The 144,179-nt window shown below is 38.1% G+C and overlaps 5 protein-coding genes across 7 annotated transcripts in view; 3 read left to right on the top strand and 2 right to left on the bottom strand.

Moving 5' to 3' along the window:
* Window positions 1-3,826: 3,826 nt before the first annotated feature.
* Window positions 3,827-13,286, bottom strand: amigo1 (adhesion molecule with Ig-like domain 1). The gene is made up of 2 exons (XM_038282961.1): window positions 12,863-13,286; window positions 3,827-10,436 (listed from the first exon to the last, which is right to left on the bottom strand). The coding sequence occupies exon 2, from the start codon at window positions 10,332-10,334 to the stop codon at window positions 8,811-8,813; it is 1,524 nt and encodes a 507-aa protein (XP_038138889.1). The 5' UTR covers window positions 10,335-10,436; window positions 12,863-13,286; the 3' UTR covers window positions 3,827-8,810.
* Window positions 13,287-56,763: 43,477 nt separating this feature from the next.
* On the top strand, window positions 56,764-64,215 carry gpr61 (G protein-coupled receptor 61). 2 transcript variants are annotated; one of them, XM_038282983.1, is made up of 2 exons: window positions 56,764-57,161; window positions 59,387-64,215. In XM_038282983.1, exon 2 carries the CDS (start codon window positions 59,631-59,633, stop codon window positions 61,041-61,043), a length of 1,413 nt encoding a protein of 470 aa, XP_038138911.1. In that variant the 5' UTR covers window positions 56,764-57,161; window positions 59,387-59,630; the 3' UTR covers window positions 61,044-64,215. The 2 variants fall into 2 exon arrangements, with proteins under 2 accessions (XP_038138911.1, XP_038138910.1); XM_038282982.1 differs by lacking the exon at window positions 56,764-57,161 and adding an exon at window positions 58,479-58,564 and having other exon boundaries at window positions 59,387-64,214.
* A 4,886-nt stretch (window positions 64,216-69,101) lies between these two features.
* On the top strand, window positions 69,102-109,306 carry gnai3 (guanine nucleotide binding protein (G protein), alpha inhibiting activity polypeptide 3). Of its 2 annotated transcripts, none has more exons than XM_038283102.1 (9): window positions 69,102-69,691; window positions 95,459-95,501; window positions 95,918-96,059; window positions 96,144-96,301; window positions 98,219-98,347; window positions 103,261-103,390; window positions 104,818-104,881; window positions 106,615-106,824; window positions 107,259-109,306. In XM_038283102.1, exons 1-8 carry the CDS (start codon window positions 69,574-69,576, stop codon window positions 106,803-106,805), a joined length of 975 nt encoding a protein of 324 aa, XP_038139030.1. In that variant the 5' UTR covers window positions 69,102-69,573; the 3' UTR covers window positions 106,806-106,824; window positions 107,259-109,306. The 2 variants fall into 2 exon arrangements, with proteins under 2 accessions (XP_038139030.1, XP_038139029.1); XM_038283101.1 differs by having other exon boundaries at window positions 69,104-69,691; window positions 104,728-104,881.
* A 5,100-nt stretch (window positions 109,307-114,406) lies between these two features.
* Window positions 114,407-121,114, bottom strand: gnat2 (guanine nucleotide binding protein (G protein), alpha transducing activity polypeptide 2). Its single transcript, XM_038283144.1, has 9 exons — window positions 120,798-121,114; window positions 118,301-118,343; window positions 117,893-118,034; window positions 117,631-117,788; window positions 117,407-117,535; window positions 116,872-117,001; window positions 116,618-116,771; window positions 115,516-115,720; window positions 114,407-115,170 (listed from the first exon to the last, which is right to left on the bottom strand). Exons 1-8 carry the CDS (start codon window positions 120,901-120,903, stop codon window positions 115,530-115,532), a joined length of 1,053 nt encoding a protein of 350 aa, XP_038139072.1. The 5' UTR covers window positions 120,904-121,114; the 3' UTR covers window positions 114,407-115,170; window positions 115,516-115,529.
* A 17,766-nt stretch (window positions 121,115-138,880) lies between these two features.
* The window catches only part of ampd2b (adenosine monophosphate deaminase 2b), a 24,664-nt gene continuing 19,365 nt past the window's right edge, over window positions 138,881-144,179 (top strand). Inside the window, exon 1 of the mRNA XM_038283151.1 lies at window positions 138,881-138,950. The gene's annotated coding sequence lies outside the window, so the exon portion shown is untranslated. The remainder of the gene's footprint in view (window positions 138,951-144,179) is intronic.

Below are 144,179 nucleotides of genomic sequence, written 5' to 3'. Positions count from 1 at the left end.
AAACTGTAAAACTCCCTGCATAATTATAATAAAGCAATTTATATGCATGAAACAAGTGGAGCAATATGGCAATTGCAATTGCTCTTTTTGGCATCAAGACAATTATTCTTATTGCCACATTGCCAGAGAGGACACTGTTAAAAAAAAAAGAAAAAAAGAAAATAAGGTGCTTTTCCCAGTTACAGTAATGAAATGAATGTTTTACAAAGTAAACCAATGAGTCATGTCATCTTCCATTTCAATCTGAAAAACTCACACAAAGAGAAAAAGCAATTAGGAGAAATTATTGATACAATTACTTTGTCTTTGGCGCTCAGACCTCGGCAGGAAACATACCACTGAATTTTTATAGATCTGCATGAACAGGAGCAAAGAATGTTTCCCTCCAGGCCTGAAACTGGTGGTGGAGTGGAGATAGATGAAGTTGGTCTGTCTGTAAACTGCTGGTTAGTGAGACGGTCTGCTGAGCCAGTGGATTGCGTGGGCTGATACTAGAGCTTCACTCAGGGACCTGGAAGATGGAAGTCCAGTTGGATGACACAGGTTGGGAGAACCTCTGCATGATGAACAAGCATGAAGCGACAGTGGAGAGGAAAAACTCTGCATTGGGAAGAAACCTCTGGCAGAACCAGGCTCAACATGGGGGTCTTCTGCCGGACCGGTTGAGATGAGACCGGTAACGCAGTAAGAGTCCGGAAGGAATCACACTCTGATGAAGCTTTAGCTATGATGGTGAAGGAGGGGCTGGAGGTGGGTGTAAACTGTGTCATCTGAATGAAGTCACAGCGCATCCACCGCCTGCCCATAGTAGCTGACGGAGGCCTTTTAAGATGAACTTTGGATGCCGATTGGCTTTCGTGGAGGTGTGGTTCAAAGCTGATTGGTGATTGCTGATGTATGAAAAAACAAGGAGTTTCTTCAGTTGAATTTCTGCTTAGGCTCCATATGAGGGTGTATTTTTTTCAGACTTCAACTGTAGTCATGTCATCAAAGTGGCATGCTGCACTTTAAAACTCAAAGCAATGCAGTTTTGCCATTCGTTTGGGTAAGGCTAAATGTGACAATTTACTCGGTACATACATTTGTAATAATACTAAAGAGTATTTGGTTTCCAAAAATCTGATTAAAGTTTAGTGATGACTGAGCTTTTAATGTCTAAGGCTGAATAATTGTTCAGGATAAAAAAATTTTTTTGTTTGCTTGTTTCATTTTTGTGTGTCAAAAATGAAAAATAATCAAATATTTCAACAATATTTCTAATCGGGACATTTAATTTCCTTTCTTTAATTATGTACAGTCTGCTATAATAATGCTAACATACCCCCTTCTCCACAAATCTCTGGCCTCGTATCATGATGCTCCCATCTCTAAATCTGACCATCATGGTGTTGATTAGGCTAATATGAAGGGTTATTTATGTGCTAAACTTGTGCAATGAAATCTAAAGAGCTGAATTTTAGCATATTTTCACATTGGTTTGTCCAAAATATTCTGCAGGAATCTTTTAACTATATGCAACATATTTTTTTTCTGCAGTAATGTGTTGTGTAACAAGAAAGGATAATACCTATTATTAGGTAATAATTGTCAAAAAGCAAATCATTCCTTGTGGAGCATTGGTGGGTCTATAAAATATTCTTTTTGATAACTCAGAAATATTTACAGGTGTTAGAAACTTTTTTTTATTTGGCAAAATTATGTAATTTACATATTTGGAATGCAGCACGTTAGAATGTTACAGTGCCTTGAGAGAGTACTCGGGGGGGGGGGGGGGGGGGGGATTTTCAACCTTTTCCCACATTTCATTTTTAAACTATTTTTAATGAGTAAAGAAATGAAGAATTAGGAATGCTACATTATTCTGCCCCCTTTCATTTAAAACTTTGTAACGCTACCTTTTGCTGTGTTTACAGCTGCAAGTTGCAGTTTTGCACATTGAGAGACTGAAATTTTGCCCATTCTTCCTTGCAAAACACCTGGAGCTCAGTGAGGTTGGACGGAGAGCATCTTTCCACAGATTCTCCATTGCAATCAGCTCTGAACTTTGACGTAGCCATTCTAACACCTGGATATGTTTATTTGTGAACCATTCCATTGTAGATTTAGATTTATGTTTTGGATCATTGTCTTGTTGGAAGATAAATCTTTGTCCAAATCTCAGGTCTTTTGCAGAATCCAATAGGTATCCTAACAGAATGGTCGGGTAATGGGCTCCCTCCATGCAGGCCCAAAGCATGATGCTGCCACCACCATGTTTGACGGTGGGCATAGTGTTTTCAGGGTGATGAGCTGTGTTTCTTTCACACAAAACATGTTTTGCACTGTTGCCAAAAAGTTCAGTTTTGGTTTCATCTGACCAGAGTGCAGATCTTTATAGATTCCCAGTGGTCTGATACTCCTTCCACTTCAATATTATTGCTTGCACATTACTTCTTGGGATTTTTAAAGTTATTTCTTTATCCAAATCCGTATCGGATCTGCCTGGTGTGTTCCTTGTTCTTCATGATGTTCTCTGCACTTTAAACAGCCCTCTGAGACTATCACAAAGCAGGGAAACATGTTACGGAGACTTGATTACACACAGTTGGATTCTATTATCATCATCAGTCATTAACCCCTAGAACCCTACGGACCCACCGGCGGGTCCAGCTGCTACGTGACCTCGTAATTTTAACAAACCCCCAGTATTGATGTAAAAAACACATTTGGCACAGTTTGGTGACATTTATGGATAAATGTGCCAAAATGGCCTCTCCGCCTAAGAAATTTCTCACTAATACCATTCTAAAATAAATATGATTCATCTGATTGAGTCCAAATTTGGTACATTTTTATACAACATTTAGATTTAAAAGTCTGTACTACTTTTTTGTGCTATAAATAATATTTTGGTAGTGTTTTGCAATGTTTATTTCAAAGAAAATTTTGGCGAGGTTCAAAAAATGCTAAATATTTTGTATTTTGTCCCTAATATTTCAGGCAGGGTCAAAGCTACAATGGTGCTGACACCAGAAAACCATTCTATGACATCTTACCTTTACAGACGTACCAAAAGTTTCTTCTTAAATCTAATGCTCACATTGGATCATTCAGAGATCCTCACTAAACTTCTGGAGACACTTTGCTACACTGAAAGTAAAGTGGTCGATGAGTTAATTGTATTATAATTAATTATTGTCCCAATCTTCAGTTTTTTGTTAGAAAATTTTAAAATATCCAAAAAATTTTGTTCCACTTCATGATTGTGTCACCACTTGTTGAATCTCACAAAAAAATCCAATGTTATATCTTTATGTTTGAAGTCTGAAATATGGCAAAAGGTCAAAAAGTTTAAGGGGGCCAAATACTTTCGCAAAGGCACTGTATTCTTGTTACCACTTATAAGAGTTATCTTTTCCAAAATGGCTAATTCCTTTACTAGAAATAAGATATTAATAATGTGACACATTTGTGAAGAGAAATAATGTTTTTTTTTATTCCATAAATCAACACCCCTCTTTATTTACGTTGATTTTTATTAACATTTATGGTTGTGCAGAGCCTGTTTTACCACCAGAGGGCAGTATGACTCAACTTGTGATCAAAAGATCATCAGAATTGTCCTTCAGTTTTATGCAAAGGGTATTATGCCTCCAGTTAAACTGCCAGTAGGCGTAAATGAAGTGCTATATATTAAATACAATGAACAAAATAAACATTTAGATCTAAAGAATGGCTTTTGCACGATGCTACCAGTGTAGCACCACTGTCATCCCCAAAAATTTTTGATATAGATCAACATTTCTTTGCCTTACCTTTTAGAGAGAATAATAAAGACAACACAGCATATTAATCTGTATCTTTTATTATGTCAAATTATTGTATGTTACTCATTAATGCCTATAGTTTGCATCTATCCTGCAGCCAGAAAACCTTTTAAACATACCATGCAAAAGTCATCATTCTTCAGCTACGAGGCCTTTGAGATTTTATGGCAGTGACCAACCTTATCATCTTTAAAGTTATGGTCGATAAACACAGTGCTTTCAGTACTGCTTAAAGCTCCCTTCTGCTGTGGACACGGTTAAAGCAACAAGCTTTCTGCCTTACCTTATCTCATGGCTGATTGCTACTTTATAGTTATAGATGAAAGACGATTATGTGCAGCAGAGCAGAATGAGAGCACGCTCTTTCCCTTTTTAGTCCGGTTACATTTTTTTCTGAACTTAGAGCAAAGAGCCTGAAAGGCGTGGAAATATTAAGATACTGCAAATGTGAGCAAATTTTCAAATACATTACATAGTCCTGAGGAAATCTTTTTACCTACTGATTTGTAAGCTTTTCAAACCCTCCCATGTTTCCCATATCCCTGTCTCCCCGTGCCAGGAGCTCCCTGTGTCGTATGGCGTATCTCTTAAAGCACTGTGTTTCAAATTTTATATGGCTTTTGGAACAGTATCCAACACTGATTGAATGTAACTGGTGGCTACATACAGTCTTCTCACTGCTGATTAGGATTTATACTTCTTAATATATGAAAAAAGAAACCTCTTTCCATGCAGATTTTGATCATATTTTCAGACACCTTTTTTTGTTTCTTCCCAGTAATTTCAATGAAAAAAATAACAAATTCCCACCCTTCTTGAAAATAAACATCTATAATAAGACTTGTATGTTAGAACAGCTAACATTAGCACAAAGGCAGAAAAATGCAAAATGAACAGTATTGGAATATACAAAAATACATTAAAACAGTACACAGCTTATCAATACTGAACACAGAATGTGAGTCCTAAAACATACATTTATATGTATATATATAGATATATGCAGTTAATATAGATATGCACAAAGGCTGATTTGCTTTAGAGAAAAAAAACAAAGTCATGATTTCCCTCATTGCTGGAAACAACTGCAAAAGCACTTACATTGGGCATACAGAACTATGATATGAACTGAACAGTGGAGTCCAACAAAGAAGCCTTTCTCCTCTCAGTATTGTTTGCTGAATTACTCAAAAGCCTCATATCTTGTGATCTCAGCTTCTCATGCAAGTGACAGAACTTTAAATCGGATGAATGAAAGCAGATTCTAGCTGCAACTGGAAGAAAATAGTGAAAAGCCTTTTAAAGAGATGCCTCCCATCTCTGAGGTTTCTATATGCAGCCCATTTTAAGTGTGACTTGATATTTTCTGCTGCTGTCTGTTTCTCCACCTGGCATTTCAGTGTGTGACGGAGTGATATGATTCGCACACACCACCTCTCTGACAAGTGTCACTTCCTTTTCTCACCCACTCAGGAGATGCTGCGGTGCAGCAAGTCACTGTTAATATTTCACCAATTTCCATAAGAAAACATTGCACCCAGAAACGTGTAAATAGAATTTAAGTTTTAAAGATTATCAAATATAATTATCTATTTTCTAGAATTTTAGATCTAGAATTAAACTGAAAGGGATAAAGGATGTAGTAGACTAGAGTATGTTGCACTATTCAACCATAGGACTCAGTTGGAGTTCAACTGCTTGATAGAAGCTCCAGGCGTTTCCCCTCTCAACAAATTGCAGACTACTTAAAGGACATTCTTTGCCTGGCTGAATGATTGCTTTCGGGCCTTAGTAAGGGCAGCTTTATAATGACAAGGAAAGGCACAAACAAAGAAAACGCATCTGGGCTGAATTGAGGCTGTCAGTATACACGGAGGCAAAGAAAATGCCTCTTGTTGTGCTGCGGTGACTCACGATAACATGATCGATCCCCACTGGTTCAAAAAGACAAAGACATGGAAAGCAGACTGAAGCTTCTTACAATCAAAAGATGCAATTAGCATTTACACTCAGCTGACTGTGTTGTGCTGCAACATAAACCCAGCACAGTTTAGTAAAACTGCTCCTTCTAGCCTGTATCATTGTTTAAGGTTATACTCATATCTTGTATGGCAGGATATGTTTTAGGTATTCAAAGGGATAGTTCAGGACTTTTGAAGAGGTTCTGATAAGAGAACTATAAGCAATTATCAATTACCCCAAAAGATAACATTCATACCCTTATCAAATGGGGCAAGACCAAAATAGCGTTGCTTTTGTATGTATAAACCATTTTGAAGATCATTTTCTGTTCTAAACCTCTATTTTTGTGTCCTCAGAAATATGTTGGTGTGCTTAAAGAACAAAGAAAAATATGTTTTGCAAAAATATTTAGCATGAATCATGCTGGCTTGTTTAAAAATGACATCCCCAAACCAAATGTTAAAGAAACCCTAATCCTAAAATCCTTACAGGCTTTTATAGAAGGGTTTCACTGATGGGTAATCGATTCATCATTGCACTTTCCAGTTGATACACAGGAAATGGAGATCAGAGTGGTGCCCCAAAAACATCACTCTTCCTTAGAGTAATGTGTTGGGAACAGAACAGAAAAGATCTAATTCAACAACTTTTTGGATATATAAAAAAGAAAAAAATAGTTTTTTTTTTTAGTTAGATTCTTTTTCTTGGTTTAAACGCTTCTTTTTCACCTCTATTCCACAATTTCTCTGACTGGAAAACTACCATCTGCAGGTAACTCATTCTGGTCTTAAAACTGCTTCACTCAAAAGAAATGCAGTATTTCCATTTTACACTAATTTGAAGCTATTAAATATTTACAGAGGAAATAGTCTTATTAGGTGGAGTAGAACCACTGATCTTCATGTGCATAAAAAAAGGATACTTCATGGAACGCCTAGTTGTGTTTCTGTCGGATTAACACCCTTCTAGCAAACTATGACAGTATAAAAATTTATAAAGCTCCATTTATTTACTGCTACAATATTTCAATTATTTATACTACTTAATTTTTATATCAGTTACTCAGTGCTAAAATGCTGACACTTCTATTCCCATTGGAAAAAAAACATCCTTCTTCCATAACCAATAGTATGGTTGCAAAATCTTAGAAGATGGAGAAACGTCACTAAAGGGGCCCCTTCGTCTCAAACTCTTTAAACTTTAAGTACTGCATTATTTGTAGATGACACATGTCAGATTGAAAACTTTTCAAGCTGTCTTCTGGTTCCTGACTGCATAGGAACATTTATGGCAGATAATTAAGGAGACAACAATGCAGTTGGGGTCAGGGGTCAGAAATACACGTCAAAGAAGGGATTTGTTCAGGCATCTGGACAGGAGAGTAAAAAATGCATGAACCTGAATAGGACAGAGTGGTGAGGAATAAGAAGGTAGGAACCTAAAATAGAACCAGCTTGCAGTTTGATACTCCACGGAAAAACTCAAGGTATCAAAACCAGATGATTTAAAAGCTAAATAGCATTTGAATAAAGAGCTAGGGTCAATGTGAAAGATGATAAGAGGTGTTAGCACCTTTCGGATTAGCTGCTTGCTTCAACATGGGGGAGAAATCCTCTAAATTTATTCTAAATTAGATAACCAGGAGTTATCTACAGCAGATAGGTTAATAACAGCTTATACCCTTTTAACAGAACCCCACTTCAATAATACTGAACAAATTGTTTAAAAATAAATATTTTCAAATGCTTAAAAGCTAAAAGTATTTTTTCCCTGCCAGTAATGTACAGCCTCATCTTTATTAATAGTATCTATAAATTTATATCTAAGACAGAAAACATGAAGGTTTTTCTAACTGAAACTCTAACGCTTTACTGCTAACACAACAAACATCCCATTATAGAGAGCAAAGAAGAAAACAAGCTGCTACGTTTCAGGTAGACACTGGGAACTATTGATGAAGCCCTACTTTATTTAAACTAAATCCTATTGATTACATCTGAGTACAAGTTTGATGATTAAAAAACTGCAGAGTTCTGTAAGGTGCACCAAATAGTATAATACAGCATAGGTGAAGCATTTGAGCTTTGAATGAGCAAGACTGATGCTGTGACTTTGCCAAGAGGAAAATTTAACAGCATGTGGCACCTCGGTGGAGGAGAACCAGAGCAGCCTCTGTCCTTGTAAGGAGTTTGGTACCTATCTGTTTACAGAATTCAGACAACATGTTAATAATCAGTCAGAACAAAGTACCTCTCTGCACCTTATGTGTATCTACAGGCGACACTGCATGTGAAAGGCGGACAAAATGTTATTTGGTTTTCACCGTAGATGTAAAGTAACAGTAAGGTGGAAGTTTTAATGCACGATTATTTATGCACAGGGTTATTCCATAATCCAAAACAGGATCAGTCTGGATCAGCTCAGGATCAGGTGAAAAATAGTGTGAAAACCTTTTTCTGTTTAGAATTTTGAGAAAATTTTTTCTTGCCTTGCTTTCTGGAGCAGCAGGATATAATAGGGATTTATGGCATGCACTGTCACTAAATATAACTCAAGGTGAATGTCACTTCTACTCAGAGCCTGGCAATGTCAGTTTCTGTCCTTGTTTTGATAGAAAGAGGGTGTGATATGATGCAGTCTATTCTAATTCTTCATATATATAACCATGAGCCAAACACAGATTTAATTCATACTAAATCTAAGATGGTTTTGGAGATCTTGTGCATTTTTAAATTCACCAAAGGTTGCAGTACATCGCTTCCTGAGTACTGATAACTACATATCATCTCCCCTAAAAGGTTTCACAGCCTGTCTTTGCCTCCTTTCCTTCACAGTATGAATAGTAATTGCTACAGATCGAAACGCTGGAAAAGTCCGGCTTATTGTTCTTTTCGACAACACGACTTCTTCCTTTGAATTCCCTTTGAGATGCCGTCACACATTTGCTATCCATTCCTCTAATCTTTTCTTGCACAAGGTCACAGTCGGAGTTAAAATTCAATAAATTATGGCTCTTAATGTGCCATTACTGTCATTGTCGACTCAAACCACCATGGGAGTGTCTGAGAAGACGGAGCTAATGGACTCTGCTACCGATTTCTTCCTCTTCCCTTTCATGAGAGAGCCAGCCTCCCCATCCGCATCATCATTTTCCTCATCCCCGTTGGGGTTCACCTTGCCGTTCTGGCCTTGCAAGTCTTTGGAGTCGATGAAAGCAACGTGCCTGTTTAGCTCAGCCTTGAGTGTTGGGTCTTCATGGGTGGGAGTGACACTAAGCATTGAGGAGTGAATGCTGTCCTCACCCCTGGTCTTACCCTTGTTAGGGCAGCAGAAGCAGCGGCATGGTGTCAGGTAGAGGTACATGAGCACCAGCACTACGCTGGCCAGGCAGCCCACCAAGGTAGTGTAAGCGGTGTTGAATGTTTCCCCAGCACCATGCATGGTGAAGTTGTAAACCTTCAACACTACGTAGATGGTCTCATTAAATTTCTCGCTCGCAGCGAAGCAGGTGTAGGTCCCGGAGTCCTCATACCTCACAGGACTTATCCGCAGGTTGCCGTTTGGGAGGACCTTTACTGTCTGGTTGTCTCCAGAAGTCATGTTCCCAGGCAAAGTCCAAGTCTTTGTCATGTTCTGGTGTTTGGTGTCACAGTTGAGGATCAGTGTTTGTTCCAGGAATGCCTCTTCGTCTGCCTCTTTGAATGTGCTGCAGTTCATGCTTTCCCCACTGAGATTGAAAATCTGGGTTTTCGGTGAATTAGGCAGGGTGCATGTGTATTCGTCAATGAAGTCCACAGCAGAGTTAAACTTTCGAATATGCCACTGTGCCAGGAGTGAGTAGAGGTTACAGTTACACGGCAGGGGATTATTGTGGAAGTAGAGGCCATTTTTAATCGAGGCAGGGAGCGCCTTAAGGTCATCTATGGGAATCTTTTTGATATTGTTGGAAGACACGTCCAGCAGGCTTAGTTTCTCCAGGCGGTACCTGTCTTTTATCAGCTCCTCTGGGAAGCGGGAGATATTATTCTGACTCAGGTACAGCTTCTGAAGGTTTTCCATGGTAGAAAAGGCTGTCTTGTCAATCTGTGAAATTCGGTTATTGTAGAGCAAGAGGACCTCCAGATTGACCAAAGGCTCAAAAACAAACTCATCCAGCTTCTGCAGTTTGTTGGAGGACAAGTCCAAGTAGCGCAGGTGCTTCACATTTGTAAAAGCTTCAGAGGAAAGGAAACTAAGTTTATTGTGGCTAAGCAGCAGGTTGTGAAGCTTTGGAAGTTTCTCTGGGGTCCACTCTGATCTCAGACGAGTTATCTCATTGTAACTGAGATCCAGCACAGCCATGTAGAGTGGCAGACTGGTTGGAACAGCACTCAGGTTCATCTTGGAGCAGCTGACGATATTGGAGGCGCAGATGCATGTGGTATGGCAGTTCAGTGTAGAACCCTCAGCCTCAGGAAGCCAGAGGGAAGCCGAGCAGAGGGCGAGAAACAGGGCGCATCTCTGCAAATTATTCTGTAACTTACAGAAAGGTAAAGTTTTACCTTTTCTGGAGGAGGATTGCAACATTCTAGCAGTTGTTCTCAATCCTCTAAAGGTTCATTAGGGTCCCATTTTCAGGAAAATATATCTCAAGAATGAAGGAGTCCCAAGCACTTTGGTGAATAAAGGCTGAAAAACAACACAAACAAGTTTTAGAAAAGATAATAAAACAAGATGTGAAATATGCAGCAACTGATTATTACTATAATCACATCAGTGCATTGTAAAGCTATGTTTTTATTATTATCATTTAATGCAGGACCAGACTGTCACAAGTTTGCCCAAAAAAACACAAGTAAGTTACTTCTTCGAGCCCCCAAATTTACGTGGGGACCAAGAACAAATGTTCACACAAAGACATAAATCTCAAATGATCATATTTCTTTGGTCAGGATGTTTTAAATTCAGGATCGTCCAGCACTGCTCTGTTTTCTTGATGGTATGTTTTCAGGGTTATATTTGCAATGACTTGTTAAGTTATACCTTCCTCCCGAAGCTTTTTACATTCATCGATCGTCACACTGCTGTTTATTCCCTGATGCTCTGTTAAAAAAAGGTACAGCAAGCAGAAGCTAGGGGGACATTTTGCAAGTTGTGACTGAAAAATATCCTTGAGAGATACTTTGTTTGTTTTTTTACCCTTTGCAACTTAAACATAACTTGATGAGCAGGCCGAAACTTCAGTAGTTCAGCTCTGATGCATCTATAAGCATGTAGCCTTTTTTTTTCTATGTGCACTTCGAGTCAAAAGTTCATGCACTGTTCTGCAGATATGACATCAAGTACACCCGTGTTAAATGGGTCCAACCTAACAAACAACTAAAGCGTTATATGTACTGTATAGTTACTCAGAAGTGACCGGCATACAGCTCAACTTAGACACCAATGGCAATTTCAGGTAAGGGGAAAAAGAAAAGAAGAGGGGAAAAAAAATACAAGAATCAGCAGAAGAGTGCTGCAGTTCTGTGGCTTTGCCACATGTGGCAGTATCGTTAGAAAACTCCTTCATGCCTCTTTAATTGAATTGAAAAACCCTGGCCGTTTCTCAATATGCGTTCTTGAGCTTTCTCGTGTGCTCGTGACACGTCATCAGCCTCAGCCCGAGCACTGTTCCAATTGCCGAGAACGCCAGACCGAGAACGCACCAAATGCCTGGATGTTGTTTTCGCCCCGCCCTCTTTATCGGGTATGCATCAGAGCAGACTTGTCCATTCTTGAGATTGACAGCTGTCCCATCATGCACTGCAGCAGCTTTCAATGGAGCGCTGCATTGAAAGTTAAAAGTTCTCTTTCTGTTGCTGTTATTCAATAAAAGTATGTTTTAAGATCATTTGAGGCGAGAATATTATACTTTAAAGCGTCACTATATGGTCCATTTACCGATTTAATGTGTAATTAAAAGAAAGATTTCCGAAGTTGAGAGGGCCGGGGCAATCAGCAGAGCTCCGAGGGTAACAGCAGCCAGGGCTAACTGCAGCCCGTCTGCAGCAGCCCTCTCTCGGCATAGCCGTGTGTAAAGGACCGCCGGCTTTGATGGCGATTTTTTTTGTTTTATTTGGCAAAATGTTCATTTGATTTGTGTTTATCTGACTTTGTTAATTATTATTCCCTATATGAAAAAAGTCAGAATTTATTATTATAGAGACTATTAATAACAGGAGGTGAAAGGCAGCTCTAGACGACGTCATGAGTACGCTTCTGTTCCGATTGACCCATATCTATGCTGTGTGCTCGCGTTCTCACCAAGTCCAGACTTTCCTGTGTTCTAGTCAAGAACATACTCGGTGAGAATACGAGTCCGTACTCGCGTTCTAGTGAATTGAGAAACGGTCCTTGCGAGATCCAACTTTCTCAGTTGGAATTCAGACTTGATGAGTCATCTTGTTATTTCTCCTAAATGGTAACCGGACAAATTGGTGTTTTCTTACAAGTACCAAAAATACTCTGTAGGTGTAATGGTTTAAAAAAGAAGTTGGTCCCCATAAGAAAATCCGCTTAAGGCCCTGTACAACTTTGTTCCGGCACTGGTCCATACTTAAGATTTACCAACCCTTTTAAAATGTGTTAAGAAAGTCAGTAAAAAGATAATAACTGAATGTTTTTTTGTAACATAAAAACTGCACAACACTAAATAATAGATTTAAACAGAGTGGCATGGGATCTGAAATCTTTCAAATAAAGCATGCAGGGTAAACGTCCTTCTCCTTTCCAGCTTCATCCCTCCATCAAAACAACTTTCTTCACAGAGACACTAACCCATGTGTATTCACAGTCCTGGAAGACCCAGCTTTCATTCCCTTTGCTCTGCCCATCTCCCTATATCTCGCCATTTCTTGATCTCTCTGTTAGGCTACACCTGCACGCTGCCTCACACAGTAGAAAAGTCCAAACAAATAAAACGCACACAGGCAAAATCATGCAAAGGCATGAACCACGTCGTGTCATGTTCCCAAATTGCCCTCCGTTCATTTTATGTAATAGCTATGGAAGCTGTTTCCATTGCACCATCATATTGAGAAAATAACAAACATAAAGATGGAGAGGAGCACACTTGCCTTGAGTCGGGGTGCAGAAGCTGCAGCGGAGACGCGTTTTTTTTTTTCTTATAAAGAAGCTGCCTGCAATTGTTTACGGTGTTTCTGCAGACCAGCTGTCTGAGCGAGCTTCCGTGTCTGCTGCTGCTGCTGCTGCAGGGAGGAGGGAGGGAGAGCCCCAGCTCACATCTCCTTGGCGAAATAATCCACGAGGCATCCAGCACCGGGCGCAAAATGACACCTAATAGCAACAACAAAACACGGCTTACGTAAACGCGCCCTTCAACTAACAGATGCGGTTGATTTATCAGATTATATTCGGCTCTATCAGAATTTCCACTATAGAGCGATCAGACGGCTCTTTCACGCAACTGGCGCATCTTGGAGACGCGCTGATCAGCAGCGGATCAGGGAGAGCAGGGCAGCCCCTGGGATCAAATGAACAGCCAATATACAGGTGCTGGTCATAAAATTAGAATATCATGAAAAAGTAGATTGATTTCAGTAATTCCATTTAAAAAGTGAAACTTGTATATTATATTCATACATTACATACAAACTCATATATTTCAGATGTTTATTTTGTTTAATTTTGATGATTACAAATGACAACAAATGAAAATCTCAAATTCATCATATCAGAAAATTAGAATATTGTGAGAAGGTTCAAAATTGATGGCCCCTGGTGCCACACTCTAATCAGCTAATTAACTCAAACCACCTGCAAAAGCCTTTAAATGGTCTTTCAGTCTAGTTCTATAGGCTACACAATCATGGGGAAGACTGCTGACTTGACAGTTGTCCAAAAGACGACCATCGACACCTTGCACAAGGAGGGCAAGACACAAAAGGTCATCGCTAAAGAGGCTGGCTGTTCACAGAGCTCAGTGTCCAAGCACATTATTAGAGAGGCGAAGGGAAGGAAAAGATGTGGTCGAAAAAAGTGTACAAGCAAGAGAGATAACCGCACCCTGGAGAGGATTGTGAAACAAAACCCATTCAAAAATGTGGGGGAGATTCACAAAGAGTGGACTGCAGCTGGAGTGAGTGCTTCAAGAACCACCACACACAGACGTATGAAAGACATGGGTTTCTGCTGTCGCATTCCTTGTGTCAAGCCACTCTTGAACCACAGACATCGTCAGAAGCGTCTTGCCTGGGCTAAAGAGAAACAGGACTGGACTGCTGGTGAGTGGTCCAAAGTCATGTTCTCTGATGAAAGTAAATTTTGCATTTCCTTTGTAAATCAAGGTCCCAGAGTCTGGAGGAAAAGAAGAGAGGCACTTCATCCACGTTGCTTGAAGTCCAGTGTAAAGTTTCCACAGTCAGTGATGGTTTGGGGTGCCATGTCATCTGCTGGTGTTGGTCCATTGTGTTTTCTGAGGTCCAGGGTCAACGCAGCCACATACCAGGAAGTTTTAGAGCACTTCATGCTTCCTGCAGCTGACCAACTTTTTGGAGATGCAGATTTCATTTTCCAACAGGACTTGGCACCTGCACACAGTGCCAAAGCTACCAGTACCTGGTTGAAGGACCATGGTATAGAAAATGGAAAAGTCCTCACAGAGCCGGATATTACAGAGCAAATGATAGGGATGATTAGAATGTTATCTTATTTCCAAGCAAATTGACTCATCATGGCCTCTGAATACAGAAGGAAAGACTTTAAAATGACTGTAATTAGGCTCTATATTAAACTTTAAAGATATTTGTCAGATTCCAAATTATTGCTATATAATAGTACAACAGAGGCGTAGCCAGAAAATTTTTATGAGGGTGGCCAGGCAATAACCAATGTACACTGAGGGTTGGCCGAAAGTAGATAGGCACCAAAACCTCGGGGCAGAGATGGGAAATGTGGAGTCAATAAGTAATCTCCATGTCATGTATTTGTTCTACCCACCCACTGAAGCAGGTGAGTCCAATCTTCACCGTGAATTAACCTGTGCAGATTGGACTCAACTGGTTAATTGGCTGGGTAGATAGGTAAAAACAAGACATGGAGATGATTTGTTGACTCCACATTTCCCATCTCTGCGTCAGGGTCAATCTACGCTGTTCTAACAGGAAAATTAACGAGCAAAACATCCATATTTTCAAAATGAAAGACAAACTATACTTTCCCCGCACCCTTTGCTAACAAATAGACACATATATTCAAACATCCGCACATTCTAGATAAAAGGTATACTGGATAATATTCTTTCAGGTTTGAGTTTTGGGCGAACGTCCTTTGTCGTTGCTTACCTACTTTTATCAGTAATAATTCTGCATAAAATTGATATTTCCAAGTGCTAATATCTACATTAATTGATTATTTAATAAGTTTTTATTAAAAAAGTATATTATTGCAGAGACATTTTCTCTTTACCCCATAAAAAAATTTATATTTGTGAAGAGCATGCATTCAGTAGTTATCGTCTTTAATGTTAGAATATTGATGTGCATAATTAATAAGTGTTTTTTTTGTTAAGTAATTGTTAATATATGGAAAATGTTATAAATATTCGACAGAGTATTACTGCTGCCATCATCTGTATTAGAGGGAAATAAATGGTAGGGGTGGCCACAGGGGTGGCCACAGGATTGGCTAAGGGTGGCCATGGCCACCCCTGGCCCCCCATCGAGCTCCGCCCCTGCTGTACAAACAATGTATAGTGGTAAAGTAAAACAATTCTAGATTTTTTTATTTTGCAATATTTTTTATGACCCTTATCAATAATGACCCTAAATAAAATCTAGACTCAATAGGTAATTTAGTTTTAAAAAACAACAACAACAAAATCAAGGACAGCACTGATGACCCCTAGTGGTGTGTTTGCACCCCCCACTCCTATTCTCCCTGTACACAAAAGATTGCATCTCAGATGACCCACCTGCTTAAGTTCGCATATGACACCTTTCCTTGAAAATAACACCTGGAGCTTAACCTGCTCAAGACAGTTGAGTTCATGGCGAACTAAAGGAAAGCATCCCCCTCTCTTCTTTGTTAAAAACCTGTGACTCAGGTGACACATGCAAACTACAAACTAGGGCTGGGCGATATAGAAAAAAAGCTTATCGATAAAAAAAAAATGCATATTGATCGATATAGATAATTATTGAAAAGATTTGAAACCATATTTTATGTGCAGGTCTGCCTGGACTTTTTATCATATTGCTAAATGATTTAATTTTAATAAAAAACACAAACAGACTTCGAATTAAATCTTTATTTAACCAACTTTTTTAACCATAACAGAATTGTTTTAAAGAAAAATAACTTAAGAGACCTGAGTTATGTTATTAAATACTGAAAAAGAATAAACTAAAGTGACCAGAAAAGTGACCAAAATAAATATAACAAATAAATAAATGCCCCCCCACCGCCGCCCCCGTTTCCTGCTTTAACCTGAGTTATTACTTTGAAGTTTCTGGCCCCTCAGCATTTTTATCTCAATTGTTAGAACTACGTGGGAAACTGCCCAGAACTGAAAATATATATATATTTTCCGAAGATTCCTCGGTGGAGAGCCGCGTCGGGGCCTACACAGCTCGTACTCCTGCGGGTGTGAGCGGCTGAGATGATTAAAAAAAGTTGGTTTCGTTATAAGACTTGGTTTTCACTGGTTCCCGACACATTTTCCAGATGACTGTGGTTTGTTTTTGGTCCGACTTGCCATGACCGAAATACTGCCCGACTGCCGAACTACAAAAACCCTTCTTTGGAACAATTTCCTCCGCCTCTCCTTGCTGCACAGCTTCATGTGCTCTGTGTTGTGGTTTGAGAGGGCGGCGCTTGGTGACGGCGTACCTGGGTCCGCGATTGTGATTGGTTGGGAGGAAGCAGTGATTAGCATAAACCTACATGCTAGGCTACAATGAGAAGGAAGGAAAAGAGCGTTTCTTTTTTATCGAACTTTTATCGACCCTCTTTTTTTCTATTGCGCCACACGTCTATGGATCGATATATATCGTTATTGAATTATCGCCCAGCCCTACTACAAACTTTAACAGGAGCTGCTGGAATTATTTGTTTTGTGCACATCCATCCCTGTGTGGTTCGGCACAACCACAGAACAGGACAGGCTAAAACTGTAATGAAGAATTCGATCTGAGGGGACTGTAGAGGCTAACATTTGCTCTGAGAAGGAGAAGGACAGCTAAGATCTTTGCAGATGCCTCACACCCTGCACACAGCCTCCTTAGCCCTAAAACTTCAGGTCAGCACTACAGATCACTTTTTACAGCCACCACAGAGATAATTCCCTTCTCAACACATAAAAGTCAAAGTGCCAAACCATTTTCCTCTTTTGGAAAAAAAAACAACAACACTGTATATATCAATACATGTTCTATATATTTATTCACATATACATATGCTTTTCTATTATGGTTATTTGAGAGAAAGGTTTAACCAAATCATATTCCTTTATTTTGTGTGTGTGTACAAATTTGATGTGAAAACAGATTTGGATTCTGATGTGGAAGATGAGGCTCTGGTCAGATGAAGCCCAAATGCAAAATTATATATGTAGATGTAAACTAGCACTGAACATCATAAGACGTCTTTACTATGGAACCTGATGGTGGCAGCATTATGCTGAAGGATGGGTTCTCTTTAGCCAGTACATTAAAGCTAGTCTAAGCTACTAAGAAGATGGTTAAAGCAACATGGACAATAAATCTTTAGATGAACCTCATAAAAGTCTATCTCTCAGAAAACAAAAACAAAACAAGAAGACTCCGCATACACCCAAAGGTGCATTAATAGAGCTCTGTCTGTATGATAAAACAATATTATTTTGAATAGAACAGCCTTAGGAGAGATGGGAAAAGTGATGTTCATACTCTACCTTATAAGGTCCAGCTTAGAATATTTTTTAAAGAAGATTGTGGAAAGTTTTATATGCACAGATGATATCTGGATTTCTCTGGTTCCTTTCACAACAAAAGGTGATTCTCCAAACTAATGTGCCCAATACAAATACAGGCTTTTTTTTAAATTTAACTTGTAAAAAACAAAAAAACGCTAAAGAACTATACCCCAACATTTTTTTTTTCCAAAAATCTCTGTAAAACACATTTTAGACTGGAAAGAAAATCTTAAAAAAAACGTCACTTTTAGACAAATGCAAAAGCATTGGAAAAACTAATGAACACACATTCTGTAGGTGACAAACTATATCTAAAGTAAACTTAATTGATCTTACAAGCTTACAGCATTTATTCTTCATGTGATCATTGTACATTTCTGTTTAACTTTAGGTTTACTGCAAAACCTTAACAGTCAACCTTAATCAGTCTTTAGAGGCCTAAAACTGAAGAGATAGCAAATATTATATTACAGTAGAATTTAAAAGTAACATTTTTAATCCTGCCAACCTCATTTTGTGCTCACTTTGTTTATATTTCTAATGGCTTCACCTCATCAGTCCTTTTATTTAAGTGAGTCCTCTCACAAGCTGCTTCCTTATCATTTTTTTTTTTGTTCTTTCTCGACAATTTAATTCAGTTCAGTTTATTTATAAAGCGCCAATCCACAACACATGTAATCTCATGGCACTTTATAGACACAATTCAACCAGATCATATAGTCAAACTGATTCAACGTTTTCTAAGGAAAACCAGTTGATTGCATCGACTCATTAACTCGAAGGCAATCACTCACACCAAGCATGCTTGTGGCGACAGTTGAGAGAAATAACTCCCTTTTAACAGGAAGAGACCTCCAACAGAACAAGGCTCAGTGTGAGCGGCCATCTGCCTCTCACACTGAGTGCTCATTCACAGATCTACTGTGCCAGTTGGTAATGCACCGCCAATAGTTGGCAATAGTTAGGAAAGTAGTATTCAATGGGGAAAATCATCCTGTCTTTTTGAAGACATTATGCTTAAGCTTCTCTTTTGTTTGAAGTAAAGATTGATCGGAATCAATTTCCATCCATCCATCCATTTTCCATCATGCTTATCCCAAGTGGGGTCGTGAGGGGTGCTGGTGCCTTTTTCAGCTGTCTACAAGCGAGAGGCGGGGTATACCCTGAACAGGTCACCAGTCCATCGCAGCGAATCAATTTCCAAAAGTTTTCAAAGTTTTGGACCTCAGTGTGACCTGCAAATTAGAAAACATTGAGATTCCTTTTGCAAATCAGTCTGTACTGGACTAATCAAAGTAAAGGCATATGTATGCTTTAAAGGTTATAATAGATCAAAATAAGAAAGATGGGCATTGACAAAGTTTTCTTGGCTTCAGTGCCAGATGTATCAAATCAGGAGGCAGTAAAAGCCAATTATTTTTAATGGCAAATATTCTATTACATGTTATTGCCTTGCCAACTTTTCCATATGAGTAGAAAATGGACTGAAAAGGGCTGCAGACGTTATTGTCTAAGTGTTACACAATAGCTTCAATGTTAATTGCCTCTATTAGAACTGATTTTCTTACTATCAATTATGAGCCAGAAGAGACCAACATATAGTGATATTTTGTCAATAGATGTTATTTTAAGTCCACCAAACAAGAGGCGTAATAAAGGCACAAGAACAGTAAGTAGCCATTCAACCTCAGCAAAATCAATATGGACCCCATGTAACATGTTGGCTGAGTAAAGTATTGCCTGTAAATTTATGTCAGCTGCATAGCATTAGCCAGTGAACTGTATGGCCACATTTTGCATGGCTGATTTTTAAACATGGCTGTCAGAAAGGGGGCTGTTAGAGTCAGACCCAAATGCAGACAGTCAGGCAGAAGCGGCTTGGGAAGTTGAGGGATATACACTCACCGGCCACTTTATTAGGTACACCTGTCCAACTGTTCGTTAACACTTAATCTCTAAGCAGCCAACTCAGTGCATTTAGGCATGTAGACATGGTCAAGACAATCTCCTGCAGTTCACACCGAGCATCAGTATGGGGAAGAAAGGTGATTTGAGTGACTTTGAACGTGGCATGATTGTTGGTGCCAGAAGGGCTGGTCTGAGTATTTCAGAAACTGCTGATCTACTGGGATTTTCACGCACAACCATCTCTAGGGTTTACAGAGAATGGTCCGAAAAAGAAAAAACATCCAGTGAGCGGCAGTTCTGTGGGCGGAAATGCCTTGTTGATGCCAGAGTTAAGAGGAGAATGGCCAGACTGGTTCGAGCTGATAGAAGGGCAAGTGACTCAAATAACCACCCGTTACAACCAAGGTGGGCAGAAGAGCATCTCTGAACGCACAGTACGTCGAACTTTGACGCAGATGGGCTACAGCAGCAGAAGACCACACCGGGTGCCACTCCTTTCAGCTAAGAACAGGAAACTGAGGCTACAATTTGCACAAGCTCATCGAAATTGGACAAGAGAAGATTGGAAAAACGTTGCCTGGTCTGATGAGTCTCGATTTCTGCTGCGACATTCGGATGGTAGGGTCAGAATTTGGCGTCTACAACATGAAAGCATGGATCCATCCTGCCTTGTATCAACGGTTCAGGCTGGTGGTGGTGGTGTCATGGTGTGGGGAATATTTTCTTGGCACTCTTTGGGCCCCTTGGTACCAATTGAGCATTGTTGCAACGCCACAGCCTACCTGAGTATTGTTGCTGACCATGTCCATCCCTTTATGACCACAATGTACCCAACTTCTGATGGCTACTTTCAGCAGGATAATGCGCCATGTCATAAAGCTGGAATCATCTCAGACTGGTTTCTTGAACATGACAATGAGTTCACTGTACTCAAATGGCCTCCACAGTCACCAGATCTCAATCCAATAGAGCATCTTTGGGATTTGGTGGAACGGGAGATTCGCATCATGGATGTGCAGCCGACAAATCTGCGGCAACTGTGTGATGCCATCATGTCAATATGGACCAAACTCCCTGAGGAATGCTTCCAGCACCTTGTTGAATCTATGCCACGAAGAATTGAGGCAGTTCTGAAGGCAAAAGGGGGTCCAACCCGTTACTAGCATGGGGCAGTGGCGGCTGGTGAAAAATATTTTTGGTGGGGCTGATATAGCCTAGTGTATGTCTCCAACTAATCCGGAATAAGAATTCAAATAAACAATTGGACAATACATACAATTTAACAGTAATGATTTAATTTACTATATAATAACAATAACAGTGATGATTTGGGTCACTGTGACGGGGTTCTTTGGCCTCCAAGAATCCAGGCTCAGTCGGGTTACCGGTGTTGGTGATTTATTGTGCTCAAAAACTCAAAACAGGGTGCAAAAGAAACTAAACATACAAGATACTCTGGGCCTCAGCCTCCCTCCAGTTACCAGCAATGTAACAAAGAAACAGAAAACAAAAATTGCCGCTTTTCTTCCCACAGCCCTCATTAAATAGTTTAAGCCCCTACCCTCAGGCTCTCTTATTTCTGATTTCTTCTCAATCAGTTTTGTCCATATATTACCTCCACAAACAATTGATGTACAAAAACAAATAATTTTTACAACTTAATTCTTTTACACAGATTCATTGACTTATTCAATTACACCAAACTAGGTTTGAACCCAGCAAAGACGCAGCCAGACTGAAGATGACAAGTCCCCATAGCATAAACACGTACACACCCACAACCCCCGACAAACCCACCCACACACACACACACACACACACACACACACACACACACACACACACACACACACACACACACACACACACACACACACACACACACACCCGGCTAACCCCACTGAAATATTAAGTGTGCACCCTCAATACGCCAGCAGGTAACCAGGAACAGCTTGTGTGTTTTAAGTTCATGGAGCTACTGGGCTCTGCGCGAGTGTATTGGTCCTCACAAACACAGTATAACAGGAATGTGTGTGTGGCGCGCAAAGTTAGAGAGGTTGTTTTAAGCGACGAGGTGGATTCGTCACAGTCACAATAACCATGACATGAAATGTTCATATCCTACAACAGGGATGTTCTTCTGGCAAACGGGTAGATAAATAAGGATCTCACCGAATTTGGTGGAAGCTGCATCTCGTTCGTTACATTCGCCATCTTCCCTCTAACTGTCTGCACCTGCGCTTGGGTTCAGAAGCCTGTTAAAGCGCAGTATTTTCAGCGCCCCAAGACCATAAAGTTCCGAGACGCTGATTGGCCATTAAATTCACCTAGCAATAGTACATGATTGACAGATTCTCTGCAAATGTGGGGCTGTCTGATCAGCGCCCCCAGAACAGAGACGGTAGGAGTCTGTCTGTGGAAATCCACAAATTAATGACAGTAGATAGGGAAATGTAGTTTATATAATTTGTTTTGCTTATAGGTACACAGTCTAGAGAGTAAAACTGACATTTATGAGTTAATTTCTAAAAATATATTTTACGTTTCTCTCTCCTTATCAGGGAGGGCGGTGCCCCAGCGCCCCCTATGGGCCGGCCGCCACTGGCATGGGGTACCTAATAAAGTGGCCGGTGAGTGTATAATAACATGAAAACTTATAGCATGGTAAAAAATAAGTGTGGATTTAGACAAGCATTGCATGGCAAGCATCATTCATTTACGAAGAGTGATTGAAAATGACTGGTATATAAAGCGGAGAGAACAGGTGGCTGGTATGAATTAGTGAGCAGCACAATTGGTGGATAAAAAAAGATGATTGCAGTGGCTGAACAGAACAAAAAGGGAGAGACCTACTCTAACGCTAAATCTGTTACACTACAGTTTAAGTGTTTATGACTTGCAAAACAGTATTTTAGGTTCTGACAATCCATATGTTTTAACTGTAAGATTAGTTACAACAGCCTTAATCTATCTTTTGCACTGATAGAATATTTTTAATTCAATTCAGATTTACTTGTTATAGTAAGATTCATAATGAAACAAAGAGAAAGCATATGGGGCTGCACTTGGAAGGAAGTTTTTCAAACAGGGTAACAACTTTTGCAGTACGCAATTCAGCCTGGAGAGACTCACACAGAGAAAAGCAGTTATTAGAAAATGTTTGATTTATTTATACAGGTAACACAATCATGTTCTTGAAAATATTTGTATCTAGGGAAAACCAGCTGATTGCAAGGACTCATTAACTCTGCAATCCCTTGCATTGAGCATCGAGTAGCAACAGTGGAGAAGAAAACTCTTTTCTAACAGTAAGAAACCTCCAGCAGAACAAGGCTCAGTGTGATTGGCCATCTGCAGAAGCCGACTGGGGTTCAAGGAGGCAAAAACTGATGAAGAAATAAAATAAGTTAATTGGCGCTTGGGCCCTGGCAGAAGACCTCGATGGTGTGAATCATCATACGCTTGGATGAGTAAACTAGAAAAGGATTAGAGTATCTTCCTCCAGGGTCCGGACACTGCTTGTGGAATAAGCCAGAGGCTGAGTGAGACTGAGAATAATCTAAGAATGTGGGAGGAGATGGGGTGGACGTGGGTTAAACCAAGGTAACCAAGATAAATTGTTGAAACACTAAAAGCAAAGAAATTTTTTTTAGGTATTGTTTAGGACCAAAAAAAGCAGTTTGCTTTAGGTGATATAGATGACTCTCGGATTCCTTTTTCCCCCTTATCTTATCTACTGTATATGCTTGCTTGTAGTTTAACTGCTTAGTTCACTCCAAATAGTGAAATGCATTGATTGGCACTATCTCTTATGCTGCTTTCTCCCAGTCTTACATTTGCTTCTTTTCAGCATATGAAGTAAACAGCTCTGAATTAAATCTCAGTGTGTAAACACGTTTTTGCTTTTGCTATTTGCTTTTTTTATGTTCTAGGCTAAATACTAAAGAGTTGTTAGTTAAATCTGCTGTAATAGGTTTGATTTGTTACCATAAAAAATGCAATGTTAAGACAGTACACATAATTGTAGTTTCTTGGGATTCTGACAGGCAAAACTGTGATTAATCATTTTTTGCTCAGGGAATTATTGTCTTACTTTCACTTGTGAATACGCGTAAGTGGAAAACCTTGTCGAGAGAAAGCAGAGACTCTGCACCCGCAGTGAAACCTCTGTCTGACTGTGTGTGTGTGTGTCTTTAGCGCTGTGACGCTGGTGAGATGGAGCTGAAAGTGATTAATGTTCAATTCGACTTCACTTCCTGCAGCGATAGGGATAGTGTTGCCTGGCAACTGCTCGCGGCCTTTAGTCGACTGGCTTGGCTCCTGTGGCAAAGCGGGGTGGCCTTGTCTTCTCTAGTTCTTTCAAGTACCTGCTCCAGTCAAGTTTCTTCATATCTGAAACTTAGACTTCAGGAAAACCACTGAGATATCAAGAGCTCAGTTATTATCAAAGATGTGTCAGTTACTACATGTGGGCTTCTTTCTGTTTTTATCTAACAGTTAAAATCTGAATGTTTTTCAATATCAAAACTCAAGCTTGGCCAATGAGCCTCTTCTAAGTCCCTTAGTTGCTATAGCATGATAGCAGCACTATATCTGATTCTTATTGGGAATATTTTATAAATAATTTTTCATATGGGATTAACCTAATTCTTCCAACAGACTGCAGTTTCAGAAATTTTACAATTTCAGGCTGCAACTGCAAACATTATCAGTGTGTTCTTTTTATGATGGAAGGTCTGTTTTGTGATGTGATAGTAACCCCACATCCTGCCTATAAGTTGATGTAGATGCAGGCAGTCACCATGTAGCTGCACAGATTGGATCAGATGGGTCTGCACTACAAGGCAACACTGATACTTTTCAAATAAAATACTGTCCACAGACAAAGAACCTATTGCTGGTTTGTCAGATCCCGACAAAACATACTTTTAATTAAAGCAATATGTGTATAAATCAATGTCAGATGGCTTTTTTGAAGCCATCTTTTAACCCATTTTAAGTATTTTTCCCCTTCATAAATAAGATATTCGTAAAAATGAAGGGAGGAATCATGGATTTTTGCCTTCCTCATGCCGGTATCCTAAGTGTTGCACTTTGCAACAGCACTGCGCCCAAATTGCCTATTGATGGAGCGACTGGTGGTGCCTGTGTACGGCAGCCTTGCTTCTGTCGGTGAGTCCAAGGGCACCTGTGGCTACAATGTAGCTTACCACCATCAATGTATTGGTGTGTGCATGAATGGATGAATGACTGAATGTAGCGATTTGATCCTGACTTAAAAAAGTGCTATATAAGTACAGGCCATTTACCATTATGATTCCTAATGCATAACGTAAATAACAAGAAAGACAGGTGAGAAATTGCAATTTGTGTGTTTTCTGCATCACAGCTGTGTGAAAAATGTGATGTAATAATATTATACATTTTATCATTTATTAATACAGAGAGACGTTTTCTGATTTCTGCAGTTGCCTACATTTATTATTTCTGTTATAGTGAGACTTTTTAAAAAGGAAGTCTCATTGCAAGCTGCATTTCCACTTGATCTGATGATTGTAATTAAAGGTAAGAACAGAGAGGTAAGGCAACAGCTCCGTGGGCCCCCACTTCTAAACTAAATCTGCTTTTGCAAGACGGTACGTCATTAAAACTACCCTCGGAGACACTACTAACTGCTACACTGGAATGATCCATGAAGATGTAAGAAAAGCATTGTTGCAAGGAGTTTTCCCCAGATGAGAACCGTTGCTTGATAGATGATTTCATTTTCTTTTTTTCTTTTTTTCTGAAAGCCCAAACCCATATGGGATATTTTGTCTCTTCTGTCTGTAATTGTGTATATGCCTCCTTTTAAACACAATGTGGTTAGAGGGTGGCATATACATAACTACACTGAAATAAAATTTGACGAGTCATTCACTTAGAAAAAGCTAGGTAACTTTTTCCACATAGAAGTTCTTTTTAAATTTCTCTTAATAAAATCTAATTTTATTTTATTTACTAAAAACAAGACAAACTCAACTAAATCTTACCAGTAAATGTATCTTATCAACAAAAGATGTACTTTTGTTTTGCTAGCAAACTTTACACAGAGAGGCAAAGAGACATGAAACCATGCACACACAAGGAGAATCTAATAACCTAATATTCATTTTTTTGGACTGTGGGAGGAGGCTAAAATACCCGAAAAAAACAACAACATATGCATGGGGAGAAGATGCAAACTCCATGGAGAAAGACCCTGGATCCAGAATCTTCTTGCTGCAAAGCAGCAGTGCTACAAACCTATGCCACCATGCAGTAAAAAAGTAAACAATGTTTTGTATTTCTGTACTACGAATGGTCAAAAGGAGGAAAAAAGGCACAAAGTTTACTTAATATCCAAGTACATTTTACTTGCATCTGTTAAGTTGGTAACTTATTTAAATTGTTTTGTTAATACTATTTGGTGGCCTGCTCAGCGATGCAGTGCACAGAGGTGCAGCAAGAAAGTTCCAGGTTCAGTTCTTGGCCCGAAGTCTTTATGCATGGAGTTTGCATATTCTCCCTGTGAATGTGTCAGTTCTCTCCAGGTACTCTGGCTTCCTCCCACAGTCCAAAAACATGACATGTAGGTTAATTGGCTTCTCTAAATTGTCCTTAGGTGTGAGTGGTTGTCCTGTTTGTCTCTGTGTTGCCCTGCGATGGACTGGCGACCTGTCCAGGTTGTACCTCGCCTCTCGCCTGTAGACAGCTTGAGATGGGCACCAGCACCCCTAAAGCATGATGGAAAATGGATGAATAGATACTATTTGGTAAGATTAATTGAAATTGCTTGTCTTTTGGTGGATATGGATTAACAAATTATTTCTAAGTAACACATTAAATTAAAATTGTCATAGTTGTTTGAAAGATGAAGAGTTAATAACTGAGTAGTCCTGTTTGTTCCCAAGAAGGAACTAAAAATCAGGTGGAGGTTTATCCTCTCGCAGGTCAGTGACTATAAACATCCAGCCCTACAATGAAATTGTTTTAATAATGGTCAAGTATTAGAAGAAGACAGTAAAACATAAAGTAAACAGAGATTACTTTAACTGACAATCTGTGCCAAGCTATATCTTTATCTATCTGAATGGCCGACCACAAGAGAAGACTGCAGAGAAGATTGGACAAAAATCTTGGCCTTTAGATGTGTAAAGCTAATAGACTAATACATTTAAACCTGCAACTGCTTCAAAAAGGTATTGGCTCTGTGGGTTGAAAATTTTACAGATAAAAAAAAAAAAGGTATTTCCTAAAAACATTTGTGTTGTTTTCTTACATAATTTCAGAATAAAATAATTTGTACTTAATGTGTTTTTCATACAAAATGTTTTTAAAAAGACTTGCGCAATCTAAGTTTATTTTTTTACAGCACTTTATAGCTCACTCCATTTCTTTCACCTTTGTCTTAACCACTGTAACAGCTTTAAAAAATCTAAGACAAATAGATGTAGTAATTCTCTTGCAGAAGATAAAAATCACTTATCTTTGTTTAGCTGTCTGAGCTGCCCTTGGTTTCCATGGCCACACATTCAATGTTTTGTTTGATGACATGTGCAAGGATGAACAGAGGTCATCTTACAATCGTCTTTCAAGAATAATGCCAAAATGGACACTGGATGCTTTCAAGAAAAGAAAAGGCTCTCTGTAATGTTGGCATGTCTTGTGCTCCTATCGCTTAGCAACCAGAGAAATTTTAGCCTATGATGGCAGAGACCCCAACTCTAAATCACAGAGAAAGGCTGCAGGTGTCACTGACAATGGATGTAATCAGGAGGCAGGCCACTTATTGTTTTTGCTCTCTAATTAAAGCAATCACTACTGCAGCTAAGCTGTTGTAAATATCATTCTGTCAGCTAAAACCGACATGACGCTTTGCATACATACAGAGTATTAAATCAGAGATTCTCTGCACTGTAAAAAACAAGCAATAGTCTTGTTTTTGTTTATACTCTGACAGATATGGAAGGATGAGGAGAATTTCCCAAGCTGTGTTTTAATACCTGTTAATGCTTTCCTCGGGGCGATGATAAAACTGTTGATGCATGTCGACTGGCCTCGGTGGAGAGAGATAAATCACAGCTAATGAAGTAATTGGGAATAACCCCAAGTCTTCCCAGTATAAGGCATACCCATGTCTTAGCCAAACGAATGAAGGCCCCAGGGGAAACAGGATATGTCTGTAAATAGTCACTGACTCAGTGGTTTAATGTTTTATTTCTTGTGTCAGAAAAAAAAATTCTGCAACTTAGGGATTTTACTATCCATAATAGACTGCAGTTTACCTAAAAAAAAAAAAGAACTAGGCAAAATTCTTAATCCATCCCAGTTTTTTTTTAAGATTTTCATTTTATACAGCAGCTTTCCTTTAATCTTAAAAAAGTATTTGGCTCCAGGCAGGCAGTTGTATGCATGGTGGCCATTTATCAAATTTTATTTCCATCAACAAAAAAAAGGTACCCAAACAGCTTTTGTCAGATTATTTTCACAATGTGGATAGAGATCATGACCGCCATTGTTATAACTTATTTAAAAGGCAAATTCATAAGATAAGATAAGATGGGACTTGATCTCACAACAGAGAAACTGACTTGTTACATCAGCTCTAGTAAACGAGAGAAGGTGTAGAAAGAAGGAAAAGGTGCATCAACTTGTGTACAAGTGTACAAAGTTAGACCAAAATAACATAAAAAATATCTCTTTATACACAGTGAATAGATAAAAAGATAAAGAATAGAGATTCAAAGCGTGAATCAGAGGACAAAAAAGAGGAAGATACATTTTCTAATGATGTACAAATAGTCCTTTCTTCAGATCCTTGCTGTTATAAGGAAGGCATGTCTTCAAACTAACAACTCAAGAAAAAAGAACATTTGGAGTCAGTGCATAAGATGTGTGACAAAGAGTGTCGTGAACCAGGCCTGTCAATGATGAGTGGAAAACACCAACAGACCCAATCAGAAGATGAAAAAGATGAAGATTCAGATTCTGAATCAGAGAATAAAGGAGATGATGATAAAGATTCTTAATCAGAAGATGAAAATGATGTAGATACAGCATTTGAAACAGGAAGAAAAATTTGAAGATACAGATTCTGAATCAGAGGATGAAAATGATGAAGATACAGATTCTGATTTAGAGGATGAAAATGACGAAGATATAGATTCTGAATCAGAGGATGAAAATTATGAAGATTCAGAGGAGGAAAATGATGAAGATACAGATTCTGAATCAGAAGATGAAAAACATGAAGATACAGATTCTGAATCAGAGGAGGAAAATTATGAAGATACAGATTCTAAATCAGAGGAGGAAAATTATGAAGATACAGATTCTAAATCAGAGGAGGAAAATGATGAAGATACAGATTCTAAATCAGAGGAGGAAAATTATGAAGATACAGATTCTAAATCAGAGGAGGAAAATGATGAAGATACAGATTCTGAATCAGAGGAGGAAAATTATGAAGATACAGATTCTAAATCAGAGGAGGAAAATGATGAAGATACAGATTCTGAATCTGAGGATGAAAATGATGAAGATACAGATTCTGAATCAGAAGATGAAAAACATGAAGATACAGATTCTGAATCAGAGGAGGAAAATTATGAAGATACAGATTCTGAATCAGAGGAGGAAAATGATGAAGATACAGATTCTGAATCAGAGGAGGAAAATGATGAAGATACAGATTCTGAATCTGAGGATGAAAATGATGAAGATACAGATTCTGAATCAGAAGATGAAAAACATGAAGATACAGATTCTGAATCAGAGGAGGAAAATTATGAAGATACAGATTCTGAATCAGAGGAGGAAAATTATGAAGATACAGATTCTGAATCAGAGGATGACAATGATGAAGATACAGATTCTGAATCAGAGGAGGAAAATGATGAAGATACAGATTCTGAATCAATGGATGAAAATGATGAAGATACAGATTCTGAATCAGAGGAGGAAAATGATGAAGATACAGATTCTGAATCAGAGGAGGAAAATGATGAAGATACAGATTCTGAATCAGAGGATGAAAAACATGAAGATACAGATTCTGAATCAGAGGATGAAAATGATGAAGATACAGATTCTGATTTAGAGGATGAAAATGACGAAGATATAGATTCTGAATCAGAGGATGAAAATTATGAAGATTCAGAGGAGGAAAATGATGAAGATACAGATTCTGAATCAGAGGATGAAAAACATGAAGATACAGATTCTGAATCAGAGGATGAAAATGATGAAGATACAGATTCTGATTTAGAGGATGAAAATGACGAAGATATAGATTCTGAATCAGAGGATGAAAATTATGAAGATTCAGAGGAGGAAAATGATGAAGATACAGATTCTGAATCAGAGGAGGAAAATTATGAAGATACAGATTCTGAATCAGAGGAGGAAAATGATGAAGATACAGATTCTGAATCTGAGGATGAAAATGATGAAGATACAGATTCTGAATCAGAGGATGACAATGATGAAGATACAGATTCTGAATCAGAGGAGGAAAATGATGAAGATACAGATTCTGAATCAGAGGAGGAAAATTATGAAGATACAGATTCTGAATCAGAGGAGGAAAATGATGAAGATACAGATTCTGAATCAGAGGATGACAATGATGAAGATACAGATTCTGAATCAGAGGAGGAAAATGATGAAGATACAGATTCTGAATCAGAGGATGACAATGATGAAGATACAGATTCTGAATCAGAGGAGGAAAATGATGAAGATACAGATTCTGAATCAATGGATGAAAATGATGAAGATACAGATTCTGAATCAGAAGATGAAAAACATGAAGATACAGATTCTGAATCAGAGGAGGAAAATTATGAAGATACAGATTCTGAATCAGAGGAGGAAAATTATGAAGATACAGATTCTGAATCAGAGGATGACAATGATGAAGATACAGATTCTGAATCAGAGGAGGAAAATGATGAAGATACAGATTCTGAATCAATGGATGAAAATGATGAAGATACAGATTCTGAATCAGAGGAGGAAAATGATGAAGATACAGATTCTGAATCAGAGGAGGAAAATGATGAAGATACAGATTCTGAATCAATGGATGAAAATGATGAAGATACAGATTCTGAATCAGAGGATGAAAAACATGAAGATACAGATTCTGAATCAGAGGAGGAAAATTATGAAGATACAGATTCTGAATCAGAGGAGGAAAATTATGAAGATACAGATTCTGAATCAGAGGATGACAATGATGAAGATACAGATTCTGAATCAGAGGAGGAAAATGATGAAGATACAGATTCTGAATCAATGGATGAAAATGATGAAGATACAGATTCTGAATCAGAGGAGGAAAATGATGAAGATACAGATTCTGAATCAGAGGAGGAAAATGATGAAGATACAGATTCTGAATCAATGGATGAAAATGATGAAGATACAGATTCTGAATCAGAGGATGAAAAACATGAAGATACAGATTCTGAATCAGAGGATGAAAAACATGAAGATACAGATTCTGAATCAGAGGATGAAAAACATGAAGATACAGATTCTGAATCAGAGGATGAAAAAGATGAAGATACAGATTCTGAATCAGAGGATGAAAAAGATGAAGATACAGATTCTGAATCAGAGGATGAAAAAGATGAAGATACAGAGCAAGGAGTAGGAGGATAAGATGAATGATAATTAGAGCTTGGGGAGGGTACGACAGGTGAATGAAGTGAGTAATTAGATCAGCTAGGTCATGATCAGGCTGCGATCATGACCAACACATCATATTGGTTAATAAAGCAGACAGACAAGCAAACAAAGTGTACAATAAACAAATGATAATGTTTCCATTAAAAAGCAAACACTTCCTGATCTACTCTGAATTATGTACTGTATTACAAACAGATCAATAAAATCTTCATTGTTTCAAAAAAGAAAAGAACAAAAACATTTTTCTTTCAATTTTGCCTTTATTTCTTCAATTTACCCCTTGGTTACCACTGCTCAGGGGTCAAAGTATATTTAAATTCAAAGGGTTTTGGTATTTAAAAAAAATGCAGAGGGAACCTACTGTACATAAATGCCATGGCAATCCAGACCTAAATTGAAAGAATATTCCAACTAAAATGTTGACATATTCTAAGGAAACATAGAAATGTTTTAATGACAATACAAGGAAACATTTACATCATATTAAATACATAGAAATCAATCAGAGCAATGAGAAAGAGATATTCTAAGATCTATGTACCTTTCCCCCTGGCTTCTTATCCAAAAATAAACAGTATGCAATGAAATATTTTCTTCAGATTTAATTTAGGAATTTCCTTTCATAGAAATTAAAGAATGTTTAGTACCACCTCTTGTGAGCTGGAAGAAACAAAATCTTGATAGTTAGACGAAGGGATTTTTTACGCTTGGAAGAGGATGATCAGTCACATAGTTTACTAAGTAGTGAGAGCAGGAAGAGCCATACTGCTGAGAGTGAACTATCAGTGTGGTGCATAAAGCATTAAAATAAGAGCTCAACACAGCTTTTTGCTTGGCATATTGCAGCTCTGGACAGTCATCCTCGAAGCACAGCAAATCTAATCAATTTACATACTTAAATGAGATCATATTCTACCCCTAGAAAATGGTAGAAACCTGCTGCATCTTTAGTTTTCATTGTTAAAAGTCCATCGTGGTAGAGGACCAATTGAAGCCCTGACCTGTGAGGCCTCTATGCTAAGCACTTGGCAATTTTTTTCTTCTGCCCTTCACTTTTTTGTACTGCGGTGCCTCTGACTGTAGCACATCAAGCCTCGGTGAAGAGGCAGTCTGTACTGCTCTCCAGTGAAACGGCAATGATTGAGCTCCAGGGGAGACAGAAAATTGAGTCTGCGTGTTAGAGTGCATCGCTATAATGAGGCTGAGGGCAAACAGTCCAGGATTTCTCTTTTTACAGAATAATCAAGACACTTTAATGAGAAAACAAAGATCGGAGCACTTCTTCAAGTAATCTGAATTAAAATGCAATGGCAAAGTTTCTTAAAGAAAGAATGAAATCATTTAATAGAGCTTTTTGAAAGGAAATACTACTGTAAAAATAAAAAAGACAGTAATTAGGGTACTGGTTGTAATAAATTGCCTTACCTTGACATAAAAAATACACACTACAACATAAAAACAACGACAGACCACTAGTAGGGAAGACAGAGGGATATAATTTGTTGGTCTTTAAAGAAATATGAACAGAGCAGCCAGTCTGAAAGAAAGAACTGGGAGAGTTGAACAAAACGTCCTTAGGCTTTAAAGGACTAGTATCCAGTTGCATCATTTGATTGGGAGTGTTTACTGTCTGGCTTTATTTAGCCAGATCCCAGCTCTGGATAAAGAGGGGCCCATGAGGATCTTCCTTGTCATCAGAGGTGAAGAAGGAGTTCACTATTTTTACCAGCATGTGTGTGCAGACCAACTCTAAAAACAATAGAGCCTCAGATGTGTCTCTTCTTCTTGATCCATGACATTCCCTGTGACTGGAAAGATGTCTGCTGAGATTTCACTTAAAGTATCACATGTATTTCCTCTGAACTCTGGCCTTTATAATGCCAGCCAAAACAAAGCCCCAACCGCTCTCATTGCATAAGAGAAATGACTTTATGCCTGACGGCACTTTGGTGACTTGGTAAAAGGATTCTTAAACAGGTTTTAGGTTTTCCCCCTTCTTAATCAGGTCCCACTCTTAGCTCTATTCCGTCAGCATGTGGGATGTGCACCATAGGAAAATGAACCTAGAGAGCTGTTTGAATTACAGTTGCAGTAACAGCAGCTGCTCAGAGAAGCAACCCCAGTCCAACATTAACTTGGCTGTGGGGTTATTACGTAATGGCCGCTGGAGGCATTGAAAATGAATGATGACGGAGGGAGTCAGTCATTTCTGTGCTGCAGGAAGCAATCCATTATTCAGGTCCTGGTTCCTTTCAAGGTTCATCTTAAGTGCTCTGACCTATACCAGTCTTCTCACCTACATTGTACAATCAATCAGTGAAGAACCAACAGTAGTGAATCTCCCTATCATATTTTGACAGCAAACACCACGTTTACTTGGTAGTTTTTAGAAAAACTGTTTTTTTTTTAAGTACAAAACTAAGGTTTATTATACCATACTTCAGATAAAACTAACTTGTTCTGAAAACCACCCTATTATATCTATTCTTTTAAAATGTATTTTCTTTTTACATATTTTACATAGTGAGAAACATTGATTTATCTATACTGAAAATTTCAATTTAAAGGAAGTCACATTTCAAAATGTTCTATACATTCCATTAAAATCTATTTCTGTAGAGGAAAGATTCACCCTGGTAAATAACATCCAGTGCACATGGTTAAGCCACTATTGACACATATCAGGACTTCCGGAACAATTCTGCTTAGATAGATTCTTCTAAAACAGAATAATTTGGACACCAGAAAAGAGAACAAGTTTCCCATAAATCAAAGCAGCAGAAGGACTGAAAAAACTCATCAGTTAGGTATGAAGATTTTGGAGGTTCAATGGTAGAATTCTCTTATGACAGAAAGAAGAACACTTGAAAACGATTCACACAACTTTGTCCTCCGGAGGGGGGAAACAAAACACAGCTGTCTTAAAAACTTAAGAAGTTCTGCGTTACATCATCAGACATCTCAGTTTCCCCCCGAATATGGCACTCTATTTGAGCCCTATTTATACCTTTCTGAATCATGATGTGTGTGAGTGTTTGTGAAACATATGTGTGTCTGTTTGGCTCTAATTTCCCTAAGTCGGTATGCGCGTGACCAAATGCTATGTCGTAATCTTAGTGTATGTGTGCTGGCCAAAGTTGGGTCTGATACTTAAACAGGAAAGAGATTTATCAAAATCCTACATGCAGGTTACCAGTTATGATCTTGTTTTTGCCAAGATTCGTACGTGACCTCTGCTTTCCATTGTCTCTGTGTGCTAGGGTTCGAACACCCTGCCTACTATATTCTGTGTGTGTGTTGCTATTATGTATTAGGCCTTGAAATATGTTTACACAGTGTGAAAATGATATAGCACCAATAGGTGTCATTGCTACAGGATGCTTTGCAGCAGCAGTCCTCTCCAACTCACCAACAGAAAGTCCTCCATGAACATCAAAATGGCCAAAAACATACCAGTAAGTCCACTGGCTGGAAAATCCTGGCCTGCATCAAAGCCCAGATCTTGAGCTCATTGAAATCCTTAGGGGTGATTACAATGAACTGTATGCAAGAGAGCTCTCAAACATCTCACAGCTGAAAGTGAGGTTTCAGCTGTGAGAAATGTCTCACTGAAAAGTGTCTCACTGAAACTAATTTCAGCCAAAAGAGTAAGACCGGCTGTTTGGATGTAAGATGATTGAAATGCAATACAAAACAAGTAGCCTTGATATATTAAAGGGACAAATGTTCCTTTGGGGTCTTGACTGCATTATCAGGGTGGAGCTTGTGGTTCAGTTTAGAAGTGTAAACTTTACTCCGCAGGCTTTGCATTTTAGACGTTATATTTGGAGTTCCATTAGTCCAGTTTAGTTAGTTCACTCAGACTTAAACCTAGACAACTTTTATTGTTGTTTTGTATACATAGAGTGTATATAAAACAAAATTTTATTTTGTACAGCCTCCATCACATTTCTATTTCTTAAAGTGCGGCAATGATCAAATGTAAACAGTGTGGGAGAAAAACATGGTGCAGAAAAATGCATTTATATAATTTAGAGTTTTCTCAACAGTTCAGCTGTCTGATGGCGATGTGGAAGAAGCCTTTTCAGAATCTGCTGGACCTTCATTGAATGCTGCGAAGCCCCTCACAGTCCATGGTGGGGGTGTAAGGGTTCATTGATAATGTTATGGGCTTGGGACATGCAGCTCTGGGATGAAATGTCTTTAATGGAGGGAAGAGGAGCCCCAATTATCTTCTCAGTAGATCTCATCATTCTGCTCACCTTCTTCTAGTCTGTGAGACAGCTGGTCAGAACGCTCTCTATGGTGCTTCTGTAGAAGGTAATGAGGGTGGGTGGGGGCAGGTGGGCTCTCCTCATCCTCTGAAAGAAGTACATGCGCTTTTGTTCTCTTTTGACCAGTGAGGTGGTTTTTACAGTCCAGGTGAGGCTGTCTGTGATGTGCACCCCAAGAATTTGGTGCTGCTGACCACCTCTACAGCAGCGTGTTTGATGAGCAGTGGAGCATGATTAGGCCGGTTCTTCCTAAAGTCCATAATGATCTCCTTCGTCTTCTCAACTTTCAGGATCAGGCCATTATCTTGTGCCAGTCCACCAGCTGCTCCACCTCCTCTTTGTAGAATTAGTTCACCTTGGTAGGTGAACTGGAGCGGGTCGAATGTTGGGGGGAGAGTGGAGACGGTGTGTTCTTTAACCAGCCTTTCGAAACACATCATCATGATAGAAGTCAGTGCGACAGGGCAGTAGTCATTGAGTGAGGTGACCTGAGGCTTCTTTGGGACCAGAAGGATGATGGTAGACTTAAAGCATGCTGGCACTACGGATTGATCCAGCAAGGTGTTAAAAATGTCTGTGAGGACACCAGCCAGCTGACCTGCAAACTCCTTGTACACCCGCTCAGGTATGCTACCGAGGCCTGGAGCCTTTCTTGGGTTGACTCTCCTCTTCACTTTAGCTATGTCAATTTTGAGTGCGTCCTCCCCCTGGTGTGGAACGGCTTTCACTGCTGGAGTGCTGTTTAGTGCCTCATACCTTCCAAAGAAGTTCTTTAATTAATTTAGGAAGTCAGCATTAGCTGCATCTACTGGGGGGAGGTTGTGTTGTAGTTTGTGATTACCCTTATGCCTTGCCATATCCTAGTGGTTTGGTGGAAGGGATCCTGGATCTTCTGACTGTGGTTCTGCTTCACTGATCTGATAGCATGGTTCAAGTTGGCACGCCCTGTTCTCAGAACCTTTCTATCACCTGACTTGAAAGCTGATTTCCATGCTTTTAGTGATTTCTGAAGCTTCCTATCAATCCAGGGTTGTTGGTTTGCTCAGGTGGGGATGTTCTTTGTGACGCTTCAATGCATTCAATGATGTGGGCTGACACAGTCATGGCATGCTCATCTATATGTATTTTGTTGAGAGAGCTTGTTGCAGCTTTGAACATATTCCAGTCAGAGCATTCAAAACAATATTGGAGTTTGTCCATGGCCCCCTCACACCACACTCTGACTTCTTTAACTGTAGGTTTAGCCCTGATTAGCTGGGGCCTATATGCCATAATTAGCATGACAGAAGGGTCATCTGATGACCTGAGTTGGGGGCGGGGAGCTGCTCTGAAAGCATCTTTGATTGTTAGAGAAGGCTAAATCTAAATTGTTTTGGCCCTGAGTTGCAAAGTCCACATGTTGGTAAAAATGATGGAGGACAGTTTTCAAGTTAGCCTTGTTAAAATCCCCAGCAATTATGAAAATGCCCTGTGTGTGTGTAGATTGAAGATCATAGATAGCCTGGTATAAAGTCTTCATGGCTTCTTTTGTACTAGCACTGGGGGGTAGGTAAACAGCAGTTATGCTAAACACTCTAAACTCTCTGGGCAGATAGAACGGTCTGCGGATAAAAGTCAGAAACTCAATTTGTGGAGAGAAGAAGCTGGCAACCGATCTAACAGTTTTAAACTAGCTGATCCCACCACCTCTAGTCTTACTGCTTATAGTTCTTTGTTCCTATCGGCGTGGTATAGCGTGAGCCCCTCCAGGCAAATAACATTGTTCTGTATCGATTAGTAAAACCATGATCAGGCACACTAGTTACTAATTTCCTTTTTTGAAGAGCGTTTGAGTTGGAAATGATCCATTTTGTTATCCGGTGAGCGGAGAGCAGAATTAGAGCAGTTAGTGTTCTGTGGTAATTCCTTCTTAGCTTCGCTGCTGCCCGTCTTACAGCATGTCACATACCGCTTCCTCCAGCTTCCTCCTCGGCTTGGTCTGCTCTGTGATCCTACTGCTCTACTTTTCATCCATCTGCAGAACTCTGCAGTTTTTTTTAAATGATCAAGACCGGCTGTATTCAAAGATTTTTTTGACTGTAAAAAAACTATATACCCCACCTTTCATCAAACACGAAACCACGCCCACATTCCAAAGTGACAGCCGGAAGTCCCGCCTTAATTAAACCGGAATTAATTAATATAAAATTAATATAAAATTAATATAAAATTTATCTAAAATTAATATAAAATTGATATAAAATTTAATAAAAAAAATAATAAAAAAATGAATAATTAAAAAATTATTAAAAAATTTATAAAAATGCATATAAAAAATTAACTATGTTATTTTAATAACGGTTATGATGATTAAATTATTATTTTTAATTACTTGTATTGATTTCTTATATAATCACTGTTAGCACACCGTTTCAATCTCTGCCTGAGCAGCTGTGTGATGAGTGCAGTCACTCACACAGCACCTCCCCCCCCCTAGGTGCAGCCCCGCTGTAGCCCCCTCAGTGTGCCTACTATGAGATCCGTTGCCTCATAGGATTCTGCAAGATATATATATATATATATATATATATATATATAGATATATCTATATATCGATATACACGATAAATAAAGATGTACATGTATATGTATCGGTCTATTAAAAGAAAAATAAATAAATAAATAAAAATAAAAAATAAAACAAATGTCTAATTTAGTCCATTCATACGGTTTAAGCGTCCCACATGCGCAGTAGAGACTTTAATAACGTCACAAGCGGTCTTGCTCCTTGTTTACTTCCGTGAAAATGGAGGGAAGGTTTAGATCGCATCTAGCTGTCTTTCCCAAACTTAAATACACAATCTTTTTTAAGATGGTTAGGAAAAAAAATAAATAAATAAAAATAAAAAATAAAACAATTTTTTTAAGCAAATCTGCAGTTTACAACCCTCATTTTGCAGTAAGGTAATCTGTCTAAAACCTTTGCTTTATTTTGGAAAAAATATATTTATATTTCAGTCTTTACTAAAATCCCATTTAAGTAGAAATTTTAGGTTATTCACAGTATAAAAGTCAATAATATTGCCTCCTTATCATCAAATATCCTTGTCCTATGTCTTCACCATACTCCTGTAACCAAACACAAGAACAATCAAATAAACATTCTGGTATTAGTATCACACTTGGAGGAAAGTTTTTGCCTTGAAAAAAAGTGAATTATAAACAAGCAAAAACTCACATTACAGACCGTTTCTCCTAGAACTTGTTTACAAATGCTCATGTAGGCAAAACCACATTATATGCTCATAACTGTAGCTGTATGACATGATGAATCAAGCATTTTGCAAGATCTTTCTATATACGAAATGACGGACTGTATTTAGCATTTTAGATAATCAGTATCTCTGTTTTCATCATTTGACCATGAAAAAAATTATTATCTTTTTTTTTTTTTAAATCTTTTCCGGAGAACCTATTTTTCTACCACTTTTTATAAACAGCTATTTTTTTATTTCCCTAACTTTTCTCAATACAAACAAGCACAAAATAAAATTTTTAGATAAAGGCATTACTCTGTTGACTCATTCTATGGGAGACCTACTAGTATAACATGGAAATAAGAGTTACACAAGGGAAGGTAATAGGTTTTTCTTCTTTTTTCTACTGATGCAAATCTAAAGGAGAAGCAATCGATTACAGAATTATCCAATGGTGTCTAAATCAAACATCTGTTGACTGAACATGTAACAAAAACAAAGCATTACCCACTATTATTTAAGCTGTAAAAACTTACAAAAACATTTTAAGGAGCAGATTAGGGTGACATTCGCTGTATGGTTAAAATGTAAACTGCTCAGCTTATACTGCTGTTATTTTTTTCCTCATCAAAATTAGTTGTTTTAGATCTGCTACTTTATGTTTTTGCTTGTCTATCTTTGTTTTCTTTTTGTCATGAATGCAACAAGATTCAAATCAACCTCTAAGTAGTCTTAAACATCTACGCTTTCAGTGATCATACCATCATTTCTTTGTATAACTAACTAGTATCGTCATGTGAATATAATGTTTTTAATTGAATTAGTTGGGCTATTTATTATTTACAATGAAACCATCATGTCTGTACTCTTTAATGCAAGTCTGTTTTCAACCCTGTAGGCATTTAACCCTTAAACATGATATAACCACTCTGCCTAACTCTTTAGTCAGAACTATATCGGTCTGCAGAAGATAAAACCATGTCAAAAAACCTACAGGATCAGAATTTCAGCTGTGTCGGATCAGTAAACATTCTAGATGATAAATTTTACAGTATTTTACAAAGAATGATATTACGCCCTTTAGGTAAAATTACATCTCACAATCAATAGTCAGTAGTATTATGAGAAATCCTTTTTTCTCCTTTAAGAGTCCTTTCATAAACAAGCATATTTCTGAGAAGAACTTTTACCCTACATTGTGTGCTGTTTCTCATAAAACCCAACCCGGGCTGGGTTATCTGGGCTATTCAAACTTCTCATTCCCAAAGTATCCTCCAGGAAATTAGATACAACAACAAAGAGTGTCATTACACATATGATCATTATTTACACAATTTTGGTAAAGCAATGAAAGCAACTTTTATTGTTTCATGATTGGTAATGATTTTAAAAATGATTATTGTGGTAAAGTTTACAAGAAACCCTACACTGTTAGGAAAGCAGAATACTTATTTTTTTTGAATACATGTATGAAATCCAAGGATTGATTTAGAATCCAGCCCTACTTTCTGTAAGATTGGTGTGAAAATCTTTCTGTGTCCAAAAATGAAAGTCAAAGGCTAATTCCAAACTTGTCATTGCTAAAAGTGCTTCTTTCAAAGGTGGTGTGATAGGGGAAGATCCATCTAAGAATGGATTTCTGAGTTGATCCTGTTTAGAAAGAAAAAGATCAGAATGCAAGACAAACATCTTGTTTATTAATTTGTACATTTTCTTAATATGTAAAAAAAAAAATGCTTCTAAAGGAAATTGTTGCCTCTCATTCAGATTGTATGGACTGAAAACATGTTCCTATTAGCTTGCGTAAACTTTTTTATTTCAACAACTTAATAAAACAAACATTTATCCTATGACCGCTTGGCAGGGAGGATAGAGCTGAATCTTACTGAGAGAGAGAGACAAGTCAGGAGATAACATGACTTTCCCCCCATGTTTGTATCATAGCATTGGTCCTTCCTAGTTTTTATTAATTAGAATTTAACGACGCTCTGAAGCAAAGATCCTACCAACTAGTGAAACATTTTATAGACCACCAAAACAAAATAATTAGTTGTTGATCGATGACTGAGAATAAATCAATAATCAGTGCCTAAATTCTGAGTCATCAGTAAAGATTTTACGGTAGAAATAGTAAGAATATGTTTTTGGGAGATAAGGAATAACGGTTAGATTTAAACAAAAGAACAAACAAAAAGTGTTTAATTGGTTATACACTTTAACAAATTCTAAATTATTCCTATCTTTTGTCTTACAAGACAACAAAGTTTGACTAAAATTAGAATTTGAAACTGGTCCCGATTCATCTATAGTTCTAGTTGTAATAACTATGCTTTGCCTACTGTTTTTTAGACTAAAGCAGTAGAGAGGTATTTGACTAAAGACTTGCATATGGTTTTACGATTGAGTAACTCAAGATGACCGTAGGCTCGTTCTCTTCTAAGCATGAAAAAACAGCCACATTACCAGGAAACTAACTGTTCATCTTATAGCTCTGTGGTGCTGGTCCAACCTAAAGGGCTTTGTGAAACAGCTGATTTTCCTGCCAGTGACTGAATAGCCCAGATTCAGGACCGGTAGGTTTAAGGTGAGCCCAAATTATTTCTATAGTACCTTTCAGTAAAAAGAAAAAGTAAAGTTTAGTACATCAACAAAACAGCAAAAACAAAAATGCTGTCAAACTTAAAGTAATGGTATTTATCCTACAGTTGAATTAACTCAGCCAAGGGCCGATCTAAAGAAAAATAGAGTTTAAACCTTAATTCAAGGCAATGTACATTCCTTGAATACGGCCTGGATAGTTTCTCCATGTTTAGTCAGGGGGTATGATCAGTCTGGAGCCTGAAGATGAAGCAAAGTGAACAACCAGTGAGGAGATACGGTAGAGGTGGGGGGGGGGGGGGGGGGGGGGGGGGGGGGGGTTGGGTTTTATGAGAAACAGCACACAATGTAGGGTAAAAGTTCTTCTCAGAAATATGCTTGTTTATGAAAGGACTCTTAAAGGAGAAAAAAGGATTTCTCATAATACTACTGACTATTGATTGTGAGATGTAATTTTACCTAAAGGGCGTAATATCATTCTTTGTAAAATACTGTAAAATTTATCATCTAGAATGTTTACTGATCCGACACAGCTGAAATTCTGATCCTGTAGGTTTTTTGACATGGTTTTATCTTCTGCAGACCGATATAGTTCTGACTAAAGAGTTAGGCAGAGTGGTTATATCATGTTTAAGGGTTAAATGCCTACAGGGTTGAAAACAGACTTGCATTAAAGAGTACAGACATGATGGTTTCATTGTAAATAATAAATAGCCCAACTAATTCAATTAAAAACATTATATTCACATGACTATACTAGTTAGTTATACAAAGAAATGATGGTATGATCACTGAAAGCGTAGATGTTTAAGACTACTTAGAGGTTGATTTGAATCTTGTTGCATTCATGACAAAAATAAAACAAAGATAGACAAGCAAAAACATAAAGTAGCAGATCTAAAACAACTAATTTTGATGAGGAAAAAAATAACAGCAGTATAAGCTGAGCAGTTTACATTTTAACCATACAGCGAATGTCACCCTAATCTGCTCCTTAAAATGTTTTTGTAAGTTTTTACAGCTTAAATAATAGTGGGTAATGCTTTGTTTTTGTTACATGTTCAGTCAACAGATGTTTGATTTAGACACCATTGGATAATTCTGTAATCGATTGCTTCTCCTTTAGATTTGCATCAGTAGAAAAAAGAAGAAAAACCTATTACCTTCCCTTGTGTAACTCTTATTTCCATGTTATACTAGTAGGTCTCCCATAGAATGAGTCAACAGAGTAATGCCTTTATCTAAAAATTTTATTTTGTGCTTGTTTGTATTGAGAAAAGTTAGGGAAATAAAAAAATAGCTGTTTATAAAAAGTGGTAGAAAAATAGGTTCTCCGGAAAAGATAAAAAAAAAAAAAGATAATAATTTTTTTCATGGTCAAATGATGAAAACAGAGATACTGATTATCTAAAATGCTAAATACAGTGCGTCATTTCGTATATAGAAAGATCTTGCAAAATGCTTGATTCATCATGTCATACGGCTACAGTTATGAGCATATAATGTGGTTTTGCCTACATGAGCATTTGTAAACAAGTTCTAGGAGAAACGGTCTGTAATGTGAGTTTTTGCTTGTTTATAATTCACTTTTTTTCAAGGCAAAAACTTTCCTCCAAGTGTGATACTAATACCAGAACGATTATTTGATTGTTCTTGTGTTTGGTTACAGGAGTATGGTGAAGACATAGGACAAGGATATTTGAGGATAAGGAGGCAATATTATTGACTTTTATACTGTGAATAACCTAAAATTTCTACTTAAATGGGATTTTAGTAAAGACTGAAATATAAATATATTTTTTCCAAAATAAAGCAAAGGTTTTAGACAGATTACCTTACTGCAAAATGAGGGTTGTAAACTGCAGATTTGCTTAAAAAAATGCAATGAAGTAGCAACTAGCACTTTCTGCTGCCTGCATTTCTTGTAATGACACATAAAGACAGGAACTCACTCTACAACAAAAATGACGGAGAAGCTGGTAGGGTATAGAAAACAGATAACTGGGTTGAAAATATTCAATAGTTTAAGTTCTGCTCCTCAGACGGTCTGCTAAAAAGATGACTGCGACAAGTCCCAGAAGGCTGAGGCCAACAACTAATTGCACAAGGAGTATTTGCAAAAACTTAAAGGGTTTACTTACAAACGTATCATGAAGCTCAAACCCCTGCTTCAGAACAATGGCGCTAGATAGAGCAAAAGTTCTAATTGCTAGATGGCTCCATCAAATTTGCACTTAAAATGTCCTCCCGTTTTACAGAATTGGCCATCTGACAAGGGTGCTTCTTAAAAAAAAAAAAAAAAAAAAAAAGATAAACAGGAATAGAAACTTTCTGATTTTTTTTTTAGGCTCTTTTCACATAATTACTAAGAAGACAGTAGCTACATTTGGAGGTTGAGATGTGTTAAAAACTGCTTGGTCTTGGCAGACTAAAAATTATAGGCTGAATACTGTATGCAATTACTTTTTCTTAATCTATGCTATTTGAAAACCTTTCAGTAATAAAAGTGAAATTACCATATAGCTGATATATCTGTTAAATCTACGTGAACAAGGTTCAGGTGCTATTACCTAAAGCGTTTCTCTGATTTCTGTTCAGGAAAGGGTTAAACAATTTATCAGTTTGCCACTATATCAATTCTATTATTAGAATTACAAAAAACAAATCAAAAATCTAGGGATAGATAAAAAAAAGATTAATGATTCAGTAGAGAAATAAATGTTTGAAAAAAATAAGAGATTAATACAAAAAATTATAAAAAAAAAAAAAAAGAGGACAGTTTGTTTTAACAAGCTATAGTTTTCCCAATCGGTTGGTTTCAAATTAAGAATATAATCAAACATATGGATAGATAAGCCTTTAGATACGAATATCACTATCCAGTTATTGATACAATTTTACTAGAGCTGAAAAACCGCTCTGTCAAAGTTGCTCTCTGTGGACAGCAGAGAAAAGCAGAAAATCTTTCCTCAGGCAGCAGAACGCTACAAAACATTTGCAATCCATAGACTGTCATCTATCAGGTTTGTACGATAGATATTTCCATCAATGACTGAATAGTGAAAAGAAAAAAAATGATTCTGTCTATTTAAAAAAAACCCAGGCAGTGAATTGAGTGAACAAAAAACTAACTTTAAACATATTGTGTTTCAGACGCTTTGTGGCTCAGATCGTGACGCTGTGGCTCCACCTTATCAGCTGATCGAATCAGGAGTTACCAAAGACAGATACCGCGACTTTTGAATTTATATAGGGGTTGGGGGATGGCTACTGTGTGAGTGTGAATTTTTCACCCCCTCCCAAGGTCCAAACACCTGACGGATTAATTAACCGTTCACATCAGATGACCCTTAAACCGTGTGGCATGGTGTGAGCTCCTCATGGTGTGACCTATCACATCATGTGACCCTTAGGAAGGACAGTGATTCACAAAGAGTCTCTCCTCTTTTTTCTAAGTGGTGTATTTTTCACCCCCTCCCAAGGTCCAAACACCTGATGGCTTAATTAACCGTTCACATCAGGTGACCCTAACCGTGTGGCGTGGTGTGAGCTCCTCATAGTGTGACCTTTCACATCATGAGACCCTTAAGACGGACAGTATCGTCTTTGTATAGAATGCTCCGGTCATCCCTCACTTTGTATAGAATGCTCTGGTCAACCCTCAGTAAGTCACCCAACCTTGCTGGAGAACGGTTGGGTTCACACAGCAGCCTAAAGTGATCCAGATCTTTTCCACTGCAACCTGTGTCTGAGCGAGCACAGAAGCGGCTAGAAACACAACAACCATGGTGGATGATAAGGTGGGAGAGCATTTTATTTATTTATTTATTTTTTTTTCTAACCATCTTAAAAAAGATTGTGTATTTAAGTTTGGGAAAGACAGCTAGATGGGATCTAAACCTTCCCTCCATTTTCACGGAAGTAAACAAGGAGCAAGACCGCTTGTGACGTTATTAAAGTCTCTACTGCGCATGTGGGACGCTTAAACCGTATGAATGGACAAAATTAGACATTTGTTTTATTTTTTATTTTTATTTATTTATTTTTTTTCCTAACCATCTTAAAAAAGATTGTGTATTTAAGTTTGGGAAAGACAGCTAGATGCGATCTAAACCTTCCCTCCATTTTCACGGAAGTAAACAAGGAGCAAGACCGCTTGTGACGTTATTAAAGTCTCTACTGCGCATGTGGGACGCTTAAACCGTATGAATGGACTAAATTAGGCATTTGTTTTATTTTTTATTTATTTTATTTTTTCTTTTAATAGACCGATACATATACATGTACATCTTTATTTATCGTGTATATCGATATATAGATATATATATATATATATATATCTCTTGCAGAATCCTATGAGGCAACGGATCTCATAGTAGGCACACTGAGGGGGCTACAGCGGCTGCACCTAGGGGGGGGGGTGCTGTGTGAGTGACTGCTCAGGCAGAGATTGAAACGGTGTGCTAACAGTGATTATATAAGAAATCAATACAAGTAATTAAAAATAATCATTTAATCATCTTAACCGTTATTAAAATAACATAGTTAATTTTTTATATGCATTTTTATAAAATTTTTAATAATTTTTTAATTATTCATTTTTTAATTATTTTTTTAATTCAATTTTATATTAATTTTATATTAATTTTATATTAATTTTATATCAATTTTATATTAATTTTATATCAATTTTATATTAATTTTATATTAATTTTATATTAATTTTATATTAATTTTATATTAATTAAGGCGGGACTTCCGGTTTAATTAAGGCGGGACTTCCGGCTGTCACTTTGGAATGTGGGCGTGGTTTCGTGTTTGATGAAAGGTGGGGTATATAGTTTTTTTACTGTAGCAGGCAATGGAGGTCAGATGCAGGATCGATGTATGGTTTGTAATGTTCTGAACGGCGTATTTTGTGGAATTGTCGAAAGAATTGTTGAAAGCTTTATCAGGCTGCAGCCGCCAGGCGCCACCATGATGTTCATAACTCAGGAAAATAGTATTGTCTCCTTCAGTTAGAGCAGAAGGGAAAGAATGGAGAAGTGGCGAACATTCTCCTGGGTTGTTGGGGTCTGTTAGGCGTGAGCTTGATCATAATTCATGTTCAGAATCATAATTCAAATTCAGTCTCAAGCAGGAGCCACCCTTCAACCCATAGGAAAGAGTCCACTAACCTTTTTAAGGCATAGAAGTACTTCATCAGGTACTTAGTCATTGGAAGGGCTACTGACCTATAAACTGGAGGAGTCAGCATTCACCTAAACTTCATGCATAATAGACATATTTTTAATATTTCTTTTAATTTCTGATTTTCTTTTAGATATTCTCATTTTAAAATCTCTATAAATGCAAGTGCAATTAAATAAATAGAGCAACAGAATAAAATAAACGTTCAAACTTAGCCCACTGTTCTTTGGCACTGGAATGAGGCAGGAGGTCCTCCACATCAGTGGGACAGTCTCCTGTATCAGACTAAGGCTGAAGAGATGCTGCAGAGCTGCTCTACACAGGACTTCAGGAATCTATGGCTGAAACCTTCAGGACCTGGTGGCTTATTATGATTCAGTCTCCCCACTTGCCTCTTTACCTGACTTCTAGAGACACACAAGTAAAACATGGAGAGAGCAGCACCATCGTCTGACATGGCTGACAACAAACAGGAGAGACAAGGGCAGAGAAGGGCAGGGGATCCATGGGACTGTGGGCAGTAGAGAAGGATGCTGAGCTTATTCCTGAGCTGAACCTGTTGAAGAATATATTAAATTAATTTAATTGGCTCTGTCCAGATTTCTATCTTTCTGATCTTCTGCTTGAAGCCTGTGATCTCCTCATCCCCGACCACACATATCTGATACTGTTTTGCTGAAGTTTGCTTCCTAGTCTCCTCCTGTATGCCTCCTTGTCTTCTGGTCAGAAGCCTGGCAAAGAGACGCTGGAGTCCTAGATATGATCCTGCAGCCACATTTCAGTAGAAAACATACTGCTGCATGGCTGATATTCTGGCTGCATCCTTATTGGGCTTGGAGTTCTTCTAACTTTTTCCCCAAAGATCTCAAATTGCCCATGATGATTGATGGATAAAATGGCTTAAATTTCTTATTCCTCCCTCACCTCCTTGCTTTGGCTCCTCCTTCTAGTACTTGTGTAAGTAGTAGATTTATTATATCAGCTTCAGAGATGTTAATTTGCTGCTACTGGGTGTTAAAAAAAAAAAACTTGCATCATAAAAACAAAAATATCAGCTAAATTTCCAGTTTCATAGCAATCATGGCCAGATTAAAGCAAAACACTTAATAAAAATAGAAACTCTCATTCACAAATAGATAAACTACAGTTCTCATAATAAAGAATATCAGAGTCAAGCTAGCAGAGCTTCTCCAATGTGTGGCCACCCCAAGCAGAGCAATTCTAGAATACAGAAATAATGCATACCTAAATCAACGTACATTTTATGTCTGTGAGGGAATGTAAAATAGAAGAAAAAAATCACAAAGACAAAACTTGATAAACTGAGAAGGAAGGACGCATAGTGACAGATTTGATAGTTTTTACTTTAAAGGCAGCCAGAGAATAGTAGCACCAAATAAGAACAAATATATATTGGTTGTTTTAGTTTTTACAGACAAGATAAATGCTCTCTTCTTTTAGACTAAAAATATTGCAGCATATTGCTAAATGCTGAAGAACAATTGACATGAATATTGTTTGCTCATTTATGGTGAGTTTGTGTTGCTAAGCGCCATGAAGATTTCCTGAATGTGTGTGTACCATCAGGGGACAAAGTAAGATTAATATTTGCATAAGTTTCAACTAGTAAAGAACAAGGTGAGACCACTCTAAAGGATAGTATAATTAATCCCTGTCTGGAAGAAAACATGCAAAGAGCTAAATGTTTTATAATAAGTATAAAAAAGTTAATATGAGACAAATTCTTTATAAAAAGGCAGTGAATTTTTAAGCTCCGGTTTTATTTTAGTACAAGCCTGTGATTTAATTATAAAACTCATCTTGGACTGTATTTTAAATTACAAACTCATAAATCTATAGGTCCCACTGCTGAGTCTGTCTGTGTTTCTCTTAAATTGCTGGGTCTGTGTGTGCCCAGATTGAAAGCTGCTTGGCTGATTTTCACTTTGCCACCCATCTAAATGCTGACAGCTGGCTTGCATTATTAACAATGCAGCATCTGCTCGAATCTCACAATCTCATCTCCCCCTCCTCCTGCTCCTCCTCCTCTTGCTCCTCTGCATATCCAGCCTGCAGGACACGACACTGGCTGGCTCCAATGATGACTGAATACACGTGGAAAGGCTGCAGGGGGAAAGAAAAGACTAAAATGAGGGCTCAAGCTATAAAGGATTGATGCTGACTGAGGCTGTCATAAGAAATGGTTTTTAGACATAGCACATCGAGTTCTGGCTCACTAATAGGCCCACTGAGACAAACTTTTACAAACCGTACAAAAATGCGTCATGTCAGTGTTTCACTTTTTGCAGCCCTGGCATTTACGAAGTTCTCATAAATATGGATTTTCATGACAATTTTTATCACATAATATTAATTTTCACAGTTAGTAATAGTTTTTCACCAACTGTCAAGCCATAGAGAACGGATTGTGAAGGGTGGGACTTTGGTATTTACACACAAGACACAGCTCATTATTTCACCAATAACTCGATGGCCTGCTGGCCACTTCTGATCAAGGCGTATAAAACTGTTTGTTGTGCATTATTCGTTTCATCAGCCAGAATATTTGCTTTCTGCAGAATATACTTAAATATGAACATTAAAATGTTAAATTCAAAATAAAATCTTTAAGTAAATCAGCACTAGAAAAAACACCAACAGTAAACCTTATTGAAACTACTGATGTTTTATTGTAATTTCATCCAGTTCATTTCTATAGCTCCACTTCATGTAATCTCAGGACGCTTTACAGAGACAATTTAATCAAATCATTCAGAGAGCACATACATTTAATTCTGGTAAAAGCTAATACAAAAGCTAGTGTGTCAAGGAAAGAATAATAAAGGCTCTGTTGACATTGTCTCTCTTGGTTATAAGAAAATAAACTATTGACAATAATAATTTTTTTTCTTTTATAATTATTTTCCATCCATTTCATATGATTTTTCTGAAAAATATGAATGATTTAGAGAAGGTTTTTAAATATTTCAAATATTATCATTTTGATTCAAGGATGGCAGGCTTATTCTTCCTCTTTATTTACGTCAGTTCATGGGATTAACTGCAGTTGTCATGAATTATGGTTATGGAGGACCACAGTCCATGCAGTGGTCTTGAGTAAACAGTAAACAGAAAAATTGCAGGATACAACACAACAAAGTTGTACTGAATTAATCAACAAGAGGAGTTTATATACTGGAGAAGATAATTACAGAAACAAGGTCCAGGTATATCCAATGATTTAGCAAAGACAGTTGAGATAACTTACTCAGTGCTGGGTTGTCTAGCTGCTGGGGGCTTGTGCAGGCACCTGTCAGGTTCTGGGCTTATTGCAAAATGCTCCACTCAGTAGATTGATTTCTCCCCTGTTGAATCATCAACCCTACTGGTAAGGCTTTACTATTGATCATAATGTTGCGGTATTTTTAGCTTTTGGTACAACAAAATTACACTCTCCATTTAGGTTGAAGACATATTGTGTTTTTCAGTTTTTCAAAAACAACTATGCCTCTTTGAATGAAATTGCTGATAAAACTACACAAATCTCTGCTTCAGTTTTTTATTTGACACAATAACCTAGTTCAGAGTATAATTTATTTTTTCAAAATGACATATTTTCCAGCTATTTACCTTACATGTATAACTTCTTTATTCAGACCTTGTATTTTTTTACATGAATGTGAAAAATTGTGTCTGAAATAATATGTAATCGTAGCTGAAGGTTGGACTCTGGTTTGTGCTGATTTAATACAGCAGTTTCCATGCAGAAATTACAGTTGAGATATATTTCTTTTTAAAAATTGTTTGTGTTGTACTGTCCTAATCTTGTGGATGACTTCAAAAAGGTAAGTGAATTAAAGAGATAATAAAATGAGTATAAGTTAAAATTAGAAGGGATCCAACCTTTGAAGCAACTCTCATTAAAAAAAACATACTTTAGTTAAATATTTGTACATGATGGAAATAGCTTAATTTTGACATTGCGACGTTCGCTGTCCTCTTTGCTGAGGCTTGGGTTCGATTCCCAGTCAGGCAAGATATTTATATGTGGTGGCCTAGTGGTTAGAGCATTGTACTTGGGTTCCAGAGGTTCAATCCCACAGACTGCCACTCTGGGTCCCTGAACAAGACCTTTAACTGAAATCCTGGTAACGTTCAGAATACAAGCTTCTGAAAGTACTTTAAGCATGAAACTATTACATACTTTTCAATAAATGATACTGTAAGTGTTTTTAATTCAGAATAATTTCATTTGAATGTGTTTTACTGGAGACACCCATGTTTTTGAAAGAACACTACTGTCATCTACTGTTTGTGAAGTCACAGGTGCGGTAGCAGCTGTTGAGCAAGTCCCAGTGCTGTATCTGGTGTTTGTCACAACACACCATCATCCATGATGGCGACGACCTGTGCACCATGCGAAGCAGAGAGTAACGGATGAATGAAATGTTTTTTCTCTGGCCAGAATTTAAATGGCAAATCCTCCTTCTTCAAGTCGACAATCCAACGATGAACCCGGGGTTGATCATGAATATGACATTTTTTTTCTCCACTTTTACATGATGTATGACAACATCCAACTGCCATGCACTTGGACATTGTCAGTTTAACTATAGCTCTCACGAATTCTAATGGTGAAGTCCTCTCAAAATCTTAAATAATAGTTGTTGATTGCAGATGTGTCCAGTAGTTCCTGTTGATTTTGCTTGTGAAGGGGGGAGAATTGTGCTTGGCTTACCGCACCGTGATGTCACTGCCGGAAGATATCAGGAGTGAGGTGTTACTATATTTTGAGCAAAAATGGCTGGTCCCAGACTCAGTGATCGTGATGAAAAATATTGTGATTTCCTTTTTTCACTGATTAATGCTAAATTCATTAAATCACTGCGAACCGATTTGGTTTAAGGTATAAATAATGACCCATTGGTTATTCGTTGTTGACCAGACTTCTCCTTTAACCCCAGAATGCTCCCCGGGAGCCGCACAGTGGCAACCCACTGCTCCCCAAGGGGAAGGGTTAAATGCATAGAGTGAATTTCCCCCGTTGTGGTACAATAAAGAGATTTAAATTTACATATAACTAACGAAGGTTTTGAAGGTTTCACCTGAAGGCCATTTACCTCTCAGATCCACTGCTGAAATGCTCTTAACATCAACATCATCACCTCTATGTCTGATTCCAAAGATGCTTAAAACATATTATTTTTAGCAGTTAAAATGATCAATAATTAGCCGAGGAATCAGGAAAAAGTATGGCACATTAGTTACTTCAATAAGATAAATACACACATTTTTTAACAACCATTGTAGAAACCATCTAATAACTAAAACAGTAACTGTATTTGCTTATAAACAAACAAACATCTAAAGTGTTAAAAAGTGTTAAACAAAATAAAAATAGATGAATAAAAGATAGTATCAAGTGTTTAAATTGTCTTGTATTTTTAAGGTATTCTTATTTTTCTTTCCTTTTACTGCTTCAGTATCATTTGGCCTCCCTGGGCAGACGGCAGTGCAGGACATCGGTACTCATCAGTGACTAAGAGTGTGCAGGATGTCAGTGCCAACCTGGACTCAGCAGAGAGTGCTAATTGTGTCTATTTGGACAGCATTGCCTGACTATGGGAAATTAAACAACACAAACCAGTTTCTGTTGCTGGACAGCATATTTCCGGTCAGCTTATGCAGAGCAGGTTATCAAAGAGCTCCCAGCAAGCTATCACATTAAATCCACACTCTGTTTGGCATATTAATTAACTAAAAAATCTCTACTGCTATGCTTTGCTCAAATAGGATTCAGAAAACACTATCTGCCTTTATTGAACTCATACTTGTTATATATGCAGATGTTCTGTCATGGCCTTAGGTGCTAAAAGCTGCTAAGACCTTAACTGAACAGGCAGCATTATGAGAAACACAGCAGACAGGGAAAGAAGAAAGCTGCAGAGATGTTTGACACATGTTTGACATGCTTAGAACATCATGGTGTAGCTGAAACACCACAAAGAAAAGTATTAACCAAAGAAGCAAGAGTCCCACCAATAACTCTACAGAAATCCTTGGCTTTAAGTAGAATAATCTTTGATAGGAAGGAGAATATAAATGCGACTTTCTTGATAGAATGGTAGGAATGTATACTTTGTCTGCTAGAAGCAAACACAGATTCAAACTGTATTTTTCAGAAATTAGACAGATAAGGCAGAAATGTTAATCCATGGAACGACCTCGCTGCTTAAATAGCATGGTGGTGGAGGCATCATGCCATCATACTGAACCGAATGGAAAGAGGGAGTTTTATTTTGAAAAAAAAGGAAACTTTGAAACTTATTCAGCTCTGTATAAAGATCTGATGTCTTCTCAGAGGATCTGGATTTAAATTATACTAGTCTGTTTAGGAACCAACAGGCTTCTAAAAGGATTCACTTGGTTTTGCTTGATTTTAGTCACAGGTATCAGTGTAAAGAGATTAGGATCCCGACTGAACATGGTTTTACACATTTTTAATTTGTCTTTTTGTTGGTTCTGTATTCCTTATGGCTTGTAGTAGAGATTTAATAAGATGGGACGCGCAAAATTGTTCTAAAAATTTAACATGTTAAACTAAATGTGTGCAGTCTCCCTCATTTAAGCTAAAGGACATTGGTTGTCAGTTTGGGCCTCATTGCAAACAGTGAGAGAAAATTTTAATCAGATGAAAGTAATTTTAAATATAGAACGTTTTAAATTTGTAATGGCACTTAATTTTGTTCTCTTTTAACCTTGGATTTATGCAAAATTATTTTTGCAGAACAATTAATCAACTGGGGGATGTGGCATCAGTAGAGTCTTGATGTTTGTGCACTTTTCACTTTAATCCTGCAGATCCAAAAACAAGCTGAAATGCTCAAAGGTGTAGACTAAAGCAACTGGGTCATTTTTATTTGCACAAATGCACCTCAAACTACAGAAATCCTCCTTGACAGCTGATTATACTTATTTGCCAGGATCATGCTCATCTAAATAAAATCAATGAAAAAAACCTTAGCATGGTGGCTGAACATGTATTCAGGTAGGTGAGAACTAAAGATATATCTGCTAAGAATCAGATCAGTACTTCTATGCAGCAAACACAGAGTCTCATGGATTTTCTGAAATGCCCTTATTAAATGTGAGAGCTCCCCCTACAGGTAAGATCCAAGACAGCGACGCTACAATCACATGAGACCAGCAGCAGTAATTTAACTTTAATCAAGCCATGTGAGTTCAGCAAACACAAAGGACAGAACCATCGCAGACCTAAGATAGTTGTCCACACAGTGGATGTCCCTCCAAATGACTGCTGATGCATGCAGGGACTAAGGTAGTTTACCCTGAGGTTGATGCTGGAGGGGGAGCAGGGCCAGACAGGTAAGCAAAAGTTGATGTTGCCATGGGAACCATTGTGTTTCCCTCCCTTGTGATTGGTGCTGCTGGCATGACCAAGGATCTGCTATTTCAGTCATGATTCAACACCTCGGATACAAGTGCAGTCACAGGATGCACACACACACACACAGACATCAATACACACAAAGAGGTCACTGTGCTCACTTTCCAGCTTGGAAATACATTCAGTCGTCGTACAAAAACCTTGTTATTTGTAAAATTAAATTAGCACCTGAACTTCTTCTTGCAATAATTCAAAACTCAGTAGAAACGCAAAACATACTGTTTCTACCTAATAATCCAACCCCAGAGCCAAGGCTTTTGTGCAGGAACAGCAACAACGAGGACAACAAAAAAACCTTCAGAAGACTAATAAAGTGGTCATGGAATCGATAAACTTACATGCTTTTAAATCACTAAAGGATTTCTCAGATAAAAGATGTAATGACTCATTACTTATCTGGGTTTATGGAGCTTTGTTTCAAGTGATGAATCAATTTGTCGGGAAGCACAGGGCGTGAAAGGAAGACATGGCAGAAAATTCCATTCATGTGTGTGCTCTTTTCACGGACAAACAGTAAAGTACAGTTACATGAAAGGATGAAAGGAATTGACAAATACAGCAGAACCGATTGTTCATTAAAAAATGTGTCCATAGCACACTATGATATTTCAGATTTTTAGTTTTTTTCCCCTATTTATCCTACTTAATTGTTTCAGAACATGAAATGACTACTAAATATGCACATACACTGTATAACCTGAGAATTTACTAAAAAGACAATTTTGAAATGACAATATACACAAACAAATCTAACCCCTCATTGCCCATCAAACCAAACAGTTTATTTTAACAACAGCCATTCAGTATTTTTTATTAACTGGTAGTGAATTTTTTACATCGCTGCTGAGAAATTTTATTCTGCCACACCAGATGGTCTTCAAACATAATCAGCTTAGGTAAGGTCATGCAAAAGCATTTCAATCATGTTTAAGTCTGAACTTTGACTTATTAGCCAAACAATGACAAAGACTCTCAGATGGGTATCAAAATGTTTCCAGAAAAACTTTTAACCGACTGATAGTGGTCCCTTATGTCTGATATTTATCCCTTGAGCGTTACTTTATAAACAATTTAAGCATGGTTTGTGGTTCATGACCCAGATAACTAAGAATTTACACCGGCACATTCCAAAATCTTTGTTTTGTACTTTTGAGCAGTTTCGGAGGCACCTGCTGGTGTGCTTTGGATCATTGCCCTGCATAACACATAAGCACTTGAGTTTAAGGTCTCAAACTGATGGCAAGAAGGAAATCATTGCTAATGATTTACAGGACTCATTATCCCATTGTTGTCAGCATGTTCCTCTGGTTCTGCATACAGTATGCAAGGATCCTCTTACTGTACAACATTAGTTAAAAAAGTACAGGTTTACACTAGATGTGAGAGGATAGACATCTTTAAATTTCCAATTATGTCTCGTCAGATAAAATCCTATTTTCCCAAGAATCTTAGTCATCCTAAAGAGGGTTTTCCGCAAATGTAAGATGAATTTATATATATATTTTTTTTATTAGTTGTGCTTTTTCACCTAAGAACTTTCCCATGGGTGCTACTTTTATTCTACTATGTGGTTTGAGGCTCTTTCATGACCTCCTAGCTGAGTTGCTGTTGTGCTTTTGGAGCAATTTTGGGTGATATTGGTTTACAGTAGTCCAAAATTGCCAACAATGAGTCGTAACCCTTTCCAGGTTGACAGATATCTTTTGTGTATCTTTTTGAGATATTTTAGCTCACTGCATGATAGCAGACAGGTTTTTTAAATTATTTCTGATTCATAAAGGTCAGGTTTTAATCAGACCATGTTGTGGTTGATGATTGATTGAGGGAGTGACTTCATAGATGTTTATTTAGTGGGGCACATTCCTAATCATTACATATCTCAGCTCAAATTATATGTAATTGTAGGCTGTAGAAACTGATGAAAATATTAACTCAGAAGTATTAATCTGTATATCCAAAAAGGTTTTAAAAACTGTTTCATTTTTAAGGATTTAGAATGTCCTCAATATCAGTCTGCAGGTTTTTAATTAACAGGAAATGTTTTCTAATGTCCAACTTCTATTCTGTTAGGTCAAGACTGCTCTATGCCGCTAACGACTTAATAATATATTTTATTCACTGAGTATGACTGTAGGATTAGGGGATCATTATATTGATCTGGGTAGTTTTATTCTCTGAATGTCTTAAACCATCATTTGAAATTTTTATTTTGTCTTTACTCAGGTAGTCAAGTGTATTATATCAAATTTGATTTGATGTCTGAAAAATAAAAAAAATTGAAAATGTAACATATATCCAGAAAACTAATTTAAGAGTCAGTTGTATATTTTTGGACTCTGTCAATACCTTTGAAGTCACTCTTTTATCATCAGATCAAAAGGACAGCCTGGTGAGAAGGCTTTTTGCTTGATTAACCATTGATGAGATGTTGTTCAATTAAGATGCAGAGGAATAAAATTACATCACTTAATGTATTCTCAGGGTGAAGGTGACTGCTATAAGAATATGGTTTTACCTGTGGTTAGGTCAATTGAAGAAGCAAAAAGTGGGAAATGTGTTAATGTGGACAGAGTATGCAGCAAGGCACTAAGACCCAGTGGAGAACAGGGAAACCTGCCTGCCCACCACTGCCAGTCTGCCTGCACAGCTCTGCATTCGCTCTGGGCGTGACCAGGAATCTGTGTGTGAAAGTGTGTGAGATGGGGGAATATGTCCACATACTTGTGCATCATTAATCTCTACTTCCTTTCTTGCTTCTGGATCACCTTGACCATAGAGGCAAATACAAATCTGAGTGGACAGGTGTGTGCATGTGTGTGAGTGAATGATAAGAAAGCATCCGACTGGTCTGAGGGATGGCAAATTGAAATAGCCCAGGTGAGGAGGAGACTCAGGACTTTCCTCTTCCCCCTTCTCCTCCTCCTACACTCCCTCCCTCCCTGTGACGCGGTGTGCATGAGTGTTTGGTGTGTGTGTGTGTGTGTGTGTGTGTGTGGGTGAGAAAGCGAAACAGGTCAGCAGTGCTTCAGCAGACTGGGAACCTTCACAGGAGGAAGCAGCCCTCTGCAGACTCAGGTATGTCACTCACAATTCATTACTCACATTTCCAGCCTTAGCTGCCCCCTTGGCAGGGCAAGTAGGTGGGTTAAAGGAAAGATGAATGACTCATGATGCAGTATTTTCTCTCACATCTCTGCATTCTCATGTAAAACAACAAACTATAGAAAAGACAGTTCGTTTTCAACACTGTCTCATGAGTGTTGCTTGTCCGTTGCTGCAGGGTAGTAAGAAAGCTGTGCAGTGACAGGTACGTTGAACAACAGCCTACTTTTTCTGCCTGCGCCAAACAGTGTCATGTGCATATGATAGGGTCATATGTTTCCAAGTCAGCAGTCCGAGGGATTCAGTACAGCTTTGGATTGTAGCTTTGTGCAATGTTTTTTCTTTTCCGTAAAGTTTAAACTTAAATTGCACTGCTGTCACTGATTTGATTACATTAACTCTGCTCTACTGTGCTCTTTCCCTCACTAAATAGTTTTGTTTGTGTAGTGAAGACCTCATTTAAAAAATCCCGTGATTCAGGATGGTATTTAGCAGAATCACACCATTTTAAGAATAAACTGCTGATTTGTGCAGCAAAGTGATTATATTTTAGCTTAGGCATGGGTTAGTATTTGATTCTTATAATATCAAAACCTCTTGTGAAATGAACAATTACAAATTAACAGAACAACATGAAACAGTATTTAATTGCTTTTATTGATAATCTTCTGCTTATATATGAACCATTCATTGTCAATGATGATATTGTCATAAAAATTTTATTTTGATTTGGTGCAAAGATATTAGCAATTTTAGATACATGTCTGCCATTTTCTTTTTTATAGTAACGCTCAAGCGATAAATATCAGACTTAAGGGACTAATATCAGATGGTTGATCTAATCTAACCGCAGTAATCAAAATGCAGTCATGCTAATCGTAGCTGACACCTTTTGTTAAAAAAACCTGTTAACTAGATAAGGATGGGTGGAGCCCCCTTTTAACTACACTAAACACTGACCTTATAAATTTTTCATTGATAAAACTTCAAAACAGCTTATTTTGTCTTTCTTGTTGACAAGGGAAACGTATAGTAGACATTAGCAGCTAATTAACCAATAGTGCAAATCACCAGGTGGTGAAGGGGCAGTGGTCTTCATGCAGTGGTCTCTATACTCAGATACAAACTGAATTTACTTTGTGATTTTCTCAATATCTCTTTAAAAATACTTTAAACTGCCCTACATGTGACATGAGGAATTCAATAGATGATTATATCACTCTGAGCTATTAAGAAATAAAACACCCATTATCTTATGCCCACACCTGTCAGGTGATCATTTCACCTGCTGTGTATATAAATGGGCAGGAAAAGATGAGTAGCCCTACGGAGGACCAGCCAGTGATACCAATGAAGTGGAAAACTTACACCTGCAGGTGAGCAGCATATGGAAATGTACCAATGCTTTTGTGCTGGCTTCCGAGCTTTAACATTGTGTGGGGTTGCATCTAGGTGAGGTTGTGACAGTAAACACTACCTACTCGACTGGCAAACAGACTGCTGAGGGTGACCCACGACCATATGCATGAGTGATATTGAAATTTATAAGAGACAGTCTCTTAAAAGAATATATCTTTTTTAATATTTTTCCAAAGACAAGAAGTCAAGTTTGAATTTCTTGCAATTTGAAAAGGATTCATCGATCTCCTTCTCACATCACTTAGGACAGAAGGGAGCTCTGTAATGCTGAGTTTTGCAATTTATTTGCACATCCATAATTTCTTCTCCAGTAATCTAATGGGGACATATGGTCCAACCCTTTGCTTTTAGCTTCTCCCTGTGGGGGTTGCTGCCCTGAAAACACACATCTGAGGATGCAGATGTCAAAATATCCAATAAATCATGACCCCGGCTTTAAATAAACACAGCCAGCATTAAGATAAATAACTTTTAAGTGACAGAGTAGATTTAAGCTAAAAGATGGCATTGCTTTCAGTAGTAAAACTAGTGTTTTACAACTGAAAAGCTAGGAAATTTGTTTTGCAGACGAAGTAACCTACTGATAGTAGCTAATAAGCTTCACTGTACAGAATGTTTAATATTAAGTTTTAATGATAAGAATTTTTGCATGTCCAGCATCCAGCTTTAGTGTTTGTCATTATTCTTTAAAGCAAACTAACAACAGAGGTAATTTCTCAAGTTCCCAGTATTCATGTAACGCATTAAATTACTGAATGAAACTCTTTTCTTTCTTCTAGATCTTTGCTGAATGGGATTATCAAGAGAGGACTTCTTTAGTTAAGAGCGTATCTACATCAAGGTTAACATCTTAACCATCATCCAAACTCCAGATACAAGTCCACTGGGTTCAGGGCCTGCACGCTTTTAGCAACTATGGCAAAAACCGACGGCTGAGCCTCTCGGAGACCCCCTTCAACAGAGGAGGATGGGTGATGGACCCGTAAAATTCAGCAAATTCCCTCCTCTTCATTTCAACCTCTCATGGAGAATCCCATCAGACCAAGGCCCTCCTGGAACAACGCGTCCGCATCCACATTCCAAAACTCTTTTCAGCCAAATGTGTCTAATGTAATCAGGCAAAACGGAACTGCTGCGAATGGGATAGATCTGAATCAGACCTTGGGGCTTTGCGCTATGCTCGTCATGGACATTCTAGCAATTGTGGGGAACTTGGCTGTGATGATTGTGATCACTAAAACACCACAGCTGAGGAAGTTTGCCTTTGTGTTCCACCTCTGTCTGGTGGACCTGCTGGCAGCACTGCTGGTGATGCCTCTGGGGATGCTGTCAGACCGTATTCTGGAGGATGAGGCTCTCTGCCGCAGCTACCTCTGTCTGAGTGTTTGTCTAGTGAGTGCTGCCATCCTCACCATCTGTGCGATCAACGTGGAGCGGTACTACTACATTGTCTATCCCATGCGTCATGAGGTGAAGATGACTGTTGGGGTGGTGGTAGCAGTGCTAGTTGCAATCTGGATTAAAGCTCTCATCATGTCAATGTTGCCCTTGCTAGGATATCTGCTCCAAGGGACTCCCACTGTGGGGACTCCTGGAGACCTAGTTCCCAGTCAGAGACACTGTTCCCTCCACTGGACTGGAGGAAGGACCACACGACTAATTTTCATGGTTTTCTTTACTGTAATCTATTTTCTGTGCCCTATGCTGATCATTTTGGTGGTCTACTGCAATATGTTCAAGGTGGCCCGAGTGGCATCCATGCATCGTGGTCCAAACCCCACTTGGGTAGAAACTTCGAGGCAACGCTCCGACTCTGTGAGCAGCCACTCCACCATGGCAGCAAGCCTTGCAGGCACTGGAGCACGTGCAACTCCTCAAAGGACCTTCAGTGGCGGGAAGGCCGCAGCAGTTTTGGTGGCAGTCGGAGGTCAGTTCTTCTGCTGCTGGCTGCCATATTTCTCCTTTCACCTCTACTCGGCTGTCATTTCAACCTCTCCGGCCTCCCTGATCCAACTGGAGGACGTGGTCACATGGATTGGCTATTTCTGCTTCACCTCCAACCCCTTTTTCTATGGCTGCCTGAACCGACAGATTCGAGAAGAGCTGGGCCGCCACCTGGCTTGTATTTTCAAAAAGGCCGCACCAACAGAGGGAGAGCAGCTACCCAGCCGTGAAGCCTCCATCGAGGAGAACTTTTTGCAGTTCCTTCAGGGCACTGGATGCAATCTGGAGCCCTGCAACTCTCACAGCAGAGTCACCCCAGAGGAGGCAGGAACTGAGGGTCTTCAGGAATCAGCTGTTGAGCAGAACACGCCAGCTGACTTCCATGTCCCAGGGCAGATCCTCGAGGAAACGGCAGAGTTCATGCAGCATCAACGGCTAAACAATGAGCTTTGTGTATTGAAAAACTGCTGCAAGACTGTGCCAGAGATATAGCTGCCTCATATACTGTTTCTTGCACCAAGTAATAACACAATGACGATTTTTTGTTTTATTCATAGTGTTTGTTATTTATGTGGCAACAATTTCTTTGGGCAATAAATCCAGGAGACAGCAAGATTTGGTTTAAGAGTATGCTTTTGGTTAGAACTCTAACTCTTAAAGACTTACAGTTTGGACTTTAATGACTGCCACTTTACGTGTTTTGGGCGTCATATGGTGTCATGCAGTTTTTGCTCTGCGTCACATAACATTTCATGTTTTGGTTACAGTTCAAGTGAAGTGATGATCTTCATATAAACATGAAGAGGCTCTCAAACATGGCTAGAAGGTAAATCAGGGAAAGAGATGTTTTAAATGCTGAGTGACTGCTGTAGTTTTCAGAAATGTGTTTTATTTATGAAGTGTTTAACATCATTAACCCTACAGAGAAACAGACTGATATCAGTGGTAACAGAACTAATGCACAAAGAAAAGCACTATTTTCAAATGGAAAACATTGCATTTCTGTACTTATTTGTTGTCCTTCAGATCCTTTTATTTAAAGTTTTTAAATTTTGAAATAAGAAGGAAACTCATTGACAATTAGATCCAGTTAACTCAGAAATAAAGAGCTATGAAATAACAATTCTCAAGCTTTGTTTAAATTATTTTTTAAGTACTGCTTTAAAGTAGCCTATGCTGAAATTAGCAAAACATGACTTGAACAAGGATATAAACAATTTTCCCTCATAGCTCTGCTTTAAAGCTTACTCCAGAGTTGAATGTTTTGTGTTTGTGCTCATTAGCTAAGTTGGGGTTTATGTCATGCTTTGATGGAAGTTCTGACATTATATGTTAATGGAGCAAAACATTAGTAGCAAGGTTGCTTGGGTTCACTGTCTTCTCCTACATCATACTGAGTTTGTTTTTATCTTGCAATTAAATGACTGCAGAATTTCCTTTGAGTACAGCTTAACGCAGCCCAATAACAGTGTGAATACCAAAGGATTTAAACAATTGAATAAAAATAGAAAACAATATAAAAAAGCAACATAAAAAGCAAAGCTTACCAGTTTTAAGAAATACGTTTTTTACTGTTTTCATCATGAACTTATTTTATGTTTTTATTTAAAAAAAACAAGGAATTAAACAATGTGAAAGGCTTTAAATAAAAGTTTTGTGTCAACGTTTTGAAACTTTTATTAATTAAACTTTTATTAATTAAACTTTTATTTATGAACAGGATTGTTTCACAGCTTTGTCTGGTATTTATAATAAACAGCCTGGCAGTGTATTTTTAGTCATTTTCCAGAATCTTATTATCATGTTTATCTGTTCTTAGTCTTGTGATTATCACCTCTTCACCAAAATGGGAAACTCGTGATTTCATTCCCTTCCACTCAAAGACAAACATTGTGGCTGATTTAGTTTGTTTAGGAGCAGCGCAGTGTAAAAGGGTTTTAGGCTCTTTCAGAGAACAGCCGCGCCATGTTAGAAACACTACAGGAATAAAACACCCTGTGATGTCTGTGCTGTTTACAGGTAAACATCAGAGCGGTGTGAGCGCTCTCGTGTTTGTGCAATAAACAACCAGGCTTGTTGTGGCTACACATAGCACAGAGGTGTGACAACGCTCGCAGACATGGAAAGCTTTGCCTTTGGCCTTGTTTAGCAGCAAATGGAAGACATTGAGACACTTTTTCTCTTTCTAGAAGAATAGCAAAGCACTGTGCTCAAGTCACACGAGTGGAGACCAATTTTCCCAAGAAGACAGATATGTTAATTCCTAAAGTGAAGGCACCTTTCGTGCTGTTTTATCTGTCTGTCTTATATGGGGTAGTCTGTATGATCACAAGACTCTGAACACAAGGCAAATGGCTAAAACAAAAAAATGGTCTCTTTGTGAGGGGGAACAAATAACACTGTTCATTTTCTTTCAGTTTGACCTTGTTTCAGACATGTTTTTCTATTTTAAAATGTTTATTTTTGCAAATGAGAATGCCAAAAGCCAAGTCTAAGCCAAGAGCACTGACAAAGACAAATAAGAGATGCACTCTTCGATGTTCCTCAGTTTGTGTGTTTTCATTTATTATCAGCACTTATAAAACTGTTAATATTAAGACATTATATAAAATGCCTTGATTTATACCACCAGCGTTTGTAAACATTAGCAGCAAAACTGCCCTGACCAGTCTGATAAAATGCTTTAAACTCTCCTTCTGTCAACATTTGTCAATTCCAAAGATGGGGACGCTATCTGCTAAACTGTTGGAAGTGGATAATTTATTTACTTTTTAAATGCAATGTTGACCTCTGTATCTCATCCGTAAGCTGGATGTATTCATTTCCCATAGCATTTATGTTTTGTACTTGAGCTGAAAAGACTGTTATTCCTCCTGTGTTCTCTCCATCTGCTCAACTCATTAAAGACAACGGCAAGAATTTTAATTTGAGTGTTGTTGCTGCAGATATGCGTGGACCAATAACTACAAATGTCCTTGTGTGTGTTTTTGTGTGTGATCCCAGCAGGAGTTAAAAAGAAGGCAAAGTTAGGTTAAGGATATAATGAAAGCGGGCATTAGTAAAAAGCTTGATGTAGAAACTAACTTTTACCAACATTATTTCCATAAAATTAACTTTTTTCATAATTTCCGAGGTTCGGCCTTTTTGATAGTTGATAGAAGATTGTCTTATGATGTTAGGGGCTTTTTGTTTTTAGCTAATTCTGTTATTTCCTTCTACCAAGCATATATTGAGAAAATGTGATTAAAATGACAACAGATAAGTATTGAAAGATGTTCCAAGATGTTCTATTATCAATTATTCTTAGCATTAAGTTTAGTTTAGTTTTTCTTTGCTTAGGTTTATCTTATGTAAGCACAACACAGCTTCATGTTGTGCTTGTAGTAAGAAGTTCAGGAGCCCCTTACTACAAGTGCAGACAGGAGCGTTAAATGTCCGGTAACTTAAAAATAGTTATTTAGAGACCTGTTAATCTGCCCCAAAATACTCAAAGGCAACAATGGAAAATGAGGCAAAATAATAAGGAAATCCATTTACAGAAGAATTTAAAAAAAAAAAACTAAATGGTCAATCTAACAATGCATGAATAAAACAAAGGAGTATGAACTGTGGAAGCCAAAAAGGGGATTTTATAGGTACTTTTAGAGCAAAAATGGGAACATAGCTTCCATAAACAGTTGAACATTTTGAGCTGTCAACTTTGCAGAAGTCCCTTATATTGAGATTGCAATTGGTTGAGGTAGGTAAAAAAATAATTTTTGTCTACCTAAATAAAAAGTATTCAAACTATTACACCAATTTATATTATGATTGTTATTAAAACTGTAACCATTTCTTTTGTGAATTTGTGATGTGTGATTACTGATGGCATCCCGTGAGCTGCCACCTGTGGTGGGTTTGTTTGAGTGCCTGGATGATCTTTGGAGCTAAGTTGTCCACAGCGTTATGCCCCTGGTAGGGTCTTCCATGGGAAAAAGGTCCTAGGTGACGAGTCAGACTAAGAGCAGCTCACAAGACCACTTTGGATAGAATTAACACAAGGACAGTGACATCGCCCAGTAAGGCGCACCTTGAGGCCAGGCCGGGAGGTTGAGAGGAACTGGCTGGATATAGTTGGGCTCACCTCTACACCTCTACACACAGCTTGGATTCCAGATTATATCTCCTGGAGAAAGGCTAGACGCTCTACTTCTCTGACATTGCCCGTGGCAAGAGGCGGCGAGCTGGGGTGGCCTTGCTCATTGTCCACCCTCTCAGTCGTCACATGTTGGAGTTCACCCAGGTGAACGAGATGGTCGCATCCCTACGCCTTCTGGTTAGGGACAGGTCTCTCACCGTTGTCTCGGCCTATGGGCCCAAGATCGGTGCAGGGTACCCAGCCTTCTTGGAGTGCTTGGGAGGGGTACTAGAAAGTGCTCCAACTGGGGTCTCTGGACAGGGGTGATCGGTAGGTACGGCCTCCCCAATCTGAACCCGAGCGATGTTCTATTATTGGACTTCTGTGCTAATCACAATTTGTCCATAACAAACACCATGTTCTAACACAAGGGTGTCCATAAGTCAATGTGGCACCAGGACACCCTAGGCCAGAGGTTGATGATCAACTTTGTAGTTGAGTCATCTGATCTCCGGTCATGTGTCGCGGACACTCAGGTGAAGAGAGGGGCTGAGCTGTCAACCGATCACCACCTGGTGGTGAGCTAGATCCTCTGGCAGGGGAGGAAGCCAGTCAGACCTGACAGGCCTTAGCGTGTTGTGAGGGTCTATTTCGAACATCTGGTGGATGCCGTCAAGCTGAAGAAGGAGGCCTACCTGATCTTGTTAGCTAGTGGGACTCTGGAGTCAGCTGAGAGGTACCGGCAGGCCAAGTGTACTGCGGCTCGTGCGGTCACAGAGGCAATAAACTCGGGTTTGGGAGGAGTTCAGAGAGGCCCTAGAGGAGGAATATTGGTCGGCCTCGAAAGTGTTCTGGCAAACTGTCCACCCCCTAAGGAGGGGAAAGCAGTGCTTCAACACACAGTGTGAGTGGGGAGCAGCTGACCTCGACTACGGATGTTGTCGGGCGGTGGAAGGAGTACTTCGAAGATCTCCTCAATCCTTTTGTCACGCCTTCCGAGGAGGAGGCAGAGGCTGGGGACTTAGAGGTGGACACGCCCATTAGCCAGGCTGAAGTCACCGAGATAGCTAGAAAGCTAGTGGCAGGGGCCCAGGGAGGGATGAGATTCCTCCTGAGTACCTTAAGCCTCTGGATTTTGGCTGAAACGTCTTGGCAGTATCGCATGGTGGTCGGGGACAGTACTCCTGGACTCCTGGTCCCTCTCTTTAAAAAGGGGGCCCGGAGTTTGTGCTCCAACTACAGAGGGATCACACTCCTCAGCCTTCCCAGTAACGTCCATTTAAAGGTGCTGGAGAGGAGAATCGACCTGATAGTCGAACCTCAGATCCAGAAGTAACAATGCGGTTTTCGTCCCCGATGCGGCACACTGGACCAGCTCTATACCCTTCATCGGGTGCTTGAGGGTTCGTGGGAGCCCAACAAGTCAACATGTGTTTTGTGGATCTGGAGAATGGCTTTCCTCCGTTTCCCTTGTGGTGTGGGGGATGATCCGGGAGTATGGGGTCTGGGGCCCTCTGTTAAGGGCTGTCCGCTCTCTCTATGACCACAGCAGGAGTGTGGTTCGCATTGCCAGCAGTAAGTCAGGACTATTCCCGATGCATGTTGGCCTACGCCAGGGCTGCCCTTTGTCACCGGTTCTGTTCATTACATTTATGGACAGAATTTCTAGGCGCAGCCAGGGACCAGAGAGTGTTCAGTTTGGGAACCTCAGGATATCATCTCTGCTGTTTGCATATGAAGTTGTCCTGTTGTTATCTGTTGTAAGCTCAGTTACCCGAGAGGAGCTTGGAGTAGAGTCGTTGCTCCTACATGTCGAACGGAGCCAGCTGAGGTGGCTCGGGCATCTGTTTCGGATGCCTCCTGGTCGTTTCCCTCAGGAGGTGTCCCTGGCATGTCCCATTAGGAGGTGGCCTCGTGGAAGGCCCAAGACACCCTCGAGGGACTATGTCTCAGAGCTGGCTTGGGGTCGCCTCAGGGTCCAGAGCAGCTGGAGGAAGTGTGTGTGCATCTGGAAGTCTGGGCATCTTTGTTTAGAGTGCTGCCTTCGCGACCCGACCCTGGATAAGTAGAATTAAAATGGATGGATGGATTATTAGTGATGTGATTTGTTGTGAAGGATCAACAAATAAAGAGAGGGAATGGAAACAATCTCAGAAAGTAGTCTAAATATTTATTTCGACAACTTTCATTGTCATTTTGTATACACATAGTGTACAGCTTTCAGAGAGTTTTATGGTCTTAATGATTAACTAGTAGACTTAAATGGGACCTATAGTAAAAAATAAATTGAGTATAATTTGCATAGTCAGTCAAGCATCTACAGTCATGTTTTCTTTCTTCAGTGTTTCAAGGTGTCCAATCCAATGAAAGATTGACGCCGGTTAACTCAGAGAGGATTGTCTATTTCGTGATCCAACTAATTTTTACAATCTTTACTGGGCTGCTCACATCAGTTGCAGCCTTATAGCCATCATCTGAAGAGGTGCGCCTCCTGCAACGCACAGCAACACCACAAATGACCTGGCCTTTGTTCTTGGCTACAATACTCAATAAGAGTGCTCAGGGATCGCAGCCACCACCTGTCACTTCTGAAGGTCACCGGGGGCACTGCACCCTTAATAGGTGGGAGGGTTTTGGTGTAAACAAAAGCCTTAAAACAGGCTCAGAAAAGATGACACATGCAGTCTTACAAAACCATCAACAACACACAGTGAATCACTGCAGTGATAGAGATTAGCTCAATTACAACAATTTCTCACCTACTCTGAAACCCTGACTCTTGGGATACAGCTCTTGTCTTGATGGTGTTTAGAGATAGCAGCAGTAAGGGATTAATTTAACAGAAATGGCAGGAGGCGTGAGATGATCAGGAAAAAAAGAGTAAGGGGATCTCTTTATCAATTAATTCTACATTCAAAAATAAACACAGAAGTCCTCTGATTGCATCTACAAGGATAAAGATAATCATCATTTATTTATTGTAAAAGGCAGATAAATATGTACCATGCCTTTGAAAACTCTTCATATCTCTATTTGTAATTGAAGTTTAATTCATTTTAAATTCATGTATTATAAACAAAAACAATTATGGGTAACAGTATAATACTAGTTACATTAATATGTAAATAAACCAAAAAAATGTTAAATTGTAAAAAATATCTCAGGGGCTTTATACGACCTTCTTAATATGGTGTCCCAAAAAATCTTCCAGTCAGTGTCTCCTTTCAGATTGTTAAGCATGGCCTCATAAGAGGCTGTGTCCGCCATTAATTTAATAGAATAATTTATCTCTGGGTGCACCGTGGTCTTTCAGTGTCTTAAGATGATTTGGGATGCTGTCACAAGACTAACCCTGATGGCTGAAAACATTTTGTTAGAGACATTCAACATTTGAAATCTGTCTCTCAATAGACACAATTCTGGGGTCTGAGTGACTTCTAAGCCAGACCAGGAACTTACAAAAAGTTCAGCTGAAAGGGTAAAACCAGAGGGCATTTTCAAAGGCAATGTAAATATGTCCCCACTTCATCTTAACATTTCCAGCACAAATCATACAGCATTATTTTCATTCTGTACAATCTGGTAGGAGTATAACATCGATGCAACACCTTTTATTATATCAATTTACTTCTGGCCTCATTCACATATTTTTCCTTAGTTATGTTACAACGACAAACTTTTAATTTTGTTACAGTATTTTATGATATTTGCAAATAAACTAGTGCTTGATCACTAAGAAAAATTATACCAACTTTTCTGTTTTTACAAATAGAATTTTGCAGCAGAATGGGTGGTAAGTATCTGGTTAGCTCCTTGTGTCAATCTGTAATTTACTCACCTTTCAATTATGCTTATCCTAAAGGTCTTTATGTAGCCACACTTCCACAAAGTCCAGATTTACAGAGTGGAAACACATCCATGCTAAGGTTTCATGCAGCTTACTTTTCACCTCATGGTGCTTGTCTGATAAGTACTTCTCATGCCAGTAAGTTGGACAGCCATACATAATATTGATAGACAGTGGTGCTGTGTATTTATTTTTTAAAATCTGATCTAAATAGTGTTTCACTGGTAATTAAAAGCCTGTGTTTTATTTCAAATCTTGACCCTACTTCTCCATAATCTTAGTGTCGACCGGTCTGCTGTGGTTCTTGGTATTTATGAAGTTTGTTCGTGAGAAAGTACAGACATTTGAATAAAATCACCCAGGGGGGTCTTGTTTTTTTTGTTTTTTTATCAATAATTAGCTAACTTCTGGAGGTAAATCTCTGCATATCATAATTATATAATGAGTTATTTGTAAACACAAATAAATGCCCCTCATAAATACATATAGTTTCACTATATGTCACTTGGGGGCGCTATTGCTTCACCTAAAACCTCTAAAGGAAAAGTAACTCACACGTCCCATTATTGTCTTCTCAGCAAAACTTGATTCGTTGGGTTTTGTTTGCTTTTAGATGTAGATCCATCTGCATCTCTCAGAGGGCTGCTGGGTTGTTTTGATCTTCTGATCTTAATTTATCTTCTAATCTAATCTGCAGCTGGAATTGCTTAAGATATGTAAACATATCCATATTTCCCCTTTTGGCTTTTTAACACTTTGGTTTTCAGTTTATTTACTTTTGCTGGTTTGTTAATTTGGAGTTTCCCTCTTTTTTAATGTATAGATAATTGTTTAGGTAATAATCTATCAGGACTGACAGGGCTGAAGCTGAGCGCATCAGGCTGAAGGTTGAGTTGGGCGCAGCTCTCGGTGCCACCGCCTCTCTGCGCGCTTCTCCTCTCGGTGGAGAAACTTCAGCTCCCACCCGAGCTGTGGACGGAGACAGAATAACATATACGAAGCGGATTTTATTTTGTTTTGTTCTGGAGAAAAAAACAAACAAACAACCAGCAGAAAAAATGGGCTGCACGATCAGCGCCGAGGATAAAGCTGCGGTGGAAAGGAGTAAAATGATTGATAAAAACCTACGAGACGACAGAGAGAAATCATCCAGAGAGGTGAAACTGCTTCTACTCGGTATGGATCCATACCCGATGCTTCTTTTTGCTTCACTGTTTTAATAACTTTTTATAAAGTATGTAACTTTTTGAAATGTCCATTTTTTTTCTTCACTGTGACTTATTAGTTTGGGAAACTTCAACACTCCTCCCCTTTCTCTCCCTCTTATGGAGCTGGGACTCATCGTTCCCTGAGAAAGCTGACAGAAAGAAACCAGATGTTGGTCAGAGAGCAACTGCAACAGCTTGGCTGTATTTATCAGTGTTGGGTTGTTGAAAAGAATAAGGGGAGCATGCTTATATAAGAAGACAAGTGTTGTCAGTTGTTGCTGAAAATGTTGGATACAGATGAAGGACTGTTTTACTTTAGGGGATGAGCTGGAGGAGCAGCTGGGTCATTAATCCAAAGCATTTAGCAGGAATCTACATTTAATTTGGCATTCGAAGGTGCATTTAAAATATTAGAATATCTAGTAGTTGATTATTTTGCTGGTTTAAAGTGAAAGTACTTTATTGCAGTGTCATTAATATATATATTTTATGTTAAATTTCATGATTGTAGCTGTTGATTTTATAGTTATCAGACTAACAGACCATTAATTCAATTTCACTTCAGTTTATTTGTATGGCGCCAATTCACAACACATGTCATCTCAAGGCACTTTACAATTCAACCAGATTATACAGTGAAATTGATTCAAAGTTTTCTATCTAATGAAAACCAGTTGATTGCAGTTAAATCCCATATCAAAGAGGTTTCTAGAATTTCCTTCTTTCATCTGCGGAATATTACAAAAATTAGAAAAATCCCGTCCAGGGGTGATGCTGAGAAACTAGTCCATGCATTTGTTACTTTAAGGCTGGACTGTTGTGATTCTTTACCATCAGGAAGTCCACAAACTGTAGTTAAAAGCCTTCAGCTGATCCAAAATACGGCAGCCAGAGTTCTGATGAAAATTCAAAAAAGAGATTTATATCTCTCCTATCCCGGCTTCTCTTCATTGGCTTCCTGTTAAATCAATAATAGAATTTAAAACCTTAAAGACTAGGCTTAAGACTTTCCTTTTTGATAAAGCTTATAGTTAGCGTGGCTCAGGTTATCCTGAGCTATCTCTATAGTTATGCTGCTATAGGCTAAGACTTCAGGAGGACATAGGGACCTCCATTTCATCATTCTGCTTCATTCTATTTCTATTCTTCCACTTAATCTGTTAGTTTAATGTTATGCTCTCTATGCCTTTTCTCATAGTAGCTTCACCTCATCTGTTCCTGTTTGGCTGTGACACCATCCTGGAGAGAAATATCAGCTATGCTGCGACCATCAACACCTTTTTTTTTAATAGATATTTGAGATCAGCCTGTTTTTCCAGTGTAGTCCCGTTTCTCTGACTGGGACTGGCTGGATGTGCTCTCTTCATCCTCTGACATGGGAGCTGGCTCGGAGCTCGTTTGCCTGGCTGTGTGTTTTCTGGACGGGGCCGCCTTATACCGTTGCTCTTTGTATCTCTGCTTCTGTCTCCTTGAACCCTAGTCGTTTTCGGCAGATCAACTCTTTGACACAAAGGCAATCCCTCAAACTAAGAATGCTTGCAGTGACAGAGGAGAGGAAAACTCCCTTTTAACAGGAAGAAACCTCCAGCAGAACCAGACTCGGGGTGAGCGGTCATCTGAGGCCGACTGGGGTTCAAGGAGACAGAAGCAAAGATACAGAAAGAAGCAGAGATACAAAAGGCAACTGTAAACCAGCACCACGGGCAGCCCTGTCTAGAAAACACACAGCCAGGCAGACAAGCTCCGAGCCAGCTCCCGTGTCAGAGGATGAAGAGAGCACATCCAGTTAGTTACAGTCAGAGAAACAGGACTACACTGAAAAACACAGCTGATATTTCTCTTCAGGATGGTGTCACAGCCAAACAGGAACAGACCAGATGAAGCTACTATGAGAAAAAGCAGAGAGAACAGAACATTAGAGATTGAACTGATAAAATTCTACAGAGTGGGAGAATAAAGAATCAGTGATTCTCTCTACATTTAGGGTAGGCCACAACAAATCATTACTAATGAACCTGGACTGTTGTCCTAATTCATTGCGAGCATTTAATGGACAGTTTAGTGGAAGGAAAAATGTGGTAGAATAAGGTTAAAAGGCAAGAGGAATTACAGCTGACTTTTGAGGATCGTGAACTATTTGATATCAGGCAGTATGCTGTTCTTGCTGCCGTTGTGAATAAGAATTTTCATTTTAGGTTTTTCCCACTGATACTTATTTCCATTTTTTGTAGCTTACAAAATCTAATTTGATCATTTGTTTTTCTAATTTTTTTTATTCTAAGGACAATACAGAAAAAAGGTGTTGCATATACAGTACTTTAGCAGAAGTAATATTTTCAATCACTGAGAACCAAGTGAACACAAGATTCAAGCAGCAAAGCAATCGTTTTAAATGAGTATTTATTATTTATTTATTTTTAAATAAAAAAGGGCCATCAAAGTACTTTCTTTTTGGTGATACAAGAGGTAGACTGACATCATTTTGGGAAAATATTAAAGTGTTTTCCTTGTATCTGCTTTGGCTAATGCATGCTCACATTTCTTTATCGATCTGTGAATTAGCAGCATTACCTTGACATCATGTGTAGCCCATGCATTCATTTGCTATTTATTGTTGAAATATTTTTTTTTTTTCAATTAGTGAAAAAATGTTCCCTTTTTGTTAAAATCAAAAAGTTCCAAACTGAAAAAAAAAAAAAAAAACATGTTCATGAGATTTGTAGTATCCTATATGTACCATGTGAGTCCTGCTTCAGCCAGGATCAGGGTCCTGCTCTGGAAGAAATGGGACGTTACACCTTTCAGACACTTTTTGTTTAGATTTAAACATTAACATGTTGCGAAATGAAATGTTTGCTGAAGCTTGTGCAGTATAAATTCCCTTAACTCTCTGTATTTCTTTTATTAGACAGTTTACACTTTATTTATTAACATAAAAAATTTTAATAAATAAAAAAAAAAATTAATTAAACTCACTAGAATAGGAAGAAATCTAACTTGAACTATATATATTTTTCTAATCTTGAAGTGTTCTCATTTCTTCAATGGTTTTCCAAAAAAATTGATTTCTGAATGCTGGTTAAAATAAAATGATACCTTTATTTGCTAATAATCCCTAGCACAGTATTCTTATGTATTATAACTATACAAAGACTAAAACACTGAAAATAAGCACAAATAAATAAAGCAAATAAAGGGGAAAAAGGGGTTTAAAGTCAGTTAAAGAGTCTCTGAGGAATGTTCAAGTTTTAAGGCTTAATGCATTGAAAGTGTTCTTTAGAAATAATAGCAGATGAATGTGAAGAAACCCTGATGCAGAGATATTAAATGTAGTCAAGACAGTTACATTTAATTTGGTTTTATGGTGAAAAGTGAACAATGACAAGCAATAACTAGAGGCAAATTTGCAGGGCTTAATTTTATAATTTTATAACTCACAGTAGCCCGGGACATCTCCCTTTAGCTAAGGCATTCCGCTGTTGTTGTAGGTCAATCATATCTGGATGGCTCCCTCTCATCTGCTTCAGCAGGCCGGTGCACGAAACACTGCGTTTAACTCGCTTTGTACCGCAGGTAAAGACGGTCAATACGATCAGCTCCTTCTGAATCGTAGGAAAGGTAGTCTGACCTGGTCTTGCAAGCACAGACTTCTCTGGAATGATTTGGTTACTAATTAGCGTAGCTCAACACGGCCACTGGCAACAGGAAGTTGAACAGGAGCTACTTCCTTAAATAAGCCCAATTTACACTATCCTTTTAAAACTGTGCCAAGATCATCCGAGCACGGTAACTGAGATAACTGTTGAGTGTAAACTGTGCTAATGTGATGTGTAAACTGTAGTAAAGGAACCAAGCTAAGCACTGTTAACTGATCCAAGCTCGGTCCAAACTCGCCATGGATCGGTTTTCAGAGGGTAGTGTTAATGGGGCCATAAACTTTGTTCCAGGGGTGTGACTTCCTGTTAGATCACTGACATTATGGCTGTGTTGAAACGTCCTACCTAACCCCTAAACCCCTCAGTCGCAATATAGAGCAAGGACTATATAGTGGACTTTATAGTGAACTCGGTTAACTTACCATTCGGACAGATGATCACTACACTGACAACACCAAACCAAAACACTGTGTAATTGCACCAAATATATTTAATGCTCTAAACTCCCATATCAATGAGTTAAAGGTAAAGGTAGGTAAAGGTAGCTCTTTTGTTTCCTGTCCTTTTTCTACTGATTAATCCAGATGTGCTTCACCTCATGGCCAGACACACCTGGATTAATCAGTTCATCCAATAATGCAACACAGGATACAACAGAGCTGCCTTAAATTCATGAAGTAGTGAAGGTGTGCATAGAGCCCATGGTTGAGTAAATAAAATAGGTGCAGAACTTTTAACTCTGGGAAATAATTTTTTTTATTTTTTAACCCTTACCTTCTGTGAACATTTAGAAATTAGCTTTCTTTTCAGAACGCTCTACATTAATGCTTTCCTTCCAAACCTTTCAGTTTGGTGGTAGACCAGACAGAGATGCCAGGAGGATTACCTGCCCAGCCGTGCTCAGCATTTCCATGCAGTCACAGCTCTTTGCACCCAAAGTTAATAAAATAGCTCTCAAATTATACTCTGAAAGTTGATGATATGTTGGAACCCCTAAAGGATTAAGAGGAAGGTGTAGCTTATTAGATGAAGATAAATCAATGTTTTTCAACGTTACACAGTAGTGATAATTGCTTATTGTGCTGATGAATTATTTGAGTTTGAAAATTAAGCTGTAGAAAAATTGGTCACACCCAAATGATCAGAACATCTCAAAATAATGCACTATGGAAATATTTTTATTCTCTGTGCAATATTTTCTGGATAATCTAATTAGTGCTGGAGCTAAAACTTTCCGGATCACTTTGAGTAACATATATAGGTAATTAGATCCAGTAATTTGAGGACTGATGTGACATGTTAAGGCATACTCCAGGACGTCGTGAAGCTGTAGCAGCAGAATATATTTTAATTGCTCAGCAGCCATATTTCTGCGCATTGAAGTGTGTTTATTAGTGGTAATCTAATGAGGTAGACATGGTTTGTCTTAGGAATGGATGAACCTGTCTGCAATAATCACAGAGAAGCTGAATCAGTGAGTTAGTCGATTCTTAGCAGGGAATCAGATTTGTCTTGATGAGACAAGAGGAAAATATACCGCCTCAGTTTACTCCTCTCCAAATCTTACTTTACATCGCTTTTTCACACCAATGGTACTTAGTAGCAACAACTTTTGCTTTTGCTCTTTATAATCACTTTGTTGCTGTAATGTTTTTTTTCTTTTCTCAGTCTTCTTTTGCTATGTTTGTTCTTGATCCCGGTCCTGATATGATCTTGTAGTTTCCCGTGAGAAGGCTGACTATTGATCTACATAATAGGCAAAACCAAAGATTTTCCCATAAAGCACTTCCTGTCATCTCTTAGCTTTGTCTCGCAGAGGGACTTTTATTCAACTGTTTCGACTATAAAATGTATCAAAGCTGTTTAATATAAAGCCTATTTTAGTTTTGCATATTAATACACAGATTTTTTTAACCCAGACAGTTCTTCACAAAACTATTTATACCCTTTAAATCTTTTAACATTACGTAATGTTATTATCTCCACTTGTGCAGAGTTGGTACTATATGTTACTAGGTGCATTTCCATCTGCTAATTCTAATGTATATTTAGAAGTAGCTTGATGGAAATTGCAAAATTTGAAAAAATCCCTTAAATTCCCCAAAACGTGTTTACATTCACTTTATTTTACTACAAAAAGGCTTTATGTGCAAAAGGTTTTTTATGCAATTTTACCAGAGATTCTGAATCTTTTAACAACTAGATCTGGATGTTATAGTTAATTAATATGTTATTTGTACAAATAATGATCATTATTTAAGTTATTATAAACAGTGATGGGGTAACGGCGTTACCTTTTTTAGTAACAAGTAATCTAACTAATTACTTTGACTGTAACTATAAAGCAGTTACTATTGCCGACACCCCGTTACTGCACGGTACTCAGGTTGCACAATTAACCTGTTTTTCATGATAGGACTCGTGCGCGCCTTGTCATGAGAGAGGGGAGGATGAGATTGGCTGATGTATAGTGAGATTACGTCTGTCAGTTGGGTAGGTGGGTGTATCCGCTGGCGGGTGTAAACGTACAGCACACACAGAGAGATGGAGAGTGAGGATGATTCCAGCAGCAAAACAGCGTTTTCCAGATGGAAATACCGGTGTTACGTCGAGCTGCATTTTCCCATCAGATACGGTTTCCCCTGCATCTCCGCACAGCGCAGGCGGCACGATTCACCGCACAAGCAACAGGAAACGCGCATGCTCGCTAAAGGCGCGTAATAGCTGCCCTGTGCTCGCGCAGCAGGGGAACTACGGAGAGCGTGAACCATCAAAAAAACTCACACAATCAAAAAACTTTACACCCATGAGTAGAGGTAATGCAGCCTGATGATATTTAGACTGGATCAGATACAGTTCCCCCCACGTTAAGAAGAGGGGAACGCTATCTGACCGGGTTGATAGGCCCGTCAGATAACGTTCCCCCCATGTTAAGAAGAGGGGAACGCTATCTGACCGGGTTGATAGGCCCGTCAGATAACGTTCCCCCCATGTTAAGAAGAGGGGAACGCTATCTGACCGGGTTTATAGGCCCGTCAGATAACGTTCCCCCCATGTTAAGAAGAGGGGAACGCTATCTGACCGGGTTTATAGGCCCGTCAGATAACGTTCCCCCCATGTTAAGAAGAGGGGAACGCTATCTGACCGGGTTTATAGGCCCGTCAGATACCGTTCCCCTCATGTTAAGAAGAGGGGAACGCTATCTGACCGGGTTTATAGGCCCGTCAGATACCGTTCCCCTCATGTTAAGAAGAAGGGAAAGTTATCTGACCGGGTTTATAGGCCCGTCAGATACCGTTCCCCTCATGTTAAGAAGAGGGGAACGCTATCTGACCGGGTTTATAGGCCCGTCAGATACCGTTCCCCTCATGTTAAGAAGAGGGGAACGCTATCTGACCGGGTTTATAGGCCCGTCAGATACCGTTCCCCCCTGATGTTATTTACGTTGAGTTGCAATAAATGCAAAACTCTCTGCTGGTACTTGTGTTTGTCATCCACTCTATTCAGCTGGCTTTTGAAACACATGGCGAGAAGGTGGGCCGGGGTGGTGAGGGTTACGGGGGCGAGAAACGCAAAAGTAACACAATAGTTACTTTTACTAGTACAGTAACTAGTTCCTTTATCGTGGAGTAACTCAGGTAGTAACTCAGTTGTTTTTTGGGAGAAGTAACTAGTAACTTTAACTAATTTCTTTTGTAAAGTAACATGCCCAACACTGCTTATAACTGACAATTTGCTCAATTATCAGGTGTTATTAACGGCTTACCTTTGTGGCTGGATTTTTTTGGACTGGCTCCAAGATGTCTTCACCATCAGTAAACGTCAGTAACTTTGTTTATAATTCAAGCAGAGTTATTATTCATTAACCACAAGAAAAATATTATTTTCTGTATATAATGAAGTTGGTAACTCAAAGGAAGTTGACCCAACTCTTACAGACAACTGGTCACTGCTATATGAATAATCACAGACAACCATAATTAAAACAAAAGTGGTGCTTTATTGAACCTGATAATCCCTATTGCCTTATTATTATTATACTTAATAAATCCATGCAACACCATGCAATACCATGCAAAAGCAATGAATTACCTATTAATCACCTATATATGTCTAATTACCTATATATGTTACTCAAAGTGACCCGGGAAGTTTTAGCTCTAGCATGAATTAGATTATCCAGAAAATATTGCACAGAGAATAAAAATATTTGCATGCAACCATGCAAACATTATAAAGAATAATATAAGAATAAACACAAAGTACATTAAAGAATCAGTAATAAAAGAGTTCAAATCAGTCCTTGAGGTAGAGTTTTGTCTATCTTCAGTTCATTAGCTCAGCTGTTGTGATGCAGTGAGGGGATGTCCATAAGATTAGCAGAATAACTGATATAGCAATCGGATTTGTGAGAGTAGTCTTTGAAACAGTCAAATTAATTATGAAAAATTACCAATAAACACAATGCTTTGTTGTAACCATTTAAATGTGTATGGAACACATTGTGTGGGAACGCGATGCTTCGGTTGTCATGGCAGGACAAGTCAGGTCTTGGCAGGAGGGAGCCAGCAGAACCACATCCTCTGCAGAAAGTAGAAATGAAATCTGTTCAGGTCCTTGGCTTCATTCTGTAAAATCCTTTGCATAAAAGTTATGAACAGGACTGCTGTCCAGTCCAACATAAACTGGAAACAGGTCCAACATAATGCCCAGTAATGCGACCAATCTCCTGCTCCTCCTTGTTCAGAGACCAGATGACCATAGCAAGGGTCAGCTGACTCCACATTTCTGGAATGTCCCCCAGAGGGTACCATGAGGGAAATGCCCAAATGCCTTCTCCAGGTCCACTTACCCAATATGGACAAGTTCAGCAAACTCCTATCAACTCTTGTGCACCCGACAGAAGGTGTAGAGCTTTCTCACTGTTCCACAGTAAGGACGAAAACCACACTGCTTCTCCTGAGGCATAGGTTTGACAATTAGAATAAGGCATAGGGCTTCCTGGGGATTCTGAGAAGTGTGATATTCCTACAACTGAAACACACTCTGGTACCACCTCCCTGGTCTGACAGGCGAACTGTCCGTAGGTAACGTCACATGACGCTGAAGAGGCGTGTCAACCTTGACAGCCCAAAAACATTCAGACACCTGAGGTATTTAGAGTCAATCTCATACACCTCCAAGGCTTTTCCACAATGTCAAGGTGGCAGTTTTAGAATTTATATGCAAAAAAATAAAACTAAATTGTTAGTAGAACAATGACAAATGTTTGTGGTTGTAACAGAAGAGGTTGTCAAAAATTGAGGCATATAAATACATTTTCAAGGCACTGTGGCACTGTTCCAGTCTAACCTGAAACTGATATCTCTTTTTTTATGGCTAAAATCACATTGTGTGGAAACATTGATTCTGAAAAACTAACCACAGAGATTTTTCCAGATAATAACTCATCTGTGCTGGAAGAGGAGAATCAGAGGCGGAAAGCAAGGAAAACTATGACTCCAGCTTTTTTATTGAAAACCACAGTTTTAAAAGTCACTACACCCTTCAAATAAAACTGGTCACTTATTTGACCGCAAACTGAGATAAATGAAACAAATCTGAAGTTTAGATTTTGTTGAACAAGACTTAGTTTGGAGTCTGACTTCTGTGTGGTTTTGGATCAGTATGAATGCCTGTGCAGAGTTGGTTTGTAAAGGGGGAGACAGCCAGCGTTGATAATCAGCCAAGAAATGCTGTGAATGAGGGAACTAGTATCGTTCAGGACTGATGTTGCACATTGATGCAATTTCTCTTCTCCTCTCACTGGCTTTAATCTCTTCTGCTGCCGTCAGCTAGACCAAACAATGGCAGGATTTAATTCCTGTTAAACAGTGATCTGAACACAATATTCAGCTCTGATCCCTCTTGTCAACATTCAGCTGCTAAAGGGAATAAGAATGTGTTCTGACACCTTTTCCAAACAGAAAAATGTTAATCCAGTGATTTTCTGCTTTGAAAGTCTCAGTAAAATAATATATATATATATTTACAACCCTTAAAATTAGTTATGCTGTAATTTCTGTTGATTTAGAAAGCAAAGCAAACATAATGAACTAAGATGATGTGTTTATGGAAATAGTTTGTCACAAGCTGTGAGTTTGACCTGCACTGTTTTCAATGTACACATGCTTTCTCCTCTTTAGCCCAGTAAGAACCGTTGCAGCATATTCATGCTAACCCCTTTCTGCCTTTCAGAAAGGAAAGCAAACATAGTCCATTTGATCCATCCTGTTTGTTTATTTTTTTTGTCAGTAAGAGTAAAAAGTCAACTTTAGTCAGTAAGAACAGAAGTTAAGCTCCCTTTCATCAGAACTGAGAAATGCTTTTGGATGAGAGGTGAAACATCTTTTAGAAAACCTCCTGTCCAGTTTCCTAAACTGAACTTTTCCAGCACAACATAAGTTAAGTTTCTAAAGCTATGGAAGTTGTTTTTTGTAAATCATCTTATCTAAATCAGAGGTGAGGAACTGTTCATTCTCTAGCTTTTAGGAAGCTGTTTTGAATCATTGTAGCTCTCTAGTTCAGCTTTCTGACGTGAGTAAGTTGTTTGACAATGCTGGCATTGCACAACTCAACAGTTATTGCAGGGAAGAATTTGTTCTGGTGCAAAATAAATCATATGTCTTATTGAGATCCTGGTCATCTATTTTCACAGATGTTTTCCAAAGAAGAATCCAGACTATGGTTAATCTCAAAGTTTATGTAAGAGTCCAAAGAGGAAGTTAAAGTAATGCACATAGACACACACACACACACACACACACACACACACACACACACACACACACACACACACACACACACACACACACACACACACACACAAACTTGTCTCATTATCTTTGCAGGGACTTTCCCGTGACTTCCATCAATTTCTACAGCCTAACCATGACCCTTACCCTAACCCTGCCCATTACGGGTTCATTCCTAACCCTGTTTCCAACCTAAACTCAGATGACATAAATTAGTCTTAAATGTGACCCCTGACCGAAGAACAGCAATTCCACATGTGGAGTCGAGGCATCGCAGCCCACGAAGAGCAGTCGGTACCCACAATGTGCCATTTTCCATGAAACTGGCACGGTCCTTACTCTATCCTTATTAAGACATATAGGGCCGGATCTATCAAAGGTTTGCGTGTATAAAAACGTGAGCTATTTCACTGCGCACGCTAAAAAATGTACAAACTGATCTATCAACAGCGTGCTAAAAGGATTTGGTCTTTAAAAGGTGCTAAATAGCGCCTCTTATCCATTTAGTACTTTTTCTGCAATGAATATGCAATATGGGGCGTTTACACGCAAAAGTGCGTCTTGTGGGAGGAGAACATGTAAATATATTAATTTAGCACTCGCAAAGTGATTTATCAAACCTAAAAACAATTTTGCTAGCGGTATCTGACTCTATATTTAACATGTTTCAAAAGAAGGTGCAAATGGTCTGTATGCGTAATTGCGCACACATGGCAGCGGTTATTGTCGCAAGAAGGAGACATCGAAATGAAGCAAGGAGACGCAGAGAATGCATTTTTTCACTCCATGTGAATATTTTTGGAATGAACGAGGAAACGATCATCAAAAGATATAATTTATCCTGCATTGCCATTTTGGAGCTGTTGGGGGAACTCCGAATGGATTTGGAGCCAGCCACAAGGAGGACCCACGCAATACCAGATATCACAAAACTCCTTGCAACGTTGCACTTTTTTGCATCTGGGTCATTCCAGCGTACGGTTGCAGCGAGAGCTGGGATCTCCCAATCTCGTTTTTCAGAAGTGCTGTCCGACGGGGTCGGGGTTCTCCTCCTGCGCCTGTGGGGCAACATGCCAATGCTGCAGGGATGCGTAATCTCATCCACAGTTACTTCTTGTGAGCCATTTGGTATGTGCATTTTTCTACAGGCCAATACAAAACACCTGGTTTTTGTTGTAGTTTTTTTTTTACTGCAGTGAAGTAGAAATTCAGCCACATACCACCTTAGGGAATAAAGGTTGCCAAAGTTTTTTCTTTATATATCACTGTAAGATTTAAATTTCTTAATGCACTAGTTTGTAGAAACTACAAACTACTTTGCCGCAAACCACAAAACGCGCAAAACCATCATTTAAATAGGGTGTCTCCAACAGTTTTGCACCTGCCACCAGTTACGCAATCGCTCTTGTTAAATCACCCGCAAACCATGGTTCAGCCCCTCGCACAAAATTCCAGTTTGCGAGCGCAAATTACTGCACGCAAAATTGGATCTTGATAAATCCATCCCATAGTGACTTACATTTATTTTAGTTACAGCATTTATGCCTAGCCCTGAGATTTACCCTAACCATTACCAATACATTCCTAACACTAACTTTAACTTTAAGCTAATTCACACCATATCTCTAAAATGACTCTCTAAGGTTATAAATATCACCAGAATAATCACCAGCCTTCAGTCAGCATAACACCTGTCGTTCCTCAGAAGATTGGTAAATATATCAAAAACAGCCCTAAAAGGGTAAAATAACACACTCACACATACAAGTAAATAATCTATATTCATAAAAATCGATCTGTCAGTCTGTATGTATATCCAGTTGCAGTTCTAGGAATTTTTTACTGGGTGGGGCTAAGGGATTTCCAGAGATTGCCACGTTAGCATGGTGCTGGATAAAATTGATATATATTCAGACAATTCAACTAATATATTCTCAAATAATTAAAATATAGTAAAAAAAAGAAAAAAATTCTATTTAAGTAAAATACAAAGCAACACATAGGCAAGACTCTTGAGCCCATAAATAATAAAGTGGACCTCTGTATAAATCAAGTATCTGGCATCATACGTTGGTACAAGTTGTCAAAACAGTTGCGTTTTTACATAAAAGTATACTGTTGTTCTAACTGGAATGACACCTGCAACTTTCAAGTGCCTGAAAAGCTAATGAAATATTGCTTTGAAAGGCAAAAAACAAACAGTACACACATTCAAGAGTAGATGGCTTTACAACTCCTTGTTCCTTGCTTTTCAAGAGGCTCAGGACTTGGTTGATTTCCTGCTTCAGTTCTTCCAAATTGAAATCTTACTCTTTTGCAAACTTAAATCTTTTTTCATCCACAAACTGCTGAGTTTTACAGTTTTCGCAGGAAAATTGCCTCTAAAGCTCAGGGACCATGTCTAATAAGGGGTTGAAGAGGCCTTGGCAAAAGCTTTCACTGTCACCTGGTACACTCCTACCCATAAGCGTCGTTAGACCTATTTAAGGGTGGCTTCAGTCATCCTTTCTTTGGCATTAGCCACCCTATAATTATTTTGCAATTTAAAAAAATTTTTTTTTTTTTCTGTATTTATTTTTTCCAAAAACAAATGCAGTAAAGCACTGAATAAAAGCCATAAAGAAGACAAGTTAATCTGAACAATCATAGGCGTAACTTCCTTAAGGACTGGTGTGGACATGTCCCCACCAATCTTGACCGGTAGGGGGACAGTCCCCACCAATATTTTGTACACGTATTTTGCTTTCGGTGCTGTGTATATCTGATTAAAACCCCATTCATGCCGCTCCTCAGAAAGAAAATAAAAAAAGTTCTCCCCGCTGCTCACCGTCCACAAACCCCGACAAAAAAACTCAGAAAAAAGAATCTGTTGCCTCTCGCTTTCTCCCCATCACCCCCCTCCGCCCTCTCCCCATAACATTTGAATTGAAGTTATCCGCGGGTTCAGGCGGGTGCGGGTTGGTAAAACTCGACCCATGCAGGACTCTAAGCTACACTACATTCAGTATCGTTGCCATAGAAACAGACAACAGCGCCAATATATCAGAATTATACTAAAACACACGCAAATAATTTCCTACATAAAAAACAGGACTTTCAGTTCATTACAGTTTTCCGTTTTTAGAGGGTTGTTTATTTTGCGTTTATTAAGTGATGGCTGTGGTATATTAGCTTTCACTGCTATAAGCTTTCGCAGCAGTGATTGATTAATTTAAACACCTGCTCTACTGATGGTCTGTCGGAGTTGGTGTTTAGGTTGAACATAAAGAACACCTTTTATTTGAAGCTTCTTGTAGCTACTGTTTTAATCCCGGCTTTACTTAAAACTTTTTCCTGACTTTGATAGTGTTGCCATTCAGTAGCAAGCACTGCGCCCCTTTTTCTTTTATATGTACACGTACATTTAAGATTTAGCGTGTTATGTTGACAACTCATGAGCAAGCTGCTTTTTGCAATCTAGCAGGAAGGTAAGGATAGAATCTTGCAGGTGTGACGTCACTCTGCAGGGGGGCCAAAGATAAAAGATTTAAACAATTTTGGCATTGGAATTTCAGATTTAAGGGAGTTAGAAAGTTCACTTAGTAAAAGTGCAAATAATAAATCTGATTACCGATTACTTTTAAGCTGGTTGAACATACTGCGACAGACTGGTGACCTCTCCAGGGTGATCCCACCTCTCACCCAGAACGTGGCTAGAGATATGCACCAGCACCTCCTGATCCCACTGAGGGATAAGGTTAAAGAAAATGGATGGTTGAACATAGTCCGCTCTCCCAGATTCTATCAAATCAGTATTGATACCCTCAGGGGCGGATTTAGGAAATTTGGGGCCCTAGGCAAAGACAGGCAAGGGGCCCCCTGAGAAGAAAACCCATAAAACAGACCCATTCTACAGATAGAGAAATGTTAAAGCTGCAGTCTGTAACATTGAGGAAAGAGCAGACTTCGACTGAAAATTTGAAGAAAAACAGGTTTCACGCCACTCCCCCACCCTCTCTGCTTCACTCATGCCCCCCCCCCCCCCCCCCCCCCCCCCACCCACCCCCCCTTCTGGTCGCATGCGGCCGCCAGAAGGGGGTGGGGGGGTGCGGGTTTCAGCGTGTGTGAGCTGTGATTGACACTCCATCAGACGCTCCTCTGGCTGTGATTGGTTGTTTTGACTCGTCCCGAATTATTCTTTCCAGATTGAAATACAGGCAGTAGGCGGTACCAATTGAAGCAGTTTTTTTCACAGGTTACATATCACATGTACTGCTGTCTGGGCATAGGGACAGTTTTAGCCAATATGACAAAAAAGTGATTTTTAAAAACTTACACACTTCAGCTTTAATAGGTAGCTCCCTTTCCTTATGAGCCGCCCCCACCAACTTTCAACACAAAGTTACACCCTTGTCTTAGACAACGCCTTAGCACAGTGGTTCCCAAAGATTTTCTTCTGGGCCCCCCTTTGGATTACAATAAAATTTCCACGCCCCGACCCCCCCAACCCCACCGCCCCCCCCCCCCCCCCCCCCCCCCCCCCCCCCGACCCCCCGAAAACATTTAATAAATAAATAAAATAATCAACTGGTCACACACATTTTTTATAGTTCTATACTGTAGATTAGAAGAGGATTCTTTGTTGTCTGTGTTATTTTAAACATATTTATTTTTTTTTATTTGTAACAATATTTAACTTTGCTATAATCTATACATTAAAAAAGCCTCTGTGCAAAATGGAGTGAAAACATTGAACAGCTCCCTGAGAGTTTTTTCTTTGTACTTTAATCCTCCCATCTTTTCAGTGGCTGTAGTGAGCCTGCTTGTTGCTGTAGATCTTCTCAAATCTGGGTTGCAGTGTCACAACTGTCCATTATGCTCAGTCAAGTAAGCGCTGTTTTTTTTTTTTTTTTTCTTCATTCATCCACACCGCTTCCCGCGCCCCCCCCTGCAATGGCATTGCGCCCCCCCTAGGGGGCGCGCCCCACACTTTGGGAACCACTGCCTTAGCAGGTGCACTGAAAAAATTCGGTGCGCGCTATGCGCGGGCAATATCTTCTAGGGGCTGAGCCACCCTTGTCTCTTAAACCTAGAGACGCCCCTGCTCCTACCGCCACCAAATGTTACAGGATAAGGGACCCTTACAGTTAAGAGCTATACTTTTGTTGCCTTTTTTTTTGCCACTGTAACACCGAGATGCCTCAGAGAAGTGTGATATTCAGACTCAGATGAAAATATGTATTTTTTATCTTAAATGCAAAATTTTTAAATATTTTTTTTTTACAATGTTGATATAATTACTGCTGCATGTGGGTCCCTCTGTCAGCTAAAAGCATGTTTTAGACTCTCTAAACTCCAGTTAATGATTAATTAATCACTAAATTAGTTGATGATTATTTCAATAATCGATTAATCAGGATTATTCTGATTAATTGTTTCAGCCCTACGCTGGATGCTTACTAACCATGAGCTTTTAGACAATTTTGCACTGCCAACTGGTCAAAGCCCTGCTTATGAAGGCGGCAAGGCAGGTGGGAGGAAGTGAGTGGTAATTATACTGAGCAGCAGGAGGCCCAAATGAGTAATCAGAGCATGAGGGAAAGAAGTGATCGACAGTTGAAAGGAGAAAGTACAGCTCGATGGGGTTGGGACGAGGCTTGAGCAGTCATTTGAGAAAATTTTTTTTTGCCTGACGGGTTGGTGCATGAAACAAAATGGCAAGTCAGGTAGATGAGGATGAGGAAGACTAGACAACAGTAACAAACGGACAACGGTATCAAATGGGAAAGAGAGAGATACGTAGATAGGTAAAAGGGGTGGAAAAGTGGTTTAAAGGAAAAGTCCGGTCAGCAAGGAATAACCAATGGGTCATTATTTATACCTACAGCTAACACGTTTGCAGCAATTTAATGAATTTTGCATTAATCGGCAAAAAAAATATAAATAATATTTTTCATCGCAATCACTGAGCGGCCATTTTTGCCCAAATATAGTAACTCCAGTGACGTGACGTTTTAGTAAGCCTTTACAAGCAAAATCAATGGGAACTACTAGACACATCTGCAATCAACAACAATTATTTGAGATTTCCAGAGGACTTCACCATTGAAATTCGCAAGAGCTATAGTTAAACTGACAATGCCCACGTGCATGGCAGTTGTAATACATCAGGTAAAAGTGAAAACAATTTTGTTATTTCGCCTTTCCAATTCATGATCTTCCACAGACAGGTTTGTCATTGGATTGCCAACTTGAAGAGGATTTGCCATCGAACTTCTGGCCAGAGAAAAAAACCTGTAATTCATCCGTTACTCTCTGCTTCACATAGTTCACAGGTCGTCACCATCATGAATAATAGCGCGTTATGACAAACACCACATACACACTGGGACTTGCTCAACAGCCGTTTATGCACTGTGACGTCACAAACTGGTAGGTGGCAGTAGTGCTCTTTGACAAACATGGATGTCTCCAGTAAAGCACATTCAAATGAAAATTACTCTAAATTAAAAACAATGTTCTGGAAGTGACCAGACTTTTCCTTTAAGAAATCAAGGAAATAAGCAGGAAATTGAAGTTCAGATGAAGAAAGAATTGCTTGAAAGAAGTTAGTTAGAGAAGCGATAAAACTAATATTTAGATTCAGTGCGCAGGAACAATAGAGTAATTTGAGCCCAATTATGATTTCCAGAAAAATAAATATGAAAATTGGGGAAGTTGAATTAGTGAAGGAGTTGAGAGATGGAAAATTGCTGACAACTTGCAAAAATGAGGAGCAAAAAAAAACAAAGAATTGGATGTACACCTAGGGAAGAGAGGTGATAGAGATAAAAGTCATAGGAGAGAAAAAAAAAACAGTGAAAAGCAGGGCCGCAGGAAGTGGGGTGATGGGGGTGCTGCAGCAATCCCCTAATGGTGAGAGGGAGATAAAAATAATGAATTAAAAATACTTTGCACAGATTATATTTTTGTGGAAAGTATTTTGCCTTTTGTATTTTACTATTTCTTGTATTTAGATTTGAATTGAATTATTCTGAGGCCTAATCAACACAGGTTCATGGAAGTTACGTTGTCATGGCAACTTTAAGCAAGCTCTCTAGACAGCAGACTAGTAAATTTACATAGTCTAATGACAGAAATGAGGAGGAAATATGGCACAGAAACACATTTCAGTTTTTTTTTGGAAAACCACCACCAGTGAAGAAGAACACTAGAGACACGACGACTAGGGGTGTGGGAAATAATCGTTTTGGCGATATATCGTGATATTCGGCTGCCCGATATAATATCGATCTTTCAGTTCTTAATATCGATTTTCAAAAAAAAAAAAAGGTTACATAAAACATTGATGGGAAAAGGGGCTACCTCTGCACCACCACTCTGGCAGAAAGCGCTGTGGAGCCCTTTAACTCTGTGTGCACTGCAGCACCAAATCTGTATTTGAGGCAGTCACAGTGGAAGAAAACCCCAAACAACATGGATAATAATGCCTAATCAATATTTTCTGATAAAAATATACAGCACTTGCTGTTTTATCCCATCATTTGATTTTGATAGCTGGGGAAAATATGGCAATATATGGTGATACTGCAATATCGTGATAATATCGTATCGTGACCCAAGTATCGCGACATGTATCGAATCGCAACACTCATGCCAATACTCACCTCTAACGACGACAAAGAGCAGCCAGAGTGAGGATACTGTTCGCCCGCCCCTGATAGTAGTGCAACAACAGCCCCAGCACCTGCAACCCAAGCTAGTGTGTAACCAGATCACCCTGCCTGTAGCTCAAAGTAAGAGCATGATGCCGCTGCACACTTTCTTGTCTATTCAAGCAGTTTAATGTAACCATAATATTTTAAAGAGTGTTATTTGTATCTTTTATCTATTTTGATACTGTGTTCTTTGTGTAATGGATTTGGAACTGTTTACTAACATTAAAATAGTATATAATATGATGATATAAGTATATAATATAATTATTTCCTTGTGTTTTTTTTTTTTTCCTTGTGTTTTGCGTAAAGGGATTTTGGAGCTAATAGAGTCACATGTGACATAAACACAGTGACTAAGGTTCATGCCAGCTGACCAAATCTACGTCGTTATAGTGTTATTGTGAAGTTTAATTAAAAGCGCATATATGCACCTGAGAACTGATGATGTCTGTGTGTTACAGACCACATATAAAAATAAAGTAGTGAATCTCAATCTATTTATTTATTCTTATTTATTGCATTTTAAATAGGCCTATAGGCTCATAGTTCTTTTGTCCCAAAATGAATAAATTTTTCGCTGTTCAAAATGACTTCCTGGTGAAAGGAATAATAATGGGAACACCAGTTAACGAGCATTTAGATCGATTAGAGAATTACATTCTTGGAGGCAAGTTTGACAAGATACAGAGACTTTACAAAAATATACAAGGGAAAAGAGTGGCACACATTTCACTGCTGCTAGAGTTTTCAGAGTCAGTTCTGCCAGATAGAGTTAAAATAGGTTTCATGAGTTTCCCAGTTAGGACATTCATTCCACCTCCACTCAGGTGCTTCAGGTTTCAGCGCTATGGACACATGGCAGCATTTTGTAGTGGAAAGCAAAGGTGTTCAAAATGCAGATAAGAATACAGAATCGAGGAATGCATGGAGAAAGCTGAAGAAAGGTGCTGCAACTGTGGAGGATGTGAGGTGAGAAAGAAAGCAGTTGAGATACAACACGTTAAAACAACAAAACATATAAGCTACACAGAAGCAGTGAAGAGAGTTCAAGGACAGTTGAAGTGAATAAAGTACAGAATGAGGTTCAAAACATAAGCAGACATCAAAATACATGAGAAAAGCAGAGTGAGACCAAGGTTTGTGTTGCTCACAAAATTCACACTAGATCAAAATATATCCTCAGGTCTCTTGACAACTTGGAAAATACTTTTACTTTTCATATTGATTTATTTTTAAAACCACATTACACACATTATCTAAAGAGCCTCTTGTCAGCATCTCCCGACATATAGCTACTCCCTCCCTCCGTCCCCTTTCTCTAAACAAAGTCAGTTACACAGTGTACTTCATAGCCGTACATAAAATTATTTTCTGACTCTTTATTTCACTAGTGCATTTTTTTATGTATTGCCATGACATACTGATTATGAATCACAACTGGCGTTGCACAGCATAACAAAAGATGAATCACCTACAAAACTAAATGTTCTACATCAGATAAGTAAACATACAAAAAAAAAAAAAGAGTTTTAGAAGCATATCTGAGAAGGACAGAGAAGAAGCTAAAGATCAGGACCTATCATAAGAGAATTTTTGCTTTATTACTTCAGTTGACCAAATTTCCATAGAATACAAAGTAATAATGTTTAAGCTATTGGGATGGTAACAGGGGTGGCCAATTGTTGGTGCAGGGTGGCACAGGCCACCCTATTAAAACTGTGTATGTGTCTGTCCGTGTATATATATATGTGTATATGTATAGAACCAGATCTCATATATATATATATATATATATATATATATATATATATATATATATTTATATATATATATATATATATATATATATATATATATATATATATATATATATATATATATATATATATATATATATATATATATATATATATATATATATATATATATATATATATATATATATAGAGAGAGAGAGAGATGATCTGGGTCACCATCTGGATCCGGCAATTTTTGGATAGATTATGTAAATGCAGGTATTAAGTTCAGGTGGAAGTCAGAGTATGTCGTGGAAAAGGAACTACTTGGCAAAGGAATGCATTCCTCTAGTATTTAATTTTTTAGATTGACCAACACAAAGTACTACACAACTGTGAAATTGATGAAAAGCACTCATTACAATCTACACTGCATGCATTTCACCTCTTTGGCTCAATATTAACGGTATATATTTCGCAGCTTTACAATTTAAAGGACCAAATTCAAGCTCAGTCCAACTTGTCTGAGAGATCAACAGCCCACAACAATTTTCCAATCATTTTACAGATTCTTCATCAGATTTAGTTGGACTACTATAACACAAATAAAGTATGTATTGATGTAAACCAATCCATGGTATCTCTGATTGTATGTTGTAGGCTGTTAAAGTTGTAGTTGGATCTTATCTGATAAAACAGTTTCTTCTGTCTTTTTTAGTCCTCCACATGTTGAACTGCCCAAAGGACTTAACCTCCAAAAAGACTACTAATACAATTTATAGTTGTTCAAACATCAAATTCTCCCAAAGGAGCGGTAGATCACTACAGGTCTGTGAGATTTATCCTGAGTCTCCAGGCTGCATGTCTTGACAAACCCTAAGCGGTGTCATGGGTTTTAAAAGGCACAGTATGTACTTTTATGTGTGCAACCTAAAGCTAACTGATTATTGTGTTGACACTCCCATCCCTCTTTGTCTTTGGCTGCAAAAACAGAATCTTCATTAAGCGGTTAAGTGCCTAGAGTTTATACAACAGTTTCTGTTTCATAAAAAAAAAGCCGTTCTTATGCCAGGTAATGCATAAATACCCCCCTCAAAAAAAAAAGAAGAAAAAAAAACCATCACAAAAACTAATCTGTTTTCCATCTGAGATGTCTCTATATGTTTTAATCAAGTAGATAATTCTATTATAGTACAATATTTGTAATTACACACATTTGGTGTAATTTCCTTCACTATGTTTTGCATTCAGATAGATGGCTTATTCTTGATGTTATTAGGTAGCCTTAAGATGTTTATTTGCATTAATGAACTTTTATGTCCTAAGTATAAAGGCCTCTGTGGCTTCAGTTAATTTCTGCAGTCTCATTAAAAAGTGAAGTAAAGAAATGAATAATAATAATAATTTGAATATGATTGTTCTGTTTGATTCTGATAGTTTCACAACGAGTAAATTTATTGACCCCCAAAATAATGGATGTACAGGCAATTGATATTTCAGAGCTAGAGATATTTTTTGAGTAGCACTGAAACTAGAGGAAGATTTTAGAGTTAAACATGGATGAAAAACACAGTAATCCAATTTTTTGGATTGTGAAAAAGGGAAACCTAAATTAAGAGGTATTTTTCTCAAATTAAAATGAGCAATAACTTGTAATTATAACTTATTTACTTATTAAGTTTTAAAACATACTTCAGGTAATGGGTATCTCACAATAATTTGTTCATCAACATTTTAACACAATTACAATTATGATCTCATCCAATTAAAATATGTAGTTCCTACTATTTCCTTCTGGTATGCTTATCATAGTATCAGTGACAAGGCAAAGCTAGTTTGTTTTAAAGCACATTTCATGAGCAACACAATTGTGCTGTTCATGGAGAAAAAAAAGTACATTGCAGTGGAATAAAAGTTACACAATTAAACAAAATAAAAATTTACATTTCAAATGAGAAGATCATATCAAATTTAAGATAAAATGATTCATTAAAAATGAAAGGAATGTTGGACAGAAAACTTGACAAATTATGTTTAGAGTTGCCTTTGATAGCACAGTCAAAGTCAACTCTTATCATATGTTTTTAATATTGATTGAAGGCAACTTTCAGCACTTTGCAATTTTCTGTGAGTTTATTCCAGATTTCTCCATGTTTGCTTTTGGCTCTGGGTATGTAGAGTTTAGAGCCAGAAGACTTGAGAGGACTTGTTTATACACTGACAAGTCTGTAATACATAAGTATGTTAAAGTCTATTCTCTTAGATACAAGGGGCAGTTTAATGACTTTAGAATTGGGGCGATGTTCTACAGTATCTTAAATTTTGCAAAGATGCAGTCAGCAGCATTCTGGATCAACAGGGTAAAAGCCATGTATGATTTTGCAAGGAGGGCCCCCTTGGTAAAGCTGGAGACCATTGCTGGGGGATGATTGCGGAGGGGTTTTCAGAGATGTTGCTGCCTTGCTGGGGCATGATGATGGATGTTTTATTATCTGGTTTAGATTTTCCAGTGCAAAGAGGGGCATTAAAGAACGGTGCATCTCCTTGCCAGCTCAAGGTCTAAATAATCCTCTTTGTAGTGGGAGTTTTTTAGGAGGTGCAATGTCTATTTTGACATGCAGTTGGAGCCATCCAGCTATTTATACTACTTAACATATTCATTTGGATGTGGGTACTTGGCATACCAAGCAGTTCATCCAGCTGGGTTTGATTTCTGTCAACTGCAATGTATAAAGGAAAAGTGTGTGATAGCATGTTTATGCACAGTTTCATACATGCACCTGTTTTTATTCCCTGCAGAAAATTGATCATAGTTACATCTAACTTTGTATATTTAATGATAAGAAATCACATGTACTGCTGTTGTCTAAAGGAAGCATTGATAAGGGGAACGGTTAATTATAGTTTTAGCTCATATTATTGTTGAAAGTGAATTATATTTTACCAGCCTCAACTTAGTCAGACACCAAACTAGTATTGTGAGGAACACATCTGAAAACCTATACATCACTATGTATGGCGAGAACATTTCCATTTAAAAAAACATAAATAATACAAGTCAGTTTTTTTGTTTTAATTTTTACAGGCATGAGTTGTTTGTTGAAAACTCCATCCATCCATCCATCCATCCATCCATCCATCCATCCATCCATCCATCCATCCATCCATCCATCCATCCATCCATCCATCCATCCATCCATCCATCCATCCATCCATCCATCCATCCATCCTTCCTCTTATGCTTATTGGGGGGGATAGCAACATCAATAGGGAGGTCCAGACGTCCCCCTCCCCAGCCACTTGGGCCAGCTTCTCCAGGGGAACCACAAGGTGCTCCCAGCACGAGAGAAACTTAGTCCCTCCAGCATGCCCTGGGTCTCCTCCCAGTTGGACGTGCCTGGAACACCTCACCAGGGAGGCATCCTAACCAGATGCCTGAGCCACCTCAGCTGGCTCCTCTCGACGTGGAGAAGCAGCGGCTCTACTCTGAGTCCCCCCCAGATGATTGAGCACCTTAAGGGAGAGCACAGACACATTATGGAGAAAACTAATTTCAACCGCTTGTGTTCTTTCATGACCCAAAGCTCATGACCATAGCTGAGGTTAGGAACTTAGATTTACTGGTAAACTGAGAGCTTTGCCTTTTGGCTCAGCTCTCTCTTTACCACAACAGACCGGTACAGCGCCAGCTTCACAGCAGACGCCGGACCGATCAACCTGTCGACCACCCAGAATCTGTGACAAAGGGCAACCTTGGCAGTGTCCAACTCTTACTGGAAATGAGGCCGACTGCCAGAAATGCAGACCAGGCTCTGAGACCGGTAATAACAGCCCTTATTAAAGGGCCCAGTACTCCGTACTCCCCACAGGAACCCCCAAGCGACATGGTTGAATGCCTTCTCCAGATCCACAAAACTAAAACTTAAAAAATAAAAAAGCAAATAGATTTTATCAATTTTAGACACCTGCTTAACAATAAATTAAAAAGTTAATCTTTTATTCAAACAAATAATCCAGTTGTTGTGGGGAAGGCAGGCTTAGATTACTTTGATCCTAAATATAAAGAGTTCTACACATTTGCCTCATTAAAATATTTTTTGGCCTAGAAAATGATTTTTTCTTTCCATTTTTAGGATCAAGATTTTGTCTCAGTATGTCTCTGATAATGCTTCCTTCATGTAGCCAAGCTTCATCCACCCATCCATCCATCCATTTTCAGACACGCTTAATCCCAAGTGGGGTCGAGAGGGGTGCTGGTGCCTATCTCCAGCCGGCAAGAGGTGGGGTACACCCTGGACAGGTCGCCAGTCCTTCATAGGGCAACACAGAGACAAACAGGACAAACAATCATTCACACTCACACCAAAGTAGACTTTAGAGAAGCTAATTAACCTAACAGTCATGTTTTTGGACTGCGGGAGGAACCCGGAGTACCTGGAGAGAACCCACGCATGCTCAGGGAGAACATGCAAACTCCATGCAGAAAGACCCTGGGCCGGGAATGTAGCTAGGCTTATTAAATTAATTAAAAGCATATTAGGGCACTCCCAGGTCTGGTGTTGAGTATAGGTTGCTGGATGTGTATGCTCATTTTTGACTAAAATTAGATAGAAAGGAAAATAACTTATTAATTTGTTTGTAAAAGTGTCTAAAGATAAGTCTTTATGTGCATAAAGCATTGTTGCTGTTCTGCTGTCAGGGGCCATACAGAATCACTCTTAAGAATGCAAAATTGCCCAGGGATGCTTTTCAGACACCCTTTTATTAGACATTCCTATTTACAACTAAAGCCAGATGTAACCATTCTGTTTTTAGCTTTTTGGTGGGAAGTTGTTGCAAGCAGCTGTTAGATCCTATCATCTTGGAGGCATGAAGCTGAATGAGAACATTCCCATAAATATTAATAGAAGCACTACAGAGTCCCTAAAGCAGTTATTTTAAGTTGTTTACCTTTGTATAAACAGACTACACAAACAGTTTCAGGGTAAAGAAATTAGAGGGAACAAGGCCAATCTTTTTTATGTATTTTTTATTAACTGTTATATGGCATTTAAAAGACAAACATTACACTTTACACATGTTCTGTCCATCAGAGCTCCATGATACCAGTTAAGAAGAATGGTAGTTTAAATAGGAAAGAAACTACAAAAAAACAAAAAAAAAAACAATCAAAATCCTAGCGACTGAAAAAAAAAGGGCCAAACTAGCATGGAGCCTTCCTGTGATCAGTGTGCACAGCTGGGTTTGGGTCAACCAGCAGGTTAACATTTGTTATTGGGGGTGCACCTAAACTGCTGACACACTCTTTGAGTCATAGGTGTTGTTTGGACAGCCCGCTTGCTCTCTGACACCCAGATTCGTGCGATTTGAGGGATTGTCCCTGGAGTGGAAAAAAACATGGTGACAGCCAGATACATGACTGCTGCTTCCTGTTTGGCTTACTGCTGCAGATATTAATTACTCGAGTGAAAATGCTTCCCCTGCTCATCAGTATTATATCTACAATATCACTTATTGTAATGGAGGCTTTCAGAGGATTTTGCCAGTCATGGGATAATCATCCATCATAGATGCCTGATATTGTGAAAGCTGAGGTTAATCTCATGTCAGTCTGATATCATCTGTATATGATAATACTTTATTACAAAACGCTTACAAAAGATTTTTTTTCTAATTCTATTGATGATATTATAGAGAACAAAGGCTGACAGACAAAAAATTATGTTTTGCAGCCAGGATGTTTGACAACCAGAAGTTGGCTAAAAATATGAGAAAAGAAACTGAGTATTTTATCTATAAAATGCTATAAGAAAAACAAAATAGTTATTAGAAACCTTTTTTTTTTTTTTTAGGTGCCGGGGAATCCGGGAAAAGCACTATTGTCAAGCAGATGAAGTAAGTCCAAATATTTATTACAATTGTTTATTTTTTGGCATCTTTTCTTTTAGTTTTAAGATGAAAGATCATTCCATTTCATTCCCTCTTTTAGATGCTACATTGTTTAGCTCATCTGTCTGTAAAAATTGTAGAAGCACAGTTAAAACTTTGCTCAGGCGAATGAGGAAGCTCCATTTTTGCCTAGTGTTTTAAACAAAGGGCTCAGAGACTGGTTGCTTCCTGGCAGGGCCTGAATAGAGTCTGCCGTTTCCCACGTTAAGCATGCCATTTGGTCACAGAAGAAGACCACTGCTAATGACAGTGATGCATGAGATCTTGCAAATGTGTGATTAGAAATATGCTTGTTAAAACCTCTGTTTTTACTGATGGATATCTATATGGAATGTGACAGCCTGGTTTTATTTATGCATCAGAATCATCCACGAAGATGGCTACTCAGAGGAAGAGTGCAAGCAGTACAAAGTGGTGGTGTACAGCAACACGATCCAGTCCATAATGGCCATCATCAGGGCAATGGGGCTACTAAAGATAGATTTCGGAGATCCTGTCCGAGCGGTGAGTCAACAACTTCTGCTCAATCGTGGTTTAAATCACAACAGAAAGTATTTTGCAATGCAGGTTACTGAACTTTTTTTCCAGGATGATGCACGGCAGCTGTTCACCCTGGCGAGCACAGCGGAGGAAGGAGTGATGTCTCCGGAGCTGACCGGTGTGATCTGCAAGCTTTGGAACGATAGTGGCGTGCAAGCTTGCTTTGATCGTTCTCGAGAGTATCAGCTAAATGACTCGGCGGCATAGTAAGGATCTCACACTAAGCAATACACATTAATTATCACCGTCAGAATTTTGGGATAAGCTGAGGTCTAATCACGGCTCAGTTGTTGGTTTTCTGTCCAGAGAAGAAAGAAATATTCTATTCCTCACATCTCTTAAGTTTTTTTTCTGGCTTACTTTTTCATTGCCATTTCATCTGTTAAATTATTGTGATGTCACAACCACAAACTTTGTTTCATTTTCATTGTATGTGATATACAAAACACAAAGAAGTGTGTTTTTAAAGGGGCATATACGGCGGGTTCAAGATTAGCTACAAATAAAAATTAAAAAATGACTTTAACACCTTAAAGCCTAATAAATCTGGATCACATCTGGGCTGAGAAAAGGGATCACAATAGATGGGGTGGGGGGGTGGGGGTGTATTTCACAACCTTATCTTTAGCAGGAAACAGTTTGAGATTGCAAAAGACCTCAGCACAGACTCAACACGGGTACAACACAGCATATTGCAGGAGGAATGCATGTTACAGTTTTTAGGTAACTTTCCAAAATGTATTCAGCACCATTCAGTTATAAATCTGAAAGCTGAAAGGGTGTAGCTTAACTGTTAACCCACTAGAATATGGATTTTCATTCAAACTGACAGATCAGGCAATGGCAATATCCAGAGCTCCACAGCTCAGATTGGAGAACAATACAACTATTAGCTAGTTGCTCCAAATCTGGCTGCATGAACAAGGCTATTGTTAAAGAAAAAGTTTAATTTACCCTTTGCACTGAACCGTACTGGGGAGACAGCATACACACAGAAGACGGTGCTGTTATTAGATAACTTTTTTTTTTTTGCCTCCATGCAAAAATACGTTGTTTGAATGAACTCTGTCTATCAACAATAAACATACAGCTAGGGGTATAATGGAACGGTTTTGATCATTTGCATTAGAATGGGTGAGGCAAAGTCCACACATAAATCCAGTTGACTGCTGGTAAGACATACAGTATGATTGAACTTTATTTATTTTCCAAACAGGAATGGCAAAAATTTTAGTCTTTTGAGGTGATTAGCTGGTAGAGAGATGCCCCAGATGACTTTTACTTTAACTCTAAGTTCAACTATTCGTATTGACTTGGATCCATGGTGGGGATGATGGTAGGGGAGGTGCTGTTACAAATCCACAGCATGTTATTGAGACCTTTATTTATTAATCAAATGATAGTAATAAAAACTAAAAACCATGAGATAGATTATGCACCACCTTAAGCTGGTGTGTCACATGAAATCGTAGTAAAATACTTCTAAGTTTGCGGTTTTGTAACTTAGCAAAATGGGATATGAAGACTTTTGAAAGGCATTATTATTTTCTATGCTGGTCTTAGTTTGTTTTTTTATAGTCCACCACTAACTGAAACAGTCTAAGTGAAAAAGCAAACAAAGAGCTAAATTTAGAGCCTCTCTTATATTTCTAATCAAACACACATGCAGCTCATGCTGTCTGTTTCCTTCATATAACACCCATCTGAGCGAAAATCTCACTCGCTGTGAAGGACGTTTTCTTTGTTATGCAAACACCTGAGTTGTCATGACTCTCTTTGCACTGTGTGCAAACTGTTTGACAAGAGGAACTAGTGGAGTTAGTCTGTTTTTACTCAACCCACAAGAAGCCAGTGTTTATCATCCATGCAAATACGAGCCCATATTTAGTATTGTTCTTACAGTAGGCGTCCTTAGATGTTTTGCTTTACATGACTAAGCTTTAGTATCTGGGAGATTTTTCCTGCCCAACAGTAAATATATGAGTAAGAAGCAACTTGGGAATTTTATTAAAAGGCATAATGGTAAAAGATGATAAAAGCAAACACAATAACAGGAAAAAAAATCTTTGGGTTCCATACTAATATAACATTTGATCTTAGATAATGTCTTTTGTCTCCCTCAGCTATTTGAATGCCTTGGATAGGATCTGCAAACCCAACTACATCCCGACTCAGCAGGATGTGTTGCGCACCCGCGTAAAGACCACTGGGATCGTGGAAACTCACTTCACCTTCAAAGATCTATACTTCAAGTTAGTACTGCTCAATTATAGCTGGTTTCTTTTTTCTTTTTTTTTTCTTTGTGGCTATTAAAACAATCTCTTTGTTCCGTTAATTTGTCAAATACATTTTGTTTTGATAATGTCTCTCAACTTGAAATACAAGCATGAAGGCATTTTCTATTTGGTTTCTTTGTTTTTGCTTGGCAAATTTACTGTACTCCAAATACTGTATCTGAAGTTTTTTACATGACAACAACAAATGTTAATGTTTTATGTGCTGGATTTTACACAAAGTAGCAGCGGTCCTCTGGTTACATCTCTTCAGTTGTTGCGCATCTAATAGATATAATTTAGTATTTGCAAAAATAACATTGTTTCGGTCAGATTGTACAGAAACTATCCTTGAACATCCGTTGTGAACACAAGCCATGGATTATTGATTTAATTTAGGTCTGGGCTTTGACTAGGCCATTCTAATATGAATCTACTTTGACCTAAATCATTGACTCGTGGCTCTGGTTCCCAACTTTTTTTTGCTTGAAAGTGAAGGCCTCTGACAATTGAGCCTTTTTGAGTTCTTTGCAGTTTTTTTTTCTTTTTTGATTGTTTGGTGTTAAACGTCCACCATATTCATATCACCTCTTACCAACCTTTTTGGATCTGCAGAAAAAAAAGTATTGCCACAGCATGATACTGCCACCACCATGTTTCACCATGGGCGTGTCTTTGATGATGTGTAGTGTAGCCATGGAGAGTTAGCCATTTTGGCCACAAAGTTAATATTTGGTCTATTGACCAGGAACCTCATGCAAATAGGGTGTTTGCACACAAAAAGCATGCATGTTTAATGCAAAACTCGGGATGTAAAAAATTCAAAGTCGAGTGAAAGGATGCGGCAATCCACCTAATCTTTTTAACCTGGTGTGACAATTTATAGCAGCCGTACAAACTTTTTAAATCCAAAATAAGAATCTTAAAAGCAGTAAAACACCCAATAAAGGAATGTGGCTCTTTTTAATTGATTTAAGCTGAGGGAGTATTGAACCGGATGTTTTTTTCAAGACTTTGAGCTTTAATGATTTACTCTGAATGATGAAACTGAATCACATTTATCCTCATTTAACATCTCAATACACCTAAACACAAACAGCCTCAGCCAGATGTAAACTGTAAATATTCCTCTGTTTAGGTCATGGATATGTGCATTGTTGTTGTTGCGAGAACAGGACAGAAAAAAATTGGAGCATCAGCATATTGTCTCCAAGCAAGTTAGATGTGATTATTAATCAGAAGGACAAGGTGCAATAAATCCCATGTCCATAAATAGCTGAGTAAAGGTGTACATAACTGTGCAATGATGGCAGCCTGACAGTGATTGAGGAAATCGTCAGTGAAACAATGTGGAGAGTGTGGGTGTTCAGAGATCCTACTGACCTGCTGGTGAATGAGGATGATGGGTGGCATATTCAAGGTTTGGATTGTTTAGTGCCAAAAAGGAACCTTGCATGCCCATGCCAGATCAAGATCCAAATACATCTCTGTGCAGCAGGAGTATTTTAGAAGCTGTTGATTGACAGATGGGGTATATAACCGTTTCCTTTAGGTTTCCCCATTGCAGCCAAATCACAATTTAAATCGAGGGGGTGGTTTTCACATGGAATATGAGGTGTACAGTAACTGTTGTTACACTGCTGTAAGATGCAGTTTGTTAAAGTGTCACATTTACTCTTAGAAATAAAACGTTTTTCATTATAACGCTGTGCTTGTAGTTGTATTGTGTGAGCTTGCCTCTAGGTATTTTTATGTTTATTTATTAATTATGCACAGTTCTTTAAACATCAAATGTAGTCTACTATATATGTTTGCGTGGTGACAAGGTTTAATAGAAACATGGGGGTCATATTCACATATTAATGATTTTTAAAACATTGATCGGCATGAAGCAGCAATTAAAGCTCAATGCATCAGTGAGACAGAACTTTTTCAACTTCATACACATTTTTTAGAACTAAACAGTAAGAAGCTGACATACTTTTTAAGATCGTTTAATTAAAGGTATTATGGAGGATCTTGGTGAATTTTTGAAAAGACCCACCCTCTCCACTTTAAAAAAAAAATGTAGATGCACAACCCTGTACCTGCTCCCCAGAGGGAACGCCTATGGAACACATGTAAGAGCATGAACAAGTCCATTTCTCCTTGTGCCGCTCTGTTTAAATGTTGCTGTTTACCTCGCTCATACAACTTACTTTCCAAAAGTTTTGCAATTTTTCCACCATCAGAATCACCTCAGGTAAGTGAACATTCGGACAAGCACATAGGACTGCCTTACGTATACATATCACCAGACTGACTGACATGAGAACGACTTATTTTAATGATCCACCCCGAAAAAGAAAATCCTCCAGTATACCTTTAATTGTTGCTATGCTGTAACAATAGCGCCTTAACACAGTATCGTTATTTGGGTTAGTGGTAGGAGCCTCCCAGGTATTTATAATAATTTTTATGTGTTAAGGTCCAGGAGTGGGGTGGGCAATAAAACACATTATCCATGGATCAGTTCCATGCAAATTGTGATGTGATGTATGAAGGAAAAGTGTACATTAAGACATTTATGCATAATATTATACATTCTACTTTGTTTGGGTACTGAAAGTTTGGAATCTCTTGCTAAAGCTATCTTTACTTATAAAAGCTATCTTTAGTCAATAAAGCTGTGCACTCTTTTATGCATGAGGCCTCTGAACGGCTTCTTCCAGGGGTCGGCAACCCAAACTGTTCAAGGAGCCATATTGGACCAAAAAAAAACAAAAAATAAATCCGTCTGGAGCCGCAAAAATATAAAAGTCTTATATAAGCCTTGTTTGGCAACACTGGCTCTAAGTGTATTATCCCACTATAGAAAAGGACTATCTGGGCTGGAATATAGAATAAGCATTCATGATTAAATGTTTATCCAGGAGCAAATGTCACATAGTAGCCTGAGGTGTGGGACGAGCAGTGAACGCTTTCACTGCGAGGAATTCACTGTGTGCCGCATCACCGCCCTTAACCGCCCGGTTTAAGTATTGCTGCATTGATAAAATTATAGAAACACAATAAAGGCATCTTTCTATGGTGGACATGTTTGTGTTGGAAGGAGTTGATTGAGTCATGAGGAACCATGCAGGAACTGACATCCATCAGAGCAGAGCTCTCTAACCTTAAATCCAATATCCTCCGTCACCAGCGTTCCTTGGTGTGATTTATATTTTTAGGATTTGGGGAGAAAATGGAAGAAAGTTCCCACGACTGTATCAGAGTGCTATATATTTGATCTGTGGACGCTTTTCCATCCTTGCAACAAAACTGGCAGCAATAGTGGAGGTTGGAGATGTAATCCACTTCTTAAATCTATCTTTGCGCTCCTCTAATTTATCTGGAAGTTCTGCAATCGCACTTTTTCTCTCACTCCTAATTTTGTGATTGGCTGCATATTTAGCTTGCCTTCCCTGGAAATGCCTTTCCAAATTGTTGTTTTTATTTTTTGACAACCTCTCATTACAAAGCGAAAATGCAGGTAATCCTTCCGCATTGATTATCAAAGCAAATGATTCGCTCTATTGTTTGAATCCTCTTTTCTCATCAGCTAGTTGTAACCACTGATCTCTATGGCTATGACTTAAATTATTGTTCACATTTATTTATTATACAAATGTTTACAGCATTGGGAAACATAATGAATTTTTCTATGACCTCCTGCACACCAAATTAAAACACACGCACACAAAAAAAATGGATTTTCATAAATTTTTGAAAAAGCTCCAGGGAGCCCCAAGGGGGACGCTAAAGAGCCGCATGCGGCTCCGGAGCCGCGGGTTGCAGACCCCTGGCTTATTCCATAAATGTCCTGTTTCTCCTACATGATTTGTTGTAAACTGTAAATGTGATTTTCTTTGGCTTTAAAAAAAACTGTCTATAAAGCCTAGATGTGGGAAAGGCATTACTAATACTTATGCTTACAAGTTTTCCAATGTACACTTTGCAGCTCTAGAGTTAACATTGGCCTCATGGCTTGTTATTTGATTAATGCTCTCCTTGCACAGCCTTTAGGTTTAAGTAGACAACCCTGCGCTGGTATATTTCTTTTGTACTTTACTTTATTAATACTTTTTTTTTTAAATAATGGATTAAACTATGTTTAGGTGACTTATGTCATGTAGAAGTGTTATAGAAAAAAGTTGAATAATAGACATAAAAGCCAAAATATTCTCCTTCTCAAACAGGTTTTTTTGTGGACCAGATTTTTAAATCAATGTATTGTTTTACATCCATTTCACAAACACGCACTACTCTGGTTCCTAAATTAAAGAGATGGGAGATTTAGATGGTAGAAAATATCTTTGTGAGGCTAGGGTTCTGTTTGTCATTAATTAATTTTTTGGCAGTAAAGCTCTCAACTACGTTGCTTTGAGACACTAAACATACAAATCAGGGCTTTTGTTTTAATAAATGCTGATGGATTTGGTTTAATACTGTATGAGCAATCGCAGTAATTAAATTTTTTTCACTCACTCCTACATTATTTCATTTCTCCTCCAGCTTCTGTACTTTGAAATATTGGTAAAGCATCAACTATAAAAGCATTGGTGCTGAGAACCTTGAAGTGTGTAATCATCAAATTGGTGTCACAGGACATGGTGTTCTTTCATTTCATTTCTGTGTCAGCTTAGTATGGATTTGGATTGCCACAGGGTGCTTCAGGTGGAGCCGGCTGCGGGGCACATGCAGACAGGAGATTACTAAAGTCAGGTCGCCAGCATGCCATCAGCGTTCATGTTATGTGTGCCTGAGCCCCGGATTAGGAAACCTTGTAAATCACTGGAATTAAAATGACAATAAAGGTGTTCTGAGTAAACTTATTTATGCATTTAGTCTGTGTGTTTTCTGTGTGTCTGCAGAATGTTTGACGTTGGTGGTCAACGCTCAGAGAGAAAGAAGTGGATCCACTGTTTTGAAGGAGTCACAGCCATCATTTTCTGTGTAGCGCTCAGTGACTACGACCTTGTCTTAGCTGAGGATGAGGAAATGGTAAGTGATGGATGCACTGTTGTCAGCGTGGCCATGAGTTCATGATTCATAACCACAAGATCGATATTCTGCGACCGTAATTTCAAAAAGATGTGCAGGTATGGAAAATTAAACTGGGCCGCATCCTAAACAAGCTGGCTAAGACTTGAAATCAATCAAACTCACGTAAAATACTGGCAACTTGCTATAACACAAGATGCTTAAATCTGGTTTTCAGTTTTTACTATTTAGATGAAGTTTATGATTTATCTAGATCAAACTCCTCCTTAACACAAACATGCAAACACAAACTGTTTTTTTGCATTCTATCCACAAAATCCAATGCATTTACTGTGGGTGTACTCCTGAGTATAGCTGCTTGTTTTTTGTTTCTTCTTATGTCATATTTGTCATTCAGTGGGGTTGGTTTTATTTTGCACTGCTGCAGAAAAAATAATTACGGTCCTCTTAAAACTCCAAAACAATCAAATTTGGAACTAAGTTGAGAAAAAAAAAATAGGCAACACTCACAGCCTTTTATTTTCAAGAACCAAATGCATAACATGTGGAGACATGCAAAACATTATCCCCCACACTTTCAGGTAGGACCAGTAAACAGACAATTTCACAGTGGGTCCAATTGAAACTACTGTAAGGTGAGTTAGCCCTATTTCATGATTAAAATCTTCAACTAAGACACAACAACCAGTGCTGGGCATTGATTCAAGTTTACTGCAAGTGTGAAGGATGCTGCTTAGAGAGGCAGATAGCCTCCAATGCTGACTTTTTGATTGGCATATTTTTTATCACTGGGTCTGTATTAAAAAAAAAAACTTTTTGAAGTAAATTTACTGTACAGTAACTTTGTGTTTCATTGTGTTGGGTGATCTTAGGGGAAACAATCCTTAATGAATAAACTGCCTATTTTCTGCTTTTTAATTTTTCATACCTAATAACCTGTTGAGGCCAAACATCCCTGATTTTGGCCTGGATTTTGGCCATCTCATGTTGCAGAGTGTAGCTCATATTTACCATGCTGTTAGCTGTATGTTATTATGATGAAGGTAAGACAGGATTTCTTGGTTGCTGACCCACTTTCTTTAGAACAGGCAGTTAGCAGAAATTTAAATGGAGTGACTACAACTCTTAAAATGTTTTTTACAAGCAAGCCCTGCTTTGTTTTCTTACGGGCATTCTTACACCTTGCTTCTTATGAACAGTATGAGCTCATAGTGTCTTATAACACTGAAGTTCTTTCAAGCTGTAAAAAGAAACAGCAGAGTTCATTCTGTAACATAAGAAAACCATCTGTAAGGAAAGATTGTTTGAAGCAAATTTAATTCAGCTGTTCTCCACAGAACCGCATGCATGAAAGCATGAAGCTGTTCGACTCCATCTGCAACAATAAATGGTTCATTCTCACCTCCATCATCCTCTTCCTTAACAAGAAAGACTTGTTTGAAGACAAGATCACCAGGAGCCCGCTTACTATCTGCTACCCCGAGTACACTGGTGAGACAAATCTGTACCTTCACAATCTATTAAAGACTTTTCCATATGTGCCCAGACTTCTTTTGATGATTCTTCTTTATTTGGTGCATCTGATTTAGAAAAAAATAAATACATAGTACTATTTTGGTAAAAACAAATACCTGCTACTACCTGCTAACTGTGGGATTTGTTGTTTTCTGATTTTTCAATATTAGGTTATCATTTATTATAGCAATGAGTGATTAACACATTGCTGTTGATAAGATCTTCTCATCACAGTAAGATAGTGTATAAGAACTGGACTTGAAGCAATTGTTTTTACTGCTTGGATGCAATATACAACAAACAATAACCACAAACATTCTCAGACCACATGGGATAGTGTTTGTAATAAGTAAAAAAAGTTCAGTGAGAGAACATTCTAGGATTTCCTTAACATTATGTCATAAATTGTGCAATGTCTCCAATGATTACAAGGAAAGTTCAAGGAAGACATGTAGATTCATTCGGAAACATTCATTTAAGGGGAAAATGGCCTTTAAGATGTGTGAAATGAACCGTTAAGTTTGAAGAAAACAGCCTTTAAAGGGATAGTTCGGGATTTTTGACATGAATCTGTGTGGCATCCCCATCACCAGTGTCATGCAATCACACTGACTTACCCCTGGCAGCATCCTGTGAGCAGAGTTCTCGTCCAGCTTTGGTCAAGCCGAAAGTAGTCCGGCAGGTTTGCTAGACCCAGCGAAATAAAACGTTTCTCTTCCCAAAACATTATGTGTTCAAAAGAGCGATATTTTTGCATCCCAAAAACATTGTAGTGGAAAAAGTCACACGTCGTTATCACTTGGTCCTATTTTCTCTCTGTTCGTATCAGTGCGTGCGACACCATGACCTGACAGCTAGGGCCTACTAACCTGAATACAGCCAGATGCATGTCTCGCTCCGCCTAGCTAGGAGCTAGGCGGAGTGAGACATGCATCTGGCTGTTGTTGAGCTCGCTGTCAGAATGACGGCGCGCAGTGATACGAACAGAGAGAAAATAGGACCAAGTGATAACGACGTGTGACTTTTTCCACTACAATGTTTTTGGGATGCAAAAATATCACTCTTTTGAACACATAATGTTTTGGGAAGAGAAACGTTTTATTTCGCTGGGTCTAGCAAACCTGCCGGACTACTTTCGGCTTGACCTAAGCTGGACCAGAACTCTGCTCACAGGATGCTGCCAGGGGTAAGTCAGTGTGATTGCATGACACTGGTGATGGGGATGCCATACAGATTCATGTCAAAAATCCCGAACTATCCCTTTAAGTTCTTGAGTAGTATTTTCATAAGTTTCCCGGCAATTAACCTCAATGTTCAGAACAAATGAATTGAAAGATTCAGTGAGGTAACCTTAAAAATGTTGAAGTTACACTTGAAGCTGGGGAAACATTGAATTTACTCTAGAACCTTTTTCGAACCTAAAGTCAGAGAAAGAAACCTCCCCTTTTCTGAGAAATGTGACCTCCGGCTTTGGGAAGACTCATTGAAAGTGGAGAAGTAACCTTTATGTTATATGGAAGTAACCTATTACTTTGGAAAAAAAACACTTCTATTCAGGAAGAGTAACTTCTACGTTTAGAGATAGTGACTAAAAAAGATTAAAAAAGATATTCTAAGATAAAAAAGTAACCTCTACATTCAAGGAAAATAGGATCCAATTTAAAGGAAAGTATAGCAGACAAATAACCATTTTAAATTGTTCATTTCAGGTCCAAACTCTTATGATGATGCATCGGCTTACATCCAGTTACGGTTTGAAGACCTAAACAAACGAAAGGACACAAAGGAGATTTACACCCACTTTACATGTGCCACAGACACCAAGAATGTGCAGTTTGTGTTTGATGCTGTCACTGACGTCATCATCAAGATCAACCTGAGAGAGATTGGACTCTACTAACGTTCCTGCTACCATCCAGGTCAGCTTACTGACTTCTGCCTGCATTCCTATTTATGGTTTCTTTCGTCGTCCAAATAGAAAGAATAAGCCTGAAGCAGAGATTAAGGGTTCAAGCATGGTTAAGGGTTTGGAAGCTTCTAGAGTTTGCAAAGAAAACCAGCATGGAAATTGGTCCCCAATGTCCAAAATGAATGTCTTATGGCACAAAACAGTGAATGAAACATCAGACCTGGAGCATAGCTGTGAAAGTGTAATTGTTCAGGATTACTTTGCTGCAGCAGTAACAGAACCAACCATTATTTTTAACACATATTACAGGAAACAATTTTTTTTTTTTTTGTCAAGCTAAATATTCTAGTGGTAGGAATGGTATAAAAAAAACTGTAGATCTTTACGACAGATCTTTGCTAGGAACAGAATTTCTAAAGCATCTTCATAATCTTTATTTTGCAGGTGATTTGAAGAAGTCTGGACATCTGGGATGTCTTAAATAATCGGCTAATATTTTTTATCAAAAGACTAAAATTGTGGCCATGCATTGAGCTGGATCTACAAAGCACCTCTGGCCGCTTTTCTCTCAGTAAATCTTCCAATTGGGTGTGAACTTGGAGAAAGCAACCTAGAGAGACTTGTGACATAATTACTGTGAGTTCAGATGTATTTAATATCTTTTGGTTATTCAAACACATTGAGTCTCAGTTGCATTTGCTTATAGTTTATAGTCTACACAAGGACCAAAAATTATCGTTTCAAAGAAAACCCATCACAATATTCTGCTCACATTTCCGTCAAGATGTATTGTCTTAAATATCTGTTTTGCTTTGGATGACTTCGACCTTTTGTTAAGTTTTATTTTAATTATTAGATCCAGTTTATAGATGTAATATTCCTACTTTTGGATTTTTGGCTTTCTTAAGTTTTGTTTTTAGAAAGATTTTGATGTGAGCAGTTTTTATATATTACATATCATGCTATAGTGGAAGTTTTAGAGTAGATAGTCGGTGCCCAATGAATAGACTATAGGTGTCTAACTGATTTCAAAATAGAACATAGTGCAGTTAACAACATCTTTAATCCTGAAACAAATCTCTGATTAAATCAGTTTGAATGGACATTTGTATTTTAATTCAAATGTTTATTGCCATTTCTTTTTTTTTTATTGCACTATAAATACAGCTATCTTATGTTGACCACATAAAATGGGTTGTTATTTTAGAAATGTAAAGGATGTTTTATTACCCTTTAGCTATTGTAACATTTTCTTTTGCTTTGCTGTTATTATGAAAATAATATTTGCTTAAATGCCAATGCAGTTATATATAAAGTAAATATACCCTTAGTGCTCCATTGTATTTAGGAGGTAAAGCTACAGCTTATTTAATACCTTCCCTCAAGATTGAATGTCTCAGCAAGATCAGTAGACTCCATCTTTGGCAATATATGAAAAATACTGAACAAGTATGTGTTGCAGAGAATTTGTCTTTGCTCTTAAAGGAATTCAGCAGAAATAGTTAGACCGATATGTTGTGTTTGACTGAACCGTGAGACTCTTTTGGTTTGATGAAAGCAACGTAGACATACTTGGCCATAATAAAAAGACACTTTATTTTAGAAAACCACTGTCAGGGATGGCTGTTGAAGGTATATCATTTTGGCTTTTTCTTCAACCATAGGATTTGACCACCTTTCAGTCATCAGGTTAATCATCAACTCGTCTGAATACCAAAATTCTTAGTCCAGGAGAATGAGCTTAAGCGAGGCTTGCATTTGGTGATCAATACCAATTTTAAAATAATAACTACCTCTTTTTTTTAGTGTTTAGTGTTTCTATGTTTTTAGTGTACCTACATTCCAATATTTCCTCCGCATTTATCCGAAGGAGCAGCTTTTTGCAGCAACCAGCCGGAGCATAGTGGGGATTTAGTCAGAACCCAGAGTGGCAGACTGTGTGTCCTCTCCAAGACAAAATGCCCTGCTAATCCAACAATAATAATAAAAAAAAAACAACAACAACAGAACTTCTTAAGGTGTCATAAATAACCTATCAGAGTCCAGCGCTGGACCTGATTGACTCCTCAAAAAAAGCTGGGCAGAAACTCAGCATTATTGTTGCTAGAAGATATTCTATAATCTACTGAATAACTGGGTTTACTGTTTATCCATTGACGGCACTCTGTGGAAAGACTGCCACAAACAGATGATTGCTTTGAGTTTAAGCAGATAATAATTCTAAAATCATTTACTGGTGTTAGAAAATTGTTGGCCAAAGTACTGCGCTACAGATGATGTTAATATGAAATATGTGTGCTTGAAAATAAATTGGAGGATATCTTCTGACAAAGATCGTTAAGGGAATGTTTTTTTTTTCAACTTTAGAGTTACATCTGTCTCATCTAAGCGTTATTCGACCGGCTGTTGTATAAATGCTAAAGCTTGTAAACAGCATGACAGCAAAATAAAGTCTGACTTCTATTAATCCATAGGCCCCAGGGTAGGATAAAGGAAAGTTTTCTTAGTTCATTATTTTTTTTCTTTCAGAAATATCTAACAGTCTGCTTTCTAAGCAGAAATGTCCACTCTAAGTTGATTAAGGTACAAATCTTTAAAAACTTCTCACCTCTTCATCATTGGACAAATTGAAATGTTGATCCCTTGTCCATAGTATTAAACAACTGGATTACCTTCAGAAAGACACCACTTCAAAGATATGCATTTGAATGGCATTGCTCCAGGGTTTGAGGAATGGGTTTGGAGTTTTCACAATTTAAAGGTTATTAACCATCAGTATCTTGGGATGGAAAAAGGTTACTATACTTAGTATACTTATAGTTCTATAAACACAGGGGTATCTCTAAGCTGCATCAATGCAGAATATATATATATATTTATATATATTTATATTTATATATTTGATAATATTTATATAATATCAAATGAGAGGGGAAAAGATAAACTGGTTATTTTGTCTCTTCACCATTTTTTTTTTACCTTTGTAGTTTTTTCCCTGTTTAGTACTGAAATGTTTATGAGAAAAAAAGTATAATCTTCCATAAGTCATTTAGAACTACCCATACCTGCTAGGATGAGGCTCATAATTCCTTTTGACAATCAACCGTTACATTTATTTTTCTATTCATAGCCTACCATATGGTTATGATGACACCAATTAAACATATGTACAAGTACGAGGTCACTTCAGGACAACACACACCACTGTCATCAGACCTGCATTAAAAACCATAAGCCCCTATTATTTTGCGTTACATAACAAACACCGGCACTGTCTGGTCTTTGGTTGATGCTCCAAGGCACAGAGATCCTTTCAGACCTGTAGGTAGGGCTTTATATAAAACTATTCAGTATTATTTCTGTGCCCCTTAGCAAATATGTCTGTTAAGGCAGGAATCACAGATTAAATTGATGACATCGACCAAAATGCTCCCGCTGTGTACTTCCCTTTAAGGTTTATTTGGTTTTGGTCAGGGATCAGAATCTCTTTTAAGAAATTAGTGACCCACTTGTTGATCACTATTAAGATTAGATAAGATTATATTTAATTGTTTTGTCATTTCTCAATTAAAATAGGCTTTTTTATCAGCTGATAAACAATTTAGGATAATTTGTATTCTGCACCATTATGGCAAATCAACTAAAATGTTTGTCTCAGCATGCTTAATACTAGTGTTTTTTAAGAGGCTAGAGGGAATGTTGCCCCCTCTCTGGACATAGAGGGAGGGAATCTTGCCCCTCTAGCCCCCTTAAGTGGTGAAGGCGGCTTATAAGAGGGCATTTGCTGTTTTTAGATAGTGTCAATTTTTTAAACTATTGCCATCCAACCTCAAGTTGTTTCAATTGATTGGATTTAAAGCCGATGATCATTCAGGATGATCCAAAAGAATTATGTTATTTCCTTGGAGGAAATCCTTTGTCAGCCACGGGTTGTGAAAGGCAGTCTTGCCCTGTTGTAAAATCCAGTTATTTCCACACAGCCAACAACCTACAGTCATAAGGTATGCCCCTGCAATATCTTCACATAGCCAATTGCCATCTAACATCTCTGCGTTACCTCAAGCACCATAGTTCCATTGAAGGAAAAAGCCCCCCAGATCATGATGGCGCCCCCTCTACTGTGCCGTTTACTCAGGTGGGACCACCTAGTCATGCTTTTAATGTTGAAAGCCATTAGGATTGTAAAGGTCAAATTTTATCTGATCAGAGAATAAAACTTTCAATGTCACGTATTTGGTGCTCTTGAGCTAACTCCAAACGGGCAAATTTATGCCACTGAGGGAGATGAGGCTTTTGAGGATGTTTTCTTTTTGAATATACCTTCACTCACATATCCCTCCTGCAGATGGCATGAATAACAACCCCAATTCAGGCCAAGGAATTTGCCCTCTTGGGGTGGACAGCCAATTGGATCCACCAGCTCAGAGACTTTGAATTGTTTTTTGTTTAGGTCTACTACTTTCTTGTTTCATAATCCTCAGGATCTTTTGATATGTTTGAAATGACCATCTTACTTTGTCCAACTTCAGCAGCAATGGCAGACTTCGAGAGGCCTTGCTTAATCAGCTCAACAGTCCAACCACTTTGGAGAGGGAAATCTTTTTTGGTCTTTGGAAGCAGGCCAAAAAAGACATGACAGTGTGGATCCCTGATAGAAAATTGTACTTAATCCACATATTCTGAACGTTTACGCTTTTTAATGATTTGTTGTAATCTACTGTATAAATCAGCTGACAAACAGCCCATTTCATTGTAAGGTTGTTTTTTTTTAAATAAATAGTTTGCTAAACTTTTTTTTCTCACCCCAATGTATGTACTTGTGAACATTTATATTTATCTATACTCACATGAACAAAATTGTTGATACCCCTCATTTAAAGAAAGGAAACGCCATAATTCTGTAAAAGATTAAAAAACAATCCACTGGACTTGGTTTCCAAGGTTTGATGACATTTTGCATCCCCCCCAGGAAGCTTTCTCAATTCAAATGTCTGGATCCGCAGTGAGTTTGAGTCTTTATATAGACAAGGTCTTGTATTTCTTGGAAAACGCTATAATAGTCAGAGACAAGGCCTTGTATTGCTTGGAAAATAGTCAGAAATATCTAGAATCTGACAAAAGTAATGATCTATAAAAATCCTATGAAAATAAAGTAATGAAAGTCAGACATTGCTTTTCAACCATGTTTCAATATAGTGAAAAAAAAAAACTCATGAAACAAGCCTGGACAAAATAATTGTGTCCTTAACTTTATATTTTGCTGCAAAACCTATTGAGGCAATCACTACCATCAAACAATTGCTTTAACTGTCCATTAGACTCATTTACCTCTCAGCAGGCATGGTTGCCCACTCATCAAATAACTGTGTCAGTGGTTTCTGTTTGAAAGGTGCCTTTTTAAGATGCCATTTTTCTAAGCCTTTACCTCCTAAGGATTCTTTATAGGATTTAGGACAGGGCTCAAAGAAGGCCACTTCTGGATTGTCCAATGACTTGCTCTTATCCATTTGTGGGAGTTTTGAGTCATTAGCCTGTTGAAGACCCATAACTTGCTACTGAGATCAAGCTTTCTAGCACTTAACAGCACGTTTCTCTTTAGAATCCCTATATGGTCTTGAGATTCCATTGCACCCTACAGAGATTCAATTCAATTCAAAATTACTTTATTAATCCCAAAGGGAAATTAAATTTCGCAGCATCTCATAGGTTTTTGTTTTTCTCAAACAGGTGTTGTAGATGTTGATAGCTGTAGGTAGGATCTACTGTATCCCTATGTCTACTGTATCCTGCACACATCCTCCGTAAGAGGAGCAGTGGTTAGTGTGCATGACCCATGTTAGGAAGTCTTTGTCCTCCATGTGGCCAACCCGGGTTCAAATCTGGCCTGTGGTCCTTTGCTACATGTCTCTCCGTCTCTCTCATACCCCCTTTCCTACAGCCTACTGTCAGAAAAACGTGCCACTAGTGCCATAAAAAAAACCTCTGAAGGGGATGCTCACTGTTGTCCATAATGTTCTTTACTTTATGAAGAATAATCCTCCAGAGGTCCTCAAGAGATCATATGGTGTCACCTTACTTAAGTTTGCTAGCCAGTGTCAGGGTTGACAACTTCTAATTTCATTTATGATCTAATTTATTAGGTCAATGGTTCTCTGTTAAGTTGTTCTTTCATTATTGGTACTTGGTACCCAATATCAGGGGGGCTGATGTGGATCGAAGAGCTTAAACTGAATATGGGATTGACCCACCAATACGTTTGTTTTGCTTTGGATAGCGCTCTGGAGTAGAATGGCAACGCTTAGAAAACAAATAGGGTTATGAGTTGGTGAGGGGTTTCATGTATGCATAACAGTTAAAGCTGTTTTTATTTATAACCAAGTCTTGAACTACGTTTATGGATTCACCTGTTGTAAAAGTAGCACAGTCATCTATGCTCACTGGATAACAGAAAGCATTGAGTTCTGTTGACTCAATTAATAGCATATTGGAAGAGCTCTGTATACTTTGACTAGATGTAAGTGAGAAAGTTTAAACATTTTAATCACAAGTGTAGGGCAAGGGACACATGTAAAGGTAGCAGGAACCTGAAGGATTTGAGGCTCAGACCACTGGAGCCATTATCACCCACTGCATTTGCACAACATCATTAACCCCGCTAAAAAGAAATGATCAGTTTAGAAATGTATCAGTGGAAAGAGCTTTTTAAAACATGATTTTGATGGAGGATTTGGCTAAACATTTCAGGTGTTTGCATCCGATAACTATCAAAAAGTAATACTTCTTGTTAACCTTACCTGTAACAGATTACTCTAGCAGCACTTACTGTATCTTCAGCTTTCTCTGACTGAAAAGGGAGCAGCTCTACTGCAAAGTAATATTTTAGAGATTTTACCCATATATCCTCTTATGGTTGAAGAGAAACATCCTTAGTCCCTGTGGATTATGAAAAGCTTTTTTGAGATATTACATGATTAATGGATATAGTTGATTGGAACGTGTATATGATGTTATATCTGCTGTAAAATTTCTACAGCATTTCAGATACACCCTAAATAATGTCATACATAGGAGATCTGGGGCCTTTCAAGGACGGGGATGAATTACTGAAATTAATGGAAAATTAATTCAGTTTTGCAGAGAAAAATCCTGAGGGAGATATCTTGACTGTTCACAGTCGGTCTAATTAAATTAGATTTAAGGCATGCTGTTAAATTCTTCAGAGACCATTTACTCACCCATCAATTTCAATCCATTGTGTTAAACATAAACAACATGCAAGACACTCAATGATTACTTTGAACTGAGAGCCTCTTATGATACAAGGTTCAGATAATGGCTAAACGCTTTCATTTCTTACATATTTAAAGTAAATCCCATAATTTTGAGATAAACTTATTTTTATCTGCTTTTATCAATCAGTACAAATTCTTAGAGTGCTGCTATTTATCCTTACATTAAAACAGCATTTATATAACATCAGCATTGTCTTAGATATGCAACAGGCAAAAGTTGTGTTGACAGCCCAATTGGATCACTTTTGTTCAATGGATGATGATGTAATTCTGCGGCAAAGGAACAAACGGACACACAAGTGAAGTTAATGCATCTTTATTTCGTGGCTCTATGTTTCATAAGAAATATCACAGTAGATTTTAATTCCATTTTCATCACAAAAGCATCCATCATGTAGTGTTTTCCTCTCACTTTTTAATTTATCACTCAAAATATACCTTTTCTATTCTTATTTACAGTTTTCATCTATCCTGTTTGTCATCAGATTTTCTTTTTATCACATTGAAATGTTAAGTGAGTTCAGTACATTAACACTATGTTGATTAGATACAGGAATAATTGTGGTGGTAATCTGGACAAAATGTAGCACTGGGAATAGCAGAGATATTTTTCAACCTTTCAGCTTAAATATCAAGATCACAGAGACTACTGTACTCAAAAACAAAAAAAGCGCCTATTCAAAAATTTACATTTTTCCCAGATTAATTATTTTACAAATCATGGCTTTCAAAGTGTTTATCATATACAATTCATAAGTTTTTTTAAACACAGTGAGCATCAAAGGAGTGGCTATTTCATCTTCATACCTTTAATGTTTTTAGCTGTGTAAAAATCTTCCACAATGTTCACATGGTGACTTCATAGCTGTGTTGAACCAGCTGGATATTCTGTGAGTTGCAGAAAGGTGATGTGGAAAGCGGTGATGTTCTGTAGGAGTATTCCTCCACAGCTTGGCATGGAGACCATGGCATAAAACACAACAGTCTGAGGACCCCTTGTGCTCCATCAGTTCATTTCTTTCTTAATGCCAATGTGTGTGTGGTTACAGTTGAAAAAGGATGTTCTGAAATGAAAACACAAAACAAAAACATGTTAGGATCTAATTGGGAAATGCTAGTTTGTCTGTTCTTAAATGCAAATGTTGTTTTTTTTTTATTCAAATCTGATCAAAAGTCATTAGAAGGATCCCTTCTAAAGACCCCTCCACAGTTCTCACGGCCTAACATTTGTTGCAGCTGCTCCAGTTATGGCCAGATGTTTTAACCAGGCAGCACGGGATGGTCAGAGAATATTTATTTAAATGAATCCCCTGATGTCTAGCTCATGTGGGTCCCATTGGTTTATATGAACACACCATTAAACAAGCTGGCAAATATGAACAGAGTTTTTACCAGATGTCGTCCCATACCTCTCTTGTCACTCTTAAAACAGACCACAGTCTTTAAGGTTCTCTTTGATGATGATATCCGTCACGGCGTTGAACACGATCTCAACGTTCTTCGTATCTGTGGCACAGGTCAAGTGGGAGTAGATTTCTTTCTGACCCTTCTTCATGTTGAGATCCAAGAATTGTGTCTTGATGTAGTTGCTGGCATCATCATACGTGTTGGGGCCTGAAAAATGTTTTATGACATCGATATCGGTTAATAGAGACATCAGAGAGACATGCCCTGTCTTTAGTTACACTCTTGGTCAGGCATGCGCTTGCTTCGGGATTTAAGGAATAAAAGGGATTTATCAAGTGACCATTTTTGCATAATTCCATTTGTTCATGAGGAATGTTTATTACTGATTTTATCATCAATTCTTTTTTTTTTAGGCAATACTCCACAGGAAAACTAAAAGTCCCCATGGTAACATGTTAATATCTCTGACTTAAATGCAGGCAACCTGGGTTTGAACCCTGGTTGCGTCAGGAATGGCATCAGGGGTAAAAACTTTGCCAAATCTGTGGGGGAGTCATACTGACTCACTGTGGCATCCCCTAAGTAAGGGAGCAACTGAACAGACAGTCTAAATATAAAGGGGGGAAAGAAAACCCAAAAAAACAATGGACATGTTGTAGGAAGATGAAAAACGCATTATAAGTAAAAGATAATATAATTAATATTCATAAATGTTTTTTCAGTACTGCTGTTGATAAGAATTTTACTTTTATTATATTTCATATATTGCTATTTTGAATATAAGAGGTAAAACTGCATTTTTACTAACCTATTATACATTCAGGTAATCCTAGCATAGAGCGTCTATATCTGCTTATATAACAGCATCACTGTATCTCAAGGTTATAGAGCAATACATTATAATCTCACTCATTATTATATTCTTATATCACAAACAGCCAGTTCATAAGTCAGCACATATCACTATGCTCTTCCCAAGAGTGTAAGGGGAAGGTGTATTTTTAACTGTGTAGATAAAGGCCCCCATAAATGTAAATATTTAAAATTAAACAGATAAACGTACAAACGCTCTTCTTCCTCTTGTTTAATATCATGTAGACTTACCGTCATAATCAGGGAAGCAGATACTCAGGTGGACTTTCTTGATCTTCTCTTCAAAGAGATCCTTCTTGTTGAGGAAAAGCACAATGGAAGTCAAAGCGAAGAATCTATGGTTGCAGATGCTGTTGAATAGATGGAGGGACTCGTGCATGCGGTTCTGGAAAGATCAGAGACAAAGGCATAGTAAACTAATGTTAAAATGCATTCTTTTTATAAAAAAAAACAAAAAAAAAAACACAATGGCTGCCTTGACTCACCACTTCATCATCTTCTACCAGCACCATGTCGTAAGCGCTGAGAGCTCCACAGAAGATAATGCAAGTCACACCCTCAAAACAGTGGATCCACTTCTTTCTCTCTGACCTCTGGCCTCCCACATCAAACATCCTTTACCATACAGAAAGTTGAGACAATTTCTTTAGATTTCTGGACCCTGCCAAACTAGAATTTTATTTAAACTTTAATTTTCTTATTTCCAAAGTAGCATGTAGGTCCCACATGGATTTTGCACAGGCTGGATGAGTACAAACCAGGCCAAGGCTCAGACAGAGCTCCCTGGATGTGATATATCTGTAGACTGGCACACATTTTGGGACTAATATAGGTTTTTGACGCATCTAAAACAGGCATAATTTGCTTAAATTCAGCTATAAAACCATCAATATGAGTTTAATTTTTTACCAACGGCTGTCCTGTATTAAATCAGCCATAGGAGTATCCTATCTTTGTCAGACCAATCGATTTTTACCCCATTCTGGCCCAATATGTAAATGTTGGCTGGGTTTAGCTCACCTGAAATGCAACTCTTTGCAGGAGAACTGTTCTTCAATGATACCAGTTGTTTTGACTCGAGATCGCAGCACATCCTGCTCAGTGGGCATGTAGTCTGGCTGACAGATTCTGTCCATTTCGCTGAGGTAGCTGAAAATGTCAGCACAAACACAAAGTCCCTTTTTATCTACACTCAGTTATCGATGAGCCTTTTTGATTGTTTTTAGGTGAGGAGAGGTGCTCACTAGCCAGCAGAGTCATTCAGCTGGTACTCAGCAGCTCTTTCAAATGCAGCCTGCACTCCAGAGTCTTTCCACAGCTTCTTGATGACATCAGCCAGCTCAGGGGGCATCGTTCCTTCTTCAATGGAGTCTGACAAGTTCTGCAGCTTTTGTGCATCCTCCTGCAATTTTAAAGACAATAAACAAAGAAAAAAAATATTTTTCACATCTGCTTTGAGAGCATAAGAAAATGTCTGCTGTTCATCTTTTAAATATGTCAGTATACCTGTCCAGAGGGTGCGCCAAAATCAATGGCAAGCATCTCCATGCCTCTGATGATAGCCAGAGCAGACTGCAGGATGTTGCCATAGATGATCGCCCTAAATTCCATTTGCTCCTCTTTTGTGTAACCACCTTGGTGAAGAATCCTGTGTGAGCACAAAAGGCAACTTTGCATCACTAATCCTTACTGAGTTGAGGAAGTAATATATGCTTAAGATCACATTTCTAAATTAAATATGTTTAATTTATTATGATTTACAAAAATGAAGCTTGAAGTAAATTCCAGATTTTCCTACACTGCACATATCTGATTAGTTCAATGCCTACAGTGCCACCATCTGGATTCTCCCGTGTTTGCTCTCATAAAATTATACGAAAAAAAATTATGCCAATGATGTATTTTAAAACTTACTTCATTTGTTTTACAATGGTGCTTTTTCCTGACTCGCCAGCACCTGGAAAAGAGGGCAAAGGTCAGTGAACATATGTCTGGACTTCTCAGTAAAGAATTTTATTTTAAACAATCAAACATATGCATCATCCAAAAAACATATCTAGGGCACTTAGGATGGCATTCTAGTTTAAAGTGAGTTCACAGAAGGCAATGGAATAAATAAATTAAAACATGGAATATAAAATTAATACAATTTGAAAATAGGACACATTTGACACCCTGCCCATTATTACATGCACACCTATCATTGCCTTTAATGCACAGTTTAAAGTGGTTTGTAAAGATTGGATGGCTTTAAAGTTTTCTAAAGAGACCTGGTCCTGGAGATAAATTAGAGATAAAATAAAAAATCACCTTAAATTACACCAGAAAATCGAATTAATTTGTTAAGGTTCTGGGTTTATATGCAAGGTAATTTGCGTGTCTGACAGTATATTTGCAAAACAACACTGAACGGAGGGCAATCTCTAAATGCACATTATGCATTTAGACAATGTGCATGCAAGCCCATTATTTCAGTGGTAGGATTGGATGTGCTGGATGAAGAAAAGCGTCCAAGCAGATCAGCCTCGGCAGTTCCATGAAACACAGTGCTGAGCTGAAGGAGTTTATGCCGTCACAGAGCGCTCAGAGCTGACCACCTCACTCTCACTGAAGCCACATTAAGCTGATCCAGACCTACTGCTGAGCTTTTAAAGGTTTTTTTCTAATCTTTTTAAAATTCAATTCAAAGAAAAAAGCACTGCACGAAAGGTTAAGTGCAATCATTCCTCTTTGGTTTTCTGTTTGACATGAAAGAATATTTGCCTTTAACATTACTGATTCTGACCTGAGGCTTCCACTATAAAATTATCATTTTGTCAAAGTTTAGCTGTAATATAACTAATATAAACAACTTATAAAAATTGGGTATTTTCAAGATAATTCTTTTCAATTAAGCTGATTGGATTTAAAACTAATATTTGTAAAATAAATAAATAAAAATAAAAAAGCAGTTTTTTTGAGATTCAAAGTAATTATTTTCTCTCAAACTTCTTATTTTTAAACTTCTCATAGCATTTCATCAGCCTTGAAGCAGTTAATAATTATTTTTAAAGTGCGTTTCATATGATTTCCTTCTAATTTCTTTACAGATAGTTTGCTAATATTCTTAAAAGCTTCACTGAAGCTTTTGACTATCGTTAAAAAAACTTGCTAGTGTTTATTTTACAGGTTGACACATTAATGGATCTGGTCCTTAGTATTTAAATATTAGGCAAAATTTGGACTATCTGTAGTTTTATGCTTGCGCCACTAGGGGGCCCTTATTTTAAATAATTTTCCTGTGTTGTTACTGTCTTTGTCAGCAACAACAAATAGTAAGTTTTTTTCACTGCAAATCATGTTAAAGGACCAAAATACAGTTTCTTTAGGATGGTTTTGTAATTTTTGTGTAATTTTGTTAAAAAAAAACAATCTCAGCTATAGGATGAAATAAAAAGAATAATAATAATAATAAAAAAGATTTAAAACAGTCAGGTAAAAATGCTATTGAAACATAAAATAAATTACCATATGCAATTTAGGAGTCAACAAAGGTCTCAGCATGTGGATCTGCACTAAACCTGTTAGCTAATCGGATTGTTATATCACTGCAGGGCTGTGATTCATTTAGACTAAAGTCAGTGATCTTTTAAGAAGCTGCGTCCTTTAGGTAGAACTAGAAAGTCAGCAGCCACTGACCAGCTGAGAGCAGAGGATATTTTCTTTCAAATAAACTTGCCAAACTTTTGAGGACTCTACTTGGAAAAAACTAAAGAAAAAAGCAGCATACCAGTTTTATTGAGCATCACTGATTGATATCAAACCTATAAAAAGAGTTTACTTTCAACTTTTATCTCTCTATGTCTTAAGTTAACACTTTCCCTGAGAGTCATTCAAGGCTGTGGATTAACTTCTCCACTTCCAAACTGATTTCTGCATATGACAGAGGTGTAATCCTAAACTGTTTAGGCTTTATTTCCACACACAGTGGATCTACCAGGTCACAAAATTATATGGGAACCACTTTAGGCCAAAATCAAACAGTTTAAAGCAGAAATACAAAAAACTTAAATACGAAAAAATGAAGTAGATTCAGGATGAAATCTTTATCTTTCTACCTTTTCTGGTCAGATTTTGTTTTTGTTATGGTTAGATTAACTTTGGTCTTCATGTGAATATGATATGAATATTGACCCTGATAGGGTCAATAAAAGTTATTTATTTTCCTTGTAGAAGTTATCGAACTATCAAACAAGGAGATTGCTTTCATGTTTCTTCTATGAAGTTAATGCTGACTCAGATTACTAAAGCATGATCAGTATTCCCAATCTTCTGAATCCAAAACCTATCAGGTAAAGCATTAAGTATCACCTTTACCTCGAGACAAAATGTACAACTTCGTTGAACAAGGACCAATCATAAGACAACTCACCAAGCAGGAGCAATTTGACCGTTTTAGACTCCTTATCTGCATCTTCCTGGAGCTGCTTTTCCAATTCCTTGGACTTTTTGTCCTCAGCGCTAGCTCCCGCACCCATGATTTCTTCCTCCGCACTCTCAAGGTCCTCGAGGAAGGAAATTTTGGCGGGTCTATGTGAGCACTTGTAGAGAATCCAATCACAGCACTAGTTGTGCTGAAAGGTGATTTTGGAGCGGAAGGGGATTGAAAAGGTGGGGGCTGAGCCTTCCTGTAATATGTCTTCCTAAGACAGAGTGTTGTGGAGGCTCAAATGAAGTCACCAGCTTTCATCAGCAGAGATTCACTTCTTAATTCCCTGTTCTTAAACCTGGACTTAGGAGTGGCCTCTTCCTGATTGGCCATTCAATCCATTTAGTCTATTGAGGATGGCTGGCAATCATGTCAAAGAAGGAGAAAATTATCTTGCAAATATTTCGGTTCAGTTAAAGCCATTCAAGCCATATTTGCTCGACTTCAGTGATGTCATTGAGACTTAGTGATGCACATGTATTGCATGATAAAAACAGTATATGATTATGTTTTCTGTATAAATCTGAAGAAAATGCATGCAGGGAAATGTGTTATTTTTGTCTTAGTTGACTAATCGATTGATTTAATATTACAAACATTCACAATTTATTTGTTTTTAGCATAAATGTGTTACTCTTCTAAACCCAACATCATTTCATGCTTGATGTACTCTTGACTTCTCTCTCCGTCACATGGACAAAGCAGGAGGCAGGCATTAAGGTCTTATAAACGTCTTACAGCTAAGAGGTTTATATCCCAGGTGGTGAGGTAGCTGCTAAATACAGCGGCCGTGGCAGCACTCTGTCGTTCAGAGGGGTCTTCATGATGACATGACCTGAATGCATGGAGCACATTACATAATTGGCACCAATTGTTGCAGGATTTCACATGTTTTGATGTATGCATAAGTGTAAAAGTACATTTGTGTAATCGTTTTCAGGAAGAGATGTTTGGGTCAGACCTGGTCAGATTGTGCTGCAAAACTGGAGCAGCTGATCTGTGAGCTCCTTCTATGGTAGAGATCAGTGGGTGTTGTCTTCAGGGCGTTTGGGTTATGGCTTATCAGAAGCCTTATTGTCAAAAACTGTACCACTAATTCTATCAAAGATGGAGTATGATTCAAAATTAACTAGTAAATTAACTCTGCAGCTCTGTTGGCAAACAAGTTTCACAATGTTGAGATGTAAACACAAGCCAGGCAGTAACTACTGGCAAAACTGAGAAATTAGCAGTGAAATAAATGAATGTTTTATTGTAGCAACAAAATTTCACTTTAAGATTAGTCAGAAACAGAGAAAAAAAAACCATGTGATTTAATTGGATTTATTAAGTGTGGAAAAAATTTTTTTTTTTCTAAAATCCAAATAAATAACAATTTTGAGACCAAGGCTGGACAGGGACCCAGGTTTATCCTGCAACTGGGCACAGTGATTAGGATGTTCAGGGAATGAAATGTATTTTTAAAGTGGGAGAAGAAACATTTTCACTGAAACTGTGTTTTGCTTATATGAGAAAAAATATGAACCATTCAGCAATAAACATGCACCTCACATCCACTATGAAGTAACAGCTGAGGATACTTCATGGTGTCAACGTGTTTCTGTTCTAGTGGCCCTCAGAGCATTGGTGAAAGTCATTAACAAGAACTACTCACTGAATCAATTGGCAGTAAAGTATATTGATCCTCAACTTATCAATATCTATATTATCAATAATATATTATCAACACATGGTTCTCTAGAAACAAAGTCAATATTCTTCCATGGCTGTTTTAGATGGATCATATCCTCTTGTACTAGATATTAATTTCATGCACTCCATTGTGGTATAATAAAAACCTGTGAGCTGAAGAGACAAACACTTCATGAGGAGCCTGGACACTGGACAAGCTGGGAAGATTATGCAATAATCAATTGGCAAAGATCTCCATTTCTGTATGCTTCACCCTTGTAAAGTGCTAAAGGAGAGGACTGTCCTAATGAAAAAGACAAAGCTTCTGACTGCAGGAGCTCAACATCTGGGGTAAACATGGTGTACAAAGTACATTCATGGGATTTAGTTTCCCCACCAAATACATTTACATTTATTTAAAGGTTGGATATTCTACATTTATGTGTCAGATTATACCACTTTAGTAAAATATGACTTTTTGCCTGAAGTGCCATGCACTTTATCAGCTAACATACCCAAACCAGCAATACCCTAACAACTTCCCCATAATGAATCTCCCTAGGATACACAGTAAACCAGACCTAAATATGGAGGCTTAGCAGAGGTACTGCAAGAGGGATGTGATTTCTTTCAGTTTACAACAAGTGAATCCGACATAGTTATATTTGCAAAAGTGCTACACTATTGCTTAATCAGATCGCAGTATGATCTTAATACCTTTAGGCAGCATACCTTAGCAGGCTGTTAGAAACTTTGGTACTAACCCTCCCACCTGGCAGGGCAGACAAAGAAAAGAGGGTTCTATCTCTGTCTCCTCGTCGATCACAGTGTCTCTGACAAAAACACTTGGAAGATCACTGCTGTAAAACAAAATACTTATTTTTCGCTGGCCCAAAGCATTCCTACAAAGTGTATTTCAAGTAATCTTTGAATAACTTAACCAAAATCATTGAAGTGTTTAGTTGTGCTCTATTACTAAATCATCTTTACACTGTACATGTTTTTTTTTAACAAAAATCCTTTTGAGGTACAGCAAAATTACACAATAAACTTAACTGAACAAAAAACTTTGTCTGCATCTACACTGAAATATAGGTTCAAATAGACACTCACCGGCTATCAATATTGCCAAACTGCAAATGAGGTAGAAAAGGCTAGCTGTCTTTGAAATACAAGTTTCTCACAATGCTGCTTACTCCGTGTCTTTATAAGGACCAGGTTGCAAGGAATTGGTATAATAGACAGACGAAAGAGTAGTATTACTTCCAAATAATGATGCTGAACTAGAGAAAAAAAGTTTAAATCAATTAATAAATTAAAAGTAAATATGAATTTATGTAAAGCACTGAGTAGCAGATCTTAATCTATAATTTATTTTTCTATTTTATATGATGTAATCATGTTATTATAGTTATTATCTATATTATTCTTATTACTTTCCACACCACTGAAATATTTAGGTTTAAAGTATTCGTATTCACCAACATGTTTCGCAAAGGGATATTAATGTTTTAGAGCAGCCTTTTCAGAATCCACAGTTTAGTCCAGACATGCCCAGATTCATCAGTTAGAGGTTTCCCTGTCTTAGAACAGCTGATTCTGTTGATTGCTGTTCAGGAAAAGCCTGTTAATCAGCTGTCAATGAAACTCAGGTGTGCTGAAGCAGGGAAACCTCTAAAACCTGCAGGACAGCGTCCCTCAATTACCAACTTTGGTCATGCCTGGTTTAGTCTGATACAGGATCTATTGATGGAGATAATTGGATTTCTGAAAAGTGTTTTGTAAACGTCGTTAACTGAACAGTTCTCTTTGTGCATTTTTTTTTAGGTGGAGTCGGTTGAAAAAAAACTTTGGTAAATTTTCCATCTTGGCAGGCAACCTAAAATCTGGTAAAGTAACGAAAAGTTCAAGCAGTTCTAGTTCAGCTGAACGAGAACATGTTTGGCATATTCATAATGATGACAAGCAAAAACAAAAACAATCATTCAACAAAAACAATGAATTCATCAACTATGCAAAAAGTTAACAGCAGCCTCCATGACTTTACTGTGACTTCCATCTTGGCAGTCTACAATTAGCCAGTTGTGTCTTGAAATACTAAGCACTGCACACACTTCGATCTGCTGCTAATGTGCTCCTGGTGCTTGCATCCTAATTCCCTGAACGCTTTCAAGCAGGCTAATCGCTGTAACATATCAAGTAGTGGCAGCCAATCCCATTTGGCTGAGGTCGGTGTACACCCTGCTCAGTGCACAGCCACCGCGGCTCTGATCTGTTGATGAGATTACTCCCAGAGCCTTACATCAATCTGAGTGACATGGACAAACCATGTTACATATGATGTAAGAAGGGAAAGGAAAAAAAAATACATTAATATGGATTAACAGGTTAGTGTGAATGCCCACTAATGGCTCTTCTAGTAAATGATTGCCAAGGGTACTTTTTGAAGCTCAGTTTACAAGCTTTTGTTTAAAAAAAAGCTCTGATTATTCTGCTAATAAAGAAATCGCAACAGGATTAAACAGAACAGCGTACAGAAATAAAATCCACCCGTTTAGCAGATGATCAAAAAACCTATGTGATCCTGAAAGCCTTAGTGAAATCCATATTTTCCCTCTAAAGATGTGCACTAAGGTGTTATTTTGTATTTGCTTTAAATATTTGCTATTAATCCTCTATAGGCTCCATTACAGAAGGCTGCCAGACACTGATGGGCTCAGATGGTTTTAGTCTCTGAGCTTTTCAATTGAGGACAAAACAACAGAGTCCCTTTAATGAAACATGAAGGTGGGACCTTTGCCACACTTTACTATTAAACTCTATATCGGTGACAACAATTAAATACTTTGGTAAAAATGTTAATTCCTTACACTAGATTATTATTTATATAGTTTAATGTTAACTGATTGCATGCATTTTCCTTTTTCTGCTCATTTCAATTGTATACATATAATAATGATACTTTATATTCCCTTTGTACAAGAAATGAAAAGTTTATTTTGGTTTATTTTTGGACGCAACTGTAAGTAAATGCATTTTTGTGTACTATATGGACAGGGCCCATGAAAAATCTACCAAACCCTCTTTGCCACTTGGCAAACTGTTGGTTTATGCTGCTGACTCTTGTTTGTTAGAATTTATTGGATTAGCTGAGTAAAGAAACAGTCATGGTGGCAGTTTAATTTGTTTTATTTAACCAACAGTGCTGTGTGCCTGACAGAACTGTTGAAAACATAAACAACACGCTGGGACCTTCTCATCAGCTTTGATAAGCTGCTGGTCACTTCTAATAAGTGAATGAATTAATAACTATATCTTACAGTCCAATGCGATTACAAATTTAACACATACAAACATATCTGTAATGATTTTTAACACATAATATAAAATTTACTGCATCAGTCAGGAAAGGGGTTTGAATTAGTGAAACCTATTTTATCATTCCCCTTCTCTCTCCAACAGTTGCTATTATCCCAGTAAGTCCCTAGTACTCCAAAAAACATTACCTGAGCAATGAACTCAAAGACATAAACAACAAATCCAAACTGATCCCTTGTGCTGTTTTAGCCAGAGTAGCTTATTTAGCTGTGACAACGTCCTCTAAGAATGCATTAACTGGGTTGCTGAAAACTTCTACTATAAATGAAAGAGTAAGGCCTGCTTTTCAGTTCTTAGTCCTGTTTCTCTCCTAGACATAGCTATGGGTTAACCTTACTGTAACTAACTATATATGTTTTTTTCCCTCCTTTTCCTGGAGAAAACCTGCTCAGAGCTCGTCTACCTAACTGTTTCTTTCCTAGATAGAGCTATCTTTGGAACTAGTTTACCGTTACCTTCTTTAACATAGAATTTATTTTCGATATTTTTCTTCAAAGCTCTTTTGTATATCTCCTTCTCGCTCCTTGAACCCTCAGTCAGTTTCGACAGAAGTTGCTCAGGCTGTACCCGGTTTTGCTGGAGTTTTCGTCGTGTTTAAAGGAAATTTTCCCTCTCCCATCTTGCTACAGTACATGCATGCCTAATGTGAGGGATTACTTCAGAGTCAACAATAAAAGACAAAAAAATGTCTCTTGCTGCTACATGCTCATCCTGGAGGAGCAACCTGAAGGAATTTACTCGATGCAATCATATGGTTTTCCATACATAGAAAACTTTTTACTAATATATCTGTACTGTATGATGAGTTTGAATGATCGCTGTAAAGGGCAGAACCTTTATTGGCAGCGAGGCTTTGGATAACACATCCCCCCTTGGAAGGGCTGTGAAGAAACTGAACTTTTGCCCATGCTGCCAAGGTGGGTGACAAATTAAAATGAACAAACCACTAAAATGACTTGAGATTATATTTATTGGTATTTGGGACTATATAGATGAACTGAATTAAAATTGTATTTAAATAATTCACAAAGAAATATGTCGGCTTTCCAATACAATAGTAAATATTGTACAACAGTGGTGATTTCTCTTTGAATACTATGGAAGCTAAACCTCCCCTGTAAATTTCATAAAATATTGGTAAAATATACATGTCAAACTTGATAGTGTAGTCTTTTAACTGCATTAAATATGCACGAAAATGCACCTGATTTCATGAGCATGTTACACATTAATCAGCTGTGTTTTCTGCACGCAATCTCTCCTCCGCTCTGGAGCAGCAGGACGCTGCCTGTCAGTCTCTATGAGAAATCCCTGTTGAGGTTTCTTCCTCAACCTTAAGGTTGAATAATATGCCAAAATACTTCACTTCCAGTGAGGCTAAACCTTCTAGGGGTCTATGGAGCAGGGGCGGGTATTGAGGCTGGCTGACCGATGCTGATTGGCTGAACTTTTGTCTGATAGTGGCCAGCAGTGAAGGTTCTAGACCAAATGTACCAGGGGGCCTGGAGGGGCCCAGTGTGTTTTCATGGGGGCACAGAAAAGCATGAAATACAGGACAAGGGATTCAAATATATTAACATAGATGCCTGAAGTGAAATTTCTATTCAAGGTTTAATTAAAATTCTATGTCTTATTAGGTCAATAACATTCATAATTTACATTTCATAATATACATTTCATCATTTTAATTTAAAGGCACACTATGCAACATTTTTCAGTTAATTAATGTGTTCCATAACGTTTTGGATGATTAAATGAGTCATTTCAGGTTGAACAAAGGTATTCTCGGCCGCCCTGGTGGTCTGTGAGGGAAATACCGCACTTGCAATTGCAGGAGCACCGACCCGCACCCACAGGCTCAGAAGTCTCGTGAGAGTCAGTCTTGCTTTACGGCGAGAACTGCTACACCCCCCAGTTAAAAGCATTCTCGTTGCTAGCACAGTGGCGATCTTTGTGCAGTTATGCTACGTTCACGCAGCAAAAGCAGCAAAATCGCGTCTGCTGCTTCATTTTTGCTGCTTGTACCAGTTAGTTCTGACGCGCGGCTGAAGCAGCTTTGCTGCTCTGGCTGCGCGGTGCAAAAGTGTGTCTGACGCGCTTTGGGCGGAGCTTCACTATCCTTTCTCTGCCTTGCAGCTATATTTGCTGTGATCAGTGGGAATAAAGTAGTTTTAATATGTGTTTAAGTGAGAAAATACACCTGAAAACGTAATCAGTGCAGTCAGTTCATTCAGATTATTATCCTGCCTTCAATATTTTTTCTGTCGGAGCCGCTCAGACCCCCACATACCAGCGGTGCGCCGACAGTAGGGATCCCTTCATCAGCAGTCTCTGGCCTGGTCGCCTCCTCGCGGTTCACCGCGGCAGCTGGTAGGTGTTTTTCATCTAAATAATCCAAACTGCATATTCTGCCGGCAGATTTCTGCATTTTAAGTTAATTTAGGCGTCAATAAACTGTTTAAGAGGAGTGATCATCAGCGCTGTGTCTCTCTCCCTGCGTCAGATGCTTAAACGCGCCCGATGCGCTGCTTCAGCTGCTCAGACGTGCTGCGCCTGCTGCTCAAAACGTGCCACGGGACCTTTTGCTGCGCCTTGACGTTACGTTGCATGTAAACTCGCTGCTTCTGTCGCGCCAGCTGCGGTGTGAACGCAGCATTAGTCATTCGTTGCGTTCGCCTGTCTGCTAAGCTCAAAACAACCGCGCCTGGCTTGACGAAGGAAACCAGGAGAACAGCTGTGCATATTTACGACAGTGCACTTTTACTTTCGCCCTCTGGGGGGGGCCTCGCTGGAAAATCAACACCGGTTGCATAGTGTACCTTTAAATCAAAATTACAGTTTTCTACAAAATCTTGATTAGAACTTAAGAAAAACTGATAAATTCAGCTGTAAAAATTAGAGTATTTTTTTTCATTATTTAGAAAAAAAAAACATTTAGCAGATGAAAACTGGGATCCTATCTCAATGCCACTGAAGCTATCACCTTATTGTCTTTAGATAATTAGTAAAACAGAATTTGTAAAGAAAAAAAATGAAATAGATTCGAAGAACATATGAGTAACCCTGTCTGTTCCAGCGAATATCATCATTAGAATTTCTTTGATTATTATGTCTTCAGTGCAGGGGCCATAACAAGGGCCCCTGTTGGCCCCCATCTAGAGCCGCCCATGGTGGCCAGACAGTGAGGAGGTTTACCTTCTGAGTGAAAAGTGATCATTCAGCCAGAACAGTCATCGTGAACTGAACTCTTGGTTTTTGGAGATCATTATTTACAATAGGGGTGTGTTTTATGTGTTTCAACATTTATTAATGCAATATTTGACATTTGGATTTAATTAACACCCTTGAGCCTCCCCTGTTTCAGACAGAAGCAGCCAATATTCTTATCCAGGAAGCATTTTCAAGACATACAATACATACAGTATAAAGAAATCAGCTGCATTGCTTTTCTTTTAAATTCTAAATAAAATCCAGTTATATACTGTAGTCAGATTATTATTATCTAGATGATTATAAATTTGGTAATAGTTTTTGATTACAATCAAATGTGCAACAGTCCCTCCTAAGCAAGCATGAAGTGACAGAAAACACCTCTGGCAGAATGTGCGGCCATGTCCAGTACCCATCTGGTGGCTGAGAAGACCGAATAGACCAAAGCAAAACAGAAATACGTCAAGATTGAAAAGTAGCATTTTAAGATTCCATGAACCTCTGCCTTAAGAGATTGCTCATGATCTGGTAAAAGCAACAGCTCTCAAGATTGATGACTGTAACTGCTTATGATCTGTGCAGAAATTCGAGCTATGTGACGATTTTTAAAACTATTAACTGCAGTGATCTTGTTGATAAGTAATATATTTTATATAGTTCTTCTAGGTATGATGCATATGATCTTGAGTCTTTTTTGGAGTAAATACAGTAAAATAACACAAAGCACCATGCAAGAAACATAATGAATGTTCAGATAGTTTTAGACGTTTGTGATATCAGATTCTTCACAAGCACAGAATTCACTTGGAAAACCTGTGTGATTGTGCATTGTAGTTTTTTTTTCTTTTTTTATTGAAGCTTTTGCTCTAAATTTTCTATTATTGGATAATACAGAACAAAGCAGCAATCTTTCCTAACAAATCTTTGCTTGAGAATAGCTTTTCTAGTTTATTCCCTGAACCACAGTTTGAGTCTATATACACCCAGCCACAATTGTTACCTCAGTCTGACTAAAGTGAGGAACAGGCATGAACAGCAGGTGAAAAACAAGCAATAAATCATAAAAAATACTTGCAAGTTGTTTTGTTTTTTTACTCTAAATTCACTAAACAATGTTCAATATAGTTTTAACTCATGATCTCATCCACATATTGATAAGTCCTTTAATCTGCAACTCTAACATCTGTTCTCTGTTAAACATTGTTTTTATATTGCCGTTTCTCAAAACTTTGGAGCTCATAAGCTCAGACAGTACTGGGAATGCAATTAAATGGAAAGTGTAGTGTAGTCTTTTTATTGATTATTTAGGAGAGGCTTGTGTTTTATTTTATGTCAGATTTTAATTAAATATAAATATATATTTTTTTATTGATACCAACATTAATGATGGGTTACTCATCTTCTATTTGAGACAAACGTCTTGTGCAAATAAAAATCCATCCATCCATCCATCTTCTCCTGCTTATTCCGTCAGGGTCACAGTGGGGCTGGTGCCAATCTCCGGCAGTCTGTGGGTGAGATCAGGGATAGGTCAGCACAGAAACAACAAAGACATACAATCACACACACACACCTAAGGGCAATTTAGGGAAGATAAGGCTGGGAATCGACCCCGCAACCATCTTGCTACAAGGCAACTCACTGCCCCACAGTGCAGCTTCAAATAAAAACGATTACTATAAATGTATATCTATGACTGACTGGGCATTAATATAAAAGTGTCTCTAATGAACAGGAAAATGTATCTATATTTTGTAAGGACAATGTTATAAAGTAAATGATATCGGTCTGCATATTATAGAAATGTGATTGTTGGCTAATAGCCATAATAATCTGAGCAATATCAAATCTACCTATTTTCTGTACAGAGGAATAGGTGCACTGGTCAGACTGGAAACAGGGCAATGTGACCAAAAACCGAGACTCTGTCTATAACAGTTTTCCCTGCATAGTATAGTTATAAATTGGTTGGATTTATCTTTGGAAGAGACAGACAAAGGAAATAGAATCCTGAGAAAACTCCAAAACTACCTTAAGAAAAGCCACGACTATCTGTTGTATCAAGCAGTGCTGGTTGATTACATCCCAGCATGATACAGAGCCTCTACGTGGGAGGGTTAATGACCCGCAGTGGCAAAAGCAGGGCCTCAACTTCAATCCACCTGAAAATCTGTAGATGGATTTACAGACAGCTTGCTATGATCATGCCTGAGTAGACCTGTGAAAAAAGAAAAGTATCATCCTCTGTCTTGGCAGGTAATATGAGGCTGTTGTACACAAAGTCTGGAGGCAAGTGTTGAAAGAATTTGTCATTTGTTCATCTGTTATTAGGCCCGAGCAGTGAAGCGCTGTGAAGGCCTATTGTAATTTTCTGGTCATTTTTGATTTATTTTGAAGTTGAAGAGTTGCTGTCAATGCTGTTACATAATTAACAAAATGTGCAAGTGAAGCTTTAAGAAGACATCACACTAAATATGTGTGATATAACATTTATTTATTCATTCATTCAGGATTTTTTTTTTAAGTTGAAGGGGATAACTGCTTTGGTGTTTAAGAACATTTAACTGTTTCATCATACCAGCAGAGGGCGCTTGTTCCCCACTGTAGTAATGATTTCTTATTGAGTTTCAGTGGTATGAATAAGTAATAAGAAAGCACACATATAGAGTATATCCTGCTGAGGCTATTCATACGTGTTTGACTCCATTGAACCTTTAGTTAGCAGTAAACTAGTTCAGCAGATATTATTATAACATATGTCTATGTCAGGTGCACTAAGAGCAATCTCAGAGGTAGGTTTGTAGTTTTGTTTAATTGAATATTTTTTCTCTGTGTGCAATTCACTTAAAGTATAGCAATTCCAGGAAATTCTCAATGTATTCTGGGAAAGGCAACAGCTCTCCAGACTGATGACTGTAAGAGCGAGAGAAAACAAAACAATGGAATCTGTCTAGCACTTTTGTTGTGCCATTTAAATCACACATTTCATTTTCCTATCAGTGGGAGATTCTCCAAAGACTATAAAAAATTGTAGATATGTCCTCAGCTTGGTTACCCTAAAACTGAACTTATTTGTTACTTAAGTTATTTGGTGTGAGTTTTGCCGAACATAGCGGGGGCAAATATAGCATGATTAAACTTTTGCTTTGGAGGAGAGAGGCTAACACATACCTTCTAAATTCATGTTGCACTCTTTTCTGACTTTTAGTAATTCCTTATTTTTGTCATGCATTAATTTTTTTTTCCACAATACAGACGCATTATGGAAACAACGAGTTGCATGTTTTAAACTCAAATTCCTCACTCTAAGCTTTTAAGAAGAAAAATAAGGACATTTTTGAGGAAAAAAAAAATTAAAACATGTTGCTAAGGGAATCTGATCAAAGATCTTCCTTAAGCAAAAAGGCTCACAAGCTTTACACAGTTAAGATCTCCTTTTCCTGAGGGAACATCAACACCCAGGCCACCACATGCTAAGATCTTTTAAAGAACATCAATATACTAAGACTTGTGTAAATGGACTGAAATCACTTCATAAATCAATCTATTCTAAGAGCAGACAGTGATTTGAACGTTGAAACTGTTCGGCAAGAAAACAGATGAAGTAAATAAAGAAAAGTATCTTTTGCATAAACTTTTTTTTTTTTTTTTAGCAAAAATGGACAAAAGCTAATTATCAAACATAGAAACCCTTGAACACAAAAGTAAAAGTATTTGTGATCATAATCACACTAAACTATACAAATCAATGTAAGCAGAAAAAAAAATCACACCTCTGATGGATTCAGGTTGGAGGTAACCTTTTAACTTTTCCAACATGTTTATTTTGACTAGAAGTAATGATAATAGTGTGGGAAAGCAAAGCCAAAGTCTCTACCTGCATCCAACAGATAATCTTTGAAGGTGAGATTAGGGTGATGACAAAGAGGCCTTCCATCATCATAGACTTGGAGCTCATTTCCAAACTTAAATAATCTAAATAACCTTGGATAGGTGAAAAACCCTGCTCAATAAATATAAAAGAGTTTAAAAGCTGTAAAACCATATATATATTGCTCATATTTATATTAATTTTTGAGTTATGCCTATTTAATTTGATCTCTAAAAAACCCTTTTGAATTAATTGTCATCTTAAATCAGATAGTGTTTGAATATTTTTACAAATAAGATGCATAGATCACTCTCATAATCAGTTTTCTAATCTGTGAACATTATTTGATTGTTTACTTTTTTTCTGTAAACAAAACAAATAAATTTCACACAGTGTAAAGACAGAGAGTCTAGTTGGTTCTTAGATTCAACATACAATTATAAAACACACAAGAGTTATTGATAAACATCAATTAAGGGCTAAACTTGACAGTTTGAACCAAGAGTAACATAATTAACCATCAAGTTAAAACTTAACAGAAAAACTGGAGTGACTGCACTGTGATAAACCTGAAGGTTGGTAATTTTGAGCCTAGAATACGAGGAAAAAGAATTTAAATGATGGAGAAATCTGATTTCTTGCCAGTGGTGGTTGGTGGAGTTTATATCCAGGGGGCGCTATAAATTCAGAATAGATACCAAATAACAAAAACCAATCAAACTTATACTAATGTATCACATTAGTACATTTATATTAATGTTAACAATAAAAAAACTGAATAAAAACACTTTATAAACAGAATATAATTTCATGTACAGGTTTAATTTTTGAACATACATTTTGCCCTTCTGAGGCTTTCTGAAGGCAAATCTGTGTTTTGCATGGCCCAATATGGTATCACACACCAATAATAATGTACCAGTTTAACAATGGAGAAGCTATTAGTCAGCTTTATATTTCTTTAATATATAAAACCTACTTATTCTATGAGAAAAAGGAGAAACTATGCAAATTACAAACACCTAGATAAAATAAACAATATTTATATTTTCCCTGTGAATCCCAGAATGTTCATGCTTCTTTGCCTTTTCTAAAAAGTGTTTTAAATCAGTCCTACCTGTCTGTATCTATGCTGGGTCAGATCTTGATGTTTGAAAAATGAGGCAGGCAGTCAAGGCAGCAGAAAAAAGCATTAGCCTTGCTGCTTGCAGTTAGCCAAGCCTTGTAGCTACAGTAAACCAGGTCGTGCAAAAAGACTGTGTACGGTCTCTCTCTCTGTCTCTGTCTTTCACTTCCGCGACTCGACCTGTCAATCACCTGCTCTACAACTATGACGACAGTTCTTGTCACCTCAGGGCGTAGTTCAGCTGCGCTCATAGCTCTCCTATACCTCTACATTGCAGATGAGCTACTGCACATGTACAAGTTTTAATGAGAGTCAATGAGCAAACATTTTTGCACCCTAGGGCGGAAATACGTCACCAATCCAACGATTAACCAAACAGCTTTACTCATCATTAAAAATAAAATATTTATCTTGCACATCAAAATATATAAATATATGTCAAAATATTTTAATTATTTATAATAAAACATTTTTTTATTTTATTTTTTTTTATGCCTTAATCAAGGTCATTGGGTGGCTGGGGCGGCACCCTAGTAACCTCTATTAACCAGCAGGCATGTCTCTGGCACCTATTCTTATCTGCATTTTACTTCAACTGGAGGCTTTTGAAAGAGTTAGCTGTACAGCAATCCTGACAATGCACTGAAACAGAAGTAACGACTGTTTTTATGCATCTCTGGACGGAGCAGAACAAACCGAAACCAGTGGGTCTAAATGCAACCAAACCACAGCCAACAAGTAAACATCTTTTCCCCTTTTTTTGCAGGCCAACAACAACTTTAGTGACTCCCCATTACAAAGGGGTGGCTCTTGTTTGGCTACTCTATAAAGCCTGGAGCTCAAAGCTTCTCTAGACATTTTGAATTGAGAAAGCTTTATGGATGGGAGGTGAACGTCTTCAAACTTGGAAAACAAACTTCAGTGGTTTGTTTTTAACTTTTTTCTTTTGAATGACTATGACCTGGATGACTGAGAATCTTCACCAACATCTTTTCCCCGCTTTCATCTGAGGCTTAATAAATACTCTGCTCGGGCAAGAGAGAGGTTCAATAGATATTTTTACATGTGCTGTTGTATTTTATCTGAAAGAATCTTTCTGACTCAACTGCTGATCATTATTTTCTGCTTAATTCCTCTTTTTCATTTGTTTAAAGAGTTAGGCTTCTATGGTTGGTTAATACGGCATTGTTAGCTCCAAGCTACCTCATTGCCAGCCATATGGTAGCAGCGATTTTGTGAGTCTTCCAACCCCTCTTTTGTTCTAGCTGGCCCGCCGCAAAATCAGCCCCAAATTGGATGCCCTGTTCCAGGTGAACTAACCTATTCTTTCCAGCATCACTATATTTGAATGCATGTTTTGATTGCATTTAATATCTTTGCATTAGGGTTATTATATTATAAAGAATGCTTTGGATTCATTAAGCCTTATAACTGGAACATACCTCAGAGACTTTTAAATGGACCCTTAAAACCCCCTTTCGTTCGTTTGGGTGATTTGTTAGCTTGCAATACCGGATACCTAGCCTAGGTGCCATTCCAAACTTAGTCCCGCCCACAACGTTTGAGGTCGGAAAGTTCGGTCTGGCATTGCTCAATAGTACCGCGAGTATGCTCGCACAATATCTGGCAGGCCAATCAAATTGTCAGGGCGGGCTTTATACGATGATGGACAGATGATCAACAGTAACGTAATCAACCACGTCACCAAAGCTCGCTTGGGTGACAACAACAATGGCTGCCGCTGGAGAGTTGAGGTGTGTAGATTCTGCTATTAGGTCTGTTCTAGAAGATATCGACAGCAAATTAATTTTAAAAGAGGAACAGAGAAACACGATCAAGGCTCATCTGCTTATTCTAGGTGTGCAACTGCACGCTTTGATTTTTGTTGACAACAACTATGCGTCGCTTAACATACGTCACGCACTCCTTTGCTCTTATTGGTTGTAGGTCTATCCAATTGAGTGCAGAGGCATTTTTTTTCCTGGTTCGTTCAAAACACGCCCCATAATCACAGCTCTATGGAGCAGTATCAGACTCATATTCTGACTAGAATTGAGTAGGACTACTTCAGGCTACCGGATACCTGTCTATGTCTCTGAAATGAGGGTCATTAAAGGGAATTGTTGGGGGTTGTAATGATAGCAGGAAGGAATCAACTCAATCGCTGCATTGTAGGTTTTTGAAAGCTGAAATCTGGATTTTTTTAATGCTCTTAAAAATGGATTAAACGGTGAGTAAGGCTGATGTGTGCTGATTTCCTCAAAACAAAGCTAATTCACATCTAAAAAAAACTGGAACAAACCATATTGGTGGAGAACTTTTGGCTGACTTATCTTTTAGATGTGCCAGTAATTTTAGAGCGCTCTGTATATTAATGCACATCATTCAGGTCAAACATGTTGCCTAAAGGAAAATTTATAGATTTTTGTTACATAAGAGGAAAACAAAGTTTTTTTTCAATATGTTTTGTCTTATTAGACTCTCTGCGTCTTTTTGCTTTCTTAAACAAAAAAACGAAAATAAAAGTATGATGTATAATTTCTTGCTTATTTCCCACTTTCAGTTTGGTAGTTTATTTTTTATCTGCTGGAAACAATAATATTTTTCATACTCTAGCATTGCTGTTGGGAGTTGTCATTAAGTAAATTATGAGCAGAGGTAGCCTACGTTAGATGCTAGATTCAGTAAGACATGTTTTTTCCTGATTGAAACAAATTTAAGAGGTAATAGATTAAACTGTTACTTATAATAATGATAGTAGAATTAGTGCTCTTAGCATTGTTAAATGTAAATAGGCTACCAATAACTTTAGCTCAGTCTGGTGGCTGTGGTTACCTTGTAGTGTCAGCCGAAATCATTGTGGCAAAAAAACAAAATATATTAATTAAAATATCAAAAGCCAAACATAAGAAATATTTTTACTTTCAGTGTGTCAGGAGTCCAGTTAGTGTGGTCTGTTTTGTGTCTGTCTCACCCTCCACCACCAGGTGGTGCCCTGTCATTGTTGGTCCTCCCTGCACACCTGCGGCTCTTTGGATCATTATCTGGAAAAAATACTTAAGGAGTGGACTGTCACAACCTCAACGCCAGAGTGTTTGCCAGTTTTGGGTACTCTAGCCATGCTTAGATTAGCAGAGTCTAACCTGAGTCTTTGTTTCACTGAGCCTAACCTTGTTTTTGTATTTGCCTTTGGCAGGAAGTCCTCCTGCATACTGGATGTTTGGCCTTCTTCCCCTGGAACGATTGTTTACTGAGTTCACACTGAGCAGGGGATAAACCTCTGCATGTGCCGTTCAAGTCCCTCACGGAAATCCAAGTGACAGTCCGCTCCATTGCTCCTCCGGGTCCTAAGTATGTCTACCAGTCCACTCTTCAACAAGTCCCCTCTTCTCAGGATCAACCCACACTTTCTGGATTCAAAGTGAGAGAAGAACCCCCCCAAACGTGAGTTCCTCACTAGCATCAACCTTACGGCATTCAAGATTCCTACGGTCCCTGAACTAACCGTTGTGATATCCTCTCCAGACCTTTTTAGTTCCTGTTCACCAGCTTTCTTATTTCCAGATCTACCCCCTTCAACCCTACCTCAATAAACCTGTCAAACCTTTGGCTTGCTCTCTGAGTGGTTCTCTGCATCTTTCGGTCAGACCTTTAAACACATCATGACACAGTGAGGTTAAGCAGTCACAGCTAGCTGACAAAATTGAGATACCTATCTGCATTTCTGCTTGTTTGTCTGTCCAATCAGCATTGTACTGATTTTGGTCATATTATTATCACAATAGGTGAGAAGAGAGAGGGCAATATACAGTATGTAAAGCAAGAAGATGTCGGAAAAATCTAGATAAAGCAAATAACAATGGATGTAATTGAAATGCTAATATTTTAGGGTATTACTGTACTTGACATTTTGTAAGATGCATTCATGGAGAAATTTGATCAATGAATGTGGATAGGTTTTACTGTGATTTTCTTTTTTATTTGGTCCACGTTTTGTAGACCAAATAAAACTTTGGTCCATAAAAACATTATATATTTTTTAACATGCAATAACTCAGTTTTAATGTGTGTGAACTTTGAGTCTGTTCTTGTTAAGACTGAACATACTGTAGCTGTATTTCCTCTGTTTTTACTAAAGCTGTGCACTAAAGGCAACTATTAATATGATCAGATCACTGTGATGCTATATGATTTCACACTTACTTGTTGAATTAAAGACAACCACTTTTACTATTATGTGTTATAAGTTTTCTCTCTCCTACTCTTCACTAAAAAGTATGCAGAGATTCGTAGTTGTCATGGCAACAGGAGAGCAGTGTGTGCTTTGTAGTCGATGTGTGTGCTTATGTGTGTGTGGGGTGTTTTTTTTTTTTGCGCATGAAGAGTGGAAGCAAGCCCCTTTATTACTCCCCACCCCCTTCAATGTTGCAGCTCAGGCACGGGGGTCTTTGCAGAGGGGGCGCGGTCAGTTTCTCTGCAGAGGGATGCTGATGCTGAACCAGTGAGTCCGGAAATCCCTGCTCACACACTCAATTGACTGCAGTAAGACTCCCTCAAGCTACAAGCATCTGTGTTACATCTCTACTGGCTGTCCTACTCCTCCTCCATCTCTGCCTCTCCCTCCTCACTCATCTAGCATCTCTCCATCCTCTACAGCTCAGCCTTACTCACTCAGTTCTCATCCTCCTCTTCCTTACATCCGAGCCAAGCTGACTGACACAACCTGGGATCATGTCCTCCAACGTGCCCTCCGGCACCGCATCCGGTGGCTCTGGAGCCAAAAGCAAGCCCATTTCCCCTTTTAAGAAGCGGGGCAGCCTGCAGTACACAGCCAGCACAGGTGAGTGGAGTCTCCCATGAACATTAAATCCCATGTTTCAGTTTAGACTGTTTTAGAGGAGTAACTGAAAAGTCTCATGTTTGAAACATTCTCTGTGTTTTACTTTAATTTCTGTCAGAAGTTACTGAAATCCAAACCTGTTGATTATTAGAAGGTGCAACAATAGTTTTTTTTTTTTTCTGGGATAATTTCAGACATATAACCTGATGTATAATACTTGTTTAGAGCCTTCCTGATAATGCTCATTTTCATATTTGTCATGTTTCATGGTTTCAAAAAGCTATTTTGTAGTTCAACAAGCTGCAGCAATATCAAAACCTTGGATGTTGCGTAACTTGATTTTACCAGGTACAAACTCCTTTGTTGTTTGCGGATTTGTTTTAAACTGGATGACCACACAGCAATAGGATTAATTACTTTCAAGGCATGTTACAAACTACACTTAATTTTCTTGAGAGCAGAAATTGGATGACTGAATTTTTTTTTGCACAGCTGGATAACTGCAAAGAAAGAATACCTATGTTGGTACCTCAGGACTTTGTCCTTAGCTGAATGAGAGGATTAGTGTCCCCTCTGATGTGTGCACATGTCGCTCAGCCTTTTATCCAAACCACAAAGAGGAGGCGTCCTTTCCTGCTCCAGCTACACTTTCTTTGAAATGCAAAACTTGTTTATTTGTTACATGAAGCTCAGGGGACGCTCTGTAAAACGTGGTAAAAGCATCTCCATGATAAGCAGCTTCTTAAGATCATATCTCTCTCATTTAGCCTTACACTGAGGCTTTTAGGTTTAACTTTTCAAATGCACAACTACCTGCAAATAATTTCTGCACCGAAGAGTTTTTTATTGTCTTTTTTGCAAGAGATTAATATTCAGATCAGAACACAAACCAGAGGGGCAATTATAGGTGCTACTACTAACGTAGTTAGTTGTTAGAGTTGTAAAGATGATGTTAGTAGAAACCTCAATGGTTATGTAAGGTAAGAATGTTGCTGCTCATTGGTGGTTCTAGATGGGGGCCAACAGTTGATTTTGAATATAATCTAAAAAATTGTTACAGTTGTTATATAATATGATCAGAGTTTTCATTTGCTTTGGCTAAGGTTTCCAGAGAAGCCATTCGGTTCCCTTAAATTTTAAACAATGAAAATTTCACCTGGTTTTGGTATCATTCTGTTGTTTGGTGCCACCATGAAACAACTCTGTTGCTGTTTGACCTATAAGCGTCATCAAAAGCATATTAACACCTTTTAAAATCCCAGATCAATGCACTGAAACCATAATAAGTCATTTCAAACTTATTCCACATAATATCAGACATTATCCCAGCATCCCAGTTTATCAATAACCTGGTTTCATAAATGTGCACATCCCTACCCAAATACCCAAGCAACATCTTGATTAAGTTATATTTTCTCTCTCGGACCAGAAATGTTTTTGTTAGATAAATGCAGACTTAACTGTGGTGTAAGAAAATACAAATAAAAACACCTTCCTAATCTTTATCTTTGTATTAGACACAATGGTTTTTACACATATCAACTTACACACACATTCACATACAGTTACTTTGGGGCTCACTGATAAAAGCAAGCCTGCAGTACACAGTAGGCACCATGTCATCTGACCACCATCAGAATGCAATGTGAGACAAGCGTCTAAGTCAAAGACACGAGGACTGAGATGGAAAGAGCTGGGGTTCAAACTGGCAACCGTCTGGTTGAACCTTTCACCACCTTGTTAAGAACCTCAGCTGTCTTCTCTATGGTCTTCTGTTGGTGATGTTCAGTGTTGGGAGCAAATAAATAAACTTCAGTCAATCACACTCGGACATGTTCTACTACCTTGATTTGTAGATTTTAACTAAGTGTGGATTTTCTTAACACAACCAGTACCTGCTGGAAATAGCTGCAGCTCATCCTGCTTTCTCTAATTGAGTTCATTAGATTGTCTATATACTCAGGAAAACTGAATAATGAAGCTGCAGCAAAATGTTCCTCAGCAGAGGGTTTCTTAAAGGTTGTGCAAACTTACATAGTGAGGTTTTAAAAATATATTTTCTCTTTCTATGTCTTTACCTTAAATTATTAGGTTTGTTTTTCTTTTATATTGTACAGGATGGCTGTCCTATTACATGAGGTAAAGGTTTCTTAATGATTTATCATAGCATCTTTGTTAGAACACAAAACCTTTCATTTTAACATTGGTGTTTACACCTGATTTTGAAATTACAGGAATTAAAATAATTATTTTGTGCTGCTTGGTGGAAAAGCCTCATCTCACAATGTGACTGTAATTGCAAAGTAGCTTCTTTTGTTGTTTTACATTTTATTTTTAGAGCAGTGGTTATGTTTGCAAAGCCTTGACTTTATATCATGATAGAAATGAAATGCATATAGTGCAACCTGAATTGATGTTAACATGGATGTAATGTCCATGTTCCTTATGATCAAGTATTTATCAAGCACAGCATATTTTCATTAATACATTCTTCTTTATACCATTTTGGTAGGCAACAGTTGCATGCTGTGACTTTCGTTCATTGTCAATATTCTCAACAGCTTGGTTACATCAGCGACATCTAATCCAACAGCAGGAAAGCTGAGCAAAACATCAGCTAACAGATCCAGATGTTTTGAACAATTAACCACTTTATTGACTGTAAATAAAAAATATTATTATCTTATTTGATTCAATAACTGCATAGATGCTGCTTTAATAAAGAAATGTATTTTGTACATCTTCAGTTCTGAAGTCAGACTGCACCATCTGTGGATTCCTATCTGAAGCCTTCAGGGTTTGAATGTAGACACTCTGCAGAGGCACATGAAAAACTAACATTCACATTTGATGTTGTTAAAGCTTCCAGGGAACCATCTTAGTAAGCAAATATGACATTTAGGTGACTCATCTCTTTTGTTTTGTGCTGTTTTGCAAAGGCGCTTGTGTCGTTGGGGGCAGATTGTACAGTATTGCATCTGTGAATGCAGCAAAATCAGACTGCAGAGACGTTTTGATTTAACTGCATTTAATCAGATGGTTCCTTTAATTGTCTCTTCAAGTGACTGTTCTTTAAAGGATGCATTTTTGCTGCAACCACTCTGTATTATAGATATATATTGTGCGACACCTTTTCAACACATAACATATACCTGCATGCAGCAAAAGCAGGTTACCCCCTTTAACTAGTCAGCTCACTCAAAGCGGAGTAAATGGGAAATCTTGTTTCAGGATCAGAGCAACATGGATTTAGAGTGCATTTTGTAAGGTAGTTTCTGTATTTATCACAGTATTGCAGGATGTAACCCAGCATAGAGAAGCTTTGGATGAATGTACACCCACTTTCTAGCTCGCCCACATCAATTCGAAACAATTTGGACTTGTTCTACCTCTAATGTGTGCAAATAACTGTAAATGAATCCGCACATATCTTCTTGAATCATAACAGTCGTCTGAATAACTCAAAATCATTAAGAGGAAAATGCATTAACAGCAAAACCTTTTTCACATGTCACATTACATCCTTCAACTTAAATATTTTATTTTTATAGTAATTTTATATCTTAAAACATAAGGTGGTGCACATGTTTAAAGTTGATGGAAAACCATACAGGGTTTAAAATAGATATTTCTAATATAATGTGGAATACATTTATCCTCAACCCCCTGAGTCACTGCTTTTCAGAAACAATTTCACTGCAATCACAACTAAAGAAAATTGGATCCGTTCTTCAGTGATAACATCTTAAAATGTGGGCAGTTTTCAGGTTCTGACACAGTTTCTTGGTTGAATTTTAGTCTGGACCAGAGCTCCAGCATATGAATGCTCCAGAAAAAATAAAATCTCAGTGTGAACTCAGTAAACAATCCTTCCAGGGGAAGAAGGCCAAACATCCAGTACGCAGGAGGACTTCCTGCCAAAGGCAAAGTCATTTTTTCTAAAAATAACTATGTTTAGCAAATGCAATAAGATGATTTCCTTTTAAAATAATAATAGTAAAAAAACTCCATTATAGAATCTAACTATCTTATTTTAGGGGCAAAAATACACAGGCCATCTTAGTTACCTGGTAAAATTACATTAAAATACACCTATTTTAAGAAGTTTTTGATTATTTCTTGCATTGCATTGTGTCATTTAAACCATTTTAGTTACACCTCTGAATGCATGTTTAGGGTTATCAATCAGTTAGTAGGTGACCCCCCACCAGCATAAGACTGGCTCTGAGACTGTAGCATCTAAGGGATTTTTTTACAGTTTTGTCGTGCATTCAGATTCAACCCTCTTAACTGACCAGCTGTCCCGTGGCCTGTTGAATAGAACAGTCATAACCTTATGAGTTTTGTCTAGCCACTCTTCATGAAGCTTAAACATTTGTTAAGAGCATGTTATATAATAGTCCTTTTAAGTGATAAGCATTAGATTTCCACAGCTCCTCCAGAGTAAACAATGGCAATAATGCATCTTCTTTTGTTCATGCTGCCTTTGCTTGCCCTTTTGGTTTAAATTGAAATTACATTTACTGTAAACACTATTTTGTAATAAGGTGATTTGTAAAGGCAATTGTTTCAACTGAATCTTTTTCAGGGTATTATTGCAGAAGGGATCACAATAACGATGCATTGTGGATTTGTCACAGTTAAAACAAATTAAAAAGTCTGCTTTCTGACATAAATTGAGTAAAGGGTCAAGAGAAAAAAAACAATTACATTTTTCCAGGCATAATACACTTTAATCAGTTGGCTGATTCGGAATGGTCAGTTAGCAATGCAGTAAATGACCTTTGATCATGCCGCTTTGTTGTCATCGCTACGATCCCAAACAGATTTCACACTGCCTATTACAGACAAACACTGTAATGCCACTGTAGCCAGAATCTGATGTGAAGTAGTAAGACATTTATTAATAATTGACAAAGACAATGAGACACATTTGATAACCTGTACTCAGACACTTTTTTCCACCCCCCATCCCCTGTTGTTTTGATTGAACATCTGGCATGGACAGGGTTTTGATAGGGTGGGGTCACCTTTCTGTCGCCTAGATGCTGAATGGTGTTTTATCAGATACCTGATAGAAGCTGCTTTTTGCACTTACAGAGAGACCCAGTCCTGCTGGAAAGGTACAGTTTTTGACATTGGGTTATCTTTTTTTAAATGGCTGAAAATGTTTGTTTGTTTGTTTGTTTGTTTTTTAACTAATGTTTTAACTCTTTTTTCAATGTAATG

Source organism: Cyprinodon tularosa, unplaced genomic scaffold, assembly GCF_016077235.1.
Source record: "Cyprinodon tularosa strain WSP-4 unplaced genomic scaffold, ASM1607723v1 ctg19, whole genome shotgun sequence".
NCBI classification, from domain to species: domain Eukaryota; kingdom Metazoa; phylum Chordata; class Actinopteri; order Cyprinodontiformes; family Cyprinodontidae; genus Cyprinodon; species Cyprinodon tularosa.
Note: the sequence above shows the minus strand (reverse complement) of the source record. Positions and strands in the feature narration are given on the sequence as shown.

Excerpts from the sequence above, each read along its gene's own strand:
- gpr61 (XM_038282983.1), top strand. The coding sequence starts at position 59,631 with ATGGAGAATCCCATCAGACCAAGGCCCTCCTGGAACAACGCGTCCGCA.
- gnai3 (XM_038283101.1), top strand. The coding sequence starts at position 69,574 with ATGGGCTGCACGATCAGCGCCGAGGATAAAGCTGCGGTGGAAAGGAGT. Across the intron at positions 96,060-96,143 it reads TCGGAGATCCTGTCCGAGCG|GATGATGCACGGCAGCTGTT; the intron begins GTGAGTCAACAA and ends CTTTTTTTCCAG. Across the intron at positions 96,302-98,218 it reads CTAAATGACTCGGCGGCATA|CTATTTGAATGCCTTGGATA; the intron begins GTAAGGATCTCA and ends TGTCTCCCTCAG.
- gnat2 (XM_038283144.1), bottom strand. The coding sequence starts at position 120,903 with ATGGGTGCGGGAGCTAGCGCTGAGGACAAAAAGTCCAAGGAATTGGAA. Across the intron at positions 117,789-117,892 it reads TTGGCGCACCCTCTGGACAG|GAGGATGCACAAAAGCTGCA; the intron begins GTATACTGACAT and ends TTAAAATTGCAG. Across the intron at positions 117,002-117,406 it reads TGCAAAGAGTTGCATTTCAG|GATGTTTGATGTGGGAGGCC; the intron begins GTGAGCTAAACC and ends TGTATGGTAAAG.
- amigo1 (XM_038282961.1), bottom strand. The coding sequence starts at position 10,334 with ATGTTGCAATCCTCCTCCAGAAAAGGTAAAACTTTACCTTTCTGTAAG.